Source organism: Girardinichthys multiradiatus, chromosome 1 (genome assembly GCF_021462225.1).
Source record: "Girardinichthys multiradiatus isolate DD_20200921_A chromosome 1, DD_fGirMul_XY1, whole genome shotgun sequence".
NCBI lineage: Eukaryota > Metazoa > Chordata > Actinopteri > Cyprinodontiformes > Goodeidae > Girardinichthys > Girardinichthys multiradiatus.
Genome location: NC_061794.1, coordinates 25,845,686 through 25,948,392, shown reverse-complemented (window position 1 = coordinate 25,948,392; position 102,707 = coordinate 25,845,686). Strand labels below are relative to the sequence as shown.

At 39.7% G+C, this 102,707-nt stretch overlaps 8 protein-coding genes and 3 long non-coding RNA genes across 13 annotated transcripts; 3 read left to right on the top strand and 8 right to left on the bottom strand.

The window, feature by feature from the left end:
• Positions 1-8,591: 8,591 nt before the first annotated feature.
• On the bottom strand, positions 8,592-11,606 carry hoxc5a (homeobox C5a). The gene is made up of 2 exons (XM_047376662.1): positions 10,875-11,606; positions 8,592-9,487 (listed from the first exon to the last, which is right to left on the bottom strand). Exons 1-2 carry the CDS (start codon positions 11,323-11,325, stop codon positions 9,279-9,281), a joined length of 660 nt encoding a protein of 219 aa, XP_047232618.1. The 5' UTR covers positions 11,326-11,606; the 3' UTR covers positions 8,592-9,278.
• An 824-nt stretch (positions 11,607-12,430) lies between these two features.
• Positions 12,431-14,826, bottom strand: hoxc6a (homeobox C6a). Of its 2 annotated transcripts, none has more exons than XM_047376648.1 (2): positions 13,952-14,826; positions 12,431-13,566 (listed from the first exon to the last, which is right to left on the bottom strand). In XM_047376648.1, exons 1-2 carry the CDS (start codon positions 14,346-14,348, stop codon positions 13,256-13,258), a joined length of 708 nt encoding a protein of 235 aa, XP_047232604.1. In that variant the 5' UTR covers positions 14,349-14,826; the 3' UTR covers positions 12,431-13,255. The 2 variants fall into 2 exon arrangements, with proteins under 2 accessions (XP_047232604.1, XP_047232595.1); XM_047376639.1 differs by having other exon boundaries at positions 12,431-13,569; positions 13,952-14,642.
• An 899-nt stretch (positions 14,827-15,725) lies between these two features.
• LOC124874957 lies at positions 15,726-20,028 on the top strand. The gene is made up of 3 exons (XR_007039922.1): positions 15,726-17,434; positions 17,891-17,977; positions 19,288-20,028. It is a non-coding gene; the product is annotated as an uncharacterized LOC124874957 (long non-coding RNA).
• A 3,214-nt stretch (positions 20,029-23,242) lies between these two features.
• Positions 23,243-26,808, bottom strand: hoxc8a (homeobox C8a). Its single transcript, XM_047376624.1, has 2 exons — positions 26,011-26,808; positions 23,243-24,905 (listed from the first exon to the last, which is right to left on the bottom strand). Exons 1-2 carry the CDS (start codon positions 26,444-26,446, stop codon positions 24,589-24,591), a joined length of 753 nt encoding a protein of 250 aa, XP_047232580.1. The 5' UTR covers positions 26,447-26,808; the 3' UTR covers positions 23,243-24,588.
• Positions 26,809-29,814: 3,006 nt separating this feature from the next.
• On the bottom strand, positions 29,815-33,266 carry hoxc9a (homeobox C9a). The gene is made up of 2 exons (XM_047376612.1): positions 31,620-33,266; positions 29,815-30,692 (listed from the first exon to the last, which is right to left on the bottom strand). The coding sequence occupies exons 1-2, from the start codon at positions 32,161-32,163 to the stop codon at positions 30,448-30,450; spliced, it is 789 nt and encodes a 262-aa protein (XP_047232568.1). The 5' UTR covers positions 32,164-33,266; the 3' UTR covers positions 29,815-30,447.
• A 5,841-nt stretch (positions 33,267-39,107) lies between these two features.
• On the bottom strand, positions 39,108-43,619 carry hoxc10a (homeobox C10a). The gene is made up of 2 exons (XM_047376535.1): positions 41,512-43,619; positions 39,108-39,806 (listed from the first exon to the last, which is right to left on the bottom strand). The coding sequence occupies exons 1-2, from the start codon at positions 42,236-42,238 to the stop codon at positions 39,529-39,531; spliced, it is 1,005 nt and encodes a 334-aa protein (XP_047232491.1). The 5' UTR covers positions 42,239-43,619; the 3' UTR covers positions 39,108-39,528.
• A 4,951-nt stretch (positions 43,620-48,570) lies between these two features.
• Positions 48,571-51,885, bottom strand: hoxc11a (homeobox C11a). Its single transcript, XM_047376547.1, has 2 exons — positions 51,004-51,885; positions 48,571-49,644 (listed from the first exon to the last, which is right to left on the bottom strand). The coding sequence occupies exons 1-2, from the start codon at positions 51,737-51,739 to the stop codon at positions 49,412-49,414; spliced, it is 969 nt and encodes a 322-aa protein (XP_047232503.1). The 5' UTR covers positions 51,740-51,885; the 3' UTR covers positions 48,571-49,411.
• A 327-nt stretch (positions 51,886-52,212) lies between these two features.
• On the top strand, positions 52,213-53,224 carry LOC124874975. The gene is made up of 2 exons (XR_007039928.1): positions 52,213-52,289; positions 52,894-53,224. It is a non-coding gene; the product is annotated as an uncharacterized LOC124874975 (long non-coding RNA).
• A 7,266-nt stretch (positions 53,225-60,490) lies between these two features.
• Positions 60,491-64,153, bottom strand: hoxc12a (homeobox C12a). 2 transcript variants are annotated; one of them, XM_047376601.1, is made up of 3 exons: positions 63,476-64,153; positions 62,247-62,506; positions 60,491-62,129 (listed from the first exon to the last, which is right to left on the bottom strand). In XM_047376601.1, exons 1-2 carry the CDS (start codon positions 64,056-64,058, stop codon positions 62,268-62,270), a joined length of 822 nt encoding a protein of 273 aa, XP_047232557.1. In that variant the 5' UTR covers positions 64,059-64,153; the 3' UTR covers positions 60,491-62,129; positions 62,247-62,267. The 2 variants fall into 2 exon arrangements, with proteins under 2 accessions (XP_047232557.1, XP_047232550.1); XM_047376594.1 differs by having other exon boundaries at positions 60,491-62,506; positions 63,476-64,152.
• A 6,798-nt stretch (positions 64,154-70,951) lies between these two features.
• hoxc13a (homeobox C13a) lies at positions 70,952-74,755 on the bottom strand. Its single transcript, XM_047376562.1, has 2 exons — positions 73,928-74,755; positions 70,952-71,995 (listed from the first exon to the last, which is right to left on the bottom strand). The coding sequence occupies exons 1-2, from the start codon at positions 74,589-74,591 to the stop codon at positions 71,739-71,741; spliced, it is 921 nt and encodes a 306-aa protein (XP_047232518.1). The 5' UTR covers positions 74,592-74,755; the 3' UTR covers positions 70,952-71,738.
• A 1,462-nt stretch (positions 74,756-76,217) lies between these two features.
• On the top strand, positions 76,218-97,487 carry LOC124874964. Its single transcript, XR_007039924.1, has 3 exons — positions 76,218-76,365; positions 97,249-97,278; positions 97,457-97,487. It is a non-coding gene; the product is annotated as an uncharacterized LOC124874964 (long non-coding RNA).
• The last annotated feature ends 5,220 nt before the right edge of the window (positions 97,488-102,707 follow it).

Sequence of the window (102,707 nt, the reverse complement as noted above, 5' to 3'; positions counted from 1 at the left end):
GCAATTTTGTTAAAAATATGAGCTAGTAGTGGATCATTAAAACTGACTTTTTGTGTTTATTCCCCAGAAGGAATTTCAATCAGTCAGTGGTAGGAGAAATATTTAAGTGTTTGGGTTTAGGAAAATTCCAACAGGATAATTTACTGGCCTGGGTCAAGGGCTTTGTAGTTTTGCAAAGTGCAATAATGTCCAAATGCCTCAAATAAGCAAAACAAAATTAAATGTCGGAGAAACTGGTGTATGAATAAATGTACCAAAATTAGACCTAACAAACTATAATTTTCAACCTGGCTAACCTGAATGTATTTAGGACTTTTTACGTTAAAGTGAAGATTGTAGACTTTTTAAGACCTCACAGACACCTTACAAGACAACATAGACTGAGACATGTATGGCGTAACTCGTGCAACTTAAATTAAACCTGTCTGCTTCAGATTCTGTGTTGAAAACTGTCAAAGTCACAATTCTGTGGCATCGTTGTACTGATGCTACTGTATTGGCTCGAATCTTGTACCTGTTGGGATGTCATCGACCCTAAAACACACAAAACAGACTAGCATTATTTTTTATCTTAAGTTCGACTTTTTTTTTTTTTATCTTTCTATCTTGTGAAATTTATGCTTTATTACCTAGCTGTTTTAATTTTTTTTATTACCATTATTTTATTTGTTAGAGAAAATGTATATACCCCTGGATAGTAACTTTAATGTCCTTAAAAATTAGAAGAGCTTCTGAAGGTTGCTCCTAAACCTATTTGAATGCAGGTATCTAATAGGTTTTTGGTTCCAACTGTAAAGGTACACAGGATAGGTGAGAAGATCTGAACATGTGGCTTAATTCTTAAAGTAGACCATTCATAAAGCTGAATGACAGTGGTCATAAAGAGACAGAGTCAAGAAAAGACAAAAAACATGCTATATTAATTTTTACATATTAAACCAAAGAATAAGTCCTCAGTTTATAGTTAAAATGAGCTACAACAACATTGAAAAAGCAGCATCACAGGAATATCAATATAATCCAGGCATGTCCTATAGCGGGAAGATCCATACATCTAAAATCCACTGGATTTGGTGCCAGACAAAAAAAAAAATAATAATAATCTTCAAATCAATCAACAATGAAAAACACAAGAGCTGCACAGGTAAGTAAAGTTTTGTCTACACTGCCCAGTGTTTACAACAAAGAGTTATGTCATGCTCTGTTTCATACTATTAGTCTTTAAAAACGAAACCTTTGATATAAGTTCTGCTTCCCAAAGATGCAACAAGCACTTACTGAAAACATTTTGTCAAATATACAACTCTAACTCATTTAGCAAAGCACACAATGTCAAATCATAAAGTTGGACTGCAGCTTAACCACAGATTTGACAGCTTTTACAGTCAGGAATATCATGAGACCACAAATTAGGCAGGACTGAAACATGTAACAATGGACATAAAGTGTTAAAACACTAATGCCCCACTTTTACATGAATTAACTTGACTGTTTAGTTAGGGGAAATGTGTTGCAGGTCAGCAAGTTGGAATCAGGGGAAGTGACTAATGTTTGAAAATCGTTCTTGCACAATAGGCCTCTTAAGCCCACTGTATTGTTTCCTGCTTTTTTTGGCTCAGTTTATCTGCCTCTTACTACACATGTTATGAAAATTAAATGTATGAACCGAACAAATGATCTGCATCCCTGATGACAAGTAAGACAATTCACCACATAACATCATAACTCATCAAGAAACTGAAGAGGAATCCTTTAAGTAATGTAACGGTCCTGAACATACAGGGCATAAAACAGGGCAAACAGGGCAAAACCATACATAATTCTCATATTTCAACTATCTAAATGTTTAGAACTACAAGGCAATATTTTATCTCAGCTGTTGGTATGCTAATCCTGGCTAAAGCCCCGAGCATAAGCCACAAGACTTGTGGTCCCCTTTTATGATGTAAACTGATGCTGCATGGCTGTGTAAACTTGGCTTCCCATCATTCTTCCATCTTGTCAAAGACAGACAACTTATCCACATATCCTCACATAATAATAATAATAATAATAATAATTATTATTATTATTATTATTATTATTATCATTTATTTTTTTGGACTGAACTGAAATAAGATATAAGTGAGTATTTTGACCACTCTGCAAGCCAGGGGATCTATTTCCACAGCCATAATTACATAATAAGTTTCGGAACGATGTGAAAACTGCATATCATAACTCTGGCTGTACTGTTTGTAAAGAATGCGCACGACATTTCTATTACCCCTACCGAGGATGTTAGAGGCGTTTTATAGAGCAATAAAAGCCGTAAATCAGTCACTTTTAAACGACCCCTGGTTCCCGGCGTGTTTTACAGGCTCTGACACAGTAGTAGCCGCGCACTGCTCACATGGCTCCTTTATTTTGTGGCCTCTACACCTACCTCCACAAAGTGGGGATCTGTGTGTGCAATGAATACACTCAGTGACAGTGTTATTGCATTGTTACAGTGCCTGGCTGTAAGGATCATCGTTGTTGCTTCCTGTGTATGCAGGAGCAAGGAGAAAGAAAGAGAGACGAGGAGAAGCAGAGCTTAGGTGCAAAGGCAATCCGTTGGCTGGCGTGGTATTCCAGTTGCCCATGTATTCCTGTAGAGACGTATTTGCGATTGTTTGTGCAGCACGCAAATTCGGTTCTACAGGGTACATATAGACAACTAATGTGCTTTCTGTTTGCAGCTGCAGAGGTGGACTGTCGGGTAAACATCGGTGCAAGCAAGTCATTTTCAGAGATATTTCAGTACAGCAGTAGAGCAGAACAATAACACAAAGCGTGCGTAAAAGCCGATGCTCTTCATCTGGACGAGGAAACACAAACCTATTTGTTTGTTTTCTGCTTTCCCCCGTTAAAAAGATATATCTACACACGCACACACACGTATATGCGTGCCCACAGAGAATACAGCGGCTCTCCTTTCTCAGCAATCTGCCTTTGAGGTGGCTCCGATATGAATATTCAGCCACAAACACGGCGGATACAAAAGGACGGCGTGACAGCAGCAGATGAAAAATAAGTTTCCATTGTTCCCAACCATTTCTTCTGCTCGTCATTACCATCTGACCGCTCGGTAACCTTTCTTCCTGACACTGTGGTAGCTAATGAGAAAAGCCTTGGATGAAAAATGCAACGTTGGACATGTGACCTGTTTCAGGGGGTTATTAAAAACAGCAAACACGCTCAGATTGGGATTCAATTGATCTGAGAAGAAAGGCACAAACCGATTCCAAATAAAAACAACATATTGGTCTACATATTTATTATGTATATCACTATTTGTATTGATTAATACAAATAAACAGAGAATTCTTTATTGTATACATTCGAACCAGAAAGTGTGTCCATTTTCATCTAAACACATGATATTTGTCGTGCACCCAGCCGATGTGAGCACCACGCACTCCCTCTCGCCCCATGTGCTCATGGCGAGCGCATTTTAATATTAGTTAGACAGCCTGACCCGCGTTTCACCCTTCGCGTTTGACTGCTTCCAATAGTTCACTGCCAAGGATTATTGATGGAGAGACAGCAATGAATTCTTTCTCCCCTCACAAATGGCTTTCAGATCGTGCACCTAGTTCAATAACTAGTTATAATGCAGAAGTACAAAAAAATGAGACCCTCAGGCGGACTAATTTGATGTTTCATTTGTTCATTTGAGGAATTATTAAGCTTTCTCCATGCACCCCTCCACTCCGACCCCCACTCCTGCAAAACAACTCTTGTACATGCGTGTTCACACATGTTTACATGTAAACATAATTCATCAAACCTCTGCAAAAGTCCTTCTGTCGATTATTTTTTTTCTTTTTTCTTTCAGTGTCCGACTGGCTGACCTGAATGCAGAGACTGCAGCAATATCCCGCTCCCTGATGAAAATGGTTACGATGCGCTTTTAATCAAACCCTTAATGTAATAGCCTTTACGCGTTTACCCTCCCCAGGTGTAATAACGTTACCCAGGACGGTCCAGTTAAAATAAAAAGTTTTAATGAAGTGCAGACAGACTGGAGACCAGTTGGCTGTGAATGCTGGTCTAAAGCGGTCGCCAGGGGACCAGAGGTGCTTTTTAGAAACTGGATTCACTCACATAAACAACAGCGGTGTTGTGGCTGATTAGACTCAAACCGTAACGTTAAAATGCAGGCAACCTCAGCAACAACTAAACAACCGCCCTGGCTAAGAATTAGACACCAAATAGCACACAAAAGGCTGGAAGTTTTGATGCCGTTCATAAAAACTGCCGATACTATACATTATTTAAACCGATAATAATAAAATAGCAAAAATCTTAACTCGTTAAACTTGATGGCATCAGGATCTGTGATATCAGACAGCTGTTTGCCTTCAGCCAAATTACTGACGTCACTATGAAGCTTTAGTTTTGACTGAAGTCGGGTAAGATTTATTACACTTACTGAAAAAAACACAGTTGCAAACTTTTTGACCCGATGATCTGTCTGAAACATATATATGTATACATATACATATACATATATATATATATATATATATATATTTAAATACGAATATCCCATTAAGGATTTTCTAAGTTTTGCTATAAACTGCATATAAGCAGAAAAAAACGGTTGCAAACACATGCTAAAAATTGCTACATTCAAATTTAACTTTTGTAATTTTACTAAATTAATTTACCATGTAAGTAGATGTAATTTTCTTCTAAATTGATAAACATGGCATGATAATACATACAAAATATATTTTCTTCTGTTCAGTCTTTTTAGACCAAGCCTTTTTAAAGATACATTTAGCAAGTTATGTGCAAAATTATATATTTGGATGTGAAGGACTGCGTGTAAAATATGGATCTCCATGCTCACATGTCAGGATCAGAATAATTAGAATAATAATATTCTTTACAGTTAAAACTTATGAAATGGAATAAATGTAAAATATTAGAAACAAATCATATAAAGTCTTCATTTTCAGCATTTCCTCTCCGAAGTTGCAAAAAAATAACAAAAATATTATTTTCTATTTTTTGCTCTTATTATTTTTAGCTTAATAATATTTTTGACTGTATAATAATCAATCATTCCTGGAGGGAGACTGTACAGAAAAATGTGAAATGTTTGAGCTCCTGCAAAACAGAGACTGCTGAAAGAATTTGAGACAGATCGTTTTCAGACGATAAAACTAAATTTACAAGCAATTTGGTATTTCCTTGGGCGAGAGCTACTATGAATAGAAGTCCCTGGACTTCAGCGCCTCTGAATTATGGCGAACAGTCAATAAAATAGAATCACGACTTTGTCTTCACATTGTAAATAAAATCAGTCCATGTTCTGAAATTGTGCAACGGAGCTCTCCGCCTCTTGTTCGAGTCCCAGACGAAGGGAAGTCTGTCCTCACCCGGAAATGACCTTTGCAAGTTGAAGGATGGCAGTGTCAGCTCCACAGGTCAGAGAAAGGAATACACCAGTGCAGAACATGGCAGTGACAACGGATGTTCGGACCGGTTTCACTTTTAGAATAAAGATTTTATCTTGTTTTGGGCAGCACTTAGTTTTTATGCAAGCATCTCATTGAATAAAATATTAAAATACGTATTATTCTTTTCAAATACAATACATTACAGGTGTATAAGTAATGCATCAGTATTACTTTCATGAAAACAGAAATTTATTTTAAACATTTTCTTTTTCTCGTGTAAACCATTTGGTCAGATATTCTTGATAATTCCCTCCCTGGATTATAAATAAATCTTTAAAAAAATAAAGAGGGGGCATAAATGTTTGGATGCCTCCAGCAGTACATCAGTTACACAGGAGAATGCTACACAGTGCCCCCTATTGAAAGTGCGTGATTGATCCTGCACACCTGAAAGCAAAAATCCTCAGGGTTGGAAATAAAGAATATTTAGCACAGCCAGTGAAACACAATCAAGACAGAAGCGAACAAAACAGACCTGAGAAAGTAGTGGTGACCATTGCGTCCTGTAAACTTAAGGAAAACTCATCAATCTGAGCTCTAACATAATAATAATAATAATAATAATAATAATAATAATAATAATAATAATAGCTGCTCCACACTTTGATTACAAGTAGATGACTTTTTCTGTAGGCGGAGCTGTTTGCTTAGGCATATGGGTGATTAAATGGTGTCTCCAACAGAGCAACAGAAAACTACTGAGGTCATAAAATGGCATAGCCTCATTAGTCTCCAAGCTAACCAAACTGGGATCTGTAAACATCTATGAGGATAGAAAGGTGCAAAATGTGCCGATATTTATCCTGTCCTCGGTTCACAGTCAGACTGTGTCACTCAAGATAAGATCTGCGGATGTGCATGGTCAGAAAATGGCCGTGAAACCACAGTGACGCCAGCTCATAACCACAAACACTGCAAAGACCACTGTGTCAAGGTGAAAAAAACCACTCCTGCTCTTTTTAAACGAGAGCAGCATCCCGGAGAACATGGCGGCCGTCATGCCTCCATGTATGGGGAGATTTTACCCTTAATTCGCAGCACAGTTAAAGCTAAACAAATTTCACTTCAAATTAAAACGCAAATATTTCTCCTCGAGAGTCTGGGTGGGTGTTTGAGTGGGCGGATGGTAGAGCAGGACGCAGGATGTTTTGTTGTTTTTACAGTAAAACGGCTTCATTCTCTGCTGTTGTCTAATCCGTTTACATCATGTTATTGTGGGTTTTCAAAGCAAATGACATGGATAGCTTACAGTAATATTAACATCCAGTACCCACTTCATCATCAAATGAAACAGGCTCCTGTTCTACTTTAATGGAATATTTCTGACTCCAATGGAACTGTAACACGAATTGCAGAAATCATGCATAACAGTTTATGCTATATTTTATTCAAAAGCAAGTAAAAATAACAGCTTAACCATTTTACTCTTATTAGTTGTATACTCGTTACTCTATCCTGAAGTGAAGCTTTAATTTTACTCCAGTTATGATACAGTAGCTACTTCACAATTGTTTTTCTATAAAATATTTAAAGCGTAGTTTCTCCATTTAGCTCTTAAAATACAGAACTGAACACCGTTTACGCACATTTCAGCCCAATAACAGGGACAAAATCCATCTTGTATTTGTAGCACCTGCTTTATATAGTCAAAACTTCAAGAGTTTTTAGTTAAAATTAAACAGAAATGCTCCTATTCACAAACTGCAGACAAAGAGTCCGACTGGGTGGTGAGTGGGTGGGGAGCAGGACGCCAGAAGTTTCAAGAGCTTCCTTTATCACTCTTATATTTCTTTTAAAAGCTTTATTATTAAATTTTTTTTTTACCTGTGTGGATTAATTAAACTTTTGCAGGCTGTTTAACCCAACGATTGTGTTTCTTTAAGATTATCGGGATGATTCAAACAGACATTAAAAGCATAATTCCGCTTGCTACCCATTAACACATAAACACACGAGCATTTTCTAACCCTTTGCAAAGCATCACAGCGCCATGGAGTCATTATGAGTTAATCTAATTAGGTTTATATGCGTTCAAAGTCACTCCATCATGCAAGAAAAACTAACTGAAGAGCGAAATAAAGGCACAAACGCAGGGCCAGCATTGAAAGTTAAAGCAACTTACTGCAGCAGGAGCAGCAGCAGGTCTCAGCCCTCCGAGCCGCTCCGCTCCACCGTCCGGAGAAAGGTACTGCATCCTCTGCCACCACCACAAAGCCCTGTCCTCCTTCCTTCGATAAGGGGGAAGCCAGCAGCTGCGATTCCGGACAGTTAAGATTATATATGATGTGTATATATCGAAGGTTTGTCAGCTCTTCCAGGCCATAAAACCCACTTAAACGACACCACGTGCTTCCCACGCACCATTCACAGGCCCTGCTTGGGGCAATTGGCATATGTAACCTTGTAAACTTTAAAATCCCCAAAAAGAAAGACTTGAATGCGTGCTCTGACGTGTAGGTTTATAGGCCCCAACAGAGCGCAGAGAAAGTGGACGCTGCAGTTGACCGGTTAAAATAAGGGGAGATCATAAAGGAGGCTGTTAGTTTGAGAGGTGAGTAGATTTTTTTTATTATTTTCTGTAAGTGAAGATGGGAATTACCTCATAACCTTGGGCTATGCTACGTCACTTGACTTGAGACAGACAATGCTGCAAGGTGGTATTTTAACTATAATCGAATGAAACCGGTTGAAACAGATCTGACCAAATGGCCCCCTTTACTGAAAAATGACGCGTCAGTGTGCGGCCACAGGAAGCCGAAGCTTTGCGTCCACCGTTGTGTTGTTCTAACAGGCTGGTGTGGCCCTTCCTCATCCCCTGACAAAACAGGAAGCCGAGTGTGCCTGTGGAGTCCTGGAAAAAGGGGGCAATAAAGTTTTATGAGGGGGGGAGCCTTAAACTTCAGGGCGCGTTTGTCAGCCTGAGAAATTCTGAGGACTCTGAGAAAACCTGACAAAACAAAATAAATTGCATTTGAAAAAGAAACACGTCCAGTTCTATCCAGTTTAGAAAATGCAAATAACTTGTTCGAAATTACATGTTTCCTTTTGCAGTGGATCCCTGATATGAGGAGGAAAAAAATAATACTCACAGTAAAAGTCTTATTTTTAATGATTTTATTGGTTGCAATCAACAAACAGACCATCCATCAGGCCTTGTGTGTACCAGGCACCTTTAGTTTACTAAGGGAAACAGACATAGCTTCATTGCACGTTACAGTGTTATCACACACAGTCACAAGGTTATGACAGACAACATGGATGACAAACTAAACACCTCAAACCTTCAACAAAATCCTGACTTCTTAGAAAAAATGTTTTAAGTTAACTAATTTTATTTTTTTCCTTATTCGCGGACCTTAATTTTTAATTACACGCTCACAGAGCTGGAAATGATGCCCAGAACTCTCCGTCACTACTCTGTCCCCTATACTATGAACACATATTAATAACGTTGTGCAGCTTTTTTTAAGCGCAATGCGGACCAAAAGCCTTTAAGGACCCACCTCCCACCAGACCCCCGCTTTTTGCGCAGTAAAGTGGGGCTATCATCGCATAGGCAGCAAATTAATTTAGAAATGTAAACCGATTGATCATAGTGAGCGATATTCAATACATTAGGTCCCAAACCGCAGAAAGTGACACATAATTGGTGATGAAGCACACAGAACCGTGTCATGATGTCATTGCTCCTTATAGCGGTTCATCCGAAGGTCAGGCGGGCAACTCCAGCTCTGTGCAAGTGTGGAGCTGCAGGGAAAAAAAAGTGCTTCATTGCTTTTTTTTTTTTTACTCCTTCACTTTGATCTTTGAGTCCTTCTTCCACTTCATCCTTCTGTTCTGGAACCAGATTTTGATCTGCCTCTCGTTTAGGCACAGGCTGTTGGCGATCTCTATGCGCCTGCGGCGGCTCAGGTAGCGGTTGAAGTGAAACTCTTTCTCCAGCTCCAGAGTCTGGTACCGGGTGTAACTGGTCCTGGAGCGCTTACCCTCCGATTCTGAAGCAGTATTAGAATATGTCAGCTTTCAGCAACATTACAATGCACATGTTGCATTAAATAAAGTTTTGGATATGGAGTATAAACTGTAATATCATCTATCTATCTATCTATCTATCTATCTATCTATCTATCTATCTATCTATCTATCTATCTATCTATCTATCTATCTATCTATCTATCTATCTATCTATCTATCTATCTATCTATCTATCTATCTATCTATCTATCTATCTATCTATCTATCTATCTATCTATCTATCTATCTATCTATCTATCTATCTATCTATCATATGTATGTATATATATATATATATATACAAATATGTAAATATGCTAACTGAGGCCTCCTCTTCAAATATTGATACACAACCTATGATTTAACTTGTTGTTATATCAGTGGATTTTCTCCCTAAAAATAATATCAAAGAGACAAAGTTTGCTGTCAAGATACTATAAAAACGTAATAGTCTTAATACAACCACCTGTATTTTTTAAAACATAAAAAAACAATTATTGCTTAATAAATCATATTTAACTGTAATAAATAATTTACGGAACTTGCAATTTGTGGGTCTCCCTGTAAGGTTTCAAACCGCTACACACTGGTAGTATAACAGAACTTCACGGTATAGGCGAAACCAACACGAGTCATAAAAGTAACATTTAAAATTATGCAAACTGGTGTTTTCCAACTGTTTTACTATTTATAGACTTGCACAGCCGCGCTATGTAAAGCAACAGGCCTGGAGCCGTTGGATATTTAGATGACTCCAACATCCCTGCTGTGTATTTTTTTCTGTGCATGCATCAACAAAGTGAAAAAAAACACTGAGCCAGTCTTGCTTCTTGTTTTGTAGTTAATGCGTTCACAGTTTTCCTTGCAGCTAAAGTGTCTGCCAGTATAGGTTTTGAGGCACGAAGAAAGAGCATGCCTATTCAAATCTTTCAGAGGTGAAGAGTTCACGATTGGGTCAGGGCATTGGTGTGTCCCAGAGTTCAATTAAAGGGTAAAGCTTGTTGTTTTCCTTCCTTAGGGATACAGAAATTATAAAAGCATGTAGGGAGAAGCAAGAACTCCACAATAATTGTTATATAGTTGGATTTGTAATATTATTTCACCGTCTTATCATATTTGTATTGTTTTATCCAATTATTTCACCATAAATCACAGCGCAGATCACCCCTTCACCGTAACAGAGCAGGTTTACGAGCAATAGATGCCTTTGTCATAAAATTTATGACCGCGAGTTTTTATTATTTCCTGCTTTTGGACTATAAAACTCAAGACGGGACACTAGAGCCAGCGAAACCAAGTGTTGCTGCGTTAAGAGCGAACATCTTATTCGCACTTTTTCTGGTTTTTAATAAAACAGGCAAACTTTACCGTGGCTCATGTGCAGTTTTGTCATCCAGGGATAAATCTGCGGCCGCTGTTCACTGTCCTGATGCTGGTGCGCATTTCTTTTCACTGTCTGCGCATTTTCCGCGTTTTGGTCGCCCTCCTGGCTCCTGTTACCTCCGCGTTTTGCGCTTCTCTCCGGGTCTCTGTCCGCGCGTAGTCCGTAGCCGAGCCCGCTCGCCTCCACGGGCGAGCCGCCGGAGAGCATGCTTATCTGCGGTCCGGGTGGGAGCGGAACATCCGTGTTGCCACGCAGGCTAGTTTTGATCTCCTCCCGATGCACAGAGGTCGTGGGGACGGGACAGGAGTAAATCCCGTTCACGTTAACACCCTCATAACGGCTGGACGTGCGCCCAGATGCATCGAAAGTAAACATGCTGTTGGCAGACGTCTTGCTTGTTTGCCCAAAGCTGGAGCGCTCAACATGAGAGTTCATTTCAAAACTAATACTAACCACCAACACTTTCTTTTCAAACTACACACGTGATGAGGGTTGCGGGTATTTCCTGCTTTTTGTTGATCATTGCTTTTTCTTTGTAGCCTCTTATGGAAAATTCACAGCAGTCTGTCGTAAAGAAGAGGAAAAAAATAATCCAGGATTTATAGGTGGAGTAGGCTTTGGTATCTTTTCTCTCTTTTTTTTAATTCTTGATCCGGAGCGTACTGCCCAAATATGGGGTATTTGTATGCGATCACGTGCATGTGTTGGCCAGTCATAAATTGGCTTGATACTCAATGGGGATATTGATGAATAGGAGAAACGTGTCCGGTAAACTTTGAGCTGTTTGGTTGTCGGGGACCAGGCAAGGGGGCTGTGGGTGTGGTGGGGGGTTGGTGGGGGGGCTGATCTTTAGCGTAAAAAAAGGCAGGACAGTAAGACAAGAGCGTCATCTGGTGTCTGGAATGGAGCAGGACGTGTCAGGACGTGCGCCAGAGACGCACTTCCAGGTCCAAGTAAAAATAAAAATAATTATTATTATTATACAAAAAATGAAGTTAAGCAGTTGTTTACTCTGTATGTTAGTCTTGTCAGTAAGAACATAGAATAATAATAATAATAATTCAATACTAATAACAGAAGTAGGTTAGACATATCAAAAACAACCATATATCAAAAACGGCAAAAATAATAACAACTAGCGTTTCAGAGCAAACAGAAAAAGTCAAAAACCAGTCCTCGTAGGAAAGATTAACAGAGACAAGACATATAATTGTATGAAATTTTAAAATAATACCATAAAAATAAGTTAATTTTAAATATATGTAGGCTTGCTTGAAATAAAAAAAAAACGAGAGAACCATTCAGTGCTCTCCCAACATTAAAACATTAAGAGGCCATAAATTGTGTAAAATAATCACTTTTATCTATCAGTTCCCTTTCATATCCTCCAAATCCTCTTTCTATAAAGCTCTCTACGCAAATAGAATTAGGCTACAGCTTTGCGAACCACTGTCTTTTTTTGTGATCAACTTTTAAAAACTGCCTGATGTACCATAATGACAGTTAGAGTAATGCGCAGAGCAAAGACAAGACGAGGGTGCAATTTTTACAAATATTTTATTTACTGATACACAAATATGACAAAACATGAAATCATAACACTCAAAAAAGTGAAGAATTATTAGTGTACAAATCTGTCTCACAACAAAAGAGCATATTGTCAAATGATTCAAAAAGAAGTGGCGCTATATATATATTTTTTTACTTTACGCTGCGCCAAAACCAAGCGGCTAAATGCACGGCTGTTCACGGGATTTGCATAATATACTGTAATGCTGCTTTTATTTGATATATACAAGGTTGTGGATCGACCGTGCAACTTTAATCTTTTTACTTTCATTTTTTTTTTTATCTGTGGACAATTCAAGTACTAGTTTACATTGTGTTCCATGGAACGCCGTGGAATGTGCATGTACAACAATGAGCACGTCAAACCAACACTGTATTTGCTGAGGTGATTAAAAAGTTCACAGTGAAGAATTTGCTGTGGGTAATTACAGACTTTTTGCCTGGTGTTTGAAAATAACCAGAAAATTAATACTTCTTCTTCCTCTTCTTCTTCATTTTTATTATTTTCACAATACATGTGAGACATTGATATTAATAATATTGACAAAACAAACACCCTCAGTGCTCCAAATGTCACAGAGACCAAACTGTGGATGAAATAATGTTTTGAATATTTAGTGCTCCACAACTCCTGTGGTCAAGATGAGATAAAGAGCAGCGGGTATAACCATCATGCAGTGAAGTCAAGTCTGTATAGATTTTTTTAGGTAGTTATGTTGGACTTTCATGGTCATGAGGTGATCCCCTCCTCTCCACATCCACGCACACACACGCGAGCGCGCGCAGTTCTTCCCAGCTATTCCTTCTTCTTGTGTTCATCTTTCCCTTCTTCCACTGCGCTCCCACTCCGTTCCTCCTCCTGAGCAGCTCCTGTCTGTTCACTTCCAGTCACCGTGGAGGTCAGATTGCTCTCTTTCTTCCACTTCATGCGCCGGTTCTGGAACCAGATCTTGATCTGCCGCTCTGTGAGGCACAGCGCGTTGGCGATCTCGATGCGTCTGCGCCTGGTCAGGTAGCGATTGAAGTGGAACTCCTTCTCCAGTTCCAGCGTTTGGTAGCGAGAGTAGATCTGACGTCCCCTGCGCCTGTCCGTCCCGTAGCCTACTCCTGCTGGAGCACAAAGTAAAAGGAACTCATTTAATCCCTGATTGTAAAATTACTCATCAGAATTTGCCGCATATTGGTTAGAAGTTTCATATGAAACTGCAGAGAAACGTAATTAGATTTTAACTGATAGAATGGTTGCATATTTACTTTTTATGTAAAATTATGAAATTATTTAATGCAGTTTCTCTGTCTCAAGTCACCGGCTATAATCACTGCAGCAATGTTAAAATAAAAGCTGTTTGTTTGCACATGTTAAGGCCCATCTCACAAGTCGAGCAGATACAGTAATGTTTTATGGGGCCATAAAAAGTAACTTACTCTCTTGGTAAGACATATCGTAAAACTGGCCCATTTCCCTAATTTATTTGGTCGTAGTAAAACTCACCGCTGTGTGAGTTCATGCGCTGCATCCACGGGTAGATCGGGATGTTGGTCTTCTGCTCCTGGGCTCCTGCCCTCCCTTGATCCAAACTGTACTCCTGGGCAATGTGGCTCTGCGAGCCGAGTCCCATGTTTGTCTGCCTGCAGCTTGGCAGGACGTCCTTGTCCTGGAGGAACACGTTGGATCCGTATTCGTACTGCGCCCTGCCGGAGCCGAACACCACATTCTCCTGAGGGGAGTAGAAAGGGGCATATATCCGATTCTGGGTCACAGCGGCGCCGTACGACGAAAAATGTCTGACTGTGTCATAGGTGGTGGAGTTCAGGGGGACGTTGGGCAGAACCTCTTGACCACCGGACAAATGGCAGGAGAGAGACGGGTTTGCGAAATAAGAATTCATACCTTGCCTGTAACCCTTCTCTCCAACTCTTCCCCACTTCTTTATCGGGTCTCTTTTCAATCTTCCTTCTCCAGTAAATCTCCCTCCCGCCTGTGTCAAGTCAACCAACCACACCTTCCTCCCCAAAATATCGCCCGTATTTCCCCCCTCTCGAGTTGCTGCCTCTCCTGCGTGGACGCGGGAGCTACTTTTGAGGATTGAATATTATTAATTTCCAATCTCCGGTTAAGACGCAAAAAAACCCGAGTGTTATAGCCGAGGCTTGGCTCAGTGAGAGACAATATGACAACGTCAGCTGACCATTCCCGACCAATAGAGAGGCGGGAAGTTGAGGCGAAAATGTAGCTTTTAGCTCGGAGCTGCGTGGAGCATTAGTGCTAAATGCCGATAAACACAACGCAGACGGTGAAGTACAAGCGCACCATCCAGCTTGACTGGATGGGAAGGTTTTTTTTTTTTTTTTTTTTTTTTTACTTTTATATGTTCTATTTGGTTTGAAGTTTAGGAGAAAGGGAAAACGTATGAGTGGTTACCATTCAGGAAGAAAAACAGGAAATATGAATAATGTCATGCTTATATCAGTCTCAAAGGATGCACATAATGAAATAGATATATGGTGAAAACTTGCTGAGGATATGAAATCAGACATAAGATATTAACTGCTTGTCAATAATTCCCCCAATAAACTCCTGGTGATTCCTTTGGGTATAAACTTCCAGGCATTTGAGTACATTTGTAAAAGTGAACTAAAGAGGGGGTTAGGGTGCAGGGGCTAAGAATGCGTTTATGGTCTCTCTTCTGTGAGGGCAATAAAACAAGTGACGTTCCCCAGCTCACCAACAACTGTCTCTCTGCAGCAAACCCCAGCAAACTGAAGAGGGCTAAGAAATAAAAAGCAATGCACAGCGAGTGGGGAAGGGAGGAGAGGGTCGAAACTGCCCTTATAAACGAGTCTGAGAGTATGACTTCTCCAGTAAAATGTCAAAGAAATTCTACTCAGTCAATGCCGAACAGATTAAACTCGTCCCCCCTGCAGGTCAGCCGTGCCCGGTGCGTCAAAAATAATTTTTGAATAAAGTACCAGACTTCATGTTGAGTTTGCCCGGTAAAGAGTCAAAACACATAATGTTGCAGTCCTGATACAGATGTTTCTGAGTCTTTGTTTGGTTCTGAGCTTACCTCGACATTCCTCTGACACACGCACACACACACACACTCACTCACACACACACACACACACACACACACACACACATACATACATACAGGAGGAAACAGCAACCGATAATTATCACTGCAGCAAATTATGCCTTTGCAAATTACTCGAGGGGTGTTTTTGCGCAAAGCTTAAACCCATTTTAGGTCAAAATGGACTGCTTTTAAATTGTGAAAAATAATGCAATTTAGCGCAAGATAAAATGCTCATTTTCTTCTTTATTGTTAATATTATTTTATTTTTAAGAGAGCATTTTGTCTGACTAGCATCTCATTGACCCCCAATTTAAATGCTTTTAAACCAAATGGAAAAGATTAAAAAGAAAACTTGCATGCATGCACTTGAAACGACAATCCACATTATCCATCCGTTTCGCAACGAGCCATAATTGATACCAATAAAATAATCAATAAGGCTATTGAAAACGTCTGCTTTAGCGCAGTCGCTTTGGCTGCAGCAGCCATACTGGTTCAGCTCATTGATCTTATCCAATAAGAATAAATACGCCTGAAATGTGCAACGCTGTTTGCTCTGTTGTTGTTTTGTGGAAGGGTGTGTGTGTGTGTGTGTGTGTGTGGGGGGGGGGGGGGGGGTCCTGAAAAGACTGTAAAAACAGACAACAACAAAAGAGGAGGAAGTGGACGGTGCAATAAAAGTCTTCATTCACCCTTTCCCGACCATATGTGGCATCCGCGCGAGGCACAGATTGAAGGTAAACAAAGCAATGAAAGTTATTTCTGCTTGGCCTAATATATATATATATATATTTTATAATCAGAAATGACATCGTCTCATCCGGAGCTTAAAAGCACAGAAAAAAAAACAAATCTATCACGAATTGCGGAAATTGTTATGCTAACATTTTTCCTAAATACAATTTAAATTCTTAATCCGCATTTTAGAATCGGGATTTGAGTAATACGAATTAATAACACGACAAAGGAAAAGCTGTGCCTGCTTCATATGACATTCTTGATTTGTCATGGTCACTATAACAGAGGCATAATGACGTGTGTAGAGAGTTACCAAACGAAATTTCGTTCGGTGTGAACACAGAAAGGCAATTCCTGATTATGGATCCGTAGGCGCATTTAATTGTATTATTACGTTTTTTCCTGCTTTCAGTTGCCAATAAAAATCCATTAAATAACTATATATTTAAAAAGTCAAAAATATTTCTTCTGAGACTGTTTTGGTTCGTCAGCTACGCTGCTTTTCCCCTCCTGTCTCATTGTTGCTCACACACAAACAGGAAAAACACGCCGGTCCATGGAGTCGAAGGCTGTAAATTAAAAGGCTTGAACAGTGGAGCCAATGTGTGGACTGGAATGCAGCAGAGGTTGTGTCAGTGTGCAGAATCAGAAAGGTCATTCTTCCCCCAGAGTTTTAGTGTTTTATTGCGGCCCGTAAGGCAAATCACATGCATTTGGGATGGACGGTGGGAGGACGCCGTTTGGTCCAGGTTTCTTTTTCAAAGATTTCTTTTTTAAAGGGACTTTTGGAGTGAACTCGAATGCGCAAAGAAGGTCAAAGAGGAGTAAAATGTATAGTCCAATTTTCCACTGGATTGTCATTTAAACATAAATTAAAATATTCTGTTTATTTGTGATTATGCAGACTGGGTGTTACTGTAATTTTGAAATTCCTATTGGGCCATTTTTACCCGAGGATTTGACCACTTCCTGGATGTTTTCAGGCCTAATTCCTCTTGCAAAACAATCCCCACCCCTCTACATCAGAGAACCTACAGCTTTGCTTTTGCTCACTTGCAGACAGAACCGACTTTCTAACGTCACAACATAACTCAGCATTAGCTACACGGGACTTTTAAAATTCCTACATTATCAGCCATGATTAAAAACACAGCGAGGTAAGCAAACTCTGCTCCAGTCCTGGCGCTTTTCTCCTCTTTCCCTCCCGTCGCTTCTAAGGACTTATTCTCATACTAACAATGTAAAGCTCCTCTACAAGCACTTTGCCGTAGCCGACCGGCCCAATTAATTCCCGGAAGTGTTCGACTTTATGCTCGTTAAGCACTCAGGAAGCTGTTGCCCAATGAGCACATGTTGATCCACACATCATAAATTATGACCATTAGCGTGGGCAAAATTTTGGGGCCTGTCGGGATTTGTAAGTGAGGTTCTAAATGCGGTGACGCGGACAGATTCATGACTTCATGAAGTTTTATGTGAACCATCTCTGCTTTTAAAAAACACTGCACAGCTAAACAATGGACTGTGCTTTTCCCCTCTTATTTTAAACCAAGATTTACCCAAATGGCATCCAGTAAATGACAACGTCTCTCTTCCTCTCTCTTTCTCTGTAGACAGAGCCGGGCAGCAGCAGGACACGATCCACGGCACCAGCAATGTTTCATAAGAAGAAACAAGCAAACAACGAATGTAACAGTAAGGTTGGACGAGTTTAAAGATACTTTTTTTTTTTTTTTGCGGTTATTATATTTTCCGAGACTAAAAACGCTGAGATGCAGTAGAACCAACAGAGTGAAACGCATGAAGCCACTATAATCACACAGAACAATATTTAGTTTCATCACAGACGTCATTAAAACAAAGGGAAGAGGCATTTCTCTTAGCTGAGCTTTAATAAGAACAATTGCTTCCAGCTAAAAATAAAGAAAAATAATATAGTCATGAAGTAGTGCCCCTCCTCCTCCATTACTCACAGACACACACTCTCACACACACGCTGTGCTAACTTAGATCAAGTTTAAGACATTTAGGCAATAAATTAAACCTTGTCTATTGCTTACATAGCATTTCTAACCTAATCTTGTATTTTGGCTCCTGTATTATTAAATTTTGCACTTTTTGTTGTGGTTGTAAGCCCGACTTTAGCCTTTCTTGTTGATATTATTATTATTAAAGTTATATATTGGCTGATATGCATTATTACTGTATGAAGATATAACTAGAGGACACACTACACGGCAGAGTTGCTTTCTCTCAGTCATATCCTGTTTATTGATCTAAAATACAAGATGCCATTGAAACTTGCATTGTTTATTTATTTATTGTACTGCTTAAGATCACTGGTTTAGACCTAATTTTAGAAGATTTGATCTAAGATGTATTTTTAGGGGCTTAGAGTGGCTGGTTCTGATTCTTTTTAAGGTTGTTCTGTTTGTTAATTTTGATTTACATGACTGGTTTGATTTTTTTATTTATTTTGTTTCTCTAGAAACACTGGTATTGATTAGTTTTAGCACTTTTTCATGTTGCTGTTTAGTTTTGATATTTCCAACTTATTTATGCTATTATTATTATTATTATTATTATTATTATTATTATTGCAATCAGTGGCAGGCATTTAATAGTTTTTGGGGGATTATTATTATTAGGAGTAGTAGTAGTAGTAGTAGTAGGGGTATAATTTGTATTATTATTAATAGTAACAACAATTGTTATTGTTATTATAACTTGTTTATTAATCTATTTAATTGTTTATGATGATTGGTTTTGGTGGTTTTTAAAAATCTTTTTTCTGCACAAGTTGTTTTGACTGTTTTTGGTGAGTTACAGTTATAATTAGGTCAGACTGCTGTTTTCATTTTTACTTCCTGAAGATGCAAATAAAATGACATCATTAGTTCCCATGATGTCATCACTGATTATGTCACACAGTGAAACCTCACATAAATCACTGCTTTGATTGTTTTTTTTTTTGTTTGTTTGTTGTTTTTTTTTTCCAACATCGATACAGAAACCACCAAAAGGAAGAGCAGATCTCTCAAGTGGAAAAATTATAACAACAAATCAGACGCCGGAAAACACTCCTTTGTGGAAGCCAGCCTCACTGAACAGCTACATGCAGCGGTCTATCAGCTGGGTCAGCTCACATCCGCAGTAACCCTCCGCCGAAAACCAGCAGCTGTAAACAACAAGCCTCAACACCCGCCCACGTATGCATCCGTTTCTGGGCACCAGGGGGCACTGCTGGGACCTTTCTTTTTTATGATCCACATATTTTACACTCAATATGCATATGTGCGTATGTGTATGTTAATGACACAAAAGTGCGTGGGTTGGCTCATAGATTGTACTCAGTCGCTAAACATGTGGCAATAACTGTGCGAGCAGGAGATAATTAGAAGAGCTCAGCCAGCTCTGAGTGTAATTCGTCAGAGAATGGTCAGAAGGGCCTATGAGTGATGAGAAAGTTAAGTATCATGGAGCTGTTTATCACAACAGACCGAGTACAGCACTTCTAAAATGCTCCCTCAACGCAGAGCAGATCAGCCGGCAGGCTTACACACACGCAGGTGCGCCCACCAGTGAGGAGTATCATGACAAGCGCTCCGGGCATCTGCAGGTCAGGTCAACTATACACAGAATGGACACCATCAACTTCTGTGATCTTACATGCTCTATCATTTTTCACCGTTTCAGCCCAACAGCAGCAACAATAACACCAAAAAGCAAGATAAAAACATAAAGAAGAGTGCAATCCTACCTGAGAGGGCTCTTTGTGGTCTAGAACAGCTGTGGGGTCAGGGTGGCGAGGGGGGAGACAACAGCTCGGCGCGCATCTTCTGCCAGTCGATAAGGAGCTCTGTCTGCAGGGGAAAGTCTTTTCTTGCAGGCTTGCTTGCTCTTTTTGCTTCCCCAGTCGCGGTTTTATTGCCTCCGGAGAAGGGGGTGGCGAAAGAGGGGGGAGATCAACACAGCAGCGGTTTGGTAGAGGCGGCGACTGTCCCGAAGATCCCACCGCCAGGAAGTCGCGCAGATCGGGTCAAGATGTGACGAGCAGCCGCACCCAAAAATCGGTCGTGCTGGATTTGTTTTTACAGTAACGTAGAGAAATTGATCTTTCTGCGCTCCTTGCTTTTAGTCCACCGCTGATACAAGGGAAGGAGCAGAGAATAGACAACAGCATAAAGTTCATGTTCATAGAGCCTGGGCCACGTGGCTCGCTCCAGCCAATCGCAGCCAGGGATTAGTCGTAAACTTTTATTACTCAGCTGTAAATTTCTTCCCTTTAACAACCAGGAATGTTTGCACCCATCTTTTACTTCCCCTTTTTACGATAGGACAAAACCAAAATCTGTCGTGCACTGCAAGAACCGCAATTCTGCTGACATTCCCAAACAAGTGACATTTCAGAAATATGAAATTTTAAAAATTGACATTTCTCTGGCCGATTAGATCCCATGACATGCCCAAGAAGCCAAGTAAACTGAAACTAAAGGGTGGGGAAATCAAGATGGAGGCGATTTGAAAAGAAAGGGAAGGATTTATGGTTCAACTTTCATTTGATCAAAATTTTATATTAGGGGGCCTCTGGCTTGCTTGGCAGTCAAGTTCATCTGCTATAACAAATTCAACATCAACAAGGTACTCCATAGACACGAATACCAAAACAAAATCATTTCAGATTTGACTCAATGCTGCGAGAAAAGTTCTGTAAAGCTGCAAACAAGCGAGGTTTTAGGCGATATTAGCCCTAAAACCTAATGTAATTTTTTCTTCTGAAAATATGGCGCATCTTTCAGCACTTACTAGATCACCTTTATGAAGGATAACCATGTGCATTTTTATATTTGAAACACATAGTCAACACTGTGTTTACCCAATAATTGCTCCGCCTTTTGTCAAATACAATAATATTTGGAAATTCAAGAGCGCAATCACCACCAATACAAGATTAATACTTTAAATTAAGGCCATGCTACAAGGTTAGGCTTACATTCTTTACAATATTATGGAATAAGGCAGCTAAGACTACATCCTCATAAAACAGATTTCTCTCTCTGGCTTCTTGGATGACTGGCGCATCCTCGCAGGCCGCGATCTTCCCACTGCATCGCAGAAAAGCAGGCCCATGCTAGCCGGGTCTTTACACCCCAATAAAGTTTACTGCAGGTATACTAAACTTTATAGGTAATATAACGCTCTGGGGAAAAAATACAGGGACACAAACAGTGTGACGTACAAAAGAAAAGCCCAGATGGAAAGTGGGGTAAAGATTCAGTTTAAGAACACGAACGCAATTTCTTATTTTTGCATTTCCACGTCAACTAAAAAGAAGGAAAAACCCACTCACGGTTTGGAAAATAAAATGACACAATGAAGGGTAACAATTAACTGAACATATGCTAAAAATCATGGTTCGCTTTAAATAAAGCTTTAAATAAAGCTAAGCTCAAATGGAAATTAGGTTGTGTGTATCCATCCGCGTTTTCACGCCTAAAAATATGTTTTTAATTTTACAAGGCTGAACAAGTTTTTTTCTTGTTTCAAATGAGGCCAAAGTAATATGACATGTTTACCTATTTTATTTCATGCTTGGCTTGGCCTAAATCAATTAAAAAGAAAAAGAGTAAGACGGTAAGACATTCCAACAAGTAAGAACCGAAAACCTGGAAAAATAAATGATTTTTTTTCGCATTTGTTAAAAGTTACATTCATAAGAAAAATATGCCTTAAAAATTAGGAAAATATATGCACTTTTAAATAAAAACAAATCTAGTTTATCATATTTATTAACAGTCTGTCTTCACATAGCCTGTATTCACCTTTTTAAGATTTGCATCAACGCCGTCGCATTTATATGTTTTGAGTTTATTCAAATAATTTTAAACTGAGCGGAAATAAAGCGGAAGGGAGTAAACACACAACACCAGGGGCTTCGAATATTTCAGACGCCTGACAATAAGGAATAGCCACATATAAACGGATTTAATACATTTGTGTTGGAGGAGATTCTATACAAAATATACTTAACTAAATATAAAGACATAAAGCTTATATCTGAATTACACGTTGAATCTGATCAGGTATATAGAGCAGCCTACCAACACCTCCATCGAGCTGCACTACAACACAGACTCGGAGTTGATGTAAATATTCTATCTTCGCAGATTTTCTGTCGCAAGCTCATATATTAATGTTGTTTAAGCCAATGATGTGAAAAGCAGAAAAAGGACTGAGGAAGAGGAGAGCTCCCCTTTGCTTCTGCGTTGATTTCACCATTCTGGTGTTTTCTGGCTCTTCGATCGGCACACCTTATGTAGTTTCACACAAGCACCTTGCACTGTACAAGCAGATTTAGACCCCCGTCCTCTCATCTTTCTTTCCTTTTTCCATTACTTAGTGTGATTATTAACACCACAGGTCAGATGTTTGTTCATCTCATCTCAAACAACCATTACTCTTCTCAAGATTCATTAAGAAAAAGTCTCCAGTTCTCCCTGAAGAGAGGAAGTTTCTTATTAAGAGGATGAATCAAATACAGCTTGGGATGTGGGGCGCAGGCATGCTGTGAGAGGGATTCCCTGCCCTTTTCCTTAAAAGGTACACTGAGACATCTGCAGACGCATGACTGCTGTGCATTTTCATGCAACATGCAGGAAAGTTTAATTAGGCCGGCCAAGAGGCTGTTCAACATGCGTGTGCAAATGTTCAAGAGGCTGAAAACGAATAATAAAGCATCGAGATGTCCAGCCCCTTATTGACTGAAAGGTTTTAATCATTTATAAGCCACCAATGGAAGTGCAAGAACTTTGGGTCATATTGGCGCTAATAAAGAGTTGCGCCAATGGGGAATGGGTTTGGTCTTCAATCAGTTATGAAGGCGCCTTGCTATAATGTGTACTGATACGTGTCCAATATTAACGCGCTGCATCATTAAGAACAAATAAAGACATGAAGATCAGAAATGAATGTGAGCCATCTTGTTTATTTGTGATTTTACATCAACAATGGCGCGCGGGGGTGGGTACACAACTCCGTCTTTCACAGGAGAAACAACAAGAAAACGAGCATATTGTTATGTTAACATCAATATAGAACAAGACGTACATAAAGATTATATTCAGTGCAAAGAAAAAGAAAAACAACTACTCTATATCACCAGCACATTGAAATAAAAGTTCCCTTTCTTAAAACGTTAAAATCCTTGTAATTGCTGCAGATATCATCATACGTAGTCCATGTGCGTCATATAGGCAGTTTTTAGTTGTTGGGGAAAATAGCCTGCAGTCAGATCAGAGCGATGCCACGCATGTGTGAAATATAAGAAATGATGCGAGGACAGAGCTCTGAGCTTTAGGTAGTGCTGTGGTACAATCTCGTAAAAATAAAAACAAGAAATTTGTTGGCCTGGCTTTGAGCTAAACGTCTTCCCAAGACTTCAAAAGAGAACAAAAAAAAAAGAAAAGAAAACTTTAACAAGTGTTTATTGTATTTCGGGTAACTGCTACACACATAACTTAATATTATAAGGTTGATATATAACACTTTAAAAATCAAAAACCATATGAAATCTCTATATTCAGAAATCTCTATTGCAATTTCCCCCAGGTTTTCATAGGTAGCATCAAAGGATTTCAAACAGTTGCGTTTCCCTGGTGATCCAAGGACAAAATGAAAGGTGTCGGAGGAGCTGTCATGGCTGTATCTTTGTCCGCGCCATTCACGTCAAAACAGAAGAAATAAAAAAAACTATTTATTGTACAAATCAAATTAAATGTGTGGTTTATAGCCTGAAGTAACAGTGATGATGTCTGAACTCTCACTAATAAGTTACAGGCCTATGTGTCTTTAATACTTTCGAGTCGGAAATGAAATGTTTTTGCATCTATTTACAAGAAGTCGGCGTTATTTGTCATGTTTTATTCTAACCAGGAGTTTTTTTCACACAAAAAGCAAATTTGAAGATAAAAAATAAAAACTACGCCATTGTCAATCTAACATGCGTATTTAATTTGTCCCTTGTATTTTTGTGCATGGGTGCGAGTCCTAAAGAAAATTCTACTAGCGGTGTGTCGCTTCTCCAAAATAGTAATGTTTGGATCATGTTGGGACAATCGAATAGGGGAGAAAGAAGAATTTAGTCTATTTATGACAGCAATATTGGTGGGAATCCTGTTCCCTTGTGACAAAATGAGAAGGGTGGTCATAAAAATGACGCTCTATGCCTCCTTGTGGCTCTTCGTCTGTTAATGGGACTTCTCTCCTTTTTCTCTCGTTTCCAGCCATATAACCATAAAAAGGACCATAAAAATCACTCCTTGCTTTCTTCTTTCTCTTCCGCTTCTTTCTGTTCTCCCTCGTCCCCTTCACCGTCCTCGTTGCCCTCTTCCTCGGCCTCGGCTTCGGCCTCCCCTCTCTGACCCGGAAACTTGTCTTTGTTGTTCTCCTTTTTCCACTTCATCCTCCTGTTCTGAAACCAAATCTTCACCTGGCGCTCGGTGAGGCTCAGGGCGTGGGACACCTCGATCCTCCTCTTGCGGGTCAGGTAAGGGTTGAAGAGGAACTCCTTCTCCAGTTCCAGGGTCTGGTAGCGGCTGTAGGTTTGTCTCCCGTTCCTTCTGCCTGGGGCTTGGGTGAAATAAAGTCAGACGTTAGCTGAACCCAGCACTTAAAAACATTTAGATGAAAACTAAGCCTGCGAATGCAACAATAATCGAGTTGAATCAGTTGTTTTTCGGAAACGGTGGGGGGAAATCTCTTTTCAGCAGTAATTTAGGCAAAAAATAACAGCAACCAGAAAGCAATAACCCTCCATTATGTACGTGCAGTGCAAAACATAGCTTTCTAACTAGCAAAAAGTGGCATTTGAAGAAGTGATCAACTGCAACTTTTGCATTCGCTTGTGCAAAAAACAAATATATACAAATAAAATATACAATATGTCCTCAAATCACTGAATGTAGCCATCCCACCCAATAGCTTTACTAGATTAATCCCTTTTACACAAATGTATGCAATTTCTTATGCATATTTAGATAAATATCAGCATGTAACACAGATTTTCACACACACACACACACACACACACACAAACTTTGACAAAAAAATGACAGATGGGATGCCCAACTGATGCACGATAACTGCATGAGGTTTGTATCTCTGTGGAGTTTCTGCAGACTGATATCCTGACCAGAATGGCCCATGATGATTGGAATCACATTACCCACAAAGCTCTCACGATTATGACCAGTTTGAGTCTGAGCCACAGTGGGCCTGTGGGTCAGATTACCCCTTAAGGACTATGGATACAAGGATTCTGCATGATCGAGGTGAAGGCTAAACACGCTGAATAACAGTGTCAGCCTGAATGCTGATGGTACGTGTGTAAAATCACCCCATCTTCCCCTTTAGAGTTATTGAAAATGCCAAAGTGATACATAATTGGGCTTCAAAGAGCATGATTGTTATGAGCTGGGATGTGTAATATTCAGTGGTTTGAAAGCAGCCCTGTATAGACATGTGCTGCAGAGGAACAGCTGCCAGAGGCTCAGGTTGTATCTGCCCCATCATGTTCCCTTACTTATTTTAATATAGTATTAAAAACATACTCGTGTAGCCTATACTTGGGCATATATTTCACGCACATGCACAAACACACACACACATACACACGCTAAGGCAGAGACATAGCAAGAGAGATGAATAATAAAAGCAATAGCTATTTGATTCTGACCGTGGGGTCTCATCCAGGGAAACATAAGACTGGGAGAGGAGTTTTGATTTAAGTGGCCTTGTCCTTCTCCGGGGTTAGAGCTGCTGGACGATTTACAGTCTGGATATTGCGCTAGGCTCGCGTCTTGCTGGGCACCATAGATCGTTTGCCTAGGAAGGGCTTCGTATCCATAAAATTTCGTCGCGTCGCCGTGACACGCCAGGGCGCAGGGATTCTGCTGATATCCTGGGTTGGAGATCCCCGTGGTCCCGTGGTGAAAAAAGTCCTGCACATGATGGGACGGGTGCTGGAAGCCCGGCGCGGCGGCTCCGGGTCCGTAAACCAGCGTGTGGCTGCGGGCGACGCTTTGTGGGAACCTGCAGTCGTAGTAAGTTGGTTCCAGTGACTCACTGCCTTTGTATTTAGAAAAAAGAGGGTTAACAAAATAGGAGCTCATGTTCGGTTAAGCATCAAGCAGATTCGGGCTTTCTCTCTCTCTCGCGCGCAAGCTGAAGATCTCCTGTAGGATGATGGCAGCCTTTTGTTTGGGGTCCCAACTCTCGCACACAGCGCGCACACAGACAGGCAAACCGGAACTGGGAGAAACGCAGCCCCGTTGGACAATCTACGGCAGCTCACTCTCTCTGAGCCGTTCCTCTCATCGGATTTCTCGCGTCGTGAGCGGCTTCTTCTTCTTCCCCTCCGGTGTGTGCACAGTCAGACCCGGCTTATGGCATGCGCTTTAGATGTGTTTAAGCTGGCGGCACAGTCACAGACGCTGCTCTTTTCTTTCTTTTTCCTTTTTCCCCCGAGCTTCCCACCCAACCGCCCCCACCTCTCCTCCTCTGTAGCCCCCCCACCCCTTCATCTTTCCGTGACCGGTCAGACGTGGGCCCTACGTATATCCACCTTGAGAGGAGCTTCACTAATCATAACCCAACAATCTAATAGGCTGTAAATATGATCAATGTTGTGTTTATCGCAGCAGAGCTTTGTTATAAGTTGACCAAATGCGTTTTCGAGGGTTCAAATGATGCACTTCCGCTGGAGTTGGAATTTATTGAATATAAAGGCTGAGGAGTGGTGAAGATAGTGATGATTTCCCATTTAAAACAGATAAAGGTGTTATGCCTTTACATGATGACCTTTAATGATCCTCTATGGGTCAACATTAACATCTAATATCGCCACACAACATTGAAACACAAAATCTGAAAACATACAGCAGAACTGCATGTAAAATAATGCATTTAAAGCCAAAAACTTCCCAAGGGAAGGCCACGCCGATACACTTTTCCCACCAAGTGCTGTAACACACTGCGACACACAAATAACAAACCCGACTTATAAATGCTATAGGTAGCCACAAACTGACCCGTAAAAAACAACGAGGATCAACAGTAAATCTCTCACAAGGCAAGGTTCGTAAAAAAAATGGTACCTTTGGGGTGTTTAGCTATGCATACAGTGAAAATGCGCACAGTAGTCCTTCATATGGTCCCGCAGTCCAAATGTGCCACACTCGTTATAGTGGAGTCACTGATGTTTTTATACGCATCATCGTAAAATGTGAAAGGAGCACTGGGCGAAGTTTATAGACCTTTTACACTCTATAAATATGCAGATTGCCAATCACTTCTTGGAGACTTTGGACTGCTGGGGCGCACATTACAACAGAGTGGGCCTAGTGAGGATTCAAAGGGGAGAGTAGCAATTCTGTCAACATCTACAAATTATTACTATTTAGACATTGTCTTTGTGTATATATCATTATTATTACACTTCACGATTATCATTATTATCATTGGATTTGTTTTGCTATACTACTATAGGATGCTCTCTATAATAAAGAGATATGTATTGTTGGTTTTTCTTTATACTGATGTTATGTGGATGTAATTGTCTACAAAACGCTAATAAAATATGGTCTTTTGTCAAACATGGTTTCTGCCTCGTGGTTTGAATATTTAATTTTTTTTTTTAAGAAACACACCCACCGGATTAAAAATAATTAGAAAACTATGCTGTTAGTGAAGTAATTGAGTGAAATTTGTGAATTCTGTTCACCTTTTATGTAATTTGTTCACTCACTGAAAAGGCGTTGTGGCACGAATATATATTTCAATGTAAAATACTCATATCATAAATATAAGATGCAAATAAAACCTGACTCTGAGTCTTAATGTACAATGCAATTGAAGCCACTCACATATGTGCTAATATTGTGATAAGAAGCTGTATTTTTACCACTGCTTTTTATTTTATGTATCTTTTGGTGTTTAAAATATAGATAAAATACGCATATATATCCTGCTTGTGGGCACAGGTTGTGTCTCCATCCGAAGCCCGACCTATAAGAATGGGTCGCTCTGTGGCCTATTAAAGCAAATGTGGTGCGTGGACATATCTGTCACATTGTCATCGATGGGGTCACTTTTCACTCTTCAACCAAGCCACACACTTGTAAAACAACCCCCCAACCCCCTTTAAAAGACTGGGATCCTGGCCAAAACGTTGACCAACAGCGTCATCTAGTGTTAGAACCTATCCCTTAAAATAAACGATTCGGCCAATCAGAAACATCTGCGACGCGGATGTGAACGGAGTCCTAATTTCTTCCTCAAACATTGGAGGATGTTTGCCCTTTTATTTCAATAAATTAGTTGACCAAATCTGTGACCAAGAAAGTGCAATCTTAGTTGTTTTTCTGACATGTTAAACTGATGCTGCACTGTTTACTGTAATGTTGACTAACCACATATTCCTGAAAGATATCTGCAGTGCAACTATCATATCTGTGCACGATAATTATTGACTTCTCTCCATCCAATTGTAGACTAATCGACCACTCTTATGATGAAGTGCAGGGGCGGCTGGCCTATCAGTGGAAAAAAAAAGTCCCCCCACAAACAGTGCTTTGAACGAGTCCAGCAGCAGCACCGTCCATTAAAACCATAAAGTAATTTAGTCCAGACGTCTAGCCAGCGAGTCGAGTTTGCTTTGTTCGTCTGCATTTGAGACAAACAGACCGAGCTCCAACAGGGGCTGTAAAACTGGCATTTTTGTCCGAGCTGAGCTCAGCTGAGCAGAGAAGAGCGGAAATGCGCTGGGATCGGGCTTTGAAATTACAGCATCCTGTCCGCATTGTTTGCCACCACAAAAAGGCAATTTAGGCCTAACCCAGGAAACAAATGTGAGACAAGGGAAATTGTCTCTCACTTAAAAGTTTAGCCCTTCAAATTCTGTCAGCACATTTTTTTTTATCTCTCTCTCTGCATGCTTTGAAGCCTTGGTGGACGTATATACAGTTGGAAACCTCTGTGCAGTGTGTGTGTGTGTGTGTGTGTGGGTGGGTGGGTGGGTGTGTGGGTGTGTGTATGCAGTATCAAACGCAAGATTAAAAATAAATGCTGAGTGGACGTCTTAGGATATAGATATGCTCATTTAAAATGGCAAAAATCTCTTAATTGTGGGAATATCCTTAAAATAAGTTACACTATTGTTGCTCAAATGTGTTTTATTTAAACAAAGCATTTTAAGTTTGATATTTTAAAATGGACAGCTGTCACCATGACCCTGTCGGCTTAAGGAGTGCAAAACACGCTCAATAAAACAACTCAAACCAAAACATGCTTTCTGTTTAACGTCATTTTCACTCACAAAGCCCAGCCTTGTTTTATTAAAGCCTTCGCAAAACGTCAGTGCCCGCTGTTTTTAAATAAAGAAAATCAGTTTCTTCATTATGTGTTGTGTTATTACAGCCCCACCTCGCGTGTAGCCAAATTCCGCAGGCATCGCACCCCAATGAACACAGAAAACCAGCACTTATGTGATTATGATTATATTTGCAGAGCTCTATATAGCTACACTCTATAATTAAAACTCGCCAGCTAAACGGCCAAAACATTAAAAGACAGAAAGAAAAAGCTTGATGCACATAAACAGCAACAACTATCACAAAATACAACACAGACGAGGCGCTGGCAAATGCTTCTGATTCTGTACAAAATACTCTACACCTGCGCCAGAGCGTATACAAATGAAATAAACATGGAGGAAAAAAGAAAAACATTCAGATCATAAATTATAGTGTTTCTGGTGAAATTCAAAAATAATTCAAGTATTTTATTTCTTCGGACAGTTTTTGTCGCATCCAAACGTTGCTCATTTATATTTTACTTACAAAGAAATATAAACGTGAAAGCAGAATGTTCTCGTCACAAAAGTCTTTCTCTATTTTTTTTGTCCCATCTTTTTCCTCAAACGTTTAATTGTGCACTAAATATTAACCAGTCAGGTTAATGGTACTACAAAAATGAAAATCCAACAAAGTGACAGATATGATGAAGGACGTGAGGAAGGCTTCATGTTTTGGTAAATCTATGCTGTCCATGTTTTTATTTTATTTTATTTGTATTTTATCCATTAATTTATTATTTTTCCCCACTGCAGTCCTTATTATTGTTCCTTGCTGTCGCTCTTGTCCTTGTTCATTTTCTTCATCTTCATTCGCCGGTTCTGAAACCAGATTTTGACCTGCCTCTCGGTCAGATTCAGTACCCTTGCGACCTCGTATCTGCGGTCTCTGGTGAGGTACATATTGAACAAGAACTCCTTTTCCAGTTCCAGAGTCTGGTACTTTGTGTAAGGACACCGTTTCTTCCTTGTAGAGCGGGCATGTATCCAATTGGCCACTGGGTTATCTGTAAATGAAAATGACAGTAATAAGAAGGAAACTCCATAAAGGGCTAAAGATGATAACAAGCCTTACCAGTAAGTGCAGAAACAAAAACAAACCACACAGGTAACCTTACATGAGTGCGTAAATTCAAGCAAAATTAACATTAAATAGTTTAAATAAAGCCCAACACTGAGCAATCTTGCGCAGTTTTTTTGCTTTATTGTCCTCTTAACTTGTGAGTAACACCATCGTAAAATACTCAGTGCGTTTATTCACTTTATTGGCCCATAAAATGGCCCGTGGTTCAAGCCTTTACAAGTCCGTGGTGAAAGTCCTCGAGTTTGTCCCTACATTCCTCAACTTGCCTGTGGATTAGGTTTGAACTGAGGAAAGCACAGTAAATTGTATATTTGTGTATGTAAACCCATATTTTTGTCATAACTAGGAGGAATGGTAAGTAATAAATTCAGGGGAAAGTGGATGCCCTGTACGTTAAGGCCCTCTAAAATAAAACAGTACTAAAAGGTGGCTTGTATGCCGCCTTTTACTGACACATGGGTCAAAATATAATCGTAAAAATGAATAATGAGGAGTTCAGTAATGAATAGATTCATATGTCAGATTCAGGGTGTTTTCTTTCAGATGAAAACGTCTAAAATCCTGCAGCATCCACCCAAATTCAACGTTTATATCCTGCAGCTTTGAGTCCATGTTTATAGCCCCGTCTGCTTTTATAGCCCCAATATTAGCCTGGTAGCGTTTGTCTTTTATAGTTTCTAAAGCTTCCCCCCCCCCCCCCCCCCCCCCCCCCCCCCCCCCCTGCAGCACAGGCGTTTCACATTTGAGCTGAAAGGAAAAAGAAGACGCATCTTATAATTCCATTTCACAGCAGCTTCAGCCTAAAACAAGAATCCCTCCCGGCAATAAAAAAAAAGAAGCGTTGACTTACTAGGATCAAGCTCCGGCTTCTCCTCCTTATGCTTCCCAGACGCCAGAAGCTCGGACTCTGGAGAGGGGACGTTCTGCGGCGTCTTTTCCCGCATGTCTGTGGATGAGCAGTACAGATAATCCGTGTAGGTCCGTCCGCCGGAGCTGAGGCACTCCCCGGCTCTGTGCTCCTGGAAGGCGTCGGGCTTCAGCCCGTAATGCCTGCCGTTCCCCGGGTAGCTATGGAAAGGCACGGCGCCAGAGATCGGCTCCAGCCATGAGCGCATATACCTCGAGTCAGTTCCTAAGTGGGGCTGGTGGCTGTACGGATGGTAGACCACTGATGACTGGGAGTGTCCGGGGGCCCAAGACGTGGAGAAGACAGTCGGCTTGGGTGCAAAACTACAGGAAGGATAGTCGGCGCACTCCGGGACTAGGGACGTCGGACGGGGGCCAGCTGGGTGCGAACCGGGAGCCGAGAACCGAGTCGCAGCAAGAACATCCTCGCTCTCATGGTTGATCAAGGAGTCCACATAATAACTACTTATGGGACCCGTAGTCGACATGTCGAAGCCTCCCTGACTCTTTTACATGCATCCGTTTATTATATGGAGTGTATGTGTACTTTTTTATCTAGCCATAGAACAATCAAGGCAGGTAATTATTTCTCAAAGCTTCCCTGGCTCCTATTGGCTGACCCGCCGACACGTGATTATATTTACCCCCACAAAAATTGTGCAATGGATCAATGCGCGAGTGATCCAGGGATACCAATGTACATAAATGGGATTAAATAAAGTGCTCTTTCCTCCCTTCCTTGACTTATAGAGGTAACATTAAACATAATTTTTCTTTTTTGTTCATGAGGAAAACATTCATGCGCAGTGCTGCTGCTGCTTAATCTTTATCCAGTCGCAGCACAGACTTGCGCACATTGCGTGTTAAAGCAGGGAACTATTTGATGGTGTAATTAATCTCTGTCAGGGCTCCATGCTACTTCAACAGATACTGCATTAAAGCGTTTATTGAATCGTTGGCTCGTTTTATCTTCTGCAAACCAGCATTTGATAAAGTGAAGCGTTTATAACTACTCGTAGAATACTGTTTATTGTTTTTCAGGGATGTATAAAGAGATATGCCTTCATGGCAGCAGCTGCAGCAGGGAGAAGTGGACGGCGGAAACCAGGGAGAATCAAAATACGGGATGCAGTTTGCACGGCTTTTTACGAGAGCCTGCAGACCAAACATTCCCTAAATGGGGTTTGTGGAGATACAGCCGAGGAGGGGATTCCGAAAGCTGACAGACTCACAGCCCACTAAAAAAGCCAACTATATTCGGCCAGTGACCGTTTGAGGTTTTTATGCCCATCAATAAATTTTAACGAGGACCATTTGATTGTTCATAAACGTGTCGTTAATATGGAGTGAATCCGAGATCCCTGCTAAAAAATAAAGCCGGCACCACTGTATGCGTCTGCAAAAAAATACAAATGCAAAATCATGTAATCAAAAAGGCCGAAAACAGCAAAAAGAGGGTGCAAAAAGATGAGATAAATGTGTTTATTTATGGGAGGTAACTCAGTTAAAGCTTTCATGAAATGGAAAATGCTACTTTTGTTTCCTGCTGACTTGCACGTCTGCTAGTCAGAAAACTGTGAAGCAGGGATTCACCGACCCAGCAAATAATACAACACTACAAAAACAGAGAAAGAATATATATATATATATATATTCACATAGATAAATAGATAGATAGATAGATAGATAGATAGATAGATAGATAGATAGATAGATAGATAGATAGATAGATAGATAGATAGATAGATAGATAGATAGATAGATAGATAGATAGATAGATAGATAGATAGATAGATAGATAGATAGATAGATAGATAGATAGATAGATAGATAGATAGATAGATAGATAGATAGATAGATAGATAGATAGATAGATAGATAGATAGATAGATAGATAGATAGATAGATAGATAGATAGATAGATAGATAGATAGATAGATAGATATAGATGTGTTTGCGTGTGTGTGTGTGTGTGTGTGTGTGTGTGTGTGTGTGTGTATTATTAAGTGTTTTGTTTTATGCAAGATTAGTTTGGCTATTAGTATACAAACACAAGCTGAATAGAAACAAAACAAGGACTTGAATTACGGCAAATTCTCAGGTGAATAATAAGGGTCAGCAGGCCGAAAGGGCGTAGCGCATAAAAATCAAAATGGATGGTAACAAGACGCGCATTAGTGTGCCAACATTATCTCGGATTGGCTCAGTAATGAATTCCATACATTTCAAACATGTCAGCGTGTCAATCAATAACAAAAGCACTAAATGCTTGAGCAATGCATCTGCAGAAAAATAGACAGCAAACATGTGATGGGAGATAAAATCGAGGCTGTACTGTTATAACTAAACTACTCACATTAAAGGTTTAGCTGTTACCTCCCTAATATTTCTGTTCTAATAAAATAAATTATAACCATTTGAAACTGAAAGTCAGTATTTGTTTCTTTTTGTTTTTGTTTTTTTCTTTCCAAACAAAACATTGAGATAGTGTCGGGTTTCTCCTGCTTGCTGAGTTCAGATTCAACCATGAAATTTAAAAGGCCAGACGCCAGACTATAACCCGGATATCGCCAAAGGTGTCGTGGTGATTGCTGATGAAGGCGTCTGACTGAACCGAGTTCAACATTTTGCCACGAATTTACAAAAATCAACAAATCGACACTGAACATATGCTCTTATCAACTGTATAAATACGTTGTTTTCTGCATACTGGAGGCTAAAGGCTGTTTATTCCTCTGATATTAAAACGCAAATGAATCCCACTCACAGGCCATTTATTACTGCAGCATTCAGTCATATTAATGCGCCATACATCCTGTATGAATGTACTTCAAAGAGATCACTTATATTGTTTCGGATGTGCGTCAATGGGTCTGCGTCCATTATTCTTTATGTGCGCGTGCGAATACGTGCTTGTATGTGTGTTTATGTGTTTACCCATTAATGGATATTAAAAAAATATTTTCTACTATATGTATCTCACTCATTTTGCTACCTTTATGTCCTGTAATAAAAAAAAATGACAATGTTAAATAGTTCTGTGCTTTTGTTGTTATTTCCGTGTGTATTTTCTTGCCAGCTGCAGCAACACCATGTGTGATAATCATCTTGACGAGAATTATTCTTTGCTTTTACATTTTTAAAGTCTGGTTCAAATGCAGAGAACAATATGTTGTGGGAAACGCAGGAGAACCAAGTGTTCGGGTAAAGGAGCACATGTGTCAACAAAAGGCCCGCATGAAATATAAAGATTAAAAATAATTAACTCACTGCACTGCAGCACAGGGAAGTAAATGTGCTCTGATGATAAAACAACTGTATAGCTGATTTCAAGTATTTATTTCTGATCTAAGAGAAGATGTTGTTTTCTAAAACAAAATGCTATTCCAAATGAAAATATGACAATATGCCTGCCCTGGAAGTTTGAACTGGAATTATTAAAATTTTTCATTGTGCTACATTTCAGGTCTGCCATTGATTCACATATGTAAGCTAGAACTTCACATTAAGTCATCAGTGATAGGAAAGCAGCATAGCGCTATGCATCATGTCTGGCCTAAAGGATGATGCCTGTCTGTTTGCTAATGTTCATCTCACAGCCATGAACAGCTAAACGCAAGGTGAGAGCTGAAACCAAACTGTGAGCCATTGCATTGATACAGGAACATAAGTGCTGCCGCAGTCCACTCATGTCCAATTAAAGGCAGCTATAACTACATCCAGCCTGATTACAGTACTGTCAAAACCAGCGCTTGACATGCGCTTAGGTGTACGCACTTTGTTTCTATTTTTCTTCGTTAAAATGCAAATACATCTACATATTGGCTAAATATAAACGCAAACAAAGCTGAACAGTCAGATGAAGCTCAAATTATAATACAAGGTGACACATAACTGTCTGACAACGGTCTGTGCTGTTACGAGGAGCATTATCACACGGAAAGATTGTGGGGTTTTTTTAGAAGCGCGATGGCTCATGTGTAAAAGCATTAAAACTAACAGATAATGAGGAATTGTGATGTTTTAGCAAAACGGTCACAGCAAAACTAAATCTTGGAAAATCTGTCTGACCAAATATTTATGGATAGCTCTACGTCATCCCATGATTAAATACAACAAAGCCGAACCAGCAGAGTGTGTTTGTCAAAGAAGGTTTAGATCAAACACTTTTTTTTCCCCCTTTGCGCTTTCTCCATCTCATACAAAACACACGGACAGTTCATTCGGTGCCACGTTTGGACCAGATTGTGTGTGCTGCAAGCTGCACATGGGTCCACTCAGAGGGAATACCACGAGTTCCTTATGAAAGTCCCATGTGTTGAGCAGATAAGGCCAACTGGTCCTAAGGGCTACTACACTATCTGGATAAAATAGTTCTCTGTCAGAGATAAAAAGGTTCAGGTTTCAGCGAAACCACTTCAAACAGTATTCTGTTACTCTGAATGAACCACAGCCTTCTAATAAAACCTTTGTGATGATTAGGCCTTGTGCGCATGGGGGTCCCGCGGCAATATTTGGTGCTAATTGGTGTATATTCAAAGTAATTTCGCCAATGCTCATAATAATTATGATGTCCTTAATTTCAAATAAGACCTCCGTGGCTAATTGCTTTGACGATATCACCCTTCCTTTTATGCGGACAAGAAAACAAACCCAGTTGCTTTTATTCTAATAAACACAAAGAAGGGGGACATTACAATTTTAGTTTTGTAAAAATAAAATCTCAGCTGATCATTTTATAGCACTGGGGTAAAGTAACGTACAACTTCAGATACTCCCTGTGTTTTAGGCCATTCGCTTTTCTTATACGCTGCTGAATTACACGCCTGGTGACAACGTGTGAGATGAAATGTGACAAACAATTCACAGATCATTGAAAAATCATTGCATGAACAAACTTTACACGATTTTGCAAACAATTTCCCAACATTTTCAGCATGAATGTTTCTCTCGTTTTGTGACATCCCAAGCATAGTTACAAATCAACTGAGAGATACTCGTTACTAATATCTTCGAAGAGTATATTTCGCAAGAGTCTGAAAGAGGAAAAAAGAAATCCGCCAGAATATTTGCTTCATGTCTGATCATGCCGCAGTCAGAATAACTCGTCCTTATCTGGCGCCTAAGACGCGCTTTCTAACGACTTTGGTTACTGCAAAGAGCGCCACTTGCAGCGTGGAATAAATTGCTTTATGCGTGCATGGTTTTAGCTGCTCTCTGGGGCTGTTTCCAGCTGCTGTAAAGTCTTTGTAAAGTGGTGCATTCCAAGAGAGACGCTCATTCACGGAGCTGAATGAAAATGACTTTGGATTCCAGACTGTCTCTTCCTAGAGGCGCTAAAGCCAAAAAAGGAGGGGGCTAAGAAAAGAAAAAACCGGAATAAACAGTGACTGGACTGGTTTCCAGAAAATATGTTGACTGCGCCACAAGAAAACAGCTTTGTATCAAATTTTCCTTGGATCTTTGTATGTTCCCTTTGGTTGATTTTCCTATAATAAACTTCCACAAATTTCAAAATGTTTAGGTGACAAAACGTGGCGACAAATTCTGGTCTATATGCGATCTGTACACGTTAAGTAATTTACTTGTGCGTAATAATAATAATATAAAGAAAAAACATGATTGCAGTTTAAATTAAAACGTGGAAGATTTTAATAGAACGTGCCGTAATAGATAAAAATGAACGTATGTGCTGAACTGGTTCTTTTTAATTAAAGAAACAGAAACCAAGTGTAACATCAAAGCTAAACAACGAGAAAGAACAATCAGTTAAAGCAAACATGATACAAAAATGACATTAATCAAACAGCAATATTTGACTCCAAACAAAACACTTCTGTTTGTCTTCTGTTGTTTCTGTAATTTTTCGTCTTCTGCGATTTTTAATGTTGGAGACTTTTTAAAATCCGTGTTGCCTGCAGTTTTGCAACCAAACCTCCAGAATCATTTTGCAAAAAACAGAAACAGCTATGCGTTTCAATTTTGAAAACTAAAGACACCAAAAGCAGCTGCCATATGACTCACAAAAGTGACATTTCTTTATCTATAACCAATGCATTTGTTTCATCATGAAGCAAGCAACAGTATACACATACCCAAACCCCTGCTTGTTTACAGCCTATTCTCCTTGTGAGAACCTCAGAAGCTTTTTACAGCCCCGCCACAAACTAACAGCAGAGAAACAAAACTTCTCTGGTATAGCTGCCCCAGTTCATTTACAATGCCATTTGTGGTGTGTGTGTGTGTGTGTGTGTGTGTGTGGAGGAGGGGAGGGGGGGGGGGGTATCTGGAGTTGCCTATAGGGGGGCAATTCAACGGAAATTGTGCCCTTGATGAAGACGAACTGACGTAATCAAGGCAGTTTCTTGTTGCCGAGTCAGGAAGCCAACCCCAACAACATGAAACTACCTAAACCACGCTTCAGCTTCGCGTAAAAATCCATTGAAAGGAGACAACATTGCAAACGGCAAGGCGAGGATGAGCAATAAGCAGCACAAAGAGGAAAAAGGGCGAGTATAAACTCAACATTTAATACATTGTTTACTTTTTGATTCGGTCGCATGGTTCGTTAAGACAGAAAAACAGAGAAAAAAATATTTTGCCACAATATCAAATAACCTTGCAGCATCACAGGTGGGCAAAGTTGGCCAAAATAAAAGCCACATTCAAGTTTCAACATGCATGATGCTAAAATAATCATCAGTCAGTTTTATGATTAAAAGAGGAAAGTGACAATAGCTATCAACAGCATGCGTATTGGGTTATTTATACGAAACAACTTCATTTAAACTACAGTGACATGAGCAGGCACGCACAGTGCGTGCCACACGAGCTGTCAAGCAAGCCCCGCTGACAGCTGTGGCACAGGCTCCGAATCAAGAAACAAAGTCATCCATCCTACCTTTCCTTGGCTTCTAGCATCCACATAGGTGCGCTCATATTGTCCCGGTGCTTATTCCTCCTGCAGCTGCAGCTTTTTCCTGGTCCCTTTATCCTCGGGTTTCTTATCTTCCTGCAGCCACGAAGCTCCATTATTTCCTCCCCCTTCCCGCCTGCAGTGGCGGCTCCGGCTGCTCCTGTAGTCCACGCAGCGCCCTGGCTGGCTTGCTGCACTTTGCACGGGGCTCTCTGCCGTGTGGATTAGTCCTCCTCCGCACACATACACACACCTTTAAACGCATCTTTTACTGCTGCGGCACATTATATTTGCAGATCATAAAATCCACCCCCAACACTTTCCAGGGCGAACCTGACATTAGAATTTTATGACCTTGACTTACTGTGGTCACCTGGATAATATTTAAATCAACGTTATGGTCTCTCAATTCTATTAAAACTGCCATGATCTCCTTCTTCCCATACGCAGTGTCTTCCCCTCCCTCACATTTTCAAACCCAGTGTGCCAGGGAAAGGACAAAGTTGGTGGTACCTCTCCATTTTCTCCTCCTTTTTTATTATTTTGGAACCGTTTAGCATGACAGAGCTTAATGTCACCTTGTGCATGCACGTTACACAGCACGGAAATGCCACAGACACCAAAACGAAGAAGCAGCAGCACACAAGTGACAAAACATTAAGAACAGCTCAGCAGTGTGAAAGTGTCACTGTAAATGTATCATCTGACTGAGGCTGCCTCGATAGTCAGCTTCATAAAAACAACTGCACCTCAACCCTCCAATTTTCTCTGCAAGTTGCAGCTTCCCTCTTCACATAGAAGGCCCCCTAAATGTGTATGTGTGTGTGCACATAAACAGAAAACTGATAAAAGTACTACAAAATGACGCATGCATGTCTGTTTATACCTGTCCCTTGACGTGTCTGTGTGTGTGGTATGTCTGCAGCTAAAAGTGTCTTCAGGAATAGTTGTAAACTGCACTCTGCTCCCTTTCTCGGCTCTCCCTGTTGAGCTTCTTGAGCTTCATGCGTCTGTTTTGGAACCAGATCTTGACCTGTCTGTCGGTCAGGTTGATACTGCGGCTGATCTCCAGGCGGCGCTCCCGAGACAGATACATGTTGAACAAGAACTCCTTCTCCAGCTCCAGCGTCTGGTGCTTTGTGTAGGGACACCGCTTCTTCCTTCCACTTTTGGCTTTTAACCAGCTTCCTGTTGTCCTTTCCGCGGATAAATCATCTATCGGAGTGGGACAAACACAAGAATGAAAAAAAGGAATTCAATTCACTTCAGTTTAAAAGGAAAGCAATAATAAAAAAATAAAAGCAGTGGATAAATCCTGACAGCCATGAGTGGGGAGAGATCCTGTGCAAAATGAGCTCCATGTCTAAGCAGCTTCACCTGGATGTGGACGCTGCTCTTCCCACTTTAACAAATGAGAAACACAGCACGTTTTTGTCTACAAACCACTAGACTCCAAATTGCTTTTTGCGTGATGTACAACAGTAATTAGATCAAATCAAACCACCCCAAGAAGCCACTACTATTGTCTTTGTTGCACCTCAGACTCCCATAAAATTTTATTACCGTTTGTACTCAAGAGCCAAAAGATTTTTCTTTTTCTTTTTTTTTTTTTGAGGATAAATTTAAACCAAAAGACGTTCACTGCAGAATAAGATCAAATTAGGCAAGAAATAATAAATATCCATACATATATATATATATATATATATATATATATATATATATATATATATATATATGTGTGTGTGTGTGGTGAGAAAGAAATATAAATAAATAAATAAATAAATAAATGGATAGATAGTTAGATACTGCACGATGAATGACTTTCTTGATTAACTCCACAGAGTCGGGGGAGTAACGCCTCCGCTATCCACAAACGCACCCAGGCGAGTGGAAGCAACGATTACTCTAATGCGAACTCTCAGCGTGTGGCCCACATTTAATAATTTCCTAAACATTTAATTTAGTATTGGAGCACAAAACACACACACACACACACACACCAACCCTACCCTCCTTATCCGCCCTCAACCGACGACAGACACAAACACAAAAATATACAGAAATGTCAAATCAAATCAGTCAAGCTTGCTTTACACTAACAATGAAATTTAAAATAGTAACAAAAGGAATACTCGGAGCTACCATCAAGGCCCTTTAAATAGCTAATACTATGAGGAGCTTGTCTTTAGATCGTCTTCTCAGATATTGTCAGAATCGGTGTACTTGTGGTTTAGTCAAAGCCTAAGATAAATATAGCACCGTTTAACTCGCCTTGGTGTGAAACAATGTGCAAGAGCATATTAAATGATTCTAGATAATTATTTTCAACAGTTCAGTTTGAAAAAAATGAGACGTGTCGTCTGGGATAGCCGCAACCTTCATGCAGAAAAAATAGATCGCTTATCGCAAGTGTGCATAATTCTTAGATGAAAGCCTATTAAATACTTTCTAGTAAAGTTGAGGTTTATGGGGAAATATTGCAAACTGGAGGGTAATTATAAAGCAAATGCTTCAGTTCTAAACGATTACTTCTAACTGCGCCAGACGAGCAAAAACAGCAGGATATTCTTGCTTCGTGTTTTGTGTGGTTGTATCTGACACAGTGTGTGTGCATGCGCGCTTGTGTGCATGCGTGGATGTGTGTGAGGGAGGAAGTGTGTTAATTTCGACGATAACTGCCCATCTCACACGTTACCATCAATAAAAGGTGTTAAATACCAGTGCCACCGCAACCCCTGCAAGACCCGTATACAAACAGAAACACAACATGCACACCCACAAAGCCTATCCGTGCGCCTTTGGAATAGTTTTGGTGAGATTTTGCGCACGCATGGAAATATTTGATTCATATTATCACACAGGTTAGGTTATGTGTGTAAATATATTTATGCACGTGTGTACTGGAGGGGGAGTCTACCTTTTAATTCCACGTCTGAGTTATCTGAGCAGCTGTCACTCTTGGCCTTGTCTTCCTTCCTGCTCTCAGCCTCATCTGCTTTAGGAGCCTCTCTGGCTGCCTCCTGTGCGGTTTTGCTGCAGCTCACTGTCGATTTTGTTGCTGTTTCAACAGATGAGGCCAAGTGGGTCAGAATAAAGCCGGAGGACAGCTGTTGCTGCTCGTCCTGCTGCGGCCTCTCCCCGCCGTACACCTGGAAATAACCGCCGCTGGACGAGGCTGCAGTCTGCTCAGGCCGCCCGCAGCTATTGTCTCCGAGCCGGATGTAAGTGGCCGACTCTGTTGTCTGTTTCCCCTTATTGCTGTCATCTTGATAGAGGCAACAAAACGCCTCCTCTTTGACGCTGCCCGCTGAAAACGAGCAGGGCTGTAAACACTGGTGGGCAACAGGTTGTTCGTCCCTGCTGCTTTTGGAGCCTGGGGTCCATGTGGCCAGCTGCGCTGACAGGTAGGGCGCATCCTGGAAGCCGCCGAGCGAGACGCCGCCAGGAGCAACCTCGTCTCTTTTGGAGAGTGGAGATGAGCCAACCTTCCCAATGTTCCTCATTACTGAGTATCCGTACTCTGCAGCGGAGTGGATGTACATTCCCGGATTGCTGGAGTAGCCCTCAGCCCTGTAGGAAGATGATCCTCCCATTAAGGAATCCATCAGGAAGTTACCGGGCGATATGTTATTCGGACATGTCATATTTGCATGTGATAACTCTTGAGGGGTGATCACTTGGTGTTTCCAGCCGCTCTGAGTTGCGGGGTTCCAGCAGGAGAACAAGGACAGTAGGATGCTGACATCTTTTGGAGGGGGTTGCAAACAAATATCTCAAACACAATTATGGATGCTCGGAGACATGTCATGTGAGCTTCAGACCAATAGCGGCGTGGAAGTGGCCTTGATGCTCCAGACTAGAGTGACGTCAGCGCGGTCAAGTTGGGAAAGCTGGAGGCTTTTGGTGGAGCGTGAGCGCCACCTAGTGACAGTCTTGCTGCATAGAGCAGGAGGCCCTCAACAGGAAGAACAAAGGAACGACTGCTGCTGCGGCAGGGATTTCTTTAAGACACTCACTGTTTGGTTTGTAAACATTTAAGTCTGCAGAGCTTGAGATGGTTAAAGGAAGTTTCATTTATCCATCTTGTGATTTATTAAAACCCTGTCGGCAGTGATCGGGAGGTGAGACGGATTTGAGAGTATGTTTGTTTTAGTTTTCCTTTCAGTTTTCTTGTTATTCCCAAAGCTGTAGATTAGTGTTTAACTTGTGCTGAAATATTTTTATATTTCAATGTAAAATATGCAAGTATTGTAAAGAAATCTACAAGCTATGATGTGAATATTCGTTTTCGCAGATTTGGGTCGCAAGGCGTTCAAATGTTTATCGTATTATTATGCTTTTGGTCGTATGTAAGATTCCTAACTGAAGTAAGTCATGCATCGGCATATTAATGTCGAGCTGATTGTGTATTTTTTATTTTTATTTGAAATTTACACTGAACAACGACGTCTATGTGTTTGGTGCAAAAGAAAATGAAATGTAAAATTATGTTGAACATTTTTGTGCCTCCCAGCAAATATCCTCCAGCCTAATAAATGAGAGATTATTTTAGCAGACTGCATTATTTTTGCAAATTTATGTCTTTATTATGGTTTCATGGTGTTGTCGATTCGAAATTAAATATTCAGACTCTTTATTTTCCAGAAGAGTATCGCGTAAAGCGACCTAGTCTTTAAATTGCCCTGTATATACAATTATTCAAATGCTCTTAAAAATGTGTTGAAATACCGGTTATGACACAATGACTGCAAAAAGCAAAGCACCACAACATCAGTGTAAAAGTTTATTTTACTTTTTCTGCAACCTATTAAGTGGCCTCTGTGACATATGTGTTATTATTGCGAACTTGGCTTTGCTAATCATGCTCATGCTATAAGAGTGTGATAGAAAGGAATATGTATTTTTCCTATGGAAGGTGTGTAATTAAAGGGTCCAGTTCGCCTGGTTTAGCGTGACAGAAGTGTAAAGTTTATTTTTTTCCCCTCGCAATTAGTAGGCCTTAGGACATTATTTTACGAGCCAGAAACACACTCAGAAAGAACGCCAACACTTTAATTCAAGAGAAAATCCAGAGTTTATTTTCGGTTAACAAAAGATGCAAGAGCACAATATTTTTATTGGTTCTTATTTTTAACGCAACAGTTTGGATTTAGTAGAAATGCAGTTCTTTACACGAGAACAATCCTGACGAGAAAGGCTAAACAATGTGCTAGATACGTTTTCGCATTAAGAGACTCTGTTTGGCCAATCCGTGTTGCGTCAGCACCAATGCAGAAAATAATAAATGCATTGCATAAAATGGTTTATAGATAAGAATTTAAAACAGAACTGCTTAAACTGATCTTGGCTGAAATCCTTTACTGCATTTGGGTGCTCGCCTTGTGTTACTTTGTTTGTGTGTCTCAGCGTCTGCGTGCGTGAGTTATTACGTGTGCGCAGTTCAGAATCACCTTCAAAGGCAAGGGCAGCATATTCCTCTCTTCTAAAACGCGTCGCCAGCCTAACCCGAAGATGAACATATATACAAAGAACCATTTTGATAGAAAATAATAGTAGAAGTAAGTTTATTGCGTCGTTGGGGTCAGCATTCCTCCACAATCATGAAAATGCGAAGGGTTGACCTTGCATGATGAAAAAACAAAATGGTTTTAGAATTCTCGTCATACTGAATTCTCATTATGTAAAACGTTTCTGAAGAAATTATTCTGAGATTAAAAAAAAGAAAAACAGTCCAGTAAATAAAGTTTGAAACAAGGAAAACATGCATTCACAATCTCTTCATTGTTTAATAAGTTTATGCATCTGCCTTATGTTTGAAAATATTAATAATCACACAGGGTAGCTATCTTATTGCATGACAAATCATCCTGCAGACCACCACCTGCTTAGCACAAGAAATGCACATAAAATCTTATTTTACGCCTATAAAAAAATCACAGGCCTGCTTAAAATTTAAGTTTAGATTTTTTTCAGACATGTAAGCGATACGGGCAAAGGTCCCAAGATGGAGTTTCACACACTCTGCAAGAAATAAATTATGTATTCATAACAGTTGAGGAGAAAATAGCCATAAGGCGTCATAGAAACAGTTTCTTAATTATAGTGTAAAAACCCAAAGATAGATGGAATTTTTCTTATTTGAATCACACTTCTTGCACACCCTGGAAGAAGTGTGCACCGTACAGAATAAGACTGAATAAACAAATAGCTACACAATAGTGAATTTTGTGCCACTATGAATCTGAAACATTGTGTTACTGTATGCACCAAAGAAAAGAGGACTATTCAAGTTTATACAAAAAACAAAAAGCCTACTCAGGAACGGGAGATGGTGTCATTAGCAACGCCTAAATATGATTCCAAAACAACATGCTGTTGTGTACAACATGCATTTTGTTTCAGTCAGTTTCCTTTTGAAAGGAGAAACATGTTTGGACCAAAACAACGGGACATAGGTTTCACATGTGCATGTCTGCACATGCGCCTTTAAGCCTTCAAGAAATGCCTTAAACAGCCACACACATACACATTAAGCGAAACACACACACACACACACACACACACACACACACACACACACACACACATTAACAGACAGAGAAAGGGAGTTGGCTTTGATTGTATTTTACCTTGGTCTTTACACTTGTCTAAGCCAAATTATCGTCTGTTTGATTGCAAACCTGGAGGTTGTTATCGTAATCCGAACAGGTAAGAAGTGTTGTATGCTGTGTGGGTTCTCCTTTCTCCAGACCCACCAACCAGAAGCAGAGCCGGGGCGACAAAATCAATTTACTTCCTGGCAGCCACTTTGAAATATCTTTCCAGTTGGATGTGTGGGAGACTGGGCTTTGTTTTGCCTTTCATGTTGGTGTCCAACCCATGCGCAACTGCAAATTTATGGTTCCAGAATCATGTAAGGGCTTAATTAAACACCACCAACAAACGTAGAGCTGTGTTACAGATATAACAACAAACACCAGACCAAGAAACACACACGTAGCCATATCAAATTTAACATCTTTTATTTATTTTAATAAGACTTGTTTTGGTGGCACCAATAAACGGCACCCCGCAATTGCATTTGAGAGAGGGAGCTGTTGCTGAAAGAGCAGGAGCTCGTTTTACAGCGAGGAGCTGTTTTATAGCCCAATAGAACAGGTTAGGTGCTGAGACACTGTAGTGTAAAACCATTGAATAGCCTATAACCCTTTGATTAGCATCTGTGGAGGAATAAGGAACTGGGACACTCCTATATTTACTTCAAAATAGAAGATAAACTCAGTAACGATTTATTATAAATTATTATTGTAGGGAAAGACATCAATTTAATGCAATGGAAGGTGAAAATGTATGACAAAGTTTTAAAAAATCCAACCTTTTTTGCAGACCTACATGTATAATAGTAAACTGGAAATAAGATAAAATAAACAAGATGTGTTATTTCATATAATGTGCAATACTTTATTTAAAAACTGTGAGCAACTTAAAATACTTTTCTACCCATTTTAGTTTATTTTGTTTGATTTTTTATAGGTCGCTGAAAATCCTTTCATATTTATTGACCACTCTAACCTAGACATAAACACTGAAAATAATATTATCGAGGAAACCGTGTTTTCATTATGTTTTCTTGCAAACCTGTTACAGTTTAACAGGACAAAACTAACAATAAACAACCTTCATTCTATAAAATAAAGCCAATATATAATTTCAAAAATTTCAGTAACCTTTATTACTTTCATTCCAATTTCATTTTACTATTATGAGCCACTACAATAATTTTGAAACTATTAATTAGCCACTCTAGCAATAAGTGAAATTCAACTTACTTGTGACATAAAAAACAAGAACATATATACTTGAACGGAAAAATTGCTGTGTTATTGTTTGTTTTTGCAGACTATTTTGGGAAACTAAAATAGTTTAGCTAACATGAAGAACATTGAAAATAAAGAACATTTATATTATACGATAGAAACAACAACTTTACTTACTAACTTACTTCATTGTGCCACAAGCCAACATATTAATTTTTACAGGTACAACTAGGTTATAATACATCTACAAAATAGTAATAATACTTTTAATAAATAGTCCTGTATTATTGTTAAAATGTGTTCAAATTTATTGACTTATGCTGATTTATTATGTTTTCTGAGCCGGAGACAGAACTGTGCTCTGGTTTATGTATTTTTTAAGTAAATAATTTATTATGGCAAACACAAATCATCGATGGAAGAAATGTCAAGTAATAAAATCTGGTCATCTCCCGACTTTCCTTCCGATTTTATTTTATTTTACTTTATTGAAGATCATTTCCAATTATCACCCATTAATATCCACTCTAGTGAAAACAAAACTACCCACATGTTCCTTTTTTTAAGTCACAGCTTCAACTTGAAAAGTTTAAAGACCTTCAAGAACCGAGGCAGCATCTCACTGTGCTTCTGTTATAGCACATTTCCTGAGAGGACGTCTCTGTGGATGACAGTAGGCCACTACTGCTCTGATGTCACTTTTTTCAGGCCCCTGCTGAGGAAACAAACCAGGGAATCCTGGCCCCCGTGTGGCTGATGAGCAACATTCGCAGAAGACCCCCAGAGCTCTGTGTAAGTGACGTTGGGTGTTGGAGAAACTTACAAATTAGTCACGCCACCGTCCAGGGGCCAAGGTTGATAGGTGTGGCGTAGGAAGGGGGGACGTCTCCCATCCCGTTTTCACTTCAACCATTCATTCAGTCACCGGCTTTTCGTAGAAGATCAGGCAAAGAGGAAAGCCACAACCAGCCTGCCTCCACCATCCTTTTTCAAATTAAAATCCTTACACAAAACAACCAACTAAACCCAACTCCGCTTTAAATGATTGTCTTCCAAATTGTAAATCTGCACAATAAAATATTTTCGTACAAATAAATCATCATATGCAAATTTATTAACAATCACATCCTCATCCAAACAAACCCTCGTTTTCTCTGCGAACTGAATACAAATCTACACGTTTAAAAACACCTCATGCGTGAACACCTACGGGATTTTTACAGGGACAATAAAGTGTATTTACTGGACGTGTTAAAGCTGGCAAAGTTACCTGTTGTAGTTTAATGCAAGAGGTCAAAGTTGGTCCTGTTCACGCATTCCATTTTCTTTTCCCACTCCTTCCCATTGGCCCATTCTTCCGCTGCAACCATTTCCGGGCTCCTTGATTCCACTTTATTGCGGAGGGTTAAAGGTGAAGGCCTTGACTTTATTGAAGTTCAAAGACTACATTTAATTATACATTGTGCTTAATGCACACGTGCAATCATCCGTAGCACATATGGTGTGCGCAGCGTCACTTACGAAAGACATGCGTTAACTCCGTTAATATAAGACACACTCTCACACACACCGCTCTTACTCTTTTGCTCCCTGCTGCACATTTTTTCCACCCGTCATAGATCGGGTTCATGTCAAAACGTTCTTTTTCTTACTCTTCTTCCTTCGGACATCTAGTCTTGTTTATTTACTATTTAGTGCGGAAGTGAACGCCATTTCCCCAGAACAGACGGTGCAATTAAGAGAAAAAAAATAGCCATTTAGTGCCTCTGTCTTTATGGCAGCGTCTAGACTAAGAGAGTGGCGATTCCATTTAGTATCCACTAAAAGAGGTTATCATTCCCTGCTTGCCCTCTCTCTGTAACATCTGAGCTGTAGTTCGTTTAACACGCGTGCAAACGTCCAAAGTGGGATTTAACGTGCAAATCTGCAAATATTCGCTGATACTTGAGTTTGCAGTCAAATCACATTTAATGCGTGTATCCAAATACACAGACCAATAAGACGAGTAAATTGTGCAAGACCTGCATACAATGGACGATTGGACAATTTAAGACAAGTTACTATTTCCAAATGCATGCGAAATACGCACGAAAAAGCAGAGTTGCGCCAAAACCAAAAAGAATATGCAACAAAATAAGAGCACAGAAAGACGAAAGTCGTTGAGTTTTGCCTATACGTTTCTGTTTATTTAGTTATTATAACGATACACAGGCAGACAATCTGCTCATCCCCTCTGGGATCCAAAGCACCAAAATGTCTGAAGCAAATAATTTAACAAGAGTCGCCATTAAAGCTAGGTGGTATGGGCAAGTGTGCTGAAAAGTAGCAGCAAGGATATGGGGAAAAAAGATCCAACATATGCCTATTTACAGTCACGAATGCACATTGCATAGGCTACTCCGTAAGTATGAAATATATATATATATATATATATATATATATATATATATATATATATATATATATATATGGAAGGGGGCTGTAATACTTTCACAGATTAGACATCATATTCCTCAAGGGGAAAAAATACAGCCCGTGATCTGGTCGAAGAAATATTTTAGGTATTGTTATGCTATATACACTGACCAGAGGCTGGGATAAGAGCTAAAGGTTCCCTTGTGATATTTTAACAAATATGTCTATACGAACAGTAGACTGAAGACAAACGGAGAGTCGTGATAAATAGGGCATATTCAAGACCAGCATATAAATGATTATTCTAATGTAGGCCTTCTTGTTGGAGGGGGTAAAACCAGCTAGAAATTCATCACCGCCCTGCAGGGTAATAAGAAAATGGTGACATTTCCCCCCCCCCCGCAGCCCCGTTTATTCAAGGCCTATTTTCGTCCACTGTCCACTTTTTTTCACATTGCACTGTTTGTGATATGGGCTCCTTTTCAGAAAAAGACGGTTGTGCCCATGATTACCATTCATTCAATGAGATAACCAGAAGCAGGAGGAGGAGGCCTCTATGCCACTGTCCTGCAACACTCTTCAGGCTCACAACAGGGGGTTTCCAGAGAAGTACTGCAGGCGATCTCTGCTCAGCTTCTTCTCTTTCATTCTTCTGTTCTGGAACCAGATCTTAACCTGGCGGTCGGTGAGGTTCAACATTCGGGAAAGCTGGAGCCTCTTCTCTTTGTTGATGTAAACGTTGAAGAAGAATTCCCGCTCCAGCTCTCGAATCTGAAACTTTGAATAGGGACACCGCTTCTTCCTGGTTCGAGGGACGCCTGAATGAAGAAAATAATGTTATTAAAATAACTAAATTTAAGCAGACTGAGCGGATAATAACGTTATTATATTCTGAAATAATAGAGTGGAGTGCTGGGGTGGCAATAGGTTTCGCCAGGTGCTGAAAATCTTCTGTCAGTGGCATTAGCAATGTTAACATTCCAGCCCACATTCATCAAGCGAAGTAGCTGAGGCTATCATGTAAACCAGCCATAAAGAGTGCTAAATATCCAAAATAGTTAGGAGGAAATAATATCAACTTACAGCCTCACTAAGTACGTGTTTATCTGCTTCAAATACACAACAACAAAAAGTATTTTCGCCCTGCATTATGTGCGCCACATTCATCTAGGGCTAAACTAAACAATTTACACAATTTTCTGGCAGTGGATGCCTAGCCTCTTGTCTGTAGCGGCCCCTGTGCAGACCCCAATGGCCCTATCACTCCTTATCAAACAGGTGACTGGGGAAATAGATTTCTTTTATTGTGCAGCGTGAGTGTGAGTATGTCTGCAAGCGTGGAAAGGGGACAAACACATGCTGAAATTTTATCCGCTCCCTGGATGAGCTAAAGGTACACTAACAAATAAAATCGAGCTTTTATTTTCATAACTAATATTAATATATATAACTATCTGATAATGTCATTTAAATCTTAAGAAGTTTAATATAAATACTAATACTAATTCTAATAATTTAAAGCTGCAAATTAAGCTTTTTTAGCATTTTAAAATAGCATATTTCACATAGATAGATAGATAGATAGATAGATAGATAGATAGATAGATAGATAGATAGATAGATAGATAGATAGATAGATAGATAGATAGATAGATAGATAGATAGATAGATAGATAGATAGATAGATAGATAGATAGATAGATAGATAGATAGATAGATAGATAGATAGATAGATAGATAGATATAGATAGTTTTGTGTTTAATGCTCTTTGCTGCATGTGTTTTGCGCGCAAACCCTGTGCTAAAGATAATTCACAGGACGCCAAAAGCAATGTTCTGCCCAATTGGTTTTTACACACGACAGCCCCGACAAGAAAATCCCTTAAAAATGACCAACGCAAGTTCACGATCAAAGTTAACATTTGTCACAATGGCTCTCTCTTAAAAAATTTCACAGACTCTCACCATAGAGGCGTCTGTGTATAACATCCCCCATTTTTTCTTTTTTCAAAGCGCTTTTCCCATCGTAAAAATTCTTCCCGTTGCAAGAAAGAGCTTTGTAGGGTTATAATAAAATCCTTTGAATGCTTATAAAACTCCACATAAAATCTGACCGACAAAACACCGGGTTAGTCCCCTTAACCTTCCCCCCGCTTTACAGCTTCGGTTGTACCTACTCGAGTGGCTGCTCTTGCTGGCGTTGCCGTCCTTGGCTGTGGCGGAGGAAGAAGTGCAGGAGCCGGAATTTGTGTGCTCCTCCTCATCGTCCGGGTCTTTCCCCGGCTCCGCGGCTCCGGGTACAGCGGCGGTAGCTTGCTGCTGCTGCTGCTGCTGCTGTTGTTGCTGTTGGGAGTCGCTCTCCAGCTTCCCTCCCTCGCCCTTTTGTAAACAATTGTCTGACTGATTGTCCGTGCTGCTGCAGTATGCGGTCTCGAAAAAGCGGTCGAAGCCTTGTGGGAGGACGTTGTTTTTCCCCACGCCGGAGTAAAAGCCCGTGGAAGGATGATTGGAGCCCGGGTGGGCATGGTGGTGATGGTGGTGGCTGTACACACTCTCGTTCTTCATGAGCATTTCTGTCATGGTGGATGGTGGGAGACAGTCTCTATGCACCAGATCCTCTCCCGAGTAGCACGACGCATAGTTGCTCCTGTGGTGCCATTTGGTGGCGGGGTCCAAGCCGTACGAAACGTCCCGCACGGGCTGCACTTGAGACAGATTTGTGGAGTAAGGGTAGCTGATTTGCCGGGAAGGGGCCTGCGGAAGAAACGAGGAGACTGCCGAAAACTCGGGAACGTAGTAGGTGCAGCTGGGGAGGTAGATGTTGGACGCGCAGCCAGTCCTGTCGCCAAACTCGGATGTCCGGTCTTTGCGCGTCTGGGAGCAGAAGTTGCCCAGATTCACCGAGTTAAACATCTTTCTCTCTCTCGCAACTCGGCTACTATAGATAGATGTTTTGGATTCGAGCTGCAGCAGAAGGGGAAATTTTTGGGAAGGCGAGATGACGCGCAATCCGTCTAAGTCGCCCTGCAGACACGTGATCGAAAGTAGATATTGTCATATATCAATTTGGTAGAGTTGGATGTGTAGGAGTGGTTGGCTTTAGGTAGATCGAGGAGGTTCGACCAAATAATTTTCAAACGCCACAGGCGCACTGAACAAACCAGTTACAGATTCTTGTTTGCTGGCTTATGACAATTAGTGAGATATGTGGAGCGTGTGTGTGTGTGTGTGTGTGTGTGTGTGTGTGTCTGTCCGTGTGGACGTGCGTGCGTGCGTGCGTGTGTGTGTGTGTGTGTGTGTGTGTGTGTGTGTGTGTGTGTGTGTGTGTGTGTGTGTGTGTGCGCATACTTATGCTTATAGGCTAGTAGGCCAGCTAAACACCCAGGGCTTCTTAAAAGGGCAAAGCACAATTTCTGGAGTGCAATCGGTGGCAGGCATTTAATAGTTTTTGAGGGATTTAAAGGTAAGATTATTATTATTATTATTATTATTATTATTATTATTATTATTATTATTATTATTATAATTATTATTATTAGATCACATTTATATTAGGATGTAAATAAAATTGTATTTACATATCTAATGGAGAGTGCATCCGGAAAAGCACATTAAGCAGCCACCACATAATCTCATTCACAGTCCCCTGTCATATTAAGCCTTTGTTCCTCAATACAGTTTACATGCTTTTCTTTCTTTACACTGCTCTGATACTATTTTGGGAATCTTCTAATACGAGATATATTTAATAGTATAATTTTCTTTATAGTCGTCACAGGTGTCTGCTGGACACTTGGTTATAACAGAACTTCCAGCCGTCCAAATGAATTAATCCAAGCCAACCGTTGCATTTATTGTCTTTCCGCTCTGTCTCTAAATGCAAGTACATTTGTTCCCCAGCACAGAGGTGGTTGGTGTTGGTGGCGGTGCTTGTTGACTCTGATTATATGCTGCGAAGTTGAACCGGCGGTTGGGCAATGCTCAGTGTGCCGCAAGTGTATGTTGACCGCGGAAGATAAAGCAATCGGACTACTCTCATTATTCCCTTTCATTTTGGATTTTAACAGGGTTCACGGAGGCAAGCTGTGCAGTCCACTACATCCACGCAATTCCTGCAAGGGAAAAAAACACCAGTGGGACCCCTGCGAGTATGGGCCATGCACCTCTCATCTCCTGATGCCCAATGTGTTCTTGTTGCACAAACACAAACTTTAAATGTCGAGGGGAAGCACAGGGAAACGACACAACTGGCACTGCTGGATTCAGTGTAAACCCCAGTTACAGTGACTAAACATCATGCTCAAAAGATATTCATATCAAGAAATTTTACTATTGTACTTTATTCGACCAAATCAAATATTTAATGCGTTCATTATTTAAAAGAATATGATCAAATCATCAAGTGTTTTCCTTCCGATTTGTTTCTATATCCGGCACGTATTATAAAAGAAACAGGATGATTTGATGTTTTCTGTAATTTTTCACATATATGTTGACATTTATCAGTGGTTGACAGACGGACACACTTTAAAAAACTCCCATAAAATGAAAGGTTTGGAGGGGGAAAAGGGCAACTGCGTCTGATTTCAGACTTTTAATTGTACTGCTGAGCCCCATCTTTGAGTCTTTATAGACTGATACAGTTACAAGGCGAAATTAATACGACGCCCCATTGTTTCTGATCACAGAGAACTTCCTAAACAGACTCTTAAATCCTACCCCAACAACACAACCGTCCTGTTTAACTGGGCTGACACACGTGTTGCTGAAAAATCTGCTAAAACAGAGTTTCTACGTTTTATTATGAATCTTTTTTTTTTTTTTTTTTTCTGATTCCCAGCAGTAAAAAGAAGAGTAAAAAGCAACATGGCCAAGATCTAATTGGAAACTTGGAGTCGTGTTTGTTAAATACGTGGCAATGGCATTAGCTTGTTTACTACCCTCAGCAAACAAAAGGTTGTCTCACATGATGCATCCTGCATCCAAGTACAAAGAAAGCAGACAGCTGTCCAGACACAGCACTTGAATTTGACCACTAAAATCCTCACTACGTTCAACCATAAAACTCCGAATGGCTGCAGTAACGCTAAATCTCCTTTGTTCTTTAGAAAACCATTAACGCGGAGAATGAGAGGAATTTGGATTTCGGCTAACTAAGATATTCGCTCACAAAACTGTGCAAAGCGCATAATTTTAAATAAGTCATACGATTTATTTTTCTCTATACAAATTGGAGAGTTCTTTCTTCTCTATTTTCCAACACATTTCCAAGACATTTCGCTTCTTTGTGTGTGCAACGGGTTAAACTATTTAATTAAAATATTACAAGCTATTGGACGCTCTAAGAAGAATAAATACCGTAGGTTTTCTGCGCCCCGGAATGCACAGCTGCAGATCTACTTTTTCTTGGGTCCAGATCATTAAGCGTAGCTATGGAAATATTTATGTAAACATACTGGCCTTGTGGCTTCGTATGCAAGACGCATGAAGCTGCTGAATTAGTTTCTGTATTTGCGCCACAATGGATTACACATGTAAGCGCCCTTACCTTCTTGAAATGCATGAAATACAGCCATGAAAAAAATATGTTAGTATTTAAAGTGATGGTAATTATTTTTGAAAACGTAAAACTTGCTATATTCACCACCCTATAATAATAGAATGAATCTTGCTTGTAATAGTTTCTATAAAATAAATAGTTTGTGCAGATCAGCAGTAAAATCTTTATTTTATTTCTGCAGGCGGTAAAAGCCCTAACGCAGACAGACCAAAACAATATTGTCAATTCATTTCTCAATCATAATCCTTTCAATGATGTGTATTAATGCGGCATAAATAAGTAATGCCGGATATGAATAAGCAATGCAATGATACAATTCCAAAGTTAGAGCCTCTAATCAAGACAAGAGAAGGGAATAAAGGAAACAATTTCACTCTGCATGCTAAAGAGGGGTTGAAGTTTTTAAACGGAAACAAGCACTTCCCTTGTTTTCAAGTCGCCCCATGTGTCATAAGGTGGTAGAATATGACCATTACTTGGTAATCTCCGATTTCAGAGGGTTTAAAATACCGACTTTTCGCCTGGGCGCGCTCAGACCATCAGTCAAAGAAATAAAGCCTCACATGTTATTATTTCTCTGGAGAACAAACTCAACGAGCAATAGGACCCGGGAATGTTTGATTATGCTGCAGCAAAAAAATGAGCATGGGATGTGGCAGGAGGTTTGCAGGCAAAGTTCTCCTCAGCTGACTTTATCCGCAACTTCTGCTTCAATATAGCAAGGAAGCGGCTGCCTGATTAACAATATCGTGAGTTCAAGAAACTGTCATGATAATTTGTTGACTTCTTTTTTGACGTGCGTTCCCGTCTTAAATATAACTGTTAAAGCAATAACTTTAACGACGTGCGTCTAAGGAATTTAGGCTATGTATCGCTACTAAGCACCATAATTAAAATGGTTAACCTATGTGTCACCCAGCAAAACTAAAACGAAATGACGGTCCTAAATACTACAATGTTTTGGCATTGTGGTTATAAATCCTTGTTATAAAGCCTCACACATGCACACCAACGCTCTCATAATAAGCAAAGTTCACCAAGACATCCCGCTGAAGTCATGGCTAAATGGGGGAAGCCTTGTGTAATCATATCACCGTCCCCTCGTGGCCCAGAGAGGTTTAATTGGATGTAAGTCGGGCAGTTAAATTCAGCTACAAGTGCTGCAAACTGTTTCAAGCAACATTAAATAGGCCTATTTTTTTTTTTTTTTTTAAAGTATTTCATTTTGTCATTAGGTTTTGACAGTAAACGCATCACGCTGCAGCAGCATGTGGTGGCAACAGTTGCAGACAATACAGAGGCGCGTATTGCTGTTCCATTTGGAGGGATCTCCAGAGTGTATTTCACATTCAACCACACGGACATAAAGCTTTCACAACAATGTGTTAAGTTTTTTTATTGGAAGTATATGATTTCACATCACAAGGAATCACTCCGGGTAAGGAGCTCCCAGTCTCCAGCTCTGTTTTTATTTAGACATCCCAGGAAAAATAAAAATAAAAAGGCCAAAAACCCCCCAAAGCGGAGGAAAAAGAAAACAACACAGTTGTGCATCTATTTATCTTCGGGCAGATTCTAGATCAGGGGACAAAAGTCGGCTTAGGAGAAATAGTTTTGCAATTTTTGCTCATAGTTCCACTGTTTGTGCAATTGTAGAAAATCAGAACAAATAGTATTTTCAAACTGCATAGTAAATCCGGGCTAAAAAAAAATATATATTTTAGGCGCACCGTTAATTATAGGCTACACATGTTATATCTTTACCACTCATCCTCTTCAAATTCTAAACAATCTTTAAACAATTGGGCTGAAATTTTGACTCGCATGTGAAACAACAGCAACGATAAATGAGTAATTATAGACGAGTTTTGGAATTTGAAAATTTGTGCAAACTATTACACGTTTTTAACATTTTAAATGATCAGTTAACATCTTTTTTTATCTTTTTCAGCAGTCAATTTGTTATAAAATAATCAGTTTTAAATTGTGCTGTAACCCATTTGATTAATTTAAATTGATCCCCAACTTCTTAATGAGCTTATTACATTGAAAAGGGTATGATCTTGTGACAAACCGAGATGTTATTTATCTTTTTTTTTATTTTTGTTTAACTGAGACTAAGTTCGCTCTGGCTGCTATTTTCGCATGAAAGAGTCAAAATGCATTATTTTGGTCTTCGGTGGCCTTGCTGGACAGGAATGGCTCATAATGCGAGCTCTAACTAGAAGCTCCGAGCGTTGAATGCTTCCGACATCACTAAAAATGGCTTCCTTACTTGTTCACAGCTTTGCTTGCTTTGCAGACTGAGTTGCGGTGGTTAAAGCTGCGTCATTACCTCAGAAGTAGCAATAAAACTGCAGGTAAAGACTTATTTTCTTGTATTATTTTAGTCTAAGATAGTGACCAGAGCTGCAGTACATGTGCACTGAAACAGTGCACATCCATTTTGAATCCATTTTGAACAGGTGATGCTAAACGTGCCTTTAGATATAAAGCTGCTTTCAGCAGGTACTGCAGATTTAGCTGCCTGCTCACCGCATACTTGACCTTCATGGTTGCGTGGAGGTCCGGATGGTGCTTATCCAAAAAAATACTAGATTTCTCAAAAAGAACACACATAGTCTAAATTGATTGAAATGGCACTGAGACTCGTAGATAAAAGCTGCAAAAAATGAACCCCTAATTGTGAATAATTTAAAAAAGTGATTTATTCGGAATCCATTTACACCAGAGACAACCGGGTTGAAAAAGAGCCACGATGCTGTTGTGGCGCCACTGAAACCCTCCCGGCCCACTTTAGGATTTGTTGTACACCCGATGCTGCTGAAAAACAAATTAATACGATGCCACATTTCAGGGAAAATTGCGAGCTCATTGAGAACTCATTTCAGATCATTCTAAAATCAATACATGACAGTTCTGCGAGACGTAAAACGATATGGATCTCCGACGTTAAGTATCCTACCTATCCTCTCTTTATTACATTGACACTCTTCTATGAAACAAACACGGCCATTCCCGCACTCTTGGTCACGCTGCTGCACACACGCACACACATTTTAGCACACACACACACACACACACACACACACACACACATACACACACAAACACACACACACGCACGCACGCACGCACACACACACACACACACACACAAACAAACACACACACACACACACACATACACACACGGCAACACGCACATAACACTCCCCAAACAGAAACACTTTACCAGGAATAACACTGCTTTCTGTTCCTCTGGCCAGCTTTGTGCCATAAACGGAAGACGGGGCGGCGGGGGACGTAGACGCATGCCACACAAGTTCTCTGCGAAGGGCACTGTGAAGCTCACTGACCTTTGGGACGCGGGGACTGGCCGCCATAAAAGGATTTAGCCAGTCTCAAAGTCAAAAGTGCTCAAGAGCAGTGAAAGAGAGATTGTAAAATCGCTGCAAAGCCAAATATCCGAAGGTCGTGCGCAAAGACAAGAGCCAACCTTGGCTAACTGCTCTATCCCCATTAACCATATATAAAAACCATGTTTTCTTTAGCAAACTTGCTTTGGTATTGGTGTAAAAAGAAATGACAGGTAAAGGGGTGCAGTTCGTGGTTCCAGCACATGCCACAGAAGTAAAAAAAAAAATAACATCAATAAAAAAATTAAATCATTAGATACTCGCGTGTGCAAGAACCTCTCTGCCAAGTATTTCCGTAACAATAATCCAACCGATTTATACACCATTACTGGGCTGCAAATTAAACCAGCGTTTAATCACAGCGGGGAAACACAGCGTCACTGTGCTCAGCTTGCTTGGATGCCCACGCTTTCCCCCCTTCACAATCCAAATGCATTTAGATAAATAAATTATGTTAACTGTTTCTGCTCAAGACCTGAATTCCTCAGTTTACTGAACAGTAATCTGTTGCTGTTTGTTACAAATCACGACAAATGGATAATCTGTTTTGTCCCTTGTCGTCTTCTCCACATCAGCAGTTTCATGTAAAGCATTTCCCAAGTTCAAAAGCAGAAAGACGCAGCTTTTGGAACCTCCATTTCTAGAGTTCTCGCAGCTTTGATTCAGTTTAAAGGGAATCAGTGAACCCGAGTTGTGGCCCAGTTTACCATGAAGGAAACAGAAGTGCTCCTAAACCTTATGGTGCAATTTTCCTTTTTTAATTTGGCTCTAACCAAGTTAAGAAGGCACACAAACGTTTGTTTTGTTGTCTCGACGATCAAATTCAACAAACTGATGAAAAACATTCCAATATTTTTTTTTTTTTCATTTGAGTATTTATTATTCATCTAAGTTCATTACATTCTGGAACCAAAACAAATCTCCCCCTATTATCAGACAGTAAATTTTCATTTACATAGTCAATCGCAGCTTTAAAAACAGACAAAAAGGGTGCCTTACGCGCGGATTTATCTCCTATTGCTAAAGGGAATTATTCAAGTTCCCTTGATAGAATATGTCTTTACACACGGCTCTTATAAATCAGAGTAGACAAATGAAATGGTTTTTAGGCCATCTTTAATCCGACGAGTAAGTGAACATAAGAGAGCTTTTCTCCTTTTTTCTTTCAAACACTAAACCAGAGTATGAGATTCATTTTTATAACACCTTTTGATTTAGCCATCAAATCTCATAAAAATATCCTGGTACAATTGCAAAATTACCACATGTCTACCAAGGCATTTCCTAAAACCATTATTTTTACATTACATGAATTGTTATTGTGATTTTTATACTGTTATTATTATTATTAACTTGACCAAAGTGCCAGCACACCTGAATCGAGACATTCCCTTTTCATTTGTTTCATTTAGGATGTTGCAACGCTTTTATGAATTTCACGCTTGCTGCCAAGGCAACTGTGCAATACTATGATGAATTTATTGAATGGTATTTATGTGGTTGGCAGAAAACACCCAAAGCCGAAAGTGTGGTTTCACTGTGAAGTATAGGCGCACAGCTATCAGAAACTGCAACAATGGCAGAACAATAAACAATAAAACTACTGTAAAACAGAATCTGTAATACACCGAATCCTTCATTGTAAGGCCTATTCTAGGGCACTATGGTACGTAATGAGCGAAATAACTTTTATATTTGCATTAAGGAAGCTAAATTTTGGTATAATGCAGAGGAGGATTAGCTGCGGTAATTCGGTTGCAGACGCAGCTTGTTCACAGTTCACTGCAAAGGCAACATCTGATCTTAACACTGAGATAGCACAAGGTTCTTCCAAAGAACATACTTCACTTAACTGAGACTGCAAGCTGCTGAAGACAAACGCCCCGTTAGTTTTCTGATAGAAAAACACTGCTCACCCACTGTGTGGCTTTGCACTTCACTGCCAGCAGGGAGAGCCTTGTGGACCCCAGAAGTGCTTATAAGATAAAACCCCATGTAGCTTTAAAACTCTGAGAAATAATGTTTAGCCGGTGTTATTTAATAAAAACCCTGTTTTGATGTGTAATTTCAGCGAGTTTTACTCGCTCGCGCAAACCGCAGGGATGCACCAGTAAAACAAAGGCCACTCCGAAAGGGCTTACACATATATGAAGCACTGGGGTGTAACCCTATTACTGGTTTACAGAGCTATTGCGTGTTTAGCTGCGACGTTATAGACTTGTAGCATAGCAGCGACACTGATCAGGTCAAACTTTAGTTTTTTTTTTTAAAACAAAGTGAAATGGGGTTTTGCTGAAAATAAAGGCAGATTTCCACAAATTATGGATTAAAATTGATTGCAACATATAGGGTGTACAATATAAACCTGGCCGCCATTTTGCATGGCCATATCAAAGCTACCTATAACCTACTTTTGTATTTCTGGCGGCCACAATAAAATTAGGCCAACCTCTGTGGGCTTCTATAGAGCCTCCGTGCGCAACACGCCTGCAAAACACTCTATTAAATCCTCAAATTGTCCAGTTAATCTTCAGAACTGCATTTAATTGTTGCTTTTTTTTTATTTTATTTCCAGGTCAGGTCTAATAAAGTGATCCCACCAGAGAGCCAGATCTCTTTGTGTTTTGTTTCAGGCTGAATATTCAGAAAGGAAGTGTGCAATAACAAACTGATGTAACACCAATAAACGTTTCAATATGCTGTTTATTGAAGACCTTACGCATATACATTCATATCAATATTACTTTTACAAGACAACGTAGCAATCCTTACAAGCGCAAAGGAAGGAATGCAATAGGTGGGCGACATCATGAAAGGTACTATCATGGACAACTACCACGCTAAAACAGAGTTTCTTTAAATGTCATGAATGGTAAAAAATAACAAAATTTTACATTTTTTATAATCATTCTGCATGTCGGTCTATACCTCCCCTCCCTGCCCTTACAGTAACAAACTGGCTATATATATATATATATATGGAATGATGTATTGAACAAGACGATCAACATAAAGCACTATTACATAGCGATAAGGGATCCTCAAAATAGGATGCGAATACTAATAATGGTTATATTTTCATTTTACAAAGTTATACACGAGGACAAGGTAAGAACGAAGACAACACTGCAAGTACATTAGGTCGGCCTAGGCGGCTGTCCGTCCCTGCCACCTAATAATAATAATAATAATACATTCTTTGAAGGCGCTTATTTCAAAACGTTTTAATATTGGTGGTTTTTGATTTGTTCAAAAAAGAAAAGGTACAAAAGGTCACCTACAGAAACAGTGTCCCGCAGAACACGACTTGTAGCACTTTCACATCAATAACATGCTGCAAACGTTTTAGTTAGCTTACTCATAATACATAACCGATAATACGCTGCGGTTGCACCCACATCGAAGGGGCAACACACTCAGAGGCTTGAAAGTTCTTTTACTATTTTTATTTTATTATTTTATTGTATATACATTTATTTAGTATTATGAGCACCAATAAGTTTCAAAAATGCTCTTTTTTGGCCTGAAAGCGTATATCCGCACTTTAAGTAAGTGACAGCTCGCGGATTAAGTTGAACTGGACATCCTTTTTGGGCTTTCGCTGGCATGAGTCTGGACCTTTTTTTTTTCTTTTATCGTAGCAGCCCAGTCCAGAACCGTGAACACGCATATGTGACCCAGTGGTTTGTTGTTAAGACAAGTTGAAAGGTAATAAAAGTAGAAGAATAAAAAAGACGAAACTTGTTTGCACTTAATCAAACTCACTTTATGTCATTTTTTTATCTTAGTGTTGCCTCTCCTCTGTCATGCAGAGACCCAGACTTTTGGTACTCCTGTCCGTGACCGTGAACGTGCACACACGTAAAAAAAATAATAATAAAAACATGGGAATCCTTCTCTTAAGCGACAAATTACAAGAAAGGACGCATAAACCAGTCGGGATGGAAATGATCCTTCTTCAGATCTTAACTGAAGGAATTATAAAGACATTCGAGCGCGGATGCCATGCAGTCAGACTGTTTGACTTCACGGATATTTTTAGGCCCTATCCTAAGATTTCTGCCTTGAATGGCCTCTCCTCCGCCCCGATTTCTCAGAGTGACTGATGTCATATTGCCTGAACAATTATCTATTGCTAGGTCAATGAGGGGAAGCCTGCAGAGAAAACAACACACATTTTCACAGTTTTTTTTTTTTTGTGCCATTACGCCAAACCTCGAGGCTCACTGATGTGCAGTGCATCTTTTAGGACGCCAGATAGTGTCTTGTATTTTTTGGAGGAACAACTTTAGAGATAATCCAGCAGAAAGGAGGTAATGATAACCTGCAATTTGAACAAAGATGGATAGATGAGTGCATGCATTGACAGAAGACCTAAGGGAGTGTAGAAGGCTTGGCTTTTTTATTTTATTTTTATTTTTTTTACTGCCTATCGTTTCACCTTTCTATATCACGCATGTCTCTAAAAGTAGGCCAAAGCTTGCTCCCTCAACATGAGTCTCTTCTTCTTCATCCTGCGGTTCTGGAACCAAATCTTCACTTGTTGGTCGCTGAGGTTCAGGCGGTCGGAGAGCTCCCTCCGCCGCTGCCGGGTGATGAATTCGTTAAGCATGAATTCTCCTTCGAGCTCCGCCAGCTGGAGTTTTGAATAGGGTTTGCGCTTCTTTCTGGTCCGAGTGTGCATCGGGTACCACGGGGCGCCTGGAGGAGAGGACACGAAGAGAAGAGGAGGAGGAAGGGGGTCAAAGACCGGATTAGTCAACACAGTTAGGCTACAAAATCACGGTCATCTTCAAGGTTATGGCGAAGCTACGGGGGCATCTGTTGTCTTAGAGGGGGCAGGTCACTCTAACAATCATTTAAGCAATAAATGAGCGCAATTAGAGCGTGGATTGCGTCAGATGGTGATGCAGCATTAAGACAGTTAAAGAGAACTGCAATGTTTTGCAAAAGCTGCCTTTTGCATTGGCATCACTGCAAGCTGCATGCTTCTGCAAACCCTGGACCTGTTTTGGTCACGGGGATTGATTCAGTTTCTCTGAACATTTTCACCACATGCCTTTTCTTTTATGTTTTCTTCCATGCCCCTGCACAGAGGCCGCTATAGTAGACTAAAGCGAAGCTTTACGTCACAGGAAGTTTTATTATTGAAGTTGTATCTGCAGCATTTACCCCAACTTATTTGCGAGTTTCGGGAGCATATTAAACGCCTTGAGTCCACAGCGACAGAAATTAATTCTGTTTACGAGTCATTAAAGAGGAAAACTCCCTCCTTTTTTGATGCAGTCAACTAAAGTGACTGTCCTCCTAAATCAGTCCACAAATCTGTGCTTTAATCGTGAAAGAAAGGAGCCAATCAGCTCATCTAAGCTGCATAAATTGGATGATCTGAGCTAAATGTTTTGGCCAAAAAATGTGAAGACACCTATAATTCAGAATGGGTTTTCTGGATAGCAGGCAGCCACATGGTGCATGGGGTATTTTAGGGCAACCCCTAGTGGCGTGTGCGCACCACGCATGTTTCCAGCAGGCTAAAAAGCCTGCAAGATGTGCATCAAGATAATAGCCCCTCCGTATGCGGATATACATTTAGTCATATTATAAATAAAGTAACAGTGTGTTTATTGTGGCATTATTTGTTTTATGTATAAATGAATAAGGAGCACCCACCTCCGCCTGCGGCTATGTTGCCTGAAAGGCTTCCCGGTGACACCAGGGTCTGTGTGTTGCTGGATGGAGGCTTGCCGCTCTCATTCAGCAGAGAGGAGCTGGAGTCGGACTCCATTGACTGACAGGACGGCGGATCCTGCGTGAGCTGCTCCGTTCCGTACTCATATTTGGAGAAGGCGACGCCGCCCGCAATCCCGGCGTGCATCCCGTGGTCAGATGTGTCCCTCGCCCTGTCCTCCCGTTTGAGGCTGCCGCTGCCGCCGTTGCCACCTGAGCAGGTCTCCCTGTTACCGTTGTTGTAGTAACACTTGCCCTCCTCTGGTCTGGTGATCTCACACGACCGATTGAAGGAAGGGTTAATAGACACCGGGCTGCTAAAGTAGGATTGAGAGTATCCATTGCACGGCTCCGAAGGGTTCCACGGGAGGGAGCAAACATTGTCCCTTCTCGGGTAGGAGAGAGACGGTAGCCCCGCCAGCTGTCCCCCTGAGGCTCTAAAATTCGGAAAGTAAAACGTGTCTCCCGTGTGAATGTTTACCAGAGGTCCTACAAACCCTGGATTAAGGAGATTATGCTCGCCCATTTCCGCGGGCCCGACCAACAGCTTCTAGTTTATTGCAATCTGACATTTAACATAGTTAAACCTGGAGCCGCGCCTGATTGGTTATACCGACACCACGTGGCCAGGCCAACTTGTGGTCCACATGGTACCACCCACTTGCTCCATCTCAGACAAAACAAAACATTAACTTCTGTATTACAACGGTTTATATGCTTTTTAAAAAATACTATAAAGCTTTTATTTAAAATATGGAGTCTTGTTTTTTTCCTCTCTCTCTCTGCAGCTCCAGAAGGGAGCCGCTTTTCCATTGGCACAAGTCGAACTGTCCACGGCCTCGTTTAATATCTTTATATGCTGGCAAAAGTTTTTTTCTTATGAAAACTATTTTTTCTTCGGGGAGAGGGTGCGTATGCGACTTCTTGTTTTCTAACAAATTATGGTAGAATTTTGTGTCATATAAAACCGTGATGTCCCAATTTACAAGCTTGTTTTAAGAAAAAGACTGATCCTCATTGCTCATATTTACAGTAACGGGGTCAGCGAGTTGAAGCCACTGGCTCTGTAAAAAAAGAAGACGATATTCTACAAGGTTACTTTAAGAGCGTATATTTCACTTCATATTCTCTAGTACACCTCACATGAGCAACTTTAACAGATACCTCCAATAAACGTTGCCGGCCAAACTCTGGTGGGATAGTTACACCTCTCGCAATTCTTTTATATGAATTTTACAAGATATCAGAGGGCACTTAACTGATTCAATCAGCGGAGGGGCCCTCTGCTTTATATCGCACTAATTAGTTGATTTGTAGAAACGAGTGTGAAGACACTGAGCAAATATGGAAGAAAACTCACCTTTGGTTTCAATGCACATGATGGAAAAAGGGCAAAAGCAGATTTTAAATAAATTCTGCAATGTTGCAGTCATCAGTCTGATGCACACTCGTACCAAGGCGTTGACGATTGTCCCTATGATCAATATAAGTAAAATAATACCAGCTCTATATTGAACTGGTACAGTATGAAATTTGTTAGAATAACTTTTTCCAACGCAAAATCCTTATGTGTGAGTCAAAAAAGGTCATAGCTCAGTGTTTGGCTCTGTGATGCTACTATCCGTTGAAAACGAAAGTAGAATAACATAAGTGAGAAGTACTTTAAATTAAGAGATAATAAAGGAGCAGAGTATGAAAAAACTATATTTGAATATATTTCACATGCTGCCAAGGACGCGCGCTGCGTTAAATCAAGTTCAAAACGCAGAGTCACGGTGCGTTGAACTTGATGTTGAACTCTAATGCTCTATTTTAAAAGTAATACAAATCATGCACCCACAAGCAAACAAATTATCGCAGCAAATATTTGCAGCATTTGATGAGGACAAACCGTGGTAGTTCAAGTTAATGTATAAAAAATACGTGGAAATCCCTTTCTGCTGCCGGGCAAAATAACTCTCTAAACTTATGGAATAATTACAAATATAACAGAAACACGACATAGGTCATATTAAAAGACAACTTCAATCAAATCAATTCATTCTACTGATGCATTTAAGTATTGAGAGAAATGTGCAGGGCTGTCACAGAGTTGCACATGCGTGCTAGACAGTCCTAGTTTCATGCCACAAAATTTGCCAATGAGGTGTTATGTGAGAGCTCCAGCATTCATTTAAACACTTGTTTGGGAACGACTTGCAAGTCAGCCGATATGTGATAGCCGTATCTGTCACTTTTGACCACACATCCTCTCGCAATCCAAAGGCACCGAGCCGCGCTCTGGCCTTAAATAGACAGACACATATCAGATGTTTTTAACAGGACAGGCTGCTGGTTCTCACTCTCTGCTGCGGCTCCTATCACTGCACATTCTTTCATCTAGTTAGTGAGTCTCGCAATGCGTGCGGCGAGTTAGTCCAACATATTGTGATCGCGCAGCTATGCTCCTTCGCGGCTTCTCGTTTTGTTGGAAAGGCTACCAGAAGTGAATCGGTGATGGCAACCAAGCAGGCCCATGCAGAGGAGCAAGGTGCAGACTGGTAGTAGCTGCTTTACCTCGGGGGGAGAAGAGGCTATGCGTTGCGGCTCCCTGCCTCGTCTCTCCGTGCCTCCGTCCCACAGATGCAAACAAACGTGTGTCTGTTCGAGTATCTGACCCTGATATGTAACAACATAATCAAAAAAATCCCCTTAATAAAAAAAATAAATAAAGGCAAACCGAGCACCGTCAAGGTCACTGTCTAGTACACTGTCTGCTCCATATTGAAATGAGCCGCCTGGAATCCACCGTCCTGCCCAGACAGGGCAATAGCCTAAACAAAAGCCTTTTCTTCCTTCTTTTCTGTCTTTGATTCTCTGCGGGCAGCTTTCCACCGTTATTGCCCTGCGGAAGCTCTGTAAAACTCCCTTCTGAGGAAACAAACCCACCAAGGAAAGCTAAAGAATGCACAGAAGTGTCCATACTTCAGTTAAAACATTTGGGCAATCTTTATTTTAATCATCTACAACTACCAAGAACAAGCAAAAGTTTTATTTTAGACCAATAAACTCATCCAGGGTAACTGTGCCCAAGTTAAAATTATTATACATTAGTACAATTGTCCTTATAAATAATTAAATCATGAGGGTTTAAAAGTCAAATTTCAAAGTTGTAATAAAACAAAGCAAACTCCTAATAATTCAATAAAGATTATGAAGAATTGAGGAGACAAACTAGCACCAAGAATAAGTCATGTGTTTCATTGCCTTGATTTTAAAAAGTTGAACTTGACCGACTGAATGCAAAAAAAAAAAAAACTTTGCATATGAGCCAGGCGACAAACAGGATGAATTAGGGTTTAAATTTTAACCTCCTGATTCAAACAAATTTTAATAAATTGTGTCGTTTGTTTGTGTGTTTGCTTATGATGTGTTTATCACTTGTGCGTACATGCGTGAGTGTGTGTGTGTGTGTGTGTGTGTGTGTGTGTGTGTTTGTGTGTGTGTGTGTGTGTGTGTGTGTGTGTGTCAACATGCAATGTCTTCAGTCATAATATTTGTAAACACATTTAAATGTAATCTCATTCAACAATGCTTTAGATATGGAGATTTAATTCAATTCAAATTTGTAAAACTTTGCTAAACAACTTTTATGTTGTTTCATCTTTAAATACATGTTTTAAAGACAAGGTACCAATATTGGTAAAACAGATAATAAATCGTACAATGCACAGATGGATTAAACTAAATTAAACTAAAAAGCAACTTCTCTGTAAAAAAAAAAAAAAAAAAAAAAAGTGTTCAGTGATTTTATAATTCAAAATGAAAACAAGAAAATGAAACAGCTACAAAATACAGTTATAATACAGTCAGTCAGTCATTTTCTACCGCTTATTCCATAGTGGGTCACGGGAAAGCTGGTGCCTATCTCCAGCAGTCTATGGGCGAGAGGCAGGGTACACCCTGGACAAAGTTATAATACATTCAAATTAAAATATATAGAGATAAAAGGGCTGTCTTTTATTACACGTATGTATATGTATATATTTTCTTCCTTTTTTTCTTCACTGGACATTCGGTCAACTTCTGCTGTTTTTAAAAGTACTCTAGAATTGTTGAAAACAAGTTAAATATTGTCTTATAATAGAACTAATAAAGTGCAAAACTATGCTGTAGGTTTTTATACTGTGAACGTTTTATCTAAACAGGAATCCCACATTAAGACAATGAAAACAGTCAGGGGAGACTAGAGGAAACCTTAATTTTAATGTGCTTTAGCCGGACTTTCAACTTCAAAAATGAAAAATAAGTTTCAATCAAAACGTCAAAGGAGATCATATTTAATAAATATATTGAAACAGTACATTAATGCATAGTATCTAACGCAAGAAAATAAACTGCAGCAGTATGTTTAAATTAAAACTGTGATAAAATCAGCTGAGTGAGCAGAATGCTCCCTAAATAAGAAACACTTGAAGCACTTCCTGATATTTTCCTCTGGTCACCACCAGAGGTTATCAGCCCCCTTCCTCATGTCAGTGTTTGGCAGCGGCCTGCAGCCATAAACAAGGCAACTTTATTTTACTCATTCTGTGATTTGAAGGCAAGATCAGTGTCTAATTGGTTCAAAAGTCACAACATTTTTAGTACTTAGAAATAAAAAAGTCATGAGTCCAAACGTTGGAACCTTTTTTTTTTGTTTTGTTGTTTGAGCAATTTAAATGTTGATCGAGGGCGTTGGTTTTTCAATAAGAGAAATTACAGCGGGGAAAACATTAACATAACTAACATGAAGTTATTCATGTCTGCTGAGATTTTCTTCTACAAGTCCACATATTTGGAATATACGAGCATAACTATTTCTTATATAGTGTTTTTACTTGGATTTAAATTACGCCTAACAAAAAGCTCAAGTAATTTAATACATCTCTTCAAATTCAAGCATAAAAAAAAATTAAAGCTTATTTTAGTTGATAATGTTTGGGTCTTAGACTTTCTGATCCACGCGTCTCCTGCTTTGGTATGGAAGATAATACAAATTTAGGAAATCACTCCTCTGATAATGTTGCGTATTACCAAGAGTTAAAAATAAATGTTTAAAAAAAACAACTTTTTTCAACTTTAGTCCTTTTTTTATCCGCATAACAATCCATCTTCCCACAAACCAGATTTGTTTGCTCAACTAAAAGCTTTTTTTAATGTCAAAAAGTCATAAAACAAAGTACATGTGAGCCTACCGTCAAAATACGAGGAAAGCAACCCTACCTTTAATGGTTATATTGTGGGCGATGTCGGGATATTATTTCCTCTTGCTGTGCTGATGGTGTGGCCGGTTGCTGCAGATTGCTGCTGTTGGTATGAGATGTTAAAAGTCCTACCTGTCCGTCGTGGTCAATAACACACACACAGACACACACACACCTCGTGATGACTGCATGAAACTATTGCTGGCTCGCAGAGGCTTAGGACCACGATGAGTATTACTATACTTTTTTGCGCACTTCCCCAAAACTGAAAACAGCCCGAACGCCGGCGCAGAGCTCCCATAGATGGTCAGAAAAACGCGGGTCAAAGGATATCGCTACACTTCCCATTTTTATGAATTTATGGCATGCCATTAGGCCCCGGCTGTCTAGACGGGGGAAATAACACCTTGTTTGCCCACAAACAAACCGCCGAACTCTGCTGTCCGGCCCCCTATTTATTATTCACAATCTTCTGTGATGTCAAGGTCAAAGTGACCACATAGTCATGGTCAAGGGCAAAATCAGAAGCCAAAAGTGTCAACACTGACTGAAAATCCAGGAGCCCAGACAAACGAAAAGCTTTAAAAAGATCTGAAGACGCTGGAAAAACTGACACGGCCCTGCAAATGAGTGGAATCAGACCAAATCTTTCAGTTCTCAAAATTTCAGCAAAGTTACAGTTAACGGGACAAGAGTTTAGATATTAACATTAAATATTCGTGCCAGTGCCTTTTTAGGCTAAACTAGCCTTTTGGCATATACTGAAACGGCTTAGTGTTCATTCCAATTAGAAACCTAAATTACAGACTTGACATGAACATGTCTGAAGAAGCCCTCAAATAAACTAGCTCCAGCTTGTGTGTGATTCCCGAGACAGCTGCATGTGGATGTTACTTTCCACGTATTTCCCACCAATCATTTTTGTAAATATGGCTTATAGAGGCTTAACTGGGCTAAAGAGAAACCCAGGCAGCTGCAAAAACCATGTATGTTTTTCTCCTACAGCAACACAGAGAAGTGCTTGCATTTATTTATAGATATCAAGCAAGTGATAGAGACTATGTGTAACGTGGTACCAATCAGTTCATTAACCTATCTTTATTAATATTGCCTATTTAAACAGGAGTGTGCTTCACACAGCCTAATTCCAGCAGCAAAAATAAAACTGCGTGCATTCCACACGCAAACTGAATTAAAAAAGCAACAATATAGTAAATCGACAAATTCTGATATTAAAACTGTGAATATATCCGACAGTTTACATAAAAAAAGAATCGATTTTTAACAATAAGAACAAGGAAAGATTAACAAACCACTGATTGTACGCATCAGCCTCCAGATTTTGCGTGCAACCTACCTGTTTCAGAAGCCTTGACCGCAATCCAAGATCGAGTACGGAATACAGTGCAGGTTTCTTCAAAGATATATATGTGTATATATGTGTATATATATATGTGTATGTATGTGTGTGTGTGTGTGTGTGTGTGGGGGGGGGGGGGGGGGGGGGGGAGAGGATACGTGTTTAACTGGGAGAACACGTCAAATTTGCAAATCAAACTGTGCTGTTGAAGTGTTCATATGAATATACCGCCTTTGTCAGAATATGCTTCTACTTTTGCAGTGTGGAATAAGCTGAATACATTTTTTGACTAAAAAACATAACTTGCTTTATTTTTCTCTCGGCTTTTATCGCACATTTTACAAACTAAAACAATCGCGCATGAACAGACTTTTGAGTGACTTTTTTCAGAATTGGGCTTCATGCGATTAAATCAAACCAAATTGAACGGATAAAATCTGAAAACTGTATATTGTGAATAACTTGGTCCCTTCCTCCTCATATATTAGCAGCATCTCATGCGTAATAACGTCTTTACTAGTTACCCAACAATTAGCTATACTGGTGTTGTAATATAAAAAAGTACAGTGGTTCTGCAGCCCGTTAAGATTTGCGCATCTCGAAACAAATTGGAACTCTCCGCCTGCTTCATTGACTTGAGTATGAGCGGGCATTTTCATAATCATCATTTATTTATGAAACACTGTTACCAGAACGCAATTCAACACCACACCACAACACAGTTCACATACTGCACCAAAGTAGAAATGATACAGGCTTCGTATACACGGCGTGTGATCATAGCTCCAATGTTACACCGAACAAGGTCAGAACAAAATAAAACGGTTGTGCATGTATATGTAATACTCACTTTAATGGTTTACAATCATTCCAGTTGCATGAGAGACAGAGTCCTTCACTGATAAATGAAAACATACAGGTTTATGATACTCCGGTACAGGATACTATGAATTAAATAATGGAGGCATTGCACTATACAGATTAACAACATAGCAGCCTATGTTTTAGCCCAGGCTTTACAGAACATATCCCACATAGAGGAACATTGTTTTTCAAATTCAGACGAAATTTTCTTTTTTTTTTTCTTTTTAAAATCATTCTTTCTACCAAAAGTCTTCAATTTCAGTTGTGGAAACTGATTAAAGTCTGAAGTTCGACTTATGTTGTCTATATGGTGATCAACCTCATTAAAATGACAACAGTTTCCTTTGATTTTGATCTCCCCCATTGCGAGTACTTTGAGATGTCGTCGGTCCTTTTAAAGATTCAGCCTTGAAGAAGAAAAAAAATAAATCACGCAATACTTGTCTTTGAAATACAGATGGCGATTTAAATATTATATATTTATATATGTACATTCCTATAAAACAAAATCAAAGTGAACTTTCAACATTTTCACAGTTTTTAGAGGGTTATCTCTAAACTGAGAACTGGAAGGGGGGCTGTTGACATGGTCGGTGGTTCATGTTGGAACTTAAATTAGAAGATTAAAACACACCCGACCAAAACAACACCAACAAAAATAAAAAAGTTAAATGTTCGTCAGCCACGATCTTCAATGCGAGAGGTAAACAGATGGCGTGTTGGTTCGGGAAGGTTTGAGGTGTAGCCTCCGTCCTTATCAAGTGGTGTGGATGTGATTGCTCTTGGATTTGCTGACAAATTTTTTCTCCTTGACCCGCCGGTTCTGGAACCAGATGGTGACCTGTCGCTCCGAGAGGTTGGTGGTGGCCGAGATGCGCCTTCTCTTGTCTTTGGTGATAAACTTGCTGGCCGCGTATTCCTTCTCCAGCTCTTTGAGCTGGATCTTGGTGTAAGGGACGCGCTTTTTGCGCCCGCGACGGTAACTGCTTACCTCGGGCTGTAGGGGCACGACGTCTGCAAAAGAAATAAAGGGATAATTTCAGACTTTGTGCAAAATATATAACACACAGTCAGGGAAAGTGCAGTTGGTGAAAAAAACAAAACAAATTAAAACTCTGAAACAGTGTGCAAGTGTGTATGTTGTCCTCAGGTGTGTTGCACCTGACCTTTGCAATAAATCAATTATTTATTCTAAAAAATAAAACAAAAATAATCACAGAACTCCTCACTATCCTTTGTTTCTGTAAATAACACCAAGCATCAACCTGCAGGAAATCTACAGTCAAACAGCCTTTCCGGCGCCAAGTAATCATTGCTTCTCCTTTAAACTGCAGTGTACTTAATTTGCTTGCTGATTAGATCTACAAACCAGTGTAACAATTATTGTTAATGGCATCTTGGAAAAAATGCTCTCGTTAAGATAGGGATAAAAAGGACATTGTATTTCTGGTTTGCAGAGCAGGGTAACTCAGGAAGTACCTGTTTGGAAAGCTGCTAATTGCCTAAAAAAATCTTCCAACTAAATCGAGCTTTTTATAATTATTTAATTAGTTACTTTTTACATGTATAAAGTTACGCGTATGAGGAAACTTCATGTATAGGAACTTGGAGTTTATTGGTACTCATTCAAACAGCCTAACATATGGCTTGCAAATAGTTTTTTGCAATAGTTGCCTAATTTGTTATAAAATGCTAAATTTCACAAAAATGAATTTGAAGCTGCAAAAAAAGAGAAAAAAAAACATCCACTTTCAAGCAAACTATGGAACATACAGATTTTATTCCTCTTTAAATCTAAATAGGTGGTGGGATTCATTTTTCCCTCAAAATTCTAACAGAATATCTTTATTTAACTCAGTCTATATTCAAAGATCTTAATATTTTTGTTTGTTTTTTCTCCTAAATAAAGTATTAAACAATGACTAAAGTGCAAATTTGGAGTGGTGCTGAGAGTTTCCACACAGTTTTCCTATTTTCTTGCAGTTGTGCGGTTGTGTTTATGTGGGAGGACGTCATTTTGTGTGTTTGAGCACGTGAGCGCGCTTGCTTGACAGCGTGCCCGTGCTTGCTCCAATATATTTGCAACATAAAAAATTAGAGTAGGGGGCTGAAGGGGGGAGATGGGGGGATTGTCCCTATGTGCAATTAAAATAGCTACAGATTTCATAAAGATCATAAAGGCAAAATGAGCTGCGTGCTGCAGCGAGTGACTAGTTCACCACATGATAACAAAATGCAAGCCTTAATGATAAATAACGTGAAATGATTCGCGATTGTGAACCGTTCATCTGTCTTGATGGCAATGCAAATGTTCTACATAAATCCAGACTGGCCTGTATGCAAAAAAAAAAAAAAAAAACCGCACCGCAGGGCGCAGAGATTTACTGCCCCAGTCCAAACCAAGCAGGCTGTAGCTCAGTCACTATATTGTCATACAGGGGGCAAAGGTATGCAGTGATGTACCTTTATATTCTACGTGACAGCAAACTTAGTCCCATTCATCATGTGACTGTGCAAAGCACAATGCTCAGAATATAATCAGAGAGTCATGCAGCTGAAAAAGTTAGTTGATTCTCATATTAATATGCATGTGTTATTGTGCATCTTCCATCTTCATTTGTTTTTTTTTAAACAGATTATTTAGCATTTAATGGAATAAAAAGAAATTCACTGGAATCTGTCAACGTGTGATTTCTTTATAATCTTTGAAAACACAATGGCAGTGAAATTAGAAAATGTTCTTTATGGTTTAAAAATGTAACTTTGTTAAAGTTTATAGCATAGAAAAGACAGTTCAACACTAAATAACATAAATATGATCAAAGCATTTGAATGTCAGCACAGAAAACTTGTCTGCTTGCATTTAAGTAATGCTTTTAATGTGATAACACGTGTTAAATTTTCGTACAAGCCTGCTTAATGGAAATAGCTTTAATAAATCCATACCTGGGAAAGGTGATTTCCAGAGATGAGTTGACTGCGTTTGCTCTTTAGAGCAGTACACCTGTCCATCCCAGCCGTTGGAGAGAGCCCAATGCTGGTAGCCCTCCATGGGGATCAGGGCGTCGTGTCGCGGCTCAGGATGGGCGCTGATCCCGGGCACCACCGACACGTCCAGATATCCGGGGACGGCCTGGTACGAGCTAGCGAAACTCGGGTAGAAAGCAAACTCTTTCGCCCTGGTTGACAGTTCTTCTGTGGGGAGAGCCGTGCTGGGCTCGGCGTATTTCTCCGCGGGGTGGTACGAGCAGGGCTTCTGCTGCAAGTTCACGTTGTGCGAGTGGGATAATCTACAGCCGTAATATGGGTTTCCAAAGGGGTAGCCGTAGCTCAGAGACGCGCTCGAAGACGTTTGGGGAGCGGGACACTGCCGGCCGCTGTCTGGAGAGGAAATATCCGAGTAGACGGAGCCCTGGTGGGTCGCTATGGAGCCAGAATGTCGTCCCAGCGCGGGGTGCGACATCAGGTCCCTACAGTGGGTCGCAGGGCAATTACCGCTCAGTCCCTCCATTGTTTGGCTTTTATTCTGGCTGCTTTCATTCGGGCTTTTTTCATAAACGTACATCAAGGTGTCCGCCCAGCGTGGATGCAGAACCAGCGAAGTCGTCATATCACGGGCTGCCGATGCTTTTTAAAAGTCGACTACTCCAAGACGGACACCTCATTTCCAACTACATTTTACACCGAGCGCATGCGCACACCGGGCCCAACTGTGTGTCCACTTCATTAAGAGTCTGGCACGTGATACGCTAACAAGTCCTGCGAGATTGGGCTTGAGAGCAGGGGCAGAGCAGCTTCTTTAAAGACCCACTGCCTCGCATGTCACCGTTTTCCCCCAAAGAAAGCCGAGTCACACCATTGGTTTAAGTCAGCTAGACCCACACCCTTAAAGGGAAGTTCAGGAGACGCTACAGAGCACTGCCAAACGAAAACAATCTGAGACATTCAGCCGACTCTGTGAACTGAGCGAGAATGTATACCAGCGTTATAATACACGAAGCAGTTTAAAGATGTAAAAGATGACGCAAGTTTGTTTTATAAAAGAAAATAAATGCGTTTTTTATTCATTTGAGTCGGAGCGCAATGCGCAAAAGTGCATTTGGTTCAGTCCTTTACGCAAGCAATGTGTTCCTGTTGAGACTTGCCTTGAATATTAAAATGCATATTTATTAATTAATCTACTTTGGCTTATACTAAAGTGAGTATGGTGTCTTAGAAATTGTGAAATATTAATGCAAAGCGTGTGCATTTTCTTGATAAGAGCCCTATAAGCGTGTTCCACTATGCGTTTTGCATCCAAATCTCTATATTAACATTCCTTAAGGAAATACTCCAGCAAGTACTGATACATTGCAAATAGTCTTACAATTTACAAAACAAAGCAAGTAAAAAAAACAAAGCACATCAGAACATCACGAAATAAGGATTTTTAAATCAAATAAAACATGACATCTACAGTTTGTGAGCCTGCGTGTTTATGTGTGTGTCATTCAGAAGTATAGCTTCCTCCCCCCCTAAAGAAAGGTGCAAACTTTAAGGTGTTGCACGAGTGTCGGTTGCACCTCATCAGCAGCAACAGCAGCAGGACGAGACAGAAGAGGTGCAGGTAAGCACCATCGATGCACATTCTGACTCATATCATAGTTGAATACAGTTAGAAGACATATTTAAATCGTCCACAATGAACACCAGCCTCTGTTCCTTCAAGAGAAACCATTTCTAATACCTGCATAAATATATGTTTTCTTTCGAGGCTCGATAATGATTGCGTCCAGAGATAAGACAATTAACAAACTCATGAAATATTTTTGGCACACTAGGTTATTATTCGGAATTAATTATAGTCTCCGTTTTTGACTCTTCCTGGAAGAACAACGGCCGCTATGAGCTGGAGTGTGCAGAACACAAATAAAATTAAATTGGAATCCAAACTAGAAATGCGATCCTATTTAACGCAACAAGTTTTTGTTTGCTATTCACACACGCAAAAATGCCTCTACATTATTACCAGGCCCTATAATTCTAACAAAGTTTCCTATTAACTTCCTAAGATATTATTTGAAACTTGTTTTCAGAAACAAATAAGAAATGTTATAGCTGGGATAGGCCCAGAGAGCGTCCATAATGCCAATCCTCTGAGTCACACATAAAACAGGCTCCAAGCTGCTCCTGCAAAAAGGGCGCGCAGTGCATCAACATTTTTTGGACTTCGGCATAAAGTGACCAGCGAGTGGTATTTGTGTACACAGCTCCGAGAAAGCTGGACCCCCACTCCCTCCCCAGTCGTCCCTCAGTCAGAGGCATAGCTTCTTTTGTCTCAGGGAAATTACCACTGCGACGGTGGGCTCATCCAAATGGCAGCTGCACGGAAGTCCAAGGTCAAGGTAAAAAAACGCAGACAAACAGGGTCGTAAGGAGAGTCTAGACAGACAAGAATGAACTTCACACTAGAGTATACATGCAAACTAGCCTTTATTTGGAGAGCCTCGCTTTAAAATATGTGCTGTGAGAACGGACGGACTAGAGCTCCACTTGACCCATTAAAATATCAAGAATATAACAGTTTAAGAGAACATGAGCGATCCTGATGCACTCTTATTTAAGTAGTCGGGATGAGTTCCATTTAAAACAAAGACCAACTTGCATTGGAAAGTCACAATAATATATGTTTCCATTGTCGTTCGGATGAGTCCAGATTAGTGTAAATGTATCATAGAAATGTGATCTGAGTGAAATAAGCACCCTCCTAAAATCACGAGAATGTACATATGCAGGGATTCTGTGGTTATCTTATAATCAAATATAAACTTAACGTTCTCTTGGTCTTAAAGCGAATAAAATAATATAACAGCAGGGTAAGTGCGATCATAATAACAGTTGCAGTTTTTAACTGCACTAAAGACGAAATCAGCTTCACTAATATATCTATTATATACAGTTAAATGACTAAGTGAGCTATACACCTCATAATGTATGTTCCAATTATATTTCTTGTTTTACTTCATATAACATGCCATTGTTATTGGACGGGCAGACATCACGCATACCAGCGACATAATGAGTTCCGAGACCATCCAACTGAAATAGTTTACTTATAATATATCAATAAGGTTTATAAACAGCGCACAGGCTGCAGATAGACGCGTGGCTTCTTGCAGGATTAGCACATGCTCACATTTCATAGTGCAGAGATATTATACTTATCCACTTATTGTGACATGTAGAAATAAGAACTTTATCAGACAGCTAGTGTGGTGCGCTGAAACTTTTTCTGCCATTTTGACCCATTAAGGCTTATGCATATATTTCTAGGTTAAAATAGCATGTTCAAATGGGGTGAACTGGTGCGTTTTTCTTTAGTCAGTTGTTGTTTTATTCGTCCAGTTGCAAATGAAGTTAAACAATTACTGCGAGCGAACAAAAATATGTCCATTTCTTCTTAAAGTTCGTTCAACTGCTCCAAACTCAAATTAAATATCAGTTTTGCTGGTTGAAACGTGAAGCCCCGCGTCAATCAATGAAGTAAACATTATTTCGACACTAAAAACGTTTTTCAACGTATATAATTTATATATTTTAAATTGCACTTTTTTAACTATTCAGGAAGTGGGCAGAGGGAGAGTTTGCGCAGTCTACTCAAAATTATTTTTCACTTTCAGCAAAAATACTTCTTTTTACATCCATTTTTTTTCTGCAGATCACACCCTATAAGTAGTGTATAAAAAAATACAACTTAAAAATATGGCAAAAACAAATCTAATACCACACTTTTTCTTGCATTGCACCCCAATGGTTTCAGATATTTTCTGAACTTTAAATCGGAACAACAATAGTGTCCAGCCATGATGTGGCGCTGTAAATGACAAGCAGACATCATGTCCGTCCAGACGAGTCCTGTCGAGCAGGGAGGGAGCCCGTCTGATACAGAGGTTGTGGGGGAGGGGAGAGCATCCATCTCCATGCAACTGCATGGTGCTTACCTGCAGCCACCCGCTCTCTCAACAACTGCACTGCATTAACGCACATGGACTGAGCCGACGCTCTAACAGCAAGCATAATATGCCTTTAAAGACTCGCTTGTATTGCATTACTACAGAATAGCACGTCTTGTTCATACAAATAAACGACACAAGATCTCTAAACCCATCGTTTCTGTTGTCTTGAAAGAAGAAATAACCAAAAAAAAAACAAAATAATACAACAAAAACAAGTGGACGCTGATTGAACCATAATGACTTTATTCACTTTGTGCATTTTCCGTATTCACAAACACCATGTAAATGCTGTTAAAGGTGCAAATCCATAGGCATAAAACACGCTTTCATAACCACGTAACGACTCAAGAATTTGCTGACTGCTTGCAGGTAGGCTGCAGTGTGCGTCATGCGCGCTGGAAACAGATCGTGTTCATGAGGTTCAAGCCAGCTCCGGGCGTTTATGAGATAGAGCTTATTTAATATCTAAACAAAAATCCCCGCCACACTCTTCTAACGCATGGGCGTGAGATTTATTTTACCAGAAAAACTACATAAATATGTATAAAGGTATGTTGTTAGGTTAAATCAGGACAGGGTGATGATTATTTGTTACGTTGTTTGTTTCTGCTTTAAGGTGCGAGGAAATTTTGTTGATGTCACATATTTGACCATAAAGTGTGTCTACTTGCAGGGAAAACTTTAATGAGGTATTTTGTAATATCAATGCAGCACTGCATGTTGTTTTATTAAACTATTCCATAATGTTAGCTTTTTAGAAATCAGAAACCTATTATAAAGCTGATCACTGAGATCTGAATAAGTTTTTCACTGGCAGGCTTAAGCATCTACGTAGCTTAGAGTGCTAGTCGAGAGCTTAGTTGGGCTTAGTTGTCTGACTGGTTCTGGGGTTGACTGTCTATTGCGCACACATGAAATTAAAATACAATCACCGAATGTGGAATTTCTTCGTAGGTGTTTTTAAGGCTTTAATAAACATTAAAGTGTTGTAGATTCCTTTATTGTGCTGAGCTTGCTGATGCACAGAACAACTCACAATAATTTACAAAAATAATCACGGGTTCAAATTCATGTTTCAAATATAAAGTGCATTAGCTGGCATACATTTTCAAGTCACCAGTGTATCGATCTGAAAAGAATAAAAAGCTATACTTTTTCGTAAAACCAAATTTGATTTTTTTTTTACCTCAACCCATTGATAACTACAGAGGCAGCCAGTCATGGTATTGGGTTGGTTGTCACCAAGTGTCAGGGTGTCATTGAGGGTTATTTACTTTTATTACAATGAATGGCAAAAATTAAAATTATACGCATCTTGAGCAAGCTTTTATTTGCGGTAGTGGGTATAAAAGGTTGTTTCATTGCTGGGTAATCCCTGCAAAAGAAGTAGGACAACAAAGCACAATCTGCCCTCCGTGGCAAATTATTTTATTAAATGCACAAAATAACTATGTGAACAAAAATGAAGGAGTGCGGTTTACATAAATAATATAACTAACTTTAATCTGATCAGTTTGTGCCGTGCATGTGTGAGATGTGAGCTTTTGGATAGATGTTTGCAGATGTGTGCATAGTAACTTTCCCTTCTTTGTGAAACCTAAATCGTGAATTTATTTCTCTAAAATATATAAATCAGCAGACATGAATGTAGCCATGTCTATGTGCAAGTGTATGTGTGAGTGTGTGTGGTGGATGGAGGTGGAGGGGCGTACCAGAAGGGCGGGCTCCTGTTCTGCACGCAGGAAAGCAGAGCGGTCCACTCTCAGGAAGGCAGTCCTGCTAAACTAAAACAGCATCTCAATCTGTTTTTTTTTTTTTTTTTGGTTCTTAAAGTTATATCTTTATTTCCTGCAGACCGTTCTCAGTTTACGATCAAAACCGTCTAAAGCGTTGCAGGCCAAGAGCCGAACACACCAGTGCCAGCAGTGAAGGGCTTTAAAATACAAGCGCAGCACGGCAAAAACAAGCGTTCAAACTCAGACCGCCCATCCCGAGCAGCTTAATTTCTTCCATGGAGTCCATTTGAAATTGGACGCAGACTCAGGGATAAACCTTTAAATTTTTTCACAAATAGGCGAAAGGGATGGACCGAGGTTGCGCTCAACACATTTTAATCTTGCGTAAATTGTTCATAATTACAAGCCCCTTGTAGTAACCAGTTCTTTATAAAATGAAGGCTTAAGGTGGTGACTCAAAGTAGGTATGTTTTTTTCTGTTTTGCAGTTACGAAAAGCAATTCACCAATTCATGACATTTTGCAGATCACCAACGACACAGCGACTTTGTAATCACAGAATATAGTGTTGGTTGTCCAGCTGCCAATGCAGCAAATCTAATTAAAGCATGAATTTGAATCACTGCTAATATATGTTAATTACTGCGAAAAATTCTTTGTATGAGCAGTGAAATTAAAGGAAATTAGGGAACTTACAAGACTCTGATAAAGTGGCCTTCACTAAAGCCACAAAAACTGAGAAAAATTCCACAGTACATGACTTTTTAGCACCCGCATGCATATCTGTGACAACTAACACCAGCACCCAGCGGGGCTATTGTATGTGCAAACTTTGCAACTTGTTAGGGTCCCCCTCTTGCATTGAGGTTGGGGGGTGGGGTGGTGGGGGTGTTGCAAAAGAAACTGAATTCACGCAAAATGCACCAGTTGTACAAAACCTTCGACGTTACCGTTTAAAGGAAATTAAAGATTTCTGCTGCTTGTATGAGCTGGGAAAACATTTTATGCAAATGTGGTTGGTAAATAGATCAGTGAGCAGAGACCTTTTTTCCGTAAATAATAAATATTCAAGCATGGACATAATACAGTGGAGATGGAGGTGGACCTCAGAGTAAATTTTGCTTGGGACCTTATGCAACCTTAGGTCGGCTCTGCCAGGACCAGTGAGACAACCAACACCAACTGGGCTCTTGACAAACATTTTGGGCTAGTTAATAAATGGCTTTGAGCTTCCCGGATAACAACGTGTTTAAATCAAAGCTCTTACGTTCACCATTGTAATGTGTCTGATTTTAAAATGACTAATATTGCGTGACGTTACCAAAAGCAACCACAACAAACCAATAAATAAACAAAGATGAAGGTAATACCTCCTTACTTCAGAGTTGTATGGGTCCTACAAACTGACCACTGCTAACCACGTCAGGTCAAATGTGTGATATAAGCAGAATGGCACCATTAGAGACGCTTTACCAAGCAATGCGATCACCAGCCTTCTGTTTTTGTATTTGTGAAACGAGAGGGTTGAGTTTAGGTCTTGTTAGGAAATAACTCTTTAGATCAGGATTGTACGTCAAAATTAAACCATTAAGCCAAATAAACTCTATATAGATCCTTACCTTTCCTCTTTAGTCAGCTTTATATACCGTAAATATAATGGATGGAGGTAACTGTTGCAAAGCAATGCATGGACACCATGCACACCTTAAACTACTAAAGCATGGTTTGGTTGCGACGTGACTGGTTTACCAGAGGATTGTGGGCTAACCGCAAAATAAAGCAGACCGGGCGGAGCCGCGCCCGGGACAGAGGGCAGGCTGGCCGACCACCGCGGCTGCAAAGGCCAGAGCGGATTTACAAAATACAGCACAGGCTTTACAGCGTTTTTATTTGCTGCATTTGTTATTGTTATTAATATGTAAGCCATTTCACCTCAACGCAGACCAGTAAGGCTTTGGCAAACTCCAGTGTAATTTGGGTTACGATATTTTGAACAACGCCCGATGAAATGTAGTTTGAAAATTTCAATTATTTTGTAAATAGATTTTAAAAAAAAGAGTAAAATCAAAATTTGTTAAAATAGCCACTCTGGTTTATTGAGAGTTTTTTTATTTTTATTTTTTTACTTGCAATCATTTGTTGAATTTCCCTCGTTAAAGAGCGCGCAATAATCCTGAGGACAAAAATAGTATAGCTGGGGAACTAGTTTCATAAGATGTTTTGCGTGCTTCACATTAGTTAACAGGAGCTCATCTTTGTAGAATATTTTAAAGTTTTTAGTTGGAATAAGTTGAGAGCATGTATTTTAACACATTTCAAATGTATATTTTAGTACATCAGTGCGTTATTTCAACATCAGAAATCTCTTGAAAATCTAAACTATTAGAGGGATGCTATTTATGAAAATATCACACACACACACACATATATATATATGTGTGTGTGTGTGTGCGTGTGTGTTACAATGCGATTAAGCACGTTGCTTTGACATTGTTTCAATTTTAAATTTAACAAGACTGGAGCCAAATTTCCAGTTTTTTTGCTGCAGCTCATGGATTAAAGCACCAAGAGGGCAGACAGAATAAATCCATTTGACGTCTCGTCGGAAGTCCAAGTTCAAGTTAAGAGAGGCGGTCGCTCCATCCGCCTGGATAGCAAAACAAAAGACACACACGCTCATCATTAATCATCTCACTTCTTCTACCAGGGAATGCAGCGTTGTCTTGAAACCTTTCGGGCACATTTCTGACTGTAGGTTGACTTTAAAGAAATCGTGCGAATGTATTTTGATATAGTTTTGGGATTTATATTTCTCGTCTAAGCGGATCTTTTTTGGATGCATTTTGTACAAATAAATAAATCAAGGCTCAACAGACAGGAGTAAATAGGAGTACTATATAATTACTTTAAACTAATGATTGTTAAGCTTTAGGTTGTTTAGAATGGAAAGCTTTATCTGAATTTTGTTTGGTCCATTGGTGATGAGAATATAGTACGTAAACAAAGAAAGCCACAAGATCTTCATGCATATTGATATTTTATGACAAGACAAGGTGTCTGGAATGATTTATCAAAGTGTGCACAAGTTAACAAATGTGCTAGAAGTGCTGACATAGTCCTGAAAACACACGCATTAACAGGAATTGGTGCGTCTTGCAACATATCACCTAATGAGTAATGAGCCAACATATTTGTGCAATGAGTAAAAAAAAAAATGCACATTGGAGGTTTCCTGAACGGTGAACACTCAGGATAAGCAACATGAGCGGACCTGCAGGAATCCTCAGCTCCACCTCCAGTACATTTTTTATATGTATAAAATAAAGAAATTATCAGGTTTTACCTCTCTAATTACAATATCATACTAGTAGTTTCCATTTCCCATAACATATTTCTAGCAGAGAAAAAAAGACAGAACAAAGGTTTTATTTTGGTACATCATCATTGATAACACTTTGACTATTTTCCCTATAAACAACAAAGTAAACCAAAGTTGAAATAGAGCCGAAAGCGTATCTGTGCACTCTTTAGAGCAACTTTTTCCAAACAACTCCAAATCAAAATGCTGCAAATTTACTGCGAGCAATTAAAACAAAACAACAACAAAAAAACTCGCAACGTCCTAATTTACGCAGAGGTTCAGCAGCCTAAAATCACCAAGGCTGCTGGTTTTGGAAAAGTTGCGGACTGGAAGATGATGTCAGCACCTGCTTGCAGTTGAGACGGAGCAAAGTTTCCCATGTGAAATGAAGCACATAATCCACTTTGAATCGCAAGGACGAACGAAACTGAGGCTCCTTGTTTGCTCCAAAGTGTTTGTGAACGTCTTTATGTGACAAACAAGCAGGGCCAGAATGCAGCAGGAAGCAGCGCTACGTGACACCGCGCCGCTTCAAACGCAAAGAGCTCGATATTCATCAGAAATGTGGCAAAGCGGTCACACAGGGATGAAAATGATACTTATAGCTCATGCCTTTTTTTTTCTTTCATGTAAGATTTGAAGTTGTGCGAGTGGATGTGGGGATATTTGTTGCTACTCAACCAAACACTGAGTGGTACTGAAAATGATTTATTTGCGAGTTATAGACTTTTGATGTTTAAAATGATAACATTTATTTGCGTTTTGGAAACGTAATGCTAAACCACTGAAACCTACAGCGCAATTGGATAAGTTAATTAGAAACACCAAACAATGTTTACAGACAGGCACCTGAGAAAGAGCCGCGTTGCATGGCAGTTTTTAAATTATTATAAATAAATGTGCTGTAATGCGCTTTTGCCCTGAAACACATGCGCAAATGTCTTGTTTTTTCTTAGTGCGAAACCTTGTTTGCCCCGCACACGTTCCTGCAAACAAATGTGCATTGCATCCATTGTTTGATGCAGCTGTCTGGATCTTTTAATGCTGTCCACTTTAGGGATGAGATTGCGCCTTTAGCGCATACTTACTTATTGCTTGTGTTACAATTTTTTTTTAACTTGCATTTACCCTCTTGCTATAGCAAATACGACCTTATAACATCCACTGCTTGCTAGGAGAAGAGGCCAAATAGCGTTATCTTTTTGACAAAGGGGTATGTCGGGAAAATAGTCTTTCTAATAGAATTAAATCTGTGAATGAATGAACACCATTTAAAATAAAGGGATTTTTCCATAAAATTATTATTTCAGAATTAATGTATAAAGAGAATAAGCGTGTGATCAATTAGCTTTTTGGTTATTTTCCTTATTTCTGGGCCAGACTTCTGCTTTCTTCTCTGTAACATTGTATTATATTGTTTATGTAAAACTTCCAATAGATTGCAAGGAAAACTGCAATCAACAAACTAGTTTTTGCATGGTATGTTTAGCTTTCTGGGGGTGTTTTGTTGTTGCAGGTTCTCAGAGGAGCCGCCACAAATACTACATTTTGATAGTGAAAATAATGTATTATTTCCTGTGCTTCCCATACAGGACTGGATCCATGCATCAATGAGGCAAACTGGCAAAAATCAGTGCTGCTTCATTTGTTTCACTGCATACTGCAAAGACTGCAAAGATAAGCAAGGCGAAGTTCAAGTTCAAAGTCCCTGCGCTCAGACAGAGCAGGGTGTGCTCGGAGAAGACGTCATTCAATCACATTTCCAACCACACTTGTTAACCAAAACGGGTTACATTTGCACATGCGAGCTCTTTATTTCATCCTACAGAAAAAAATACCCACACACGCATAAATATGTAGAGTACAATTTAATAAGAACTAAAGAAATAAAAACGTGGCATGCCTCGACCTTCAGCATAAATTCCTTCCTGGAGTTGCTTTAAGCCGTCAAATAGAATACAATAATACAATAAATACATTTGCTGTTGAAGGCTAATATTAATATCAGCATTACCACTGAGGATTGTATTGATCTAGGAACATGCATGCACGTTTTCTCGGTGTAAAACCAGCAAATGCACGTTAATGCGACTGAAAAAAGCAACTCAGTCGCATCTTGGTAAAACTAAAATGACGCGCATAATTTGAAAAAGACAAAATTGCAAGAATAAGAGGCATTTTGACGCACGGGTATATTTGATCAAAACAAAGGCCCGTATTGCAAATGTCTGAACTCCATCCGAGTGAAAGTCGATTTTTTTTCTCGTTTAAATCCGAGATTCAAACAAACACGTGCTTCATTTCGATTTAAATAATTATATAACTAAGATTCAAACGCAATTCAAATTTTAGAAAATATTCAAAATAACTTGTTTGGACGAAGATCCACAATGTTGTAATATTGTTTTCTATGATTGATGGAAAATGCATCGAACGCAAAAACTTCTGACTTTCAAGGTGCTACACTGAGCCGCCGCCGCCAATCTGTGTTTAAGAACCGATATTATTTAAAACAATATCGGTAAAATAATTAATTTTATATTCTGTTTAATTGCCTAATTAACGATCCAGCTGGCTGTAAAATAATCCGCATTGCTAATATATTAAATGCGTGAGAGGTTTCATATGTTGTTATAGAAGTAGGTTTGAGACTATGACAAAAGCGGCATGAGGCCTTCTGATTTTTAACCTGTTGACTAATAACGCGAGAAATAACAATAGAATCCAAATATGTCTTCTGTGCAACGAAGATCTGCCCATCTCTAGCTGATAGAATAGAAATTTTGGGGAAATTAAACTGAAATTGTGTTATTATTCAGGGCAAACTTGATCCTAAATTCCCACATTACATATTTTTTTTTCTTAAAACATCGAAATATTATTCATACGACCCAGTTTTTTTGTTGTTCTTCAGATGCAGCCTGCACCTTTAAGAGGAAAGCAAATCACGTTGTATGTTTTATTCACAGTTTAAATAGCACCTTTACACGCAGCTTCTGTTCGGAGCTTAATATTAGTCTGAGCATTTTAAATGGACAGAACCTAATGCAGAATGTAAATAACAGGCTCTAATAAATGATCTTATCTTCACAATAAATCCTGGTGGTCCGCATTAAAAAACAAAAGCCCTGCATGTGTAAATTGTTTTCTCCAGCTTGCTTTGACTGTTGTGGATTCCTGGGGAAAGAAATTCAAGAGAAAGAACATTCAGAACTTTGCTCAAAGGACAAAGAGAACATTTAGTTCTGGCTCAAATGTGGCTACAGATCTGGAAACCTTATTTTTTGTTCAAAGAACTGGTAGACATATGGGGTATATCTAAAGCAGCTCCACATCTTTTCATCCAACCTTTCCACATAAAATGCAATAAAATCACTTTGTTGCATTAAGAGCTTGAACTGACATTTCAGCTTTTCAGGGAAACAAATTGATCATCCGGTCAGTTTTAAGCCAATGCAGGGTGTGACCCACACGTTTCAGAGTATCACTGTTTTTTTATTCAATAGGTGCCAGTACCAGGTAGCTGTTTGTAGTGTGGGTGAGTCTGGTGTGAAGAGATCTAAATGCAGCTGAAAGTACTGACCTAGAAGTTGGTTTTTGTACTGCCGGAAAAATTTTATTGTGAAGAGGCACCTTAACTCATCTAAGAGTTTGAATTAAGTTTTGAAAGCAATGCCTGATTTTGTGACTTTTTTCAACAGTTTAAAAATTTGGTAGAGACAAGACTGGCAAAGCAGGACAATTTCTACATTTCTAAACAATTCTAATGAATGAATGAATAGAACAGAATTTACCTCAAGGTGCAAGGTCATACAATACAAAAAACACAACATAAAGTCAATTAATAAATAAATGTGAGTTCATGTAAAGTTTGTTGCCCTTGTTGTTGCCCAGTTATATTTGCAAGAAATATAATGGATCAGTTAATGTTTGATTTCATTGTCTTTATGGCTTTGAAAATAAACCATTTCTAAGTCTGTTCACACAGAAGCTTGCAAAACCTTTTATCTTTTTCACATTTTGTAAAAAAAAAAAAAAGTAAACACAAAATCCAATATTAATCAGAGCATTAAGATCATTAATCAAAGAAGCAGCAAAATGGTCTATGGTAACTTTGGAAGAGCTGCAGAAAGCCATAGCTCAGCAGGGACAATCCGTTGAGAGGAGAGCTATTAGTCATGCATTCTGAAAATCAAGAGTGGTTGATTGCTAACCTGTTCAAAGGATTTCCCTCTCCAGTATGCCACAATACATAGAGACACAGCAAAGATGTAGAGAAGAATGTGCTGTGGTCAGATGAGACCAAAACTAAATGTTTTGGCCTACATGCAAAATACTATGTTTGGTGGAAAACTAACAGCCTAAACAGATGATGTCAAATGTAAAAGAGGTGGTGGCAGCATAATGCTGTGGGAAGTCTTTTCTTCAGCAGCAAGCGGTCAGAGTGGATTAGTAGATGCAACCATGAAAGAAAACCTGTCAAAAGCTGCAAAATACTTCAGACTGGTTTGGTGGGTCACCTCCCTGCAGGACACCAACTGTAAACATGCAGTCAGCGCTATAATAGAATGCTCTACATCAATGCATGTTCATGCGTTATAATGACATAAATGGAAATATAACAACATTTTTGTCAAGACTTGAAAACTGATATTCATAGGTGCTCTACGTCTAATTTAAGTTATTTTGCAAAGAACAGTGTGCACAAATTCAAGCTTTCAATTTTAGTCTGTGTATGTGGAAACCCTGTAGAGACATACCCTACAACAATTGCAGCTGAACCTGCAGTGAAAGGTTGTTCTACAAACTATTAAATTAGACTAAATACAAATGCACACCAGAGTTTTGAGATACTTATCCATAAAAAAGAATCCAAAATATGTATCATTTTCCTTCTACTTCACAATTATGCACTACTTGGTCTTGTTCTATTACAAAAAAATCCAGATAAAATATGTTGACATTTTTGGTTGTTAGGAAACAAACTGTGAAAAAGAGTTCAAGTAGTATTAATGCTTTTGAATGTACACAGCGACATGTAGAGAAATGGTGATAAGGATTGTCAACCTCTACACTTCTATTATAAAGAGCTTTGTGCTTGAAAAGGCAATCATACGTTGACATATTTTGTAAAGTGTTCTCCAAACATCACAGATTGCACATCTTTTCAAAGGGACACCTGCAAACATCTAATCTTGACTTCATTTTCATTTCTGCAATTAGCAGAAATGAAAATGAATCCATGCTAAAGAAAGCTTTTTTAATATTTAGGTGCTTTGGTCCTTTTACATTTTTTAATCTGGTATATTTGTTTTCTTTTTCTTTATCCTAAAGGTATTAAAATAATCTCTCATTGCTAAAAACAAGTGAGTATTTTCTGACAGTTTTAAAGTGAATAATCTTGTTGATGACAACAACACCAAGCTGGCTGCAGCACAGTTGGCATCCATTTTATAGCTTGAAGGCAAATAAAATGCTGCCTTTTCTGTCCCTTTCTGCCTCGTCTTCCAGTCTTTACACCGATTTGTTTCTTTTACCTGAAAAATATTAAGTTGACATAGCTTAGAAAAGGTAAGTTTTAGATGCATCAGCCCAAGCTAAACATTCAATTTGTAAAGTTTCTTTGCATGCAAGATTTTGCTTTAAACTTGCAAAGACTACTACCAGCATAAGGTAAATCTTAAAAGGGGTTAGATCTTCTTAAAATAATCCAATTTATTATTTAAGGTCAAAATAACTGATTAAAGAGATTAAAGCAAAACTCTGTTTGAAGAAACTGCAATTTGAGTGATTTGTCTTTAGCAAATAAGTCAGAATAAGAAAAGATATGCAAACACACACATTCATATGTTTCAGTTTTACTGAGTTTTCTGTTGTTTCTTTTCCCATGTTTTTAAGTGAAGATTTTAATTATTTTAGAATTTACATTTGGCATTCAGTTGCACTTGCAAATCAAATTTTAATTTGTCTTAGAACAAAGAACACATAACAATCACATCTGGCCCTTAGCAGAAAAAGGTTTCATATTATAACCATGTGCAGCTGCAGCAACAAAACACCTCAAAGTTGAATGTTTAGGCAGCCTAAGTAGCTACGCTCTATAAATCAAAAACACATTGCAGAGACAAATGCATTGGGCAAATCAGGTAATGAGTTTTATTTTTCATGAATCACATTTAATGAATCCAGTGCATGCTTAATGTGGGATCTGGGGACCTGATATCAAGAAGGCTTCTACTATCAGGCAATTGTGCTGCCATAAGGGCTAACTTACTCTGCAGCAGCAATTTAGATAGTGAAATACATCAAATCCCATCCAGCTGAAGGGTATGACCCAAACCGAACTGTAATAGGATGATAAGTTTTAATAATTAAATAATGTTACTGAACCTAGATTTTGTACAGAGTGGGGCAATTCTTTTGCATTGAGGCTGGTGTTCTGCACTAATAAACCTCAATCAAAAAGATTAATTATCACTTCCACCTGCAACCAAGTTCTGCAGAAGTCTTCATAAGACCTATTCATTGAAATCTTGTGTGTTCAAGCAGGGAAATATATAAAATGTACCCTAAAGGCCAGTTCCCAGCACTTATAGCATCACACTTTTGACAAGCAGGACGAATGAACAACAAAACCCTAACAAATAAATAAATTCAGGCATTTCAGTACCAAACAAAACCTTAGCTTACAAAATATCTGTTTTTAAACTTCAAGTACTACTTTACACATATTATCTGGTTACAAGTTCCCAAACCAAAATCGTTGAATGTCGACCATGTTTAAAGAGAAACATGTGAGTGTCAGGAAATAATGACTGAAGCTGAGCTGATATTTGGCAAACAAACATTCTTTCCGGTCGACCATTTTTTGCTGTGTCGTCAGAGCTGTAAAACCTCCTGCTGTCAAGTTATTGATGTTGTAAACGGGAACACACTTACAGTGAGGCGGCCAAATGAAATCTTGTCATGGCAACTGACTGCTGCTAGATTGGTTTTTGTCACACTGGCAGCGCACCTCAGTGGACGCCAATGTCTGTTTGTTCGGACCGGTCTGAAAGATCTCAACAGTTATTTAAAGCTGGAGCAATAAAACGTCATGTGCATGGTACACGGGGCATGAAGCTCTCAGACTCTACTGTTTCTTTGACTTCCCTTCATAGCGCTATAGATTAAACCTCATCGGCATTAATAAAATGTCTCTGCAGTTATTTCATAGCTTTCCATGAAAAAACTGATTTATATATATATATATATACATATACATATACATATATATATATATATATATATATATATATGTATATGTATATATATATATATATATATATATATATATATATATATATATATATATATATATATATATATATAGGGGGGACCACAGGAAACACAGAGTTAGAAAAGTAAATATAGACACTAAGTATGGCCACACGGCAGATCTTCATAACTTATCAAGGTGCATTATCAGAAGACATGGTTACAAAAAGTAATCCTTTGTAATCATTTGTAATTAATTGCCATGATTGAACAAAGAAAGACTCTTCCTCCAAAAAGATTTAATTCTTGCACTAGTTGATATTCTGTGGTCTTTTTACACCAAGTATAGATGGAGAAAACAGCAACCTTTCTATGGTATCCAGCGCCGCTGAGGTCTTGTCAAGCTTTTTTCGTTCAAACAAGGTTTGGCACCATGTTAGTTTAGCTTTGAAGTCCAGTTGATTGCAATATTCTTCCATATCTTCAAATGACACAAGTTAAAGCTCAGTGGTTTGTCACAGTTTGCATTCCTTTCTGAGTTAAAGTGCAAGTTATCCCTGTTTTTGGTGAACTTGGATATAATTATACACGGCTCCTCTGCAAAATACTTTACAACTACAAAGTACTTCTTACGTTGTTGTTCTATTTTGTGATATTTTTTATCTGTGTGTTTTTCATACAACAAGTATGAAAAGTGACACACATTTAACATGAGTTAAAATAAGAATAACATTTTAGCTATGAGCAAAATGTCTGAATTGCACAAACACAAGATTGTAGTAAAACCTTGATTCTGGATTATCTCCAGTTACTAAAAAAATATACATTTTGAAGTCTGCCATTTTCTCTCCAACCTAAAGGCTGGATCTTGTTGCATTTTTGTGTCGCTTGGCACAAGTCTAAACAGCATCCGTGGGGTACCCAGCATTTTGTAAGTCATGGGAAATCTAGGGCCCAGGGTTTAAGGAAGAAAATGCTTCTGTGTCCAGCTAACATCAGGAATAAGAAAACCTTGCTTGTTAGCTGCAGCTGCACCCTCTAGTCTGTGTAATTACTGCTCTGTCGACCATTTATTTTCAGTGTCCACTTGTTTTATTTTTCCCTTTGTCTGGCTGGGCTCCCTTCCTGTTGTGAGTGGTCACTGCTTGCTTATTCCTCCCACTTTAAGGTAATTATGCTCAAAAGTTTATCTGCACTACTCTTCACTCATCATAAGTCTGTTATAGTACACAGCAGGCTAGAGAATAAATCTTGCAACCGGGGTTAAACCTGGTTTAAACCCAGTGCAGCACAGTGGCTCAGTTCTTAGCATTGCTGCCTTGCAGGAAGAAGGTCCTGGGTTTCGAGAACTTGCTGCATTGAGTTTGCATGTTGTCTCTGTGCTTGCATGGGTTCTGGCCTTAGTATACAGCTTTCTCAACTTTAGTCCTTGTGCTTCTTAAATGGGACAAAGGGGAACCAGCCTCTTGCAGTGAGGGTTCAAAAGTTCTCCAAGGGGATCGAGGATGACCTTCCTCAGCCTGAGACTGTTTTTGTGTGCTTTGAGATGGTTCAGGATAGCCTCCTAATGAGCTGTAGTCAGGTTTTCTAACCAGTGCACCCTCCAGATTGCTCTCCAGAGCCCCACATGTAAACCCTGCAGCCCTTAGATCACCCTCCTTGGCTCTGTTGCTGGAACCTATGGCTTTCATATCATCTCCTTCTTGAATCCAATGGTCCCCAGGTCATCCTTCCCAGCGTCTTCATCTGTTTCTGCAAATGCATCTGCTTGATCTGATAATCATTGGATCTGAGAACCTGTGGGCCTCCAGAAACTCATCTTTTGATCCAGTGACCTCTGGATTGCCATCCTGGCCTTTTCATGGATCAAGCAGCACCTGGTTCACCCTCTGGAGCTGTGAAGCCGATGCTTGCCACCTTTCAGTCTCCATTCAGAGTTCTGCTGCTGTTCTATGTGGCCTATCTGCAGCCCTCCAGTGCCTCTTCATGGGAAACCGCAGCCTTCAGGCCACCTTCTAGAGCCTTGTCAATTGACGTTCATCCAAAAAATAAGCAGAAGCGCTTTTAATGTAAGGTGACATTTGTATGATATTTTTGTGTAGTATTATGAACCTACTGTGAAAGTTTAAAGGCCAGGTTGGCAAGGTTTTGGTGTTTCTTTGGGAATAAAAGTGGGAGTGTCTGAAGGTTTTGTGATAATGGGTGATGACTTGATTTAACCAGGGCACCATTTATGCAGGAATCACCTGTGTTTAAGGGGTGGCCCAACAAGGATTTCAGACAATCTATAAAGTACTCTTCACACAAACAGACAGGCAACCTCAATTTCAATGGAGAACACTAGTATGTTTCACAAACTTAGTAATGGACCAGGGTGAATTATCAGATATTTGCTTTTCTAAAAGTGAGATCATGTAAACTGAGAATGCTCAATCATAATGCTGTTTAAAGTAATTAAAGATTGCCCAATGCTTCTATCTTCACCTTTTCTGAGTGTGGATAAGAGTATTATCTAAAGTATAATCATTGTTATGTAGTGAACTATTGAAAGATTAGTTGAAACTACCTCAGCCTTGATGAGTCACTTAACATAATCTATACAAGCATTTAGGTTATTAGCTAAACAGGTCAAGCCTGGTAGGCCAACAAACCCTTACCAGTCTTAAGCCAGTCAGTCATTTTCTACCACTTATTCCATAGTGGGTAGCAGGGGAGCTGGTGCCTATCTCCAGCAGTCTATGGGCGAGAGGCAGGGCTGTGGCTTTGGACTGTGGGAGGAAGCTGGAGTACCTGATGAGAACCCATGCATGCACAGGGAGAACATGTGTTCCCTGGCTGGGAATTGAACCCAGGACCTTCTTGCTGCAAGGCAACAGTGCAACCAACTGCGCCACCGTGCAGCCCTCCTGTCTTAAGCATCCAAGAAAATCATTTAATCTGCTTCAGAAAAACTAAGTTGTGTTTACTCAAATTAAGTTTGTCAGGTCAAAAGTAGTTGTATTAAAGCAGACATTTATCATTCAGGCTTTTCTTTCCCTATTGTTAATTATTGATGAGTGCTAAAATCTGAATCTTCTTTATATCACTCGGCTTGGCAACATAATGCAGGGCAAACTTTGACATATTCAAATGAGTATTCAAAAAGTAAAATAGGTCTGCTTCTGTATTTCGATTTCCTTTAGCTTTAGTCTGATATTAATTTGGCAACATTTGATTTGCAGCTTTATATTTATTGCAAACAGAGAAGAAACAAGTCTCTAATGAGTGACCCTCACCTCATTAGTCAAATTATTTAATTTTCTGTTTTTTTTTTTGTTTTTTGTTTTTTTATGAAATTACCATTGGAAGCTGTAATCCATAGAAACAATGATCTGTTCACAATTCCAGCACACCTCTTTACCTTTGACTTCACTAAGTAATCACCAATGGCACGTTATCACTGCAGGTCTTAGTTTTCTAAGACCTTGCCTGGGATGCGATTGGTTGATCCCTGGTTGTTGACACAAATTTATTGTGACCGCATCTGACTCTGTTGTCAGAGCCAGCCCTACCAATTGTGGCGCCCTAGGCAAGATTTTATATGGCGCATCCCTCAATGGCGATTTGCATAAGCTTGCAAAATAAATCAAAAAGCATTATTTTTACCACTGTGTTTATTATATAACATGCAACCCAATTTAAATGCTTAACAAAATACAAATTATTACAAAAATATATTTAAAAAAACAATATAAACAATACTCTTAGCAAAAAATTAAACTCCAATCCAATGGTGCAACCTTGGTTCCTGATGCAGCATCCCTGGGCACCTTTGAGGTGGAGAGGCCAGAAGGAGTGCTTGAGGTTGGTGAAGTTGTGAGCCAGTAAACTGGCAGTAAACTGGCAGTTATGGCATGTGTCAAGGTGTGTGGTGATGAAGGTCCAAAGTGGCTACAGGACATCGGCAGGCGCATGGTGGATGGATATATTTGAATGAAAACGTACTGACACAGAGGAAACACGGGAATCTGGGAGACAACAACAGACGACCCGACAACGAAGGGACACAAAACAGGAACTTAAATACTGAGGTGAAAGGAACTAAAGGTCCTTCTCAAAATATTAGCATATTGTGATAAAGTTCATTATTTTCCATAATGTCATGATGAATATTTAACATTCATATATTTTAGATTCATTGCACACTAACTGAAATATTTCAGGTCTTTTATTGTCTTAATACGGATGATTTTGGCATACAGCTCATGAAAACCCAAAATTCCTATCTCACAAAATTAGCATATCATTAAAAGGGTCTCTAAACGAGCTATGAACCTAATCATCTGAATCAACGAGTTAACTCTAAACACCTGCAAAAGATTCCTGAGGCCTTTAAACCTCCCAGCCTGGTTCATCACTCAAAACCCCAATCATGGGTAAGACTGCCGACCTGACTGCTGTCCAGAAGGCCACTATTGACACCCTCAAGCAAGAGGGTAAAATACAGAAAGAAATTTCTGAACGAATAGGCTGTTCCCAGAGTGCTGTATCAAGGCACCTCAGTGGGAAGTCTGTGGGAAGGAAAAAGTGTGGCAGAAAACGCTGCACAACGAGAAGAGGTGACCGGACCCTGAGGAAGATTGTGGAGAAGGGCCGATTCCAGACCTTGGAAGACCTGCGGAAGCAGTGGACTGAGTCTGGAGTAGAAACATTCAGAGCCACCGTGCACAGGCGTGTGCAGGAAATGGGCTACAGGTGCCGCATTCCCCAGGTCAAGCCACTTTTGAACCAGAAACAGCGGCAGAAGCACCTGACCTGGGCTACAGAGAAGCAGCACTGGACTGTTACTCAGTGGTCCAAAGTACTTTTTTCGGATGAAAGCAAATTCTGCATGTCATTCGGAAATCAAGGTGCCAGAGTCTGGAGGAAGACTGGGGAGAAGGAAATGCCAGAAGTCCAGTGTCAAGTACCCACAGTCAGTGATGGTCTGGGGTGCCGTGTCAGCTGCTGGTGTTGGTCCACTGTGTTTTATCAAGGGCAGGGTCAATGCAGCTAGCTATCAGGAGATTTTGGAGCACTTCATGCTTCCACCTGCTGAAAAGCTTTATGGAGATGAAGATTTCATTTTTCAGCACGACCTGGCACCTGCTCACAGTGCCAAAACCACTGGTAAATGGTTTACTGACCATGGTATCACTGTGCTCAATTGGCCTGCCAACTCTCCTGACCTGAACCCCATAGAGAATCTGTGGGATATTGTGAAGAGAACGTTGAGAGACTCAAGACCCAACACTCTGGATGAGCTAAAGGCCGCTATCGAAGCATCCTGGGCCTCCATAAGACCTCAGCAGTGCCACAGGCTGATTGCCTCCATGCCACGCCGCATTGAAGCAGTCATTTCTGCAAAAGGATTCCCGACCAAGTATTGAGTGCATAACTGTACATGATTATTTGAAGGTTGACGTTTTTTGTATTAAAAACACTTTTCTTTTATTGGTCGGATGAAATATGCTAATTTTGTGAGATAGGAATTTTGGGTTTTCATGAGCTGTATGCCAATATCATCCGTATTAAGACAATTAAAGACCTGAAATATTTCAGTTAGTGTGCAATGAATCTAAAATATATGAATGTTACATTGTCATCATGACATTATGGAAAATAATGAACTTTATCACAATATGCTAATATTTTGAAAGGACCTGTATATGGAAAACAGGTGGGTGCTATCAACAGAAACACAAACAGTTGCATATGGGAATGCTAAGCTACACAGTATTAATAATAATGTGTACTTTAACACTGATGTAAAGTTTAAAACATTTAACATGCTTTAGACAATGTGAACAACTAGGGATAAAAATATAATATATAAAGGATTGAAAAGGGTTAAGCATTTTGATTCAATGTTAGAAGCAGGAAAAACATTGGCTAGCCAGATGTACATACAACAAATAATAAAAGCATAGACTAAGCCAAGGTAGACATATATTAAGTACAAGGAAATGCCACTATTGTTTACGGTGGCCGGGGGGTGCAAAACACTTTTACAAGTACCGAAACAAATTTACATTTCAGAAAAAAATTTACATTTCAGAAAACAAATTTACATTTCAGAAAATCAACCGGAAAGGGAATGTACCAACGCCGAGGCTGACCCGGAAGTCAGCCTCAGGGGCTGCATCCTTTGAAGGCCGTATTTGTAGGCCGATTACGTTACAGCGCGGCGACGAAGGCTGTCCCACTTCATGAATCATGACTCCCTCAAATGCGGCCGACAAATGTGTCCTTATTTTGCCCGATTTGAAGGATGGGTCGTGAGTATCCTTCGCGGCCCATCATTTCCCATCATTCATTGCGGGTCGAAGCGGATTGGTCAAGCAGGGGAAGCCATGGCGGACCATAGCAACAAAAGCTGTGAGTAAATTGTGGAAAATTACACTTTCTGTGACACAAATTAACTTCTACAATGTTTTTAGTGAGGGAATATAACTATGTAGACGTGAAATATCTGTTTGATTTATCTAGACATCGCTTAATTTCAAACGTGCTCCGACGTGTTCGGAGTTTTCCGTTCCCGGCGTAGTAACCGGCTCGCCTCGCCAGCCCTACCGGCGGTGAGGCGAGCTGGCCCGGTAGAGATCTGACCGGACTATCGGCACTAAGCTCCCGCTGGCAGTCATCACAATGAACGTTTAACACAAGTGATTTCTAACAGTTTATGTTATTATTTTAATTGTTACTGAAAATCGATTTAACATTTCAGGTGATATTAAGGTTAACCAGAATAAATGGACAGTTTTATGTAATCCAATTGTATCGCTGGACAGTGTGATTGAGAATAAATAAGCTTTTCAATATTAATTTTTAATGAAGAAATGTGCTACATTTTTTTAAAGTTTATTTATAGTTCAGTTAGCATTATAATTTCTGATTCCAGGTAAACCCAACGAGGAATACACCTCCAAATGTAAGTGAATCTCATTAAAAAGGTTAAAAGTTTGAAAGAGGTTGTTTTAGACATTTGCATAGAAATATTTTAATATTTTCTTCAAATTAAGACAAATGTGAAATCAAAAAAGGCTTTATTTTTGCTGTGATATTAAGTAAGATGTTTTTTTTTTGTTGGTATTTTCATATTTTTTTAGGTACGAAGGAGCAGATGGGCCAGTTTATTAAGCTCGGGGGTGAGAACCACCACCTTTTTACTGGAGCTAAAAACTCAACCACCGTGGCTTGGAGGTACAATAACAACATTCTTTGCTGTCAGTTTCTGTCCAGTTTCAATAACTCCTATCTTTCTAACTTTCATAAATATCCATCCAGTGATTAACATACTTCTTTTGGTTTAGGACAATTCTGGAGAAGATGGACCAACAGGGGAAGGTCACCCCCTTTGCAGGCCAAAACAATGTGGGACAATTTGAAAAAAAAAAAAGAATTTAGATTATGTTCAGAAGTTCTTATGTCACACACAAATAAAAAAAATATTTCTAAAAGTCTTGTTGGTTTCTCTGTTTGGTCAACTCTTTTTTTTATTTCATCTAACTTTAGGATTGTAAGTATCCAGGGTCAGGAGAGGGAGTCAGTGAAAAGCCCACTGCTGCTACTTGGCCCTGGTTTGTCCTTATGGATGAGATGTTGGGACAGAGGCCTTCCACAACACCTCCTGTCCTAATTGCCTCCATCCCTGAGGACACTCCAGGGCAAAGCAGAGCGGTGGGCAACCAGATGGAGAAGGAAGACAGTGAGCCAGCAGGAAGGGGTCAGAAAAGAAAGAGGGACAGAGATGATGGAGTTGATCAGGGAGGACATGAGGGCACAGAGAATGGACAGACTGTTTTCCAAAGAATGGCACCAAAAAAAGGTGCTACATAAGAAATATTAAGTTTTGTTCAGATTGTTTCTTAAAGTTTTAAGCTGTTCTAATACATTTCAAAATTGTTTTTGTCACCAATGTTATTTACATTTGATCTAACAATACATCAACTTCATTTAACGTTATAAACTGAATTTATTATGAAAAATACAAACAGCATTTTAAACAGAATGGGGGAAGAAAACATTCAAACAGATCAAGATTACAAGACAAAAGGCATAAAATAAAACTATGTACAAGTATTTACAATGGCGACAGCAGGATCAACCTGAGTGACCTGTTCCTGGAACGACTCTTCAACAGAACAAAGAGGCAGATGTCTTTCTGAACAGAAAGTCTCTGGCGGTGTGGCTAAATCTTTCACAAGGTCAGAGACTTGGATGAGATGCTGCAACTGAGACCTGTGATTAGTCATTCTGGATGGTGAGCGAAGCATCACACAGGTGGTCTGCAGATGTTTGTGATTCTTCTCTCCACTGTCCACGGTATCGTTCATCAAGTGGGTTTAAAGGGCTGGCTGAATTGACGGCTGTCACATCACTAAGAGGTAATCGGAAAAATGCAGAATTAGAAAATGGTGCTCACAAAATATTACAATTAGTTATATCCCTCAAAAATTAATCACATCTATAATATTATACTTGGCTGACACAGTAGTCATGTTCTGGTGGTACCTCCTCCAGGGCAGACACCTCAGCTGAAAGCTGGTCCCGCCAGAGAGCAACGCTGACTGCCTCAGTCCCGACCTCACCCTCATCCTCTTCTACAGCCTCCTTTGGGTCATCCTCTGGGGCCATGACATCCCCAGCACCAAAGCAGATGTTGTGGAGGATGGCGCATGCTGTTATGACCTGAAAACAATTTAAAAGAGGGTGCATATGTGTGTATATTATGTATAATGTATATATAAAATGGATCTAGGTCAAAACTTACGTGTGGTACAAAGGTGTCGTGCACCTCCAGCGTTGCAGGAAGATGGCCCTGAATCTGGTTTTCATCATTCCAAAAACACTGTTAAAGCGCTGGGCTCCCACACCATGTCTTGTTCTCTTGTAGGGAGTGATGAGTGGGAGTGGATATTGGAGGCATGGGTACCCTCCATCAGCAAGGATAAAATGCCCTGGAGGAGGATAAACTGTACAGTGGGCTGTGGCGGAGCACTGTAGAGTCTTGCACTGACCCAGGCCAGCCCACATACGTGTCAATAAAATGGCTCTCAGAAACTGCTTGCAGGATTATGGAAGGGAAGAGTTTCCTGTTCCTGTAGCACTGACCATCAGGGCTGCTTGGACACCTGAAGTGGATATGGCAGCCATATATTGCACCCATGGCTTTAAGAAAAGCTCTGTGGCGTGCCAGCCCTGCAAACTCACGGGACACTGCCTTAAGTCCTCAGGGGTCTTTAGAAGGTAGATGACCTGGTGACGAATAGCCACGATCTGCTCTGTAACTCTGTGGACGATGCGATGGACAGTAGAGCGAGGCATCCCAAACACTCTGCACACCACTCTGTAGGATGTGCCACTTGCCACCAAGAAAAGAAAAACCAAGGTCTCAATAGTAGCACCCATCCATGTTGCCTATCCTGGTGCAAAAGATTAAGCAGCACTGACAGAGACTCCCTGCTCAGCCGAAAATCAGGCCTGGTGTCCTCCTGGTTGAAGAAGCGTTTCAGGACTGGGACACTCAGGTTGATCCTGCAGTAAAGGGGTCTGGTCTAGAAAAGGGAAGAATGGAGATGGAAAAACACATTATTTTTAAGGCATGCTTCTGGATATTTTAAGTGATCAAAGCAAGTAGATACCAATACACCAAAAACACTGCATTATTATATAATTATCTAAGAACAGCCAGAGGGGATCGAATACTTTATAATTCCCATCTATCTTAAAATTGAAAGTTGTTGCTTATATATATATATATATATATATATATATATATATATATATATATATATATATTTATATATATATATAAAATATGTCGACATACATTAGCCATAAACTTGCTATCTCTTTGTTTATTGGCTAGTTAAATCAAACATCTTTTTTACCTGAACATGATTGTCTCTGGATTGTACCTGGAGTCAGAAATTATAATGCTAACTGAATTATAAATAAACTTTTAAAACATATAGCACATTTCTTCATTAAAAATTAATATTGAAAAGCTTATTTATTCTCAATCACACTGTCCAGCGATACAGTTGGATTACATAAAACTGTCCATTTATTCTGGTTAACCTTAATATCGCCTGAAATGTTAAATCGATTTTCAGTAACAATTAAAATAATAACATAAACTGTTAGAAATCACTTGTGTTAAACGTTCATTGTGATGACTGCCAGCGGGAGCTTAGTGCCGATAGTCCGGTCAGATCTCTACCGGGCTAGCTCGCCTCACCGCCGGTAGGGCTGGCGAGGCGAGCCGGTTACTACGCCGGGAACGGAAAACTCCGAACACGTCGGAGCACTTTTGAAATTAAGCGATGTCTAGATAAATCAAGCAGATATTTCACGTCTACATAGTTATATTCCCTCACTAAAAACATTGTAGAAGTTAATTTGTGTCACAGAAAGTGTAATTTTCCACAATTTACTCACAGCTTTTGTTGCTATGGTCCGCCATGGCTTCCCCTGCTTGACCAATCCGCTTCGACCCGCAATGAATGATGGGAAATGATGGGCCGCGAAGGATACTCACGACCCATCCTTCAAATCGGGCAAAATAAGGACACATTTGTCGGCCGCATTTGAGGGAGTCATGATTCATGAAGTGGGACAGCCTTCGTCGCCGCGCTGTAACGTAATCGGCCTACAAATACGGCCTTCAAAGGATGCAGCCCCTAAGGCTGACTTCCGGGTCAGCCTCGGCGTTGGTACATTCCCTTTCCGGTTGATTTTCTGAAATGTAAATTTGTTTTCTGAAATGTAAATTTTTTTCTGAAATGTAAATTTGTTTCGGTACTTGTAAAAGTGTTTTGCACTTTTACAAGTACTTTTACACCGTAAACAATAGTGGCATTTCCTTGTACTTAATATATGTCTACCTTGGCTTAGTCTATGCTTTTATTATTTGTTGTATGTACATCTGGCTAGCCAATGTTTTTCCTGCTTCTAACATTGAATCAAAATGCTTAACCCTTTTCAATCCTTTATATATTATATTTTTATCCCTAGTTGTTCACATTGTCTAAAGCATGTTAAATGTTTTAAACTTTACATCAGTGTTAAAGTACACATTATTATTAATACTGTGTAGCTTAGCATTCCCATATGCAACTGTTTGTGTTTCTGTTGATAGCACCCACCTGTTTTCCATATACAGGTCCTTTCAAAATATTAGCATATTGTGATAAAGTTCATTATTTTCCATAATGTCATGATGAAAATGTAACATTCATATATTTTAGATTCATTGCACACTAACTGAAATATTTCAGGTCTTTTATTGTCTTAATACGGATGATATTGGCATACAGCTCATGAAAACCCAAAATTCCTATCTCACAAAATTAGCATATTTCATCCGACCAATAAAAGAAAAGTGTTTTTAATACAAAAAACGTCAACCTTCAAATAATCATGTACAGTTATGCACTCAATACTTGGTCGGGAATCCTTTTGCAGAAATGACTGCTTCAATGCGGCGTGGCATGGAGGCAATCAGCCTGTGGCACTGCTGAGGTCTTATGGAGGCACAGGATGCTTCGATAGCGGCCTTTAGCTCATCCAGAGTGTTGGGTCTTGAGTCTCTCAACGTTCTCTTCACAATATCCCACAGATTCTCTATGGGGTTCAGGTCAGGAGAGTTGGCAGGCCAATTGAGCACAGTGATACCATGGTCAGTAAACCATTTACCAGTGGTTTTGGCACTGTGAGCAGGTGCCAGGTCGTGCTGAAAAATGAAATCTTCATCTCCATAAAGCTTTTCAGCAGATGGAAGCATGAAGTGCTCCAAAATCTCCTGATAGCTAGCTGCATTGACCCTGCCCTTGATAAAACACAGTGGACCAACACCAGCAGCTGACATGGCACCCCAGACCATCACTGACTGTGGGTACTTGACACTGGACTTCTGGCATTTCCTTCTCCCCAGTCTTCCTCCAGACTCTGGCACCTTGATTTCCGAATGACATGCAGAATTTGCTTTCATCCGAAAAAAGTACTTTGGACCACTGAGTAACAGTCCAGTGCTGCTTCTCTGTAGCCCAGGTCAGGCGCTTCTGCCGCTGTTTCTGGTTCAAAAGTGGCTTGACCTGGGGAATGCGGCACCTGTAGCCCATTTCCTGCACACGCCTGTGCACGGTGGCTCTGAATGTTTCTACTCCAGACTCAGTCCACTGCTTCCGCAAGTCTCCCAAGGTCTGGAATCGGCCCTTCTCCACAATCTTCCTCAGGGTCCGGTCACCTCTTCTCGTTGTGCAGCGTTTTCTGCCACACTTTTTCCTTCCCACAGACTTCCCACTGAGGTGCCTTGATACAGCACTCTGGGAACAGCCTATTTGTTCAGAAATTTCT

What these genes read in the sequence shown, in the direction of transcription:
- hoxc12a (XM_047376601.1), bottom strand. Translation starts at nt 64,058, where the DNA reads ATGGGCGAGCATAATCTCCTTAATCCAGGGTTTGTAGGACCTCTGGTA. An exon ending in CAACATAGCCGCAGGCGGAG is followed by an intron (nt 62,507 to 63,475) that starts GTGGGTGCTCCT and finishes CCTCTCCTCCAG; the next exon opens with GCGCCCCGTGGTACCCGATG.
- hoxc11a (XM_047376547.1), bottom strand. Translation starts at nt 51,739, where the DNA reads ATGTTTAACTCGGTGAATCTGGGCAACTTCTGCTCCCAGACGCGCAAA. An exon ending in CAGCAAGAGCAGCCACTCGA is followed by an intron (nt 49,645 to 51,003) that starts GTAGGTACAACC and finishes TTCTTCATTCAG; the next exon opens with GCGTCCCTCGAACCAGGAAG.
- hoxc10a (XM_047376535.1), bottom strand. Translation starts at nt 42,238, where the DNA reads ATGACATGTCCGAATAACATATCGCCCGGTAACTTCCTGATGGATTCC. An exon ending in CTCAGACGTGGAATTAAAAG is followed by an intron (nt 39,807 to 41,511) that starts GTAGACTCCCCC and finishes CCACTCCGATAG; the next exon opens with ATGATTTATCCGCGGAAAGG.
- hoxc13a (XM_047376562.1), bottom strand. Translation starts at nt 74,591, where the DNA reads ATGACGACTTCGCTGGTTCTGCATCCACGCTGGGCGGACACCTTGATG. An exon ending in CTGGAAATCACCTTTCCCAG is followed by an intron (nt 71,996 to 73,927) that starts GTATGGATTTAT and finishes TTTCTTTTGCAG; the next exon opens with ACGTCGTGCCCCTACAGCCC.
- hoxc6a (XM_047376639.1), bottom strand. Translation starts at nt 14,348, where the DNA reads ATGAATTCTTATTTCGCAAACCCGTCTCTCTCCTGCCATTTGTCCGGT. An exon ending in GCGCATGAACTCACACAGCG is followed by an intron (nt 13,570 to 13,951) that starts GTGAGTTTTACT and finishes TTTGTGCTCCAG; the next exon opens with CAGGAGTAGGCTACGGGACG.
- hoxc9a (XM_047376612.1), bottom strand. Translation starts at nt 32,163, where the DNA reads ATGTCGACTACGGGTCCCATAAGTAGTTATTATGTGGACTCCTTGATC. An exon ending in GAAGCCGGAGCTTGATCCTA is followed by an intron (nt 30,693 to 31,619) that starts GTAAGTCAACGC and finishes TTTCATTTACAG; the next exon opens with ATAACCCAGTGGCCAATTGG.
- hoxc8a (XM_047376624.1), bottom strand. Translation starts at nt 26,446, where the DNA reads ATGAGCTCCTATTTTGTTAACCCTCTTTTTTCTAAATACAAAGGCAGT. An exon ending in TCCCTGGATGAGACCCCACG is followed by an intron (nt 24,906 to 26,010) that starts GTCAGAATCAAA and finishes ATTTCACCCAAG; the next exon opens with CCCCAGGCAGAAGGAACGGG.
- hoxc5a (XM_047376662.1), bottom strand. Translation starts at nt 11,325, where the DNA reads ATGAACTCTCATGTTGAGCGCTCCAGCTTTGGGCAAACAAGCAAGACG. An exon ending in AAAACTGCACATGAGCCACG is followed by an intron (nt 9,488 to 10,874) that starts GTAAAGTTTGCC and finishes ATACTGCTTCAG; the next exon opens with AATCGGAGGGTAAGCGCTCC.